The 144179-nt window shown below is 44.8% G+C and overlaps 1 protein-coding gene across 1 annotated transcript; it reads right to left on the reverse strand.

Annotated features, from left to right (window-relative positions):
- Positions 1 to 921: 921 nt before the first annotated feature.
- Positions 922 to 113797, reverse strand: CYYR1 (cysteine and tyrosine rich 1). Its single transcript, XM_040338838.1, has 4 exons — positions 113487 to 113797; positions 46569 to 46671; positions 4284 to 4438; positions 922 to 1462 (listed from the first exon to the last, which is right to left on the reverse strand). The coding sequence occupies exons 1-4, from the start codon at positions 113755 to 113757 to the stop codon at positions 1329 to 1331; spliced, it is 663 nt and encodes a 220-aa protein (XP_040194772.1). The 5' UTR covers positions 113758 to 113797; the 3' UTR covers positions 922 to 1328.
- Between the last annotated feature and the right edge of the window lie 30382 nt (positions 113798 to 144179).

Raw genomic sequence — 144179 nt, forward strand, 5'->3', positions numbered from 1 at the left:
GGAACCGTGGATGAAATTTATGGGAATATCTTTTATCCCATAAAGGCTGTGGTGATATTTATATCCTTAGGACGATGTTGTTCATTGACAGGCAGGCTGCCATCTCTTTTTCCTTTTACTTTCCCCTGATCTTCTTTTTTTTTTTTTTTTCTTTCTTTTCTTCTCTTTTTTTCTCTTCTTTTCATTGATTGTTATTTGATTTGATAATTTTTTTTTTTTTTTTTTACACGAGGATAACATCTTTGTTATTTCTCATTCTCAGAGTGTTATGTTTAGAAAAAAAAAAAAAAAAAGATATATATAAACATTTGTATTAGCCTATGTTTGGGTTATCAAAAGATTCCACCAAATTTTTGGGGATGTTAGGTATGTTAAGGGTTTTGAAAATATATATTTACAGTGACTGGGTGGTATTGGTGATAATTATTGGAGGGAGGGAAGGGGGATTTAAAGGTTTGCTTAACCTCTTGGACACAGACTGTTCCCAGTGGGGGTGTCAGAGAAGTCTTTGTTATACAGAAATCCTGTCCTTTATTAGTTCCATGAAATTAGACCCAGTACACACATGGGGTTTTTTATTGTGTGACAACAATAAGCCTAAGGAATTATATAGTATATAGAAATATCCTTTTATTTATTTAATTATAAATTATTGGTTATACCTAGCTTTTCTTTTTAACTATTACAATCTGTTATACTCTCACCGTATGGTGATAGCATATGATATGGCTGTATATGATAGTCAGTTTCTATGACAAGACCATCTTCTATGTAAAGCAATGCATTGGATTTATTATTTACTGTGTATTACTGAAATGTATACTGCTGTTTTAGTACAAATGTATGTACTTTTATTGAAAATAAACATAAATTTGAATGAAAAAAAAAAAAAAAAAAAAAAACCCACTAGGCATACAAATTAAAAGAGATGCTTCGGTTTTTATTAAAAAAGAAAAAAAAAATTATATATTTGGCAAATGACATTAATTTATCAAAAACCACGTTAAAATAACATTGGAAAATTGTCTGGCAGATGTATTTATCTTATTGCTTTGTGTAGAGCTTCTAAAAAATGGTTCCCTTCTTCTCATTCACACATTACAGAAACAAATAAATAACATTTTGCATAACATGGCACCCGATCATGGGTCTTCCGAGATAGCTGCATTCAAGCACTTCAGGACATAAGGCTGGAATATGGCTTTGCAATTTTTTTTCGTTGCACAGAACTCATAACTGTGCTGACTCTTGTTACGCATGGTTCCATAGGTCCTCAATGTAGAACATCTTCTAAACAATATTGCATGGAAAGGCCCCGTGTTGGAATGTTATTTGCCTGGAGACCCAGGGTAAGGAGGTGGAGCAGGATATTGTACAGGTACTGATGGAGACGGCGTGTAGGGTGGAGGAAGGTCCACAGGATACTCCATCTCATATTCATAACTATACGGTGGTGGAGAAACTAAAATGAAAAGAAAGAGAACAATGTATATGAGAAAGAGGGAAAAATGACATCAGTATTAAATTACTACACACACTGAAGGGGATTTGCTTAAATTGGAGGAAAATTAAGGCACACTTGGAGCTGGTGATTAAACAAGGACTCTGATTGGTCAAAGTGGACAACAAGTTTGCTTTTGTTCCTCATTTGCTTTCTCCGTTCGGAATTAATTCATTTTCAACTGAAATTTATTTTTTTAAATTTCAGACTCAACCCCATAGGCTGGACTTAGTTGTGTTTTGGAGGCCATTTCTCTATGTTGTTCTGGTTCATCAAAGATCAATACATCCAAAAAGTCATATCTTAGTTGTAGGTGGAGCCTGGAGACCCCTGGCTCATCATACAGGCGCATCTCATAAAATTTGAATATCAATAAGTGAATATCAGTAATAAAAAAATTTTTTAACTCCGATTTCATATAGATGCGTTATGCCGTGTACACACGACAGTTATTCATGTCATGAAAAAAAAAAAATTCTCTATGCAATTCCTCTCAAGCCTGCCTTGCTAACACACGTTCGTGGAAAAAAAATGCTTGAGCAAAGTGCGGTGACGTACAACACGTACAATGGCACTATAAAGGGGAAGTTCCATTCGAATGGTGCCACCCTTTGGGGTGCTTTTGGCAATTTTCCCGTCTCATAACTTGCTTCTGAGCTGCGTGTTTTTCCCCCCTCATTAAAGCGTACACACAACCGTTTTTCACGACGTGAAAAAAAACGACAAAATAAATAAATAAATAGATAAAGCAGGTTCTAAAAAAAAAAAAAAAAAAAAAAAAAATTGTGCATTTTTCTCGTCGAGAAAAATGCTCTGGAGCATACACACGACCGTTTTTCACTACCAATAAATGGAATTTTTTGGTGTACGCGGCATTACACACAGAGTTATGCATTTCAAGCTTTTTTTTTTTTTTTGAGTATTAGGACTATGAATTATGATTATGACCATGGCTGCAGATGCTGAGGAAGACCATCCAGAGGTCGATACATGTGCAGAGGAGAGGATCCGAGCCTGTGACGTCACACAGCCACGGTGGTGAGCGAGCGAAGCTCTTAATACATGTAAACACGCAAATGTTTTTATATCTAGCAAGTGTCCTCTTTTAGTGGGGTTTTAAATAAAAAAAAACGTTTTATAGCAGAGAGCACCATGTCGGGTGTGTTTTTGATTACATGATACACGAGTCCCTTGAATTGGAGGAACAGCAGAGTAATCCCGGAGATCAACCCTCTATCTGTGAGGGACACATTGGGTGGAGTGGAGATCGTGAAAGGGAGAGTTCATTTGAGTCTTCCTGACTCGTCCTTGAGGTGAGGAGATAAAATAGCTGGTGGTGGTGGTGTGCACAAGTAATAAGAACTATTGAAAAGCACAGTGATATTATATTAACACTGGAGCACTACCATCAAGATTTATATTGATTTATGGGACATTTATTATGAATTTGAATGCACCACTTATAGTATTGAATTGTCACTGCACTGTGTATCTTTTGGTACATATAAATTAAATTTTTTTATAAAATATTTTGGCGTGTAGTGGTGATTTCACTTAAAGTGGATGTAAACCCAAAACATTATTTTTTTTTTTGATGTCACACTGTAGAGAATAAGATTTCCTTTCATCTGTGCCCAGTCTTGCCACACACGAGTTAATCCAGCTCTGAGCAATCCTCTTTATATTGTTCAGGGAAATAAAACAGACTTCCAGATAAAAACCAAAGTCCTTGCTTGAGTGACAGGTTATTTGCATATCTCGTGCACTGCTTGCAGACATACACAGCTTCTGTAAAAAGTGCTCAATTCACACCCCCCTCCCCTCTTCCCTCCAGCTCTATGTATATTCTGATGGCTGTTGCATTTCCTCATGGCACTGAACTGTGACTCACCCCATATTTTGAAAACATTTAATCAAAACACAGGGGAGGGGATGTGAATTGTGCACTTTTTTTCAGAAGCAAGGACTTTGGTTTTTATCTGGAAGTCTGTTGTATTTCACTGAATAAAATGAGGATTGCTCAGAGCTGGATTAACTCTGGGTTGCAAGACTGGGCACAGATGAAAGGAAATCTTATACTGTACATTGTGACATCAAAAATAAAACACAAAAAACAAAAAAAAAAAAGACATCCACTTTAAAGTGGATAGCGGCTGCGATTTTGCACTTGATTAGTTAGGGTGGCGCTGAATGTTTCACACATTTAGAAATTCCAGTATACTCAACCAAAAATGCGGTTATTTATATTTCCACTTTTAAGTGTATGTCAATGTGCTAAGGGGGGGGGGGGGGGGGCTTAATAGTGAGTGTTTGGCTATTAACTCCCCTGAGCACTGTAACATAAAATGTAAACGTATAAAATAAGACAGAAAGATGACACTAAGAAAATATGCTGCGATTACCACCAGCTTCCCGTTCCTTTGTGTCTACCCTAATTTCTCCACTCTACGTATGGAGGAAGCCATGGCTTGCACATAGGTTGGACTTCGAAACATTTTTGCCTTTGTTCATCTCTATGAACGGTAGATTGATGGGATTAGTAATTTACACGATAAAGAGGATGTTTGTGCTTTCTTTGGAGCCAGGACATTGCATTTCTGGCAAGATCAACAGCTATTTTTTCTGTCCTTGCTGAAAATGTTTATAGCCAAAAAAAAAAAAAAACTAAAAGCAGCCAGCTCATCTAAGGACCAATAAACTACAATAGATATTCTTGGCCTGAAAAAAAGAAGAAAAAAAAAAAAAAAAAAAAGATCTTTTTAGTGGCACACGTCCCCCTTACCCGAGTATGAGCTGATGGTATTGATATGTGTTCTGACAACTCCCACACGGGTTCCTCGGCTGTTCTTCATACACATACAGATACAGATTGCGATTCCGGCGATTACTCCCATAATGAACACAATTCCAAACACAATTCCTGCTATCGCTGTACCACTGAAACACACAAAATGAGAGGTTAAGAACAAGTCCTTCAAACATTAGTAAAGTGTACCTGTTGCAGTTCATAGATCTGGGTATCCAATAAACCTGCCGCTGTTAGTTTAAGATCACACCATGGAATCTGGTAATGGATCACGATCTCCAATCTTGTAGGCATACCTCCCTACTATTTGAAATGGGAAGGAGTCAACACTGACATTGGTGCCACCAATGCAGCACAAAGGAGGTAATTACCCACCCATGGTCACTAATGCATCAGTGCCAATACAGTAACCCCCTTATGCTGCATATTACAATCGCCATTGGTAACTAACCACTTGCCGACCCGCCGCAGTACATATACTGTGACGTACCCGTACGTTGCTGCCCGTTTTGGGCGCATGAGGGGGTTTTGACAGGTACCCTCTTCAACTTCCAAGTAAGATCGCTGCACAGCACACTACATCATTTTTGGCCCTTCCCCCGCCGCTGCCTCTTGGGACACAGAGGTTCTAGAAGACAGCGGGACTATTCAGAAAGTGCAGCGCGACTCGGGCATGAGCAGTAGGAAACAGGCTCTAAAGTCGCAAGGCCTCACTTCCCGTTTCACTTACTACAGATGCTGGCGCCTGCACCTGAAGCCAACTGACGAATTGGCTAGGGGTGCCAGCATTGTGAAATCCCTGGACAGGCAACGCTCCTTATATTAAAAGAGTCAGCAGCTACAGTATTTGTAGCTGCCGACTTTTAATTTAATTGTATTATTTTTTTATTTTTTTTTACAGACTGGAACTCTTATTTTAGTACACATTTACATCATAATTATAATCCTAAAGATGTAAAGAACTGCATAAATTAACTGCGCTATATAAGTACCTGTAATACATTTTTTTTTTAAATAAAATTATGGGAAACAGGCTTATTTAAAAAAAAAGGTAAGACGACTTTTGCAATAAAACTCATACCTTCCCCTAATCCTCTGCTCATCAAACCTTTCCATAGGATTACAAATCACAAATTTTGGAATTTTGGATTTACTACAATTAGGAATAAAAAAAAAAAAGGAAGGATATAGATATATAGATCTGTTGAATTTGTGTGTTCTTTTGGTTTAGCGGTCTATTTAGATTCTTTTGTCTGCAGAGTTCCTTAGCACAAGGCACACCAAGCAGTCACAATGGATATTTTATCAAAAGGATATAACAAACCGTTTTGTGTGTTTTTTATGTGCCACTTTAAAAATGTGTACAAATACAGAATGACAAAAATATAAGAGTAGCACACAAACACACACACACACACACACAATGCTGAAATGTGGTTATGCATCCTAAAAAAAGTCAAATCCCTCAAACACTTCCTCTTTACTTGAATTTATTCCTATTAAGACAGCTAGTGGCGAGCCACCCCTCTGTTGGAGGCACCTTGAGAGGCTTCAGAAAGCAGACACATACATTCCCAGCTGTAGCCGCCTGGAGCGGGTAAGAAAGTGCTCGCTGCCACCGGTGTGAGCTTTATGTCAGTGGTATCAAAAAGGGATTAAAGGATAAGCATAACATCTTGACAAACGTTCACCCGCGCAGAGGTATAGTTCAGCGAGCATAAACAATCAAGTAACTTTTATAGGTACTAGTTGTTTACTGGGAGACCTAATGGGATAACTTAAAAGGTCCATATAAATCAGCAGAGCACAAGGGCCGACTAACTAGGGACCAAGACGCCAATGCACTGGATTACACTGGAGGATAATGCCTATACTGGTCTAATGGATTGCAACGACCGCCATTTTATTCTCTAGGGTGCAAAAAAAAAAAAAAATTATATAATAATAAATAAATAAATAAATAAATAAAAATAAAAATAAAAATAAAAATGTTTGGGGGTTCCAAATAAATTTTCTAGCAAAAAAACAAAAAAAAACTGTTTTTAACTTGTAAATACCAAGGCCCGGATTCACGTAGGAGAGCGCATCTTTGTGCGGGCGTAACGTATCCTATTTACATTACGCCTCCGCAACTTTGACAGGCAAGTGCAGCATTCTTAAAGCAAAGTTGCGGCGGCGTAGCGTAAATAGGCCGGCGTAAGCCCGCCTAATTCAAATGTGGAAGATGTGGGCGTGTGTTATGTAAATGTATTGTAACCCTACGTAAATGACGCATGCACAGTGCGCATGCTCCAAATTAACCCGCAAAAAGCCAATACTTTCGACGTGATGTAAAGGACGCCCAGCCCTATTCGCAAACGACGTAAAATGTGAAAAATGTTACGCTGTTCCGACGTCCATACCCAACATTGGTACGCCTCATTTAGGTCTCATAGAGCAGGGGTAACTTTACACCGGGAAAAGCCTAACGTAAATGGCGTATCTGTACTGCGTCGGCCGGGCGTACGTTCGTGAATAGGCGTATCTAGCTGATTTACATATTTCTAGTCGTAAATCAGCGTACACGCCCCTAGCGGCCAGCGTAAATATGCAGATAAGATACAATGGCGTAGGAGACTTACGCTGGTCGTATCTTAGAGAAATTTTGGCGTATCGGATTCTTTGAATCAGGTGCCAAGATATGACGCCTCAGATACGACGGCGTATCTGGAGATACGCCGTCGTATCTCCTACGAGAATCCAGGCCCAAATCTCAGAAAGAGGCTCGGTCCTTAAGTGGTTAGAGAGTCTAAAAGCCCTGCATTGCACCCACGGTCTGCTGGTGCAATGCTTTCCAGGCCCCCAAGAAAAAAAAAAAAAAAAAAAAGTGATTTTTACACCTGCAAAAAGATGTGCATTTATTATTTTTATTTTTTAAAAAGGTCGAACCTCTCCTTAACCACCTGTGTTAGCTATATAATTGTCCGCCACAACTATGTGCGTTGCTTGCGGCTGCAGAGGAGGTTGCGGTACGGTCCCATTTACTTGAATATGTCACGTTAAGTGGCAGTTCTGCCTGCCAAATCGGGGGGGGGGGGGTGGTATGGTGAGAACCCTTACACTTTGTATAGAAGCAGATCTCCATTCAGCAGGGAGCATGAGCTTCAGTGACTGGAGAACTATAGGTCTGACTCAACGGGGGTGGGGGGGCATGCTGGATCTCTGCAGAGAGACCACAGCTACCACACAGTTCCATTTCAAAGCATCTTGGCAGGGGACTGGCTTTTCTACTCAGGCTGTGGCAATGTTTGTTTTCATGCATCTAGAATTTTGACTAGTATGCCCTTTAAAAATATTTTTTTCCCAGCCTTGCAGCGCATAGGATATACTTTACTAGATATTGCGGTTTTAAATCAGTATGTTCTCAGTACAAAATAATAGTGTGCTAGCGATAATTTACCGTGATTTCTTGTAAACAAAATGAAATGCGAGTCACTAAGTGATGTGCTAACACCAGCATGTCATTGGACTTTAAAAATAATTGCTTACCTGACCTTTTATTGTGTACACTTCATTCCCAGCCACACAGATACACTTTCTGCCAGGAAGGCTGTCATGCGGATTAAAATACTGAAACGCCGAGCGTTCCATTCGCCAAAAATTATTATCGGACTCGGCTAAACAATTACCTGGCTCCTTGTCACAATCCACCCAAAAATGATGTATTGTCCAGCCGCCTCATTATAGGGTTAATAACTGATAAGAAATTGCTTGGAATAAGTAATCAAGCAGAATTGGATGACAGAATTTTTTGGATTACGTGTTTTTGACATTACTTTTTTTATTGGAAAAAATACTAATTGGTCAGTAGATGCTCTGTAATATCACAACTCAAAAACACTACATACTCTTCTTTTAGCAATGATAGAGAACCCCAAACCCCCCCCCCCCCCCACACACACACACACACACCCACCAATGCAAATAAAAATCCAACATTTAATTTTATTCTGTTCAAATGCATTTAACATGTTCTTAAACCCAGGATCAGGGCTGGTCCAAGAATGAAATGCTGCCCCCTACCTCCAAAAAGACAAATCACGCCCACCAAAAGGCCCCCACATCTATTTTATATCATGATGATATATTAAGTGAGATTTGCATGCACCATGATGCTCAATTCTAAGGGGCAGGCTAGTGCAGTATAGGGGCAGGCTAGGGTGTCCAGACATCCCGGTTCCCGGATTGAGGACACTGTCCCCAGACCAAGGCTGTCTCAGTTTTAAACAGGGGCTGAGGCAATTTCAAAGACAGTCAGTGCAGAAATAAAAATCTGAATTATACACCCCTGCTCCGCCACTCCTACTAGCTTATGGGGGGGGGTCTATTTTTTCTATCATCTGTGCCCCTTTCTGATGATCATGTGCTGGTCGGAGTGGAGGGAATGTCTCTTTAGTTTCATGCCCTTGGCTCAAATCCCAGCCAATCGCCTGCCTTCCCTGGCGGAGTGATCTTCCTCTGCTCCCCACCAAGTAGTAGCCGGGGCCCGGAGAGTAAGACTTGAGAAGCTGTATTTGCTTGGTAAATGGAAGAGAAAAAGAGGCCGATGTGGTTCAATTTGCTGCCCCTCTCAAAGTGCTGCCTGGATCCAATGGACCCATGGTAGGGCCGGCCCTGCCCAGGATCCAGAGCCCTGAATTCACAATATCTGTTCTCCCACAGTACACAGAACATGGAAATACAATTATTTTAGTAAATATATACTGCTAAATACCTTTTCTCATCAGCAGTATATATCAGTCTTGTGACTTCTTTCAGTGCCTGGTTAAAGCTTGTATAAAAAAAAAAAAAAAAAAAATGGGGGAGAACCTACCAAGAATGTCACATTAGTGGGACACAGCGGTTAAATAAAAATAGCTTTATTATAGGAAAAAAAAAAAAAAAAGCACCCAGTGAATTGACCTTTACCAAACCACAAAAAAAAGAAAAAAAAGTTTGCCATGCATGGGACTCACAGCTGGGCATTCACCCATACATACAACCTAGCGCACACACAATTCGGAATACTGATTTGCATGCATTATTTATGCAAGTAAAAATGGATTGGCAAGCTACAGTCATAATCCTCAATATGTAAGGTGTGTAAAAAGCAGAAGTGTCAGGTGCAGGCTAGCAGATGGTTGGAGTTCACCAAGCAGCCTTATGGTTAATTCACTTTAATTAAATTTGTGTCTAATCACAGCAGGAGCGGGTCGCCGGTGGCGCACATGCGTTCCCTCCAGACCCAAAAGTGCGGGATCACGTACTAGGAACGCGATACCGTGCAGGAGAGCCGCCTTACTTACAATATACGGTCGGCAATCGGTTAAATTGACTTCAGGTCGAACAGAAATGGACATCGATGGATTGAAATTCAGCCAGTTCAGTAGGGCTGGCCAAATTTCGATTTATCTATGACCAGCTTACAGTGGAACTTCTCTCCCCCAAACATTGAATATTTTTAATACTCATGCTGCTAGAATTAGTAGATGGATAAAAAAAAAAAAAAACACACGAAGATCATATTAATTTCTTCAGTTACTTCCCGAATTCCTGCCTGGGCAAATGGTTTCATGCATCCCAGGAGTCTTCACGAGGGGAGGAGGCGGGGTTTTCTTAGCCAAGCACAGCCTCCTGCATGCATACATGAACTAAGGGCAGGAAGTAAATGCTAAATTTATAATTTTCCCTTACAGACGATGGCCACGGCCAGAAATGCTGGGGGGGGGGGTTTGTTTTTCAAAGTGATTTCTCACCAAAATAAAGCATATAGACATGGATGGATGGATGGATGGATGAGGGAGTTTGCGTTGAATATTAAAAAGGTATGGTTTGGTAGGTTTGGTTTGTGGTGCTCAGAAGTAAACTTCCTCTGCTGACATTTACCTATAGATAAGCCTATAATAAGGCTTACCTATAGGTAGTGAAAACATCTCTTAAACCTAGACAGTTTAGGTGAGATTTACATTGCATGCAGCCAGTTGCATCACTGGAGCATGCGCTCTAAAGGAATGGCCACAGGTGCCGTTTCTTTCCGAGCCCTGTGTCGTGAACCATGCACGCGAGCGACATCATCGCGGCTCTGGTAAAATATAGCACCGGAGCCTGCAAAACCAGAACAAACACCGGGGAAGATGTTGGCCCTGTCAGGGGATTCGTTGTAAAGCAAGTATTTCATAATGAGCTAGTATGCGATGCAAACTAGCTCATTATGCCTTAGTTTTGCAGGTTTTTTTTTTTTTTACCTTGAGGTTTAGTTCTGTTGGGAAGATCGCCACATGCATCTCAGATACACTTAAACTTAGGACGGCGCAGATTCCGAGTTAGGTCGGCGTATCTACTGATACGCCGGCCTAACTCTCTGTGAATCTAGCTATATACATATACACTTATTTGGACACAATTTATTTTGTAGAGCTGCACTATTGAATTCTATACTGTGGAAATACCAGGACTAGCTGAACAGACTTACATATCCTTTATATGGAAATATAGCTAGCTCCCTTATATGTATTTAAACAGTGTATTTCGCCATTAGCCTTCCGTATAGAAATATCATAAAAGTTCAAAAGACCCGATAGCCAATCCCCACTAATGGGGAAACCACAAAGCAGATAGTTCATGTTTACGGCCATCTCATCATTCCAGCACGATTTATCTATCCTTGCTTCAACCTCTTCACAATGCAGCCAATGTGTTAGAATAGTTGCCTAGGAACCAGGAACGGGAGGATGTGCGACTACAGCCTGGCGGGACTTTACCCATCCTACCGTGCCATGGCTTATATAAATAGCATATGGCATGTGCCATTGATGAATTGCAGTCACTGGCATTGTGATTTAAAATAAATGCAAATATCAATACATCTGCTGGAAGAACATTACTTCTGTTCCTGGGTATCTCTTAAGTTTAGATTGTCTGCAGAAGACAGATTACTGAAGCCTGAGAGATAACTTCATTGCAGCAGGGAACATCTCTGTGTTTTTCATTATATTGGAAACTGTAAATTCTGGGTCTGTCTTCACTTCATGGTTTAAAGGGCTGGTTTATCCAAAAATCAACATTTCTGCTATGGTTTGGAAGACACCACAAGAGGAGGAACAACACAGTAATAGAGGGGAACAGATCATTTAGGTGGAGTTTTTTTTTTTTTATTGCTGAAAATGCCTTTTAAAAAGGAAATTGTAATGATTTTACATTGGTAACATATTTTACATATATCATTTATTTTACAAATAATGTTCACCTATGACAAAGGATCCCCAGAGCACGATGGGGTTTCTAAAGAGAGCAAAGAAAAAGCTTTTGACTTTAACCCCTTGCCAAAAAGCATATACACATACACTATATTGTCAAAAGTATGGAGACGCCTGCTTTTACACACACACACACACACCATTAGATTTATTGCAGATTTTTGTCTTTTGAATTACCAAAACCATGTAGTGCAAGGGCCTGCTGGACTGCATACAAATTGAAACTCAAAGCGGTTGTATACCCGCACAAAAAAAAAATAAAACACACACACACACACACACACACACACACACACACACACACACAAACGAGCTGATATTCTCCCCTCAGCGTGTCCTCCGAGTTCGCAGCGTGTCCTCCGAGTTCGCGGCTGCATTCAAAGTGAATATCTCCTAAACCGTACAGGTTTAGGAGATATTCATTTTACCTACAGGTAAGACTATAATGAGTAAAAAATGCAACATAAGGGTATACAACCACTTTAAGGTTTGACCTCATATTATAGGACTTTGGTAAACCTGAAGACAACAATCTGCAGAGAAACCTAAAGCCTGGTAAACACGATTGGATTTTCTGCGGACAAAGCCTAGGACTTTTGTCCAAAGGGCGTTGGCTGTCAACTTGTCTTGCATACAAACAGCAAAGAATTGTCGGCCAACAAACATGAAACCACGTGGCTTTTCAGCTCTTTAGCGCCACCCTTTGGGAAACTTCTGTCAATGTTGTCTTATGGTTAGCATGGCTTCTGAGCATGTGTGTTTGTACTTTGAAATTTTGTCTGATGGATAATCCGATCGCACACATTTGTTGAAAGCATGTTATCCAACATTTGTTGGCGGAAACAATAATTGTCCGATGGAGCATAGAAATGGTCAGATTTTCCGACAACAGCCTGTCACACAATTCCCGTCGGAAAATCCAATCGTGTGCATGAGGCATTAATCCGTAGGGTTCAATATTGAGTTGGCCCACCCTTTGCAGCTACTGTAAGCCTTTCTGGAAGAATGGTAAAAAAAAAAAAACATTCCCATAGACACTTCGTAAACCTTGTGGACGGCCTTCCCAGAAGAGTTGAAGCTGTTATAGCTGCAAATTGTGGGCCAACTCAATATTGAACCCTACGGACTTAGGCTGGGATGCCATTAAAGTTCATGTGCGTGTAAAGGCAGGTGTCCCAATACTTTTGGCAATGTAGTGTTTGTGGCCGCACTTACCTAGATCTTCTTTGGGGCTGCATATCTTCATACCAGTGTGCATGCTGCTCTCCCAGCACAGAGCTGCCACCGTCTGCTACAGGTTTCATACTAACGGTCATGAGCAGGGCACATGATAGCAGAATATAGAGAGCAGAAGAGCATGGAAGCTTCTAGGCTCAGCTTGTTCAGTGACAACCCATCTCCATTAAAAAAAAAAAAAAAAAAAAAAATCGGTTGCCAATTTTGTTCAGGTGAGAGAAGATAGCGTTATTTCACTGGCAAACAGCACCCTGCAAAATCCAGCAGTGGACTGTTCCCGATATCCTCACATCCAAAGATAATCTAGAGCACAGGTGTCAAACAAAAGGCCCGCAAGCCAAATCCGGCCCTTCAGGCCATTTCATGTGGCCCTCGCACCTCTCCTGCAGCTGCAGGAGAGCTCCAGACCTCCTTTAATCCTACTCCAGACCCTTGCTTTGTGCTTTCAAACAATGCACCCAGCTTCTTCCCAGCAGCAGCATAAGGAAAGGGGGGTGCACTGTGATATAAGGGATAGTGGGGGACTCAACTTCTGATGGTGGGGTGTCTCTTGACATCTAATGTAAAGGGCAGGGGATACGCTGGACATCTAATCTTACAGATACAACTGGCCCTTTGGAGGGCAATCATAATGCTGATGTGGCCCACAATGAAATTGAGTTCGACACCCCTGATCTAGAGGCATGACGACATCAGGAACAGTCCACCACACAAGACAAAGGGGCAGAAGCCACAGGGACCAGGCTTGTGCTGGGAAGATCGGAGGATTAGGTAAGTATATCTTGGTTGTCCAATCCCCTAGATAAAAACGAGTTAACCCGTGCAGTGCCGGCACAGTCCCACCATGCAAATGCTTCCGATCATCTATCAAGAATGTATAACTCCATGTAATGCATCAGAAGACAGATTAAATTATGAAATGAAAACCTATTTCTAAACCCCGACACTGTACCCTCCGTAATGAACTTCTCTATTGCCTGACAAGCAGTCATACAAATGGTACTGCAGCTCTGCCCTGCAGTCACTCCAAGAGGTCACATGAAGAAAGTTAGGTTGGGATTATTAAAATTCTGCTTAAATTGATTTGACTTTGACTTGAAAAGAGCCTGTCAGTTTAGAAATATGACATCTACAACAGCTAAATCATCTTTGAAAATGAAAACTTTGGAGCTGTACTCCATCAGTACTTTGTGAGTTACTGACCTGGAACAAACAGAGCGCCAGAGAAGTGTCAGGACTGCAGATGAGCCAATAATGGAAAATCCCATTTGCCTGTGATGGCGACAGAGGAGACCTCATAATTCGCTACAGCAGGTGAATATTTGCTTTTCACACAATAATAATAGCGAACTACTGAACAGGTGTCCAAACTTCAAATGGACCATTGACCAGTTTACTATACTGCAGAGTAGCAGTACCCCCTATGTTGCAACAGTATAAGGGAGTACAAGCTCTCTGTTCCTAGAGGACCTCTGGTTAGCTGGACCCAACAAGGATCACTTGGAAGAAGAAGAAAAAAAACAAACACACACACACACACACACACACACACACACACTAGGATGTCGGCAATCTTTTTGGGTAGTGATGCCACACAGGGGACATGGAGCAAGGTCTTAGTTCTGTGAGGGGAAAGCTGCTGCCACTGTGGCGATGCTCCTCTGGACCACTACCTGGGAGCGAGACGCTCCTCTGGACCACTAGCCGGGAGCGGGACGCTCCTCTGGACCACTAGCCGGGAGCGGGACGCTCCTCTGGACCACTAGCCGGGAGCGGGACGCTCCTCTGGACCACTAGCCGGGAGCGGGACGCTCCTCTGGACCACTAGCCGGGAGCGGGACGCTCCTCTGGACCACTAGCCGGGAGCGGGACGCTCCTCTGGACCACTAGCCGGGAGCGGGACGCTCCTCTGGACCACTAGCCGGGAGCGGGACGCTAGTAAAGAAAAAAAAAAAAAAAGAGGCGATGGCCCAAAAACCTGTACTTTTAAAAACCATGTCAGAAGTTGCACCTTGCATATTTCTTTCTGGGCATTTGCAGTAAAGCTTCCAAACCCTGGTAAGGCCAGTTCACATAACAATTTCTGCATTCCGGATGCACGTTTTGATGCATTCCTGCATTTTTCACCATAATTTCTCTCTTCATCTCAATTGACATGAGCATTTGTGATGTGTTTTTTCTGTATGAAACGCAGAAAAACGCAACATGTTCTACTTTTGTTGAATGCACTGGAACACACTTGTACAGGTGTGAACTAGGGTCATTGGAATCAATGTTAACCACATGCCGATCGCCCCACGCAGATATACGTCGGCAGACTGGCATGGCAGATACAAGGACTCATATATATAACACACACACACACACACACATCCCCTCTAAGAAGCAGCATTGTGAGCGCATGCGCCCCCACCACAAGTTCTGTAACTGCGACCATGGGTCCCGCAGACTTGATGTCTGCGGGCATACTGTACCCGCAATCGTATCACAGTGAGGAAGAAGAGAGGGGGGGGGGGGGAATGCTTATGTAAACAAGCATTTCCCCAGTCTTCCTAGTGACCGGAAAAAAATAAAAATAAAACACAACAAATTTCCCCTCTGGGTGATCTATATACATTACAAGGATTTTACCAAAACATTGTTGCAGATTCCTACCTTTTGTTATTCGAAGGAATAGCTGTTTGTTTGTCTGTGTCAATGTGCTCATTGAATCTAATGGGAGTGGTATTATAAGTCAGCTTAGTGCAGACTTAAGAAATAATTAAGCCAATTCACACAAGCAGCAAATTATATTTCTTCAGTACACCATCTGTGTATAGAATGCCTTTATTTAGCCATATTGCATTTTACTAAAAATTACAGCGCTGCAGACCCCTTTGTTGAATAACATTTTTTAAATTAAAATCCCATTATACACAACTTTTTTCTACAGTCTGTAGGCCTGTCTGGTGGCATCATGGGTTGCTCCTCTAGGGTAAGGTGACCAGATTTTTAAAATGAAATCCGGAGACATATTCTTTGTTTACTAGTAATGGCGGCAATCAGCGACTCTCTGCCCGTCGCCGTTCGCCTCACAGCCTCTCAAATCTCACTCTTCGGCCCCCCGGCTACTACTGGATGGGGAGTGGAGGAAGATCACTCCGCCAGGGAAGGCAAGGAGATAGGCAGGTGGCTGGCCGGGATTTGAGCCAAGGTCGAAGAACATGCAAGCGAAGCTGAATGGGCATGCACCCGAAACTGAAGAAATATTCCCTCCACTCCGACCAATACATGATCATCAGAAAGGGCACAGATAATGGGAAAAATACAACCCCCTATGCTAGTCGGCACGGCAGAGCGGGGGTGTGTAATTAAAATTTTTTTATTTTAATTCGGCACTGACTGTCTTTGAAATTGCCCCTGCCCCCTATTAAATCCAATCTGGGGACAAAACCGGGGACAGACTTGGTCCGGGGACAGTGTCCTCAATCAGGGGACTGTCCCCTGAAACTGGGGATGTCTGGTCACCCTACTCTAGGGGCAGCGGTGGGCGGCTCCTTCTCTTGGACAGTAGGACACTGACATAATGATCTGTGAGCACAGAGGGCTGTCCTGCAGTACTGGGAGCCCAGCATGGTCCCTAGGGGGCATGTCTATGAAGGTGAGGGCTCACATGAAGTGGGTTGGATGCTGCTTTTTTTTTTTTTACAAGCTGGACCACCATTTTTTTTTTTTTTTTTATTAGGTTTATAAAATGTTTTGTATTTGATTGCATTCCTCCCATTTCATGTTATCTGTGTATCTGGAATAATTTATTCCACGTAGTAGAAAAATACGACCCGAATAGTGATTGCTGCAGTCACCTCTCTTGCCTCTTAGGTTAGGATTTAAATTAATTAGCCTTCAATTAAAACCGACAGGTTAAATTGTCCTGACCCCAGCGCTGCCACCATTCAGACGTGATGCGCATCATTACCAATAACACTGCTGTGTTATTATCTGTCACATAAATTACAGGTTATCAGCTGTTAAGAGCAATTTAATTCAGACCCCAGTGCCTGTATTCTAGTAAAATGGTAACTAATAAAATATACCAACTCTACGCAACAAGTGAATTGTTATCCTTAGCCAACAAATAATTGCACCATGTTAAATGGGTTGTAAAGGTTCATGTTTTTTCACCTTAATGCATCTTATGTATTAAAGTGGAGTTCCACCCAAAAATGGAACTTCCGCTTATCCCACTCCTCACATGCCACATTTGGCATGCAATTTTTTTTTTGGGGGGGGGGGGGGGGGGGGGGGGGGGAGTGGGGGCTTCAGGGGGAGTCCCACTTCCTCCTTCCGCCAAGGGGCTGGTAAGGCGATTAAGCTTAATCGCCTTTTGGCAGCCCCTCCCTGTAGGCGATCGCCTAGGACACGTGACAGGTCCTAGGCGATCGCCTGTTCAATCAAACAGCGCAGCGCCGGGCCACGCGTGCATGCGCAGTGCCGCTCGCGCATGCGCAGTGGGTGCCCGGCCGTGAAGCCGAAAGCTGTCACGGCCGGGTGCCCACAGTGGCAATGAAGTCGCCGGCCGGGGGGGAAATGGCGGGGGGGGCGGGTTTGGGGGGGGGGGGGGGGGGGAGAGGAGCGGAGCCCCGACCGGCGCGTCGCTGGAACAGGTAAGTGTCTGTTTATAAAAAGTCAGCAGCTATAAAAAGTGCAGCTGCTGGCTTTTAATAAACATAAATATTGGCTGGAACACCCCTTTAAGGCGCCCCCCCCCCCCCCCAGTTTTACTTACCTGAGCCCATTCACCTGCTGTGCGCGTCCCCCGACGTCCTCTTCTAAACAGAGTCTGGCTGTTGATTGATAGCAGCGCAGCCATTGGCTCGCGTTGCTGTTAATCACATCCAATGACGCGGCACGCCAGGGCCGAGTGATAGTCGGCAGCTGTAGCCGCCGGCTGTATCACGGAAGCGCGCCCGCAAGCTAACCCCCTTGGAAGAGAGCTTCCTATGAAGGGGGTTAGATATTGCAGGGGAGAAGCCGAGACAGCTGCTGAGGGACCCCAGAACAGGAGGATCGGGGCGTCACTGTGGAAAACGAACTACACAGTGGAGGCAAGTATAACATTTTTTTTTTTTAAATAACAAAACACACAAAGCCTTACAACCCCTTTAAATCCCCCAAAAAATGGTCACGTGCACGAGCAGTGCGATGTGAAAGATGACATATGACATCCAGTCAGGGTGGGAAAGACACCGTTCGGCCATCATTTTGCTATAGGCCGAGTGGGAGATGTTAAAGTTGGTCTCTTGGGTTGAACACTGGAGCCCTGTGCACATGGCGTTCAAGAGCACAAAAGAACATCACAAGAGCTGAACAGCGGTATAAGATTTTGGGAAAACCTTCTGTATGGTGGACTGCATTGGTGTCCTGAAGAGGCCAGCTGGGGGGCAAGGGCATTCCTTCCGTTTGTGCTGAACTCCAACCCCTTCCATACAAAGTGCAGTAGAGCCGACACATATACAGTATGTATAGAGCAGTCAAGGGGCTGTCGAGCTGTGTTGTAGTAGAGAACACCTGTCTCAGTTGTATGTGTGTATTCCCCATAGGATCGTAATTAGAAGGAACACTAGATAAGGAAGTCTGCAACAGATTTAACCATTTACCAGTAACATACGTATTTATCTCTTGTGAGTTCCATACTGCGGGGTCCCTCAGGGCTCGGCAATTTCACCGTGGCTGTTTAATTGCTATGTGAGGCCCGTGGTAGATATAATCTCTTCATGGGGATTGGCCACTCAGGTATACGCTGACGACATACAAATTGTGGCCAGTGATGCTCTCAACCCCACGGCAGCCCACCTTCTTTCCTGCTGCCTCTCATCTATCCAGACATGGATGAAGGACAATCGTTTGGCCCTGAACGTATCCAAAACTGAGGTACTTCTTACAGGTCCAACACAAAGTTTAAACCTGCTTGCAGAGTGGCCCGTATCAATGGGCCCGTGCCCCACTCCATCCAGCCAAGTAAGAAACCTGGGCGTCATATTTGACAAACTTTCATGGATTCCACAGGTGAGGAATTGTACCAAGAATGCCCTTTACTATCTTCGGATGCTGCGACGGGTAAAACATCTGCTCTCCCAAACACACAGAAATACACTAGTACAGGCCTTAGTCATCTCACGTCTTGACTTTTGCAATGTGGTATACCTTGGACTCCCTACTAAATGGCTCTCCAAGCTGCAGCTGGTGCAGAACCAGGCAGCTAGGTTGATTACGGGGACCTCAAGATGGGACCATATATCACCCGTTCTCAGACTACTTCATTGGCTCCCATGCGCAAGGAGGATTGAATTCAAGGCTTTGTGTGTTATGTTCAGGGCCTTCAAACAACATGGCCCACTGTTCATTAATAACATGGCCATACATTACCACCCCCCCAGGGCACTGAGATCGGCCGATCAGGACTTTGCTGTCATCCCTCTAGTAAGGTTGATTTCGTTCGGTGGCCGATCTTTCAGAGCCAGAGCCGCCTCGCTTTGGAACCTTCTCCCGTTGTCTTTGAGGAAGTACACTGTTCTTATTACCTTCAGAAAGGCTCTAAAAACCTTCCTCTTTGGGGCAAGTTGATTATGACCACGCCTAATTAAACTGACCTGGCCCCTCCTCCCCTCACCCTATGTCCCCCTCACTCCAAACCCCCTTGCTACCGTTTGTTTTTATTGTTGATATTTTATATGGTTTCTCTTTTCTTTTATGTACACGAGCCATCAGTTCGTCTACGAAGTCTTTTCTTTCTTCTCTTGGATTGCTTTTTGGTCCAGAATAGACCAGCGGACCTCCTTCCAGCGCTTAGACACACCCTTCAGGGTGTATGTGGCGCTGTAAAGAAATATTAAAATCAATCAATCACTGTTCATGTATCTGGTATGAAAACCTGTGTGTGACGAACCCAGGACCATGTCCGCCGTCAATGCTTCCTCTGTCCAGAACCAGCACTATCCAAGACTCTTTAGCCCACCCAGTCACAACACAGTGTAGAGTGGCAAACAAACTGATTATCACACATGGAAGCAACAGATAAAATAACTCAGACCCCCCCCCCCCCCCCTTCAAAACAGGGCGGGTTAAACTGTCCAATGACAATAGACACATAGGTCAGGTGTGTTCAAACTTATCAGTAAACAGTCTTATCAGCAGAGGGGGTGCTGGAGTCCCCCCCCTCTTTCCTCACAGCAAACACCTTCACATCCCATAATAATTTGAGGCAGACAGCCACAACAGAATACAATCACACCCCAAACGATCACAGCAACATTCCACAATAGCATGAGACAACACACATTATATACAACATTGAGTCTGACTAACACAGATCAGTGGGGTTCTCATTCACCCTGTGCCCCTATTAGACACAGGGTAGGGTGATGTACACATAAGAGGGCCTGGGGAAGCTGGACACAGAGTTTACAGAGCTCTCCAAAGTAAGCAGAGTTCCACAAACCCCCCACCCAAAATTACTCCCGTCACACTATGTAATACACATCTACTCTCATCCCTGGTTCTGTGTGCGTTTCCTCGATAACAGCACCAACCAGGCCAATAGGGACAGCGACGAACCCAACTAGCAAGTCATTACACGAATAAGAGCCTTTATTTTCCCATTTAGAAGAAAATTGGGAAACCAAATATAGAATCACGTTTGCACTACACAAAAAACACATCAGTCATGCTGACCATTGAAAAATATCAATTTGAGGAGACATGGAGGAAGAACATGTTTTTTTCATAAAGACAACAACAAACCACCTTTAATAATATAACATCTCAGGAAGAAGAAAAATCAATTCTTAAGAGCAATGTGGTGGAAGTCGATGTGCTGAGTTTGAAATCATTAAATTGTATTTTTTCTTTTGATGGAAACATGTAAAATTGAATCCATCACCCATGAAACATCTGTTTGTCAGCATTTACACAAAAAGCTTTTTGCCATTTCTGACTGCACAGCATTATGGTTCTCATAAGCTACTGGAGCTAAACACTGAACCCAACTATAAGGTGGATGGAAGGTTACCAGATTATGCCAAAATAATCAGTAGTAGCTGTAGACCAGTGGTCTTCAAATGGATGCAGCGCTTTGCTCACTTTTATCCAGTCATTGGGGCACCATTTCATTCACGACATCTCCTCCCAAAGACTCCCAAAGATGGGGAACAATTCCTCTCAACGAGACCAACGATGGGAATCTAGTGACACCCAACAATTTGGGGCACAGTTCCTTCCAATGGTGCACAACAATGGGGCCCAATTCTTCCAAATGACTAGAGCTGTGCGATTTTGGCCACAAAAAAAATAAATAAAAACCTGCGATAAAAAACCCCCCTCGATTCACGATTTGAGTCGAGTTTTGTTTTCCTGATGGACACTAGCCCAAGTTTTTATGCAAGGCCGTGGCATCGGCCTAGTCTGCCGCGATCCTGGGAAAAGGCCGCGGACTAGGCCGAAGCCTTGCCTAAAAATCCTTGCGGCCTTTTCTCAGGATTGCGGCGAGCAGGATTTTTTAGGTGAGGCCGCGGCTTCGGCCTAGTCTGAAGCACTGGTCCTGTGAAAAAAAAAAAATAGATTTGGTCAAAATCTAAATCGATTTGTCCTCGCAACTTGATTCAAATCGATTTTTTCCCCAGCCCTACAAAATGACAGGACAAAATTCCAATCACTTACACCAAAGATGAGGCATTTTTTTACTCCCACTGATGCTAGAACATTTTCTACTCCCGACGGCAGGTCAGTAAACTGGCACTTTGTTTATAAAGTTTGCTGTAGACTGTTTAACCATTTATTTGGATGCTAATCACTGCTATTCAGTACTGCCTTCCCTTATTCCACTTGCAATGGGGTGCTGTTCTTAGGCATTTGATCATGAGATCTTAGTTGGAGGAGAGTATCACATTTTATATTGTCTGGTCTTTCCTTTCTACATGGATCATTTAGCTGGCCAGCTAAGACCTGTCCTTGGTTGCTAATGTGACTTACATGGGAAGAGGGAGATGGAGAACAGACACACACCAGCCAGAGTTCTGTTTTATGGAAGCAAGTGGCCAAAATAGGTATTTAATACAGTTATATATATATGTTCCTATTGTTAATAGTGTGATCAGAACCTAGTTATGTGTTCACTTGTAGTTCCACCAAACATCACAGCAAATGGTCAAACAAGCAAAAGTGCCATCAAACAGCAATATAGAGCGAGTAAAACTATTAAGAGAGATCATAAAGTGTTTAACCACTTGCCGTCGCCGCACCGTCGAAATACGTCCACAAGGTGGCTCTGCTGGGCGAGAGCACGTAATATGACGTCCTCTCTCCCAGCCGCCACTAGGGGCACGTGCGCGCCCCCCGCTCGCCCCCGACTCCCGTGCGTGTGCCTGGCGGGCGCGATCGCCGCCGGGCACACGCGATCGCTCGTTACAGAGCGGGGAACGGGAGCTGTGTGTGTAAACACACAGCTCTCGTTCCTGTCAGCGGGGGAAATGCTGATCTTCGGTTCATACAATGTATGAACCGTGGATCAGTGTTTCCCCTAGTGAGGACACCCCCCCCACCACAGTAAGAACACACCCAGGCATACTTAACCCCTTCCCCGCCCCCTAGTGTTAACCCCTTCACTGCCAGTGGCATTTTTATAGTAATCCAATGCATTTTTATAGCACTGATCGCTATAAAAATGCCAATGGTCCCAAAAATGTGTCAAAAGTGTCCGAAGTGTCCGCCATAATGTCGCAGTACCGAAAAAAAAACCGCTGATCGCCGCCATTACTAGTAAAAAAAATATAATAAAAATGACATAAAACTACCCCCTATTTTGTAAACGCTATAACTTTTGCGCAAACCAATCAATAAACGCTTATTGCGATTTTTTTTTACGAAAAATATGTAGAAGAAAACGTATCGGCCTAAACTGAGGAAAAAAAATGTTTTTTTTATATATTTTTGGGGGATATTTATTACAGCAAAATGTAAAAAATATTCATTTTTTTCAAAATCGTCGCTCTATTTTTGTTTATAGCGCAAAAACTAAAAACCGCAGAGGTGATCAAATACCACCAAAAGAAAGCTCTATTTGTGGGAAAAAAAGGACGCCAATTTTGTTTGGGAGCCACGTCGCACGACCGCGCAATTGTCTGTTAAAGCGACAGAGTCCCGAATCGCAAAAAGTACTCTGGTCTTTGGGCAGCAATATGGTCCGGGGGGTAAGTGGTTAAAGAACTTAAAGTGAGAGTACAGATACTGAAGAAATATATCTATCATTTTATGTAGAACGACAAGATTGAACAGTTGAACTACCATTTGTTATATATTAAGAAAAGCTGAAGTTAATAAAGAAGTTATCTCAAGAGTTTGGTGTGCTCTTTAAACCTACTGCTTCCATAGAACGGCGCTAGAGGAATTATAGAGTAACAGATAGTCTCGTTTGGTCTCCTCTCTCTCTCCAACACAGGTAATCTCTGCACTCACCCGTTCATTCCAATTTCCTTCTTCACTGGGTGATAATCCCTCACCATGGTCCTTCACCTTCACTCCCGGTTGGTCTCCATTCCATTCTGCCACCCCTGCACCAACCACTTTCCCCATCCATTCCATTTCTCTAATTACTTGACCTACATCACATGCACATAGCCTTAACCTCATTTTTTGCCTTTTTCTTCAATTCACTATAGTCGCCACCTCTCACCATCCCCTACACTTACACCAGGGGGGCTCAGAGCCGCCTGGACGGCTTTCTATGATGGTTGCCGTCTTGTACATCATGCCCTCTCAGTTCGACACTGATGCTCTTGGGTGGCCTACCGTCCTTGACGCGATGCCTTCCAATACACACATATCGTAAGTTATCTTGTCTTATATGTTTTTTTTTTTGGGGGGGGGGGGGGTGTTCTACCCATCCTCCCCTACCCTGACATAGTTAACCGACATGGCCAATTTATCACCCCATTGCAGATACCTTACATGTCTGCTCCTGAAGAGTGGTTTTAAGCCGCGAAACGCATCAAGATACTAGATATGGTGTACCAGTTACGCACCCACCTGAATATGTGTCTAATATTTCTAACTTGATAGGGATCCCAAGAATATTGACCGTGAAGATGCCATCATTTTAACCTATTTATCCAACTATGAATATGGTGGCCCTCTTGAATTTACTGTGAATATTAAAATGTTTGTAAACATATTACCAATGATTGCCAGGTTAGAAATTGGCACCTTGTTGTTATAGGTGCATTTCTTTGTACATGGATTTCAATGTATGTAAATATGTTTTATGCATCATTAAATTGTATATTTTCCAACATTCCATTCATTATGTCATCCTGAGCTTCATATAAAGTCCCATTTTCTTGCTTGCATCATACCTGCCCCTTGCCGCAAATGGTGCTTTTATCGTCAAATGACAGGGATGGAGGCACATGACTAACCAGTCATGGCTTCATTTTAAGTCCAAATTTCCCCAATCCCCCTCTTTATAGTCTTTCTGGTGTAGCTGGAAGTCGGAAAAACCCGATAGGACACTGAACCCTACCCTTACCCACTCATATAGAGCATACATTTTGGCCTTGGACTCTGTACAGTCCTGTGGGGATTGCAGATTTTCCAAAAATGATGAGAATATTTTGGCTTGCATGTTTTTACATTCATCTTTCTTATGTCTCCAAAGTACCTCAAGCTGATATTTATTGCACTGCAGCTCCATAAAAGCAGGTGAGGATGTAAACAGATACTGCTTATAGAGTCAATTTGGCAAGAAAACAGCAGCTGTTAAAACAACGGTTTCATCTGCTGTAAACTCTTTACTCTCCAAATTGTTATTAAAAGGATGTGAATCTGGCTCCATCCACACAGGGCCATCTTCTTCATAGCAGCTGCAGCAAACAAACGTCTGATGAAACGGGGAGAGATGCTTTGGACAGACAATCCATTTGACGAATGTTCTACTTTGCTCGGCGTTTGGATGGATAAAGATCTGTAGAAGGGAATAGGCAAAGTCCCAGAAGGCCAGACTGATGATTGTGACTTGCATCCTCTGAGATATCCCTAGACAGGATGCAGAATGGATGTCTGCGTCACTACAGGATGCACAACCGGAAAACCCATTCTATAACCAGAACATCTTTATGGCAGTGATGATAGACACAATGAGGAATGGAATGCTGGTCATAGCTTTGTTATACTGTGAACTGCACCGCTGATTGCTTGCCGCCCATAGCTGTGATTGGGGTGGCAGGTGTCCTAGTCTATCATTTATTATTTTTACTTTTAGGCTGAATTGCATGTCAAAATTTAGCAGCTTTAAAGGGTCACTAAACCCTCATCATAAAAAAAACGGTGTATTACATGCTGTTTATACTCAGTCACTACGAGATTTGCTTTCTGCATCCTAAAAAAACCTGGTTGATCCTGCTGCTCTCTATCTCCCCCTTCTGTCTGGGTCCCCAATTCAGCGAGGGATTTTGCAGAGCAGTGTTGGCAACTCTGCACATGCTCAGTTTTCAGTGAGTTTCTATGAGGAGCATTTCCTCACGATCACATCTGAGCAGCCCACGTGACTATAGAGCCACACATGTGGATGTACACACAGTGGTAAATGACAGCCCACTCCCTCTCTCCTCCTTCATGCCCACTAACCAGCTAAACACAATGGTGGCGGGATATAAATACTAGGGATCGACCGATATCTTTTTGGTGCCGATACCGATATTTCGGCCACTTCTCAGGCCCATATTATGTACATTTAAATAATAATAAAAACAATATATATATATATATTTTTTTTTTCCCAGCGGGAACGCAGTCCCGGCACCTTCTGAACTGACTGTATGTAATAGCAAGGGATGCTGGGGTGTTCTGCAGGGTATTGATGCTCACTGCTGTGGATCTATTTTTGCAGGGGGGGGTCTATTGTTGCTGGTGGGGGACCTATTGTTTCTAGGGGGGTCTTATGTTGTTGATGAAAGAGATCTACTGTTGGGGGAGGGGTCTATTGTTGATGGCAGCCAGAGAGTCTATTAATGCTGGCTGTACGGAGATCTGTTGATTCTGCCGTGAGTCTATTGTTGCTGGCGGGGACTTTTGTTGTGGGTGGTCCATTGTTGTTAGGGGGATCTATTGTTGCTGGCTGCAGGGGATCTATTTTACTGCATTTCTCGATATCATTACCAAAATTCCATATAAATTACTTATCACCACAAAATGATACTTGGTTCTATATTGTCTAAAAGGGGCGGTACTTCGAGGTGGGTAGGGGGCGGAGAAAAGGGGTGATTCGGAAAGGGGGAGTTCCTGCACCTATTGTCTGAGAAAAAAAGCTATATATATATATATATATATATATATATATATATATATATATATATATATATATATATATATATATATATATATATATATCTCAACCACCTTTTATCACTCTTATTGCTGTCACAATGAATGTAAACATCCCTATTGACAGTAACAGGAACTCTTTATGGAGGGAATCAGGCTCTACAAGACCCCAAACCCTTGCTATGCACTTGGAAGTATTCAAAACAACAAGATCAGCATTTTTGAATACTTTATTTTTATTTTTTTAAACTGGTACCTCCAAGATGGCAGTTATCCAGGGAGTGATGTCATGACATTGCTTCTGGGTTACTAGATTCGAAACCCGAACAGCGCATTGTCCCCTCCCATTGCTTACCATAACAGCAGAGCGGCTGCTGCACTGCAGCGGTTATTACAATAAAACCAACTGTCCGCTCTAAAGAACGGTATTGGTGTGTGCATCACCCCGGTAAAAAACTCTTTGAAGCAATATCGGTAATTATATTTGTGACCGATACTGAAAAAAAGTAAAATAATCGCCCGCACCGATAATCAGTCGATCCCTAATATACACACACACACACACACACACACACACACACACACACACACACACACACTAGAACTAGCAAGGTCCATAAAATATATGGATGAGCGAATTTGGAGTAGAGGAACTTGATTGGCCTGACCTCAACCTGATAGAACACCTTTGTGATGAATTAGAGCCGAGACTGCGGGCCAGGCCTTCTTGTCCAACATCAGTGCCTGACCTCACAAATGCGTTTCTGGAAGAATGGCCAAACATTCCCATAGACACACTCCTAAACCTTGTGGACAGCCTTCCCAGAAGAGTTGAAGCTGTTACAGCTCCAAAGAATGGGCCAACTCAATATTGAACCCTACGGACTAAGACTGGGATGCCATTAACGTTCATGTGCGTGTAAAGGCAGGTGTTCCAATACTTTTGACAATATAGTGCATGTCAAATTTTGGCATGCGACTGTCCCTGAGTTCGGAATCCACTTCTATGGGCTGCCTGTGCTCAGCAGATAGCGGGCTCAGCACGGAGGACGGGTCTCAACACCCATCTGAAATTGCCGTTAGATGTCGCCCCATCACACCGTTCCCATATAAGAGTCAATAAAAGCACCCCATATGACCAATCTAAGCACCATCTCTAGTTCTCCCGAGCTTGGCCCAATTTCCCCCATGCAGCTTTTCTGCTCCACAGCTTGCAGCGATTTCAGTTTTTCTCCTATAAAAGCAACACAGACTACGCCGTCATTGTGGCTTTATGGATGTCTTTAATTATTCCACCAAGTAGAAGAGTGTTACTTCTGGCTCTTCGAGAGAGTATTAGAAATAAATGACATTAACGTACCCAGCAGAGGCACTGAATAGAAATGCGCCGGCATGGGGAGAGACGCATTCTTCACCTGCATTTCCAGCCCAGGTTGTTTTAGCTTTTAAAACTTTAATGACGCCGAGTGCACTCCCTGACCTTAAAACATCTCCTAATGGAAGGCAAGGCTGCTGGCTGTAAAGATTTCTTTGGCTTACTAAAGACAGATGTGTAGTGAAGGAAGACAACCTTTGTGGGAAAAATATAAAATATACAACTATATTGTAGTCCGGGTGCTTTTTTTAAATGGATCATCAGAGACGCGTGCAGAACAGTATGCTAGGTATTTATAAAATAATTCACATATCTATGAAGTTTTATGTACATTTGTTGTGTGCGAATGGGGCAAAAAAAGTTATGAGGCTACTGTGTCAAAGGCTATACAGTAAAACCTTGGATTGCGAGCATAATTCGTTCCAGAAACATGCTTGTAATCCAAAGCACTTGTATATCAAAGCAAATTTCCCCATAAGAAATAATGGAAACTCAAATGATTCGTTCCACAACCATTTTTTAATAAGTCTATCAGTTTATAGTCCATATAAAAAGATTATAGCAACGTGGTGGTGTAACCATAAAATGCCCATCCACAAATTGAAGCCTCCACAAGGGGATTAGAAGCAAAATCCAGCAGAAACTACAGAATATAAAAGAGAAGAGAGGCGCCGCTAAGTGTAGCAATATGTTGCACCTTCATTAAATGTAACCATTTTTCTACACTTAGTGGGGCCTTTGTGCTTTTATACTCAGTTGTGACATGACATCGCTTGTATATCAAGTCAAAAACGTATTTAAAAAGGCCTAGTTAGACTTACCGGTGACGGTATTTCTAAGAGCCTTTCAGGACAACCTTGGAGAGAGAGCGCAGCTCCGCCTCTTCTGTAGGAAACACCCACAGGCTTTAAATCCCTCCTCTTCCACCATGGCTTCAGTTATTGTGTGGCCTCCGGCACTGGAAAACAAAGCACAGAGAACCACAACACCATGATAGATATATACTTTACTTTTTTATACACATTTAGGGAGGGAAATAGCGGTTGTCCTGAAAGGCTCTTAGAAATACCGTCACCGGTAAGTCTAACTAGGCCTTTCTCAGATCGCCTTTCAGGACAACCTTGGAGAGGATAACCACGTAACTTACCCTAGGGTGGGACTACTGCCTGCAGTACCTTCCTGCCGAAGGCTTGATCTGCGGCCGACAGCAAGTCCAACCTGTAGTGCCGAATAAAAGTTGAGAAACTGGACCAAGTAGCAGCCTTACAGATCTGATCAGGCGTAGCACCGGCCCTTTCGGCCCAGGAAACTGCGGTTGACCTTGTAGAGTGAGCAGCGATCCCAGAAGGAGGAACTTCTCCTTTTGCTTGATAGGCTTCAGAAATTGCTTGTCTAAGCCATCTACCGAGCGTACTCTTAGAAGCTTTTTCCCCTTTACGGGAACCAGAGAATACCACAAAAAGAGCGTTTGATTTCCTGAACTCCTTGGTGACGGAAAGGAACTGTAACAGACATCTCCTTACATCCAGTGTATGGAAAGCTTCTTCTCCTGCATTAGCCGGAACTGAGGAAAATGTTGGTAGAATTATTTCTTGCGACCGATGGAAAGTTGAGGCCACTTTCGGTAGGAAGGCTGGATCCGTTTGAAGGACCACTCGGTCTGGCAAAACTCTAAGGAAGGGTTCCTTAATTGCTAGAGCTTGGAGCTCACTGATTCTCCTTGCTGATGTAATGGCAACTAAAAAAATTGTTTTGAGAACTAAACTTTTTAACGATGCACTCTGTAAAGGTTCAAACGGAGCTCCCGTGAGACCTTGCAAAACAATAGATAAGTCCCAACAAGGGAAAACTTTGAGGGCTATCGGTCTATTTCGAGCCAGAGCCCTAAAAAATCTAGAAATTAAAGTTTCTTTGGATAAAGATCTTTCAAGATAAACTGAGAGAGCCGCTACCTGCGTTTTCAGGGTGCTGGCGGCTAGACCTTTCTCCATTCCTTCATGGAGAAATTCCAGAACTGAAATAGTACTCTTGATTTCGAAACTTTTGGAAGAACACCAAGAGTTAAATTTCTTCCATACCTTGAGGTAGATGGACCTAGTTACCTCTTTTCTACTTGATAGTAGAGTTTTAACTACTTTATCAGAAAGTCCTTTAGATTTTAGAAGGTCTTCTTCAGAAACCAAGCAGTTAGATGTAGCCTGCTTGCTTCCGGATGGCACACAGAGCCCTGTGTCAATAAATCCTTCCTGTATGGTAATTTCCAGGGAGGTTTTGAGGCCAGGTTCAAGAGTGTTGCAAACCAAGGCCTTTTTGGCCAAAAAGGAGCGATCAGAAGCAAGTTGGTGTTCTCCTCCCTGAATTTCCTTAGGACCAGAGGGATTAGTGGAAAAGGGGGAAAGGCGTAACACAGCCGGTAATTCCATGGGTGTGCCAGGGCATCTATCCCCACTGCCTGATCCATTCTGTGAATTGAAAAGAATTCCTGGACCTTCGCATTTTGTTGACTTGAGAATAGGTCCACTTGGGGATGTCCCCATTCCTCCGATATTATATCGAACACCTCCTGGTTCAGACTCCATTCTGCTTCCACCACTCTTTTTCTGCTTAGCAGATCTGCTAGGAGATTTTGTGATCCCTTCAGGTGGACTGCCGATAGGGAGGCCACATTTATTTCCGCCCATGACAGAAGTTGATTGGCTAAGTCCATGAGCCCTTGGCTCCTGGTTCCCCCTTGCTTTAGCACATAGATCACTGCTGTCGTATTGTCTGACAGAATCTGTACATGATGTCCTTTGACCTCCTGTTGAAAAGCTATCAGACCCAAATGAATGGCTTTCAATTCTCGCCAATTTGACGATTTTCTTGCCTCTATTTTTGACCACTTGCCTTGAGCGGTTTGACCCTCCAGGTGGGCTCCCCAACCCCAGGAGCTTGCGTCGGTTGTTAGACGCTTGTCCAGGGGAAAAAACCATGGGAGACCCTTCGTTAGATTGGAAGGGTCCCTCCACCACCATAGTGCTTGTTTCACTTTCGTAGAAAGTCTGAAACGCTTCTCGAACGGCACCTGGTGTGACCAGACCTGCAAGATGTTTTTCTGAAGTGGTCTGGAATGCAGTCTTGCCCACTGGACTGCCGGAATTGTAGCTGTAAGAAGGCCCAGAACTGACATAACTGTTCTGACTGGTACTGAAAGGTTCGTCTGGATCTGACCCACTGCTGAAAAGATTTTGTCTATCTTTTCCTGAGGCAGGAACACTTTTTGCACTACTGAGTTTAGGGTGTAGCCCAGAAACCTCATCTCCCGAGAAGGATCTAGATGCGATTTTTCTAAGTTCAAAATCCAACCTAGATTTTTGAGATGAGTCTGTGACGTTTGGAGGTTCGTCACAAGCTGATCCCTGGAATCTGCGAAGAATAATAGGTCGTCCAGGTATGGCACGACCGAGATCCCCCTCAGTTTTAGAGGCTCCAGGGCTTCCGCCATAATCTTTGTGAAAACTCTGGGGGAAGATGACAGGCCAAATGGTAGGGCCCTGAATTGGAGATGCCATACTGATGTTCCCAGATTGATGGCCAGGCGAAGGAACTTTTGGGAGGCTGGTGCTATTGGCACATGTAAATAGGCATCCCTTAGGTCCAGGGATGCCATGAAGCAACCTGGAGACAACAGTTTTGTGATGGAGTAAATTGTGTCCATACGGAAGTGTTTGTACCGTATTGATCTGTTCAGGATCTTTAGATTCAGAATCAACCGGTATTTGCCTGAAGGTTTTTTTACAAGAAATATATGGGAATAAAACCCCCGACCCTCCTGCTGTTTCGGGACCTGGACAATGACTTCTTGTTGAATCAGATCCTGTAAAAGGTTCATCATGGCCGAAGCCTTTTCTTGGTCTCTTGGAAGGGCTGTAATGTAAAACCTGCTTGGCGGACATTCCGAGAATTCCAGTTTGTAACCTTGTGAAATGATGTTCTTCACGAAAGGACTTGTGGATATTTGACTCCACTGAGGGAGAAAGGATGACAGTCTTCCCCCTACTGGAGTAGTTACGTCATTTGTCTTTAGGGTTTTGATCTGGAGGAGATCTGAAGAGAACCCCACCTCTTCCCCTACCCTTTTGAGGAATCCAACGTTTTTTGTTGACATCTTCTCTATTTTTGTAGGGTTGTTGAACAGCACGAAAATTCTTTTTAAACGTCTGTTTCTTCTTGGCTGGGAAAGCCTTCTTTTTATCGGCCGTTCTATCTAAGACTGTTTCCAGGTCTGGCCCAGAAAGAAAATCCCCTGAAAAAGGGATGCCACAAAGTTTAATCTTTGAGGCTGTATCCCCTGACCACGTTTTTAGCCAGACTGCACGCCTAGCTGAATTGACAAGTGCTGAGGATCTGGCTGCCATTTTAATTGATTCGGCTGATGCATCAGCCATGTATTTAATTGCATTAAGGATTAGAGGAAAGGAGTCTAAAAGGTCTTTCCTATGGGTGCCTGCTTCAATGTGGCCCTTCAGTTTCTCTACCCAGCATTCCAGGTTTCTTGCTACCACCGTGGAAGCCATGGCTGGTTTAAGGCTGGCGGATGCGGAGTCCCAAGCTTTTTTAAGGAGAGCATCTGCTCTTTTGTCCATCGCATCTTTCAAGACCCCCATGTCTTCAAAGGCCAGATCTGTCCTTCTAGAAACCTGTGAAAAGGCAGCATCCACTCTGGGTTTCTTATTCCAAACCTCAGTTTCTTTGTTTTCAAAGGGAAATCTTCTCTTAAGAGATTTAGGAAGGAAGGGACCTTTTTCAGGGTCTTTCCATTCTTTCTTAACTGTGTCAGATAACACTTTATGGACAGGAAAAACTCTATGTTTGGAGTCATCCATACCCTGGTACATTTTATCATGGACTGATAGTTGTACTCTTTCCTCCTGAATGTCAAGGGTAGTGTAGATTGCACCTAAAAGTTCATCCACATCCTCCAGGGATAATTTATATTTAGAGGTTCTGCCTGCATCCTCTTCTTCCTCTTCCTCAGAATCTACAAGTGAGGGAAGAGTACTTGTCCCCTCATCCCCAGAGTCCACCACTACCGGCCTGGAGGTGGAAGCTCTTGGGCTTGCTGGTGGTTGCTGGGGCTCAGTATGGACCGCACTCTGCACTAGCATGGATTTCACTGAACTAAGTGAGTCCGAGAGTTCCTTGACAGATGAAAATAATTCTTTAATTTGTTGAGAAGATTCCTCTTCAACTATGTCTTTAATACATGATCTACACATGGCTTTCTGCCAAGAGTCTCTCAAAGGGTTTTTACAGGAAGGACATTTCCTTTGGCTTGGTGGATTTGCTGGTTTAGATTTACTAGCAGTTTTCTCCTGAAACGAGAAATTAAACTGACTTAAATCAAAGCTCTCTTAGCTACGCAAGGGAAACCACCACCGTGCTAATACCACCACCAGAGTGAAAAAATGTCCCCTTTAAGAAGAAAGATAGAACATAGCAACCACCAGAGTTTCTGCTAGATGGCCCAGCATAGGCTTCCATCAGAGCAGAGCAGGCTCCCATAAGGAGGAAAACAACCAAACACAATAGAAAGCCCATAAGGATAAGAATAAAGGCACCAATGTACCCCTCTTACCTGGGCCTGACCGGTGCTGACGGCGCCTGCATCCGCCATCGCTGTAACTCTTTCCTCCATTGCAGAGAGACAGCTGTAGAGGAAAACGCTGGGCTTTTGAATTTCCCGGGCTCCGCGTCATCAGTAGGAGCCGGAAACGGAAGCGCCGGTCAGAGAACCCGCCCTCCAGTCCCTGCGTTCCAGGCGCCAGGAGCCACGAGCGCCACGCCTCCACAGGAAACGCCGCGTCGCCGGCGTGACGTCACCCGCCAGACCGGGACCCGGAACCGACATGCAGGACATGTTTCTTGAAAGAAACGGTACCTGCCCGACCACCGGGGTCAAAACCTGCGGACTCCGGGCACCAGACGCAGCGTCCCCTATGGATCCTAAAGCTCCCGTGAGCAGGCGAGACCAGAGGACTCCGGAGCATCCCCCCTTAAAGGTACAGCGGAGGAGCTGGGATGGTTCGGTCACCACCTTACAAAAAAGGTAAAACAATGAGGGAAAAGCCTGTCTCCAGCCTTGGAGAGAACGCAGCTCCCTGGCTCCAACCTGATGCTTCCACCATGGCGGAGGAAACACAATAACTGAAGCCATGGTGGAAGAGGAGGGATTTAAAGCCTGTGGGTGTTTCCTACAGAAGAGGCGGAGCTGCGCTCTCTCTCCAAGGTTGTCCTGAAAGGCGATCTGAGAAAATGTGGCTTGTCTTGCAAAACGCTCTCAAACCAAGGTTTTACTGTATACTGTATTCTCGGCTTGATTTTTAACTGAAAATACCATACTTGGCCACTAGATGGTGCCAAGCAACATAGGAAATTTCTATGAAACTTGGCAAATGTGGTATTTTCCATTCTAAAAATCAATGAAAAAACATTTAAACCAGAATAGGAAGTAGCCAAATAGTTCACACAAAGCTAACTCACCATACCTCCCAACTTTTTGAGATGGGAATGAGGGACACCTATCGGCAAAGTATGCAGGCATAGGAGACATCCCTTGACACACCCCCTTAAAAGGAGAATTATACAAAAAACAAGATTGGTTAAAGCCACAAGTGCTTTTTTTATCACTACTATTCCTTTATATTGGCTTTTGAAATTTACAAATGCAGCAATTTTGAAATCAGGTAAAAGGTTTAGCACTGGGAAACACTTTTTGATATATAAAAAGTGCATTTTATATACAACTATATAGATCAGATCAAAATGAGGGACAAATGAGGAGGAATGAGGGACATTGCTCCAAATCAGGGACAGTCCCTCAAAATCAGGGACAGTTGGGAGCTATGACTCACTGTGAATTTTTAATACATTGACCCCCCCCCCCCGTGTGTTACATATTGTGCCAATATATGTTAAAGCGGAGGGGCAAACAAAGATGCTGTGCAGGCACCAAACGTCCTCCTTGTCAGATGCCGGAAGGTTGCAATGGTGAAAAACCTGTGGATTTGTGTAACTAAAAAGGAAGACTTGATCCACCCACTGGCTTGTTTACAGTTTTTTGGGCAAAACTAGTTGCCATAAACCTGGTATGATTTTTTTTTTTTTTTTGTGGGCAATTCTGCATCTGCTAAAAGTGATCCGGGTGGCGGACTCGCCACAGGATCACTTTTAGAGGGAGAGGTGCCCCCTCCCTCCTGCCACTTTTCAGAGGTTTCTGGGTTTACCGACGGCTCCGGTCCGATCCGACTGACGGCTAGGCATGAAGTCAAGTGAGGGCACGATCCCTCTGTGCTTGCACGCAGAAGCAAATGCAAGTTGCGACACGATTGTTAGAGTGAGGGCAATAATTCTAGCACTAGACCTACTCTGTAACTCTAAACTGGTAACTTTTACAGATTTTTACACTGTCGCCTATGGAGATTTTTTAACTACTGTAGTTTGTCGCCATTCCATGGGCATGCACAATTTTAAAGCATGACATGTTAGATATCTATTAACTCAGCGTAACATCTTTCACGTTATAAAGAGAATTGGGCTAACTTTAGTGGTTTTTTTTTCTTTTTCATTAAAGTGTATTTTCCTCCCCAAAAATTGTTTGTGAATACAGCGCGACACAAAATATTGCAACGATCGCCATTTGATTCTCTAGGGTCTCTGAAAAAAAAAAAAAAAAAAAAAAATTATATATAACTTGTTCGTGGATTATATCCAGATCACCCATCTGGGAATTGCAGATGTGACCGGTCGTATTTGGAAGGATTCCTTAATGTTCCAGTGAGGACCATTACTGAGCCTGTTCTGACCCCCCCCCCCCCCCCCCGAGAAGAGCGGTCACTGGCTAGGTCGGTAAGCCTTCATTTCTCCTCCTGGTGGCGGGTCTCTCCATTTGTTTGTTTTCCCATCACTGGAGGTCTACACAAATTGGATTGAACTTTATCTTCTCCATTCAGGGGATATTTATTTAGATTCATATGATATAAACTTTTTTGATTCACTATTTATAACCTTTTGTTTTTATACTTTTTTCACTATATATGCACATATTGAACTATATGGTTCATCATCCAGAGCTACACTTTTAGGGCCAGATTCACGTAGCCCGGGCGCAACTTAACTTTTCCGATTTAAGTTACACCGCCGCAATTTTTCAAAGTTAGTGCCCGATCCACAAAGCACTTACCTGGAAATTTGCGGCGGTGTATCCTAAATCCGGCCGGCGCAAGGCGGGCCAATCCAAATGGGGCGAGTCCCATTTAAATTAGGCGCGCTCCCGCGCCGGACGTACTGCGCATGCTCCCGACGCAAATTTCCCGACGTGCTTTGCGCGAAGTTACGATGCGCCAAGGTTTTGTGAATCGCGACGGGTAAAAAAAAGTTGCGTCGGGAAAAAAAAAAAAAAAAAACATTGACAGCGACGCGGGAAAGACGGGTATACTTTTACATGGTGTACTAACTTTACACTTTGTAAAAGGTACCCTGGGCCAAATCCTCAAAAGGGATACGCAGGCGGAACTGCTGTTCAGCCTGCGTATCCCTGTGGCTATCTTTGGAACTGATCCTCAAAAGGATTTTTCCAAAGATAGGCAGAAGATCTGACATCTGTAAGACACTTACACTGTCAGATCTTAGGATGCAGTACCGCATCCGCCGCTGGGGGCATTTCGCATTGAAATGCCGCTTTGCGTATGCAAATGAGGACTTACGGAGATCCACAAAGCTTTTCAGCTTTGTTTTTTCTGCGTAAGTTTATGTTTGCATGCGTAAAATTAGGGCTGCTTTTACAAGGTGTAAACTGTTTACACCTTGTAAAAGCAGACCTTTTTTTCGATCGCCGCAATTTTTTTTTAATTAGATTTTTTTTTTCGCCGTATCTTTTTTTTAACCCGGCGCGATCCTCAAAACTCGGCGTATCGTAAAAACACGCGATGCACGTCGGGAAAAATTACGTCACGGGCATGCGGGAGCGCGCCTAATTTAAATGGGAATCGCCCATTTGTATAAGGGACGCCTTTCGCCGGACGGAGTTAAGTTGCACTGCCGAAAATTTCCAGGTAAGTGCTTTGAGGATCGGCACCTAACTATAATGTGTGTGTGCGCAATATAGATTTTTTTTTTTTGGGGGGGGGGGGTGTTAGGGAATTTTTTTGCAAAAAATAAATAAAAAATGTATACTTGTAATCGAAAAATTTCCAGAAAAGGTCTGGTCAGCAAGTGGTTAGGGCAATCTGCAAGCAAATACTAAACTAATGGTCATCATCTTGTCAAGCACTGTTGCCCAAGGAAGATTTTATTACGCGAGCAGTGAGTTTATACTCCATTTGTAAAAATAGCTTCTCTGAACTGCCTGCAATCACTGTCATGTGCTCCCACATACATAAATATATACAGTATATAAATAAGTATTGCGCTGCTCTAAATATTATACAAACTATAAATATTCAAATTAAACAAATCACCATTTTTGGCGATTTGTTTAATTTGAATATTTATAGTTTGTATAATATTGAGAGCAGCGCAACACTTATTTATATACTATAGATATAGCAAGGTGCAAAGCCAACAGCAGCATTACATAAAGAAATAGTCAGTCCTTGCACCAGAGGCATTTATGGCCACAGAGGAATAAGGTTGTGTGGCGAGACATACCGAGACAAAAATTTGTGCAGCTTTGTAAAATGTTTGTAGCGCCTGTGCACTTTTCAGTACAGGTGCTATGATAAATTTAGTGGGGGATGAGAGAGTTACCTTGCTCTGATCCGTGCAGTTTTGCTAAAATAGGCTGTTGCCAGTTCTGGATTGTCCTGTGGGTCATTCTGTGCTCCAGAGATGTAGTTCCATCTCAGGATGGCAGGTGGCGCCAGAGGGGTCAAGGCGGAGGCGCCTTTCTCCAGCAGCCAATCGAAGTGTTTCCCTCGCGGGGCATGCTGGGGGGGAGGGTATTTCTGTGGCAGACACCATTTTGTGGGGATCTTCGCGGGTTCCTGGTTCCAGGTGCGGCACCCACCTTTAGGGTGTGCGCTAGGGTTGCCAACTCATCCCTTTAAAACAGAACACATATTAATTACACAGGTTCTGTGGCTGATTAAGGAGGTAATTAACCACTTGCCGACCGTGCACCGCCGAAATACGTCCACAAGGTGGCTCTCCTAGGCGAGAGCACGTAATATGACGTCCTGTCTATTAGCCGCCACTAGGGGCGCGCGCGCGCCGCCGGAGGCGCGCGCCCCCCGCTCGCCCCCGACACCCGTGCGTGTGCCCCAGGCGGGCGCGATCGCCGCCGGGCACACGCGATCGCTCGGTACAGAGCGGGGAACGGGAGCTGTGTGTGTAAACACACAGCTCTCGTTCCTGTCAGCAGGGGAAATGCTGATCTTCGGTTCATACAATGTATGAACCTAGGATCAGTGTTTCCCCTAGTGAGGACACCCCCCCCACAGTAAGAACACACCCAGGGACATACTTAACCCCTTCCCCGCCCCCTAGTGTTAACCCCTTCACTGCCAGTGGCATTTTTATAGTAATCCAATGCATTTTTATAGCACTGATCGCTATAAAAATGCCAATGGTCCCAAAAATGTGTCAAAAATGTCCGAAGTGTCTGCCATAATGTCGCAATACCGGAAAAAAAAAAAAAAAAAAAAAAAAAAAAAAAAAAAAAAAAAAAAAAAAAAAAAAATCGCTGATCGCCGCCATTACTAGTAAAAAAAAATATTAATAAAAATGCCATAAAAATACCCCCTATTTTGTAAACGCTATAACTTTTGCGCAAACCAATCAATAAACGCTTATTGCGATTTTTTTTTACGAAAAATATGTAGAAGAATACGTATCGGCCTAAACTGAGGAAAAAAAAATGTTTTTTTATATATTTTTGGGGGATATTTATTACAGAAAAAAATATTCATTTTTTTTCAAAATTGTCGTTCTATTTTTGTTTATAGCGCAAAAACCGCAGAGGTGATCAAATACCACCAAAAGAAAGCTCTATTTGTGGGAAAAAAAGGACGCCAATTTTGTTTGGGAGCCACGTCGCACGACCGCGCAATTGTCTGTTAAAGCGACGCAGTCCCGAATCGCAAAAAGTACTCTTTGGTCTTTGGGCAGCAATATGGTCCGGGGGGTAAGTGGTTAAACTCACTTGGTGCCTTATTTGCATTAAATTAGCCTCAGAACCTGTGTAATTCATATGTGTTCTGTTTTAAAGGGATGAGGTGGCAACTCTAGAGTGCGCACATCATGGACCCCGGCTATATGGCCTACCAGGCCGGGGCGCACGTGCTACGCGGATTTCCTGACTCTGGGCCGCCAAGGGGCCACAGTGACTTACCGGGTCCCCCAACTTTATTAAGAAGATCCCAAGCAAGTTGTGCTGTTCAGTGGGGAGTCGGTCTGAGGTGAGCCTGGAGGCAGGTGATCCAATAGGGATTAGACAAACCATCGGGGATCTGGGTGACCAGACACTGACAGGTTGAATGCTGCAAACTGTCAGTCGGTGACCCCAAAATATCAAGTCTACCTGGGGAAGATTCAGGCAAGATTGTGTTACTGGGAGGATTCGCTCTACTATCCATGCTTTCAAGTACTAGGCCTGTGGCAGAGGTCTCATTACTAATCCTAATCCTATTAGAGCCAAGTCTGTGGCAGAGACTTGTTCCTTCCCAGAAGTTCTAGTGACGCTCCGGCTGCCAGGCCTGTGACCTGTCCGGGGCACTATACGCACTTCGGCTGGAGTGGCGACAAAGTGAAAGCTTCTACTAGAAGCAGGACTGCTTCAATCTATCCATAGGCCTGAATCTGAAAAGTTCTCTCTTTTTACCAACCTGTCCTCACTACCTCAAGTTGATTGTTGGTCGTGTTGGGCCGCAAATAAAGCATTGAAAACGTCACCCTACTATCTGGATATTCCGTTATTGCTTCACACCACCATCATCATCCCTAGACATATCGTAGAGGTAACTTAATTACGGCGATCCCAAATCTAACCAGCAGCTCCTCCGAGGGTAGCGCTACATGTTCATGAATTTTATTGTCATACCCAAGGTAATGGAAGCTATTAAGATAAAAAAAAAAAAAAATACAAAAGTTTCCTTTACAAACCCTTTAATATTCAGTTACAATATGACTGGTGTTGGCATTTTACACACTATACCCCCCCCCCCATTAAAATGGAGTTATCCTTTAAAATTCTCAGTAGCAGGTTGATGAGGGACCAGTGAAGTAGTGGAGATAAGGACCATGAGAGCACCCTGGACCTATGTCTCATCCCAGAGCTGCCATCATTAGTCTGTGCCAGGGGTAGGCAACCCTCCAGCTGTTTTGAAACTACAAGTCCCATGAGACATTGCAAGACCCCGACAATCACGGGCATGACTTCTAGAGGCATGATGGGATTTATAGTTTCACCACAGCTGGAGAGCCAAGGTTGCCTACCCCTGGTCTATACAGATTACCTATGGCTAGCCACCCATTGAACATCCCTGAATTTAGGAGTCTGTATAAAAGAAACAAATGAAATGATGCCTGAAATGGTACAAATAGACAGAAAAGACGTGAGATTGTAGTATGGAGGATTCAGTCGTTGCGATGAGCACACAATAATGAAGTCTATAGGGATTTCCCCTGAACGTCTCCAGCTCAGGATGTCTGCTTTCTGACGATAACCCCGACGCCGCTCAGCCTGCGCTCCGCTAATAGCAGATTTTATTTGAAGTAAAGTTCACTGAACATCAAGGAGAGCGGCAGCAAAATGTCATCCATCTACTCCTCCAGTCTTCGATCGTCAATGCTGGGAGTGGAACGGTGACATTTTCACACCTCGGCAGAGTCTTCCAATGCTACAGATCATCTTAGAGCTAATCACAGGTGCTAATATTTACAGGACTTTAATGTCCCAATACTAAATAAATATAAATAATAATAGACAGCAAAAAATAAAAAGTCCTAAAGCCGAACTCCAGAATAGCGCAAACGAATCTTGCCGTGCTTTGTGTATTACTTCTAGACAGTGGCAGCTGGTGCGCAAAAATTTGGGGGGCGCAAACAAACTGAAAAATTCTAAAAACACATTAATTGCAGCCTCACTCTGCCCATCAAATGCTGCAACTGTGCCCATCAAATGCCGAAATTTTGACATCCCACCCTCTGTTGTGACGGCAACGAGCGGGGTCCTCCATGTGTCTCCTGCTGTCCTCATCTCCTGATAAGCATCCAATAGCAGCGCCTGTCATTTCAGCCAATCAGGTGACGGGTAAAAGACGAGCACCTGACTGATGAAGTGTTATGAAAGCGAAGATTCATTCGCTTTTCTAACACACCTGGGTGGAGAGCGAGTGCCAAGCACTGCACTCGCAGTTCACTTTTTTGAAGCCTATGGCTCTAATCAGGCACTTCAAAAACACACCCTGCCGCTGTAATTCAGGTGCTCGGCAAGGGGCCGGGTGCCTGAATAGGGGGTGGCAGCGGCGGCCATGGTAATAGACTGGGTGGCTGGAGAGAGAGAGGGTGGCGCCATTGGTCAGAGTGGGTGGCTGGAGAAAGAGGGTGGCGCCCATGTGCCCTTATGGACGCACCACCACTGCTTCCAGGATCTGTGCAGTCATCCAGTGCGAGACATTCCCTCTGTCCCCTCATGGTCTTACATCTACCCCATCAAATAAAGGGTTAACAACACACGAAGCAGGATACTGATTGGTCCAAATTATTAGGACAATCAGTTGAGGAGCATCGTCTCACCTAAGGCCTGGTTCACACTTGTGCAGGTTGCAGTTTGCATATTGCAGGTGCATTTTCTCAATACACATCTTTAAAGTGGTTGTATACCCCACTTATTGACTTTTGCCTACAGGTAAGCCTATAATAAGGCTTACCTGTAGGTATAAAGAATATCTCCTAAACCTGTACGGTTTAGGAGATATTCCCCCCGCAATGCGCCGCTGAATGCAGCGGTGCATGCGCAGCGGGGATCCTCGGCTAAAGGACCGGCAGCCGAATTGAAGTCTCTCGCACGCGCGGGAGTGACGTCATCGCCGCTCCAGCCAATCACAGCGCTGGAGCGGCGATACCCGGAAGAAACGCTGGAGCAAGATGACATCTCGCTCGGCATGGACCAGGTAAGTTCTCTTCGCCTCGTTTTAAGGTAAGTATTTCATAATGAGCTAGTATGCGGTGGCTTTTCCTTTACAGGTGTAAAAAAAAAAAAAAAAAAATACATAAAATGCACAGATGTGAACTACATCCATAGGAAACCATGTACAATGGACTGTAGTGTGCAAAACTGAAAATGCACAGGTGTGAACCAGGCCTACATCTAAAGGTGGGGCCCCCACTATTGAACCTAGCAATGCAACAAAAGTAGGGGAAAAGAGCCCAAAAGTGGTTCCACAAGAAAAGGGGGGGGGGCTGCCTCCACCACTGGCAGAACACAATGACTGTGTTGATGGGGGGAAAAAAAAAAAATAAATTCAAGCAATTTTCTTTCCTTGAACCCATGGTTAAAAGGAAGGAAAAAAAAAAAATCAAATAATCTATGGCCTGCCTAACAATGCCCTCTCCCCAGACTGACAGTATTGTCATCCAAGAGTGGCTCCATTGCTTTTCCACCCAGAATGGAGACACACTGACATGCGGTTTTAAAATTGTGAAATTTCAGATGAAGTCGCATGATTTCAAAGCTGCATTCAATGTGAACGACCATCCATCAGTTCTGGGTGCAGGTGCCGGCATCCCTACTAAGGGAAACAGGAAGTGAAGCCTTGCGACTTTACAGCCTGTTTCCTACAGCGCATGCGCGAGTCGCACTGCACATTCTGAATGGTCTCTGCGGTCATTGTAGTTCACCACACAGAATGGGAAGTGGGAGCAGATACCTGGATTTGACAGCTATCGGCTCCCCCCTGAAAGGTGTCAAATATGGCACCGGAGAGCAGGAGGAATCCGATCTGTGGAAGTTCCAATCTCTGGGTGGAACTCCACTTCAAAATGGTTGTAAAGGCAGGTTTTTTAATGCATTAAGAAAAAAAAAAAAAAAACTATGTGCAGCAGCCTCCCTAATACTTACCTGAGCCTCCTCTCAATCCAGCAATGTCCACGAGTGCCTCGGCCGTTCAGGACTCTCCCTCCTCATTGGCTGAGACACAGCAGCGGCGCCATTGGCTCCTGCTGCTGTCAAAGTCCGTTAGCGAATCAGGAGAGAGAGAGAGGGGGGCAGAGCCGAACCGTGGCTCCGTGTCTGAATGGACTTGGCTCAGATGCCCCCATAGCAAGCCGATTGCTGTGGGGGGCACTCAACAGGAGGGAGGGGCCAGGAGAGCGGAAGAGAGACCAGAGAAGAGGAGGATCTGGACTGGACTGTTCTGTCCATTACACAGAGCAGGGAAATTATATATATATTATATACACACACACACACACACACATAGAAAAAAAAAATCAATATATATATAACCAATCTTGATGGTTGTATATTTCTTGTGTACTATTGCTATGCTCTTTATTGTTGACACAATCGTTTATCTTCCGGATTAAAGTTTTGTCTTCCCCCCACACATGCACTGTACCAACAGTTCCTTTTTTAATAGGCAAGAAACACATTAAACTTTTCAATTTATCGTTCGGCAGAAGTTTTCCAAAAATTATGCCCATTAACTGAACGAAAAACGAAGGAACAATCTGAATGACAGATTTTCAAACAATTGTTCATCTAGTGTAGGCTTGTTACTGGCCAGATTACCAGGTGAAAAAAAAAGAAAAAAAGAAATAAATAAATAAATAAATAAATAAATCTACTTCTGTAGCAACAGGAGGTGAAATTGAAGGCTTGGTTGGTCAATTGTGGCATCATTGGATCACAAAAAACGCACAACATTTTTGATTTTCAAAAAAAAATTCTTTCGAAATTCAACCCACATATAGCCTGCCTAAGGCTCTGTTCACATCGAGCCATTTAGCCAGCGATTCCAAACCGCACTGCAATGCTGGTAAAACGCAGCATGCGTGTTTAGGGGCCATTCACTTTCAATAGCACCTAAATGCGGTGCAGTTTTTTCGATATTAAAAAAAAAAAAAACGCACGGCAATTGCAGCAAAACGTGTAAAGCTTGTCACCCAAAAAGGAACAGGGGCTTCTTTTGGGGCGACGAGCTGTGCACGATGCAGTTTGTTTCAATGGCAGCTCAATTTATTGCAAAGCAAAACCGCATCACGTTTAGGTGCCATTGAAAGCGAATGACACACAAACACGCTTGCTGCATTTTGCCAGCATTGCCGGCAGAATCGCGGAACATTTGAATCGCTATAAGCGAACGGAGCCTATAAAAGAAAACTAATGCAGCCACCACATCCGAGGACTGGTAAGCTGCAATATATGACATTTTTTGTATATAGGAGTTTAATAAACCTTGACACTTTTTCCTGTTCCTCCTCTCCATGTTATTTATCTTTATCCACCCATCCCCCCCCCATCTCACCTCTTTTGCCATTCAGTGGCCTGTTGGTCTGTCTGTGCTGTCTGCCAGACCATTGGATACCATGGAGCCATTCCAGGTGTGGAGCACAGGCTCTGCTCACATGCTGTGCTCAGGTATTGACTGCTACTCTTCCCAAGTTCACACAATATACTCATTTATTATGACCAATCACACATACTGAATCTGCAGCCAATCAGGAAAGGGATGACCTTGTCACATGACAGAATCAGAATTCCCAATTGGCTACATCTGCAAAGCCCTTAGCTTTCGTCCAGACTTGCCCTTTGATTGGAATCCCAGACATAATAAACAGCTTTCATTACAATATCATTATTATTATTAACCACCTGACCTCCGGAAGATTTACCCCCCTTAATGGCCAGGCCATTTTTTGCGATACGGCACTACTTTAAGTAACAATTGCGCGGTCGTGCGACGCTGTACATAAATAAAATTGATGTCCCTTTTCCCCCCACAAATATAGCTTTCTTTTGGTGGAATTTGAACACCTCTGCGGTTTGATTTTTTTGCGTTATAAATAAAAAAAGTGAAAATTGAGCTAAGCATTTAATATATATTTTTTACTTTCTGCTATAAAACATATCCAATAAAAAAGTTTTAAAAATCTAATTTATTCATTAATTTAGGCCGATATTAGAGGTGATCCGAATGGAAGTTTTGGTACCGAAACCAAAAATGCTGAATGCACTTGGCCGAAAAACAAAGCAAAAATAGAAGCATTCTGATTGGCCACCAAAGAGGAGGGAGGAGACGGAAACCGCTGTGATGCCCACAGGGGAAGAGGATGCCCCCCGTAATGCCCACTGCCTGTGATGCCCACCGCCCGTAATGCCCACCACCTGTGATGCCTGACGCCCATGATGCCCGCCACCTGGGTGAAGCGATGCCCGCCATTAGGGTGACAACGTGTCCCGGATTGCCCGGAGACAGTCCCGCATTTTACATTCATTCCAGGACAATACAGTGTCCCGGAATGAAACTGACATTCTTGCCCCTAAAAAAGGCCGCCACAACACCGCTTTACTCATCGACAGCACTTGTCCTGGCCGGGAATGCCTGGAGGAGCACAATCCCGCCCCCTGCTTGTGATTGGAGAAATCATAAATCCCGCCTCTTGTGTCCAATCACTGTGCTGTGATTCGTTACAGCACAAGCTGATTTTTGGGAAGGGAGGGTGTCCCTGAATTTTAGTTGGGAAATGTGGTCACCCTACTTGCAATAGATGGGTTAAGTGCTCCAACTGGGGTTGCCACCTGTCCGGATTGACCCGGACAGTCCGGGTTTTGAATCATGTGTCCGGATTTCAGTCCACCTGAAACCTGGACACATTATTCAGACAGAAATGTGTCTCAGAACAGAGCTTGACAGGAGGGTGAGGGGGCACTATGTGCACCGCATTACTATTCTCCTTGGAGAAGGTAATGTGGTGGCCTTTTTTGGAGGCATCAGATTGGCCCGAGGGTGGTTGTGTCAGTTTCATTCCGGGACACTATATTGTGCTGGAATGAATGTGCCTGGGACATACCTGCAAAATGCGGGACTGTCCCGGGCAATCTGGGACACGTAGTCACCCTAGTGGTGGGGTGTTTTTCTGAATAATCCGGCTGCAAATCTTCAGTGGCTTCCGGATGTAACAGATTCCTCACAGTGGGGCACGGCAGGGACAGGTCTCTGAAATCTGAGAGCTAGAACGATCTCCCGGCAAGGCAGCGCCGCCTACACAGGGAGGTACAACAGAGCCAAATACGCATGTAGAAGAGAGAGCTGCCTACACAGAGCGCTACTAGAGACACCTACAAAGGGAGAGGTAAGAGAGAGTAGAGATGCGAGGAAGCTTTGGGGATAGGGGGCAGTGGGTTATTGGTGCACACTGTGCATAGCGCACCCCTAAACTCTGCACTCTGTACACAGCATGCCCCTGAACTCTGCACTCTGTACATAGCGCACCCCTGAACTCTGCACTCTGTACTCAGCGTGCCCCTGAGCGCTGCATTCTGTACTCAGCGCACCCCTAAACCCTACACTCTGTACACAGCTTATCCCTGAACTCTGCACTCTGTACGCAGCGCACCCTAAACCCTGCATTCTGTACACAGCACACCCCTGAACTTGCACCTCTAAACCCTACACTCTGTACGCATCTCACCCCTGAACTCTGCACCCTGCACATAGCGCACCCCTAAACACTACACTCCATACAAAGCGCACCCCTGAACTCTGCACTCTGTACATGATGTACCCCTAAATTCTGCACTCTGTACACAGCACACCTTTTAACTCTGCACAGAGTGCACTTCTAAACCCTGCACTCTGTACACAGCACACCCTGGAACTCTGCACCCTGTAAATAGCGAACTCCTTAACTCTGCACTCTGTATGTAACACACTTCTGAATAATAAAAGAGTAGATACATAGTCTTACAGATACTATATAACCAGACATGAGCAGTAATATTTATTAAAAATAAAAGCACACAATGGTAAATAGATTTATACTTACGAGAGGACATTTCCAATGTAGGCATAGTAGGAACAGCAGTATGGCGGGTTTCCATCACAGCAATAGGACTTGCAATCAGTTCCACAGTGTGCACAGCAGGGGTCTAAGTACACAATAAATCAATGCGAGTTGGTGAATCAAAATGCATATAAAGACACCTAAGCAAATAAAACATTTTATAATACAGGAAATAGCAAACAAATAACTCTCTACCTAAATGGAGGAAACAAGTCAAAGAAACCCCTTAACAACCATCACGTGTAATGGTCAGGAACTCTTCTTTTTCTTAAAGTCTCAGTTATTTATCAGCAAGGTTAGAACATCATAAATCCTAGGAATGGAAGGTTGTCTCTGTTATCAAGGATAATTTAGCTGAAAAGAAATTGCTTGATGGGAACAGAAGCTAATGGAAAAGTTTGAAATTTGGAACAGACAACATATTATTAGAGTCCAGTTAAATGGGTTTGACATTTTCCATGTTATACTATTGCAATTCTTGATTACTGCCAGGTTATGCAAAAAAAACGGTAATAATAATAATAATAATAATTGTATATGTAGGAAAGTGCTTAACTGGCAGAGATAGCAACTACAGACACTGGGCCATATTCTTAGAGATCTCCGGCGGCGTAACGCATGTCCTTTACGTTACTCCGCCGCAAGTTTAACTGGCAAGTGCCTGATTCCCAAACCACTTACCTGTAAACTTGCGGCGGCGCAAGCACTCCTAATTCAAATGATCCTGGTAGGGGGCGTGGATCATTTAAATTAGGCGCGCTCCCGCGCCGATCGTAATGCGCATGCTCCATCGGGTAAATTACCCGACGTGCATTGCGCTAAATGAAGTCTCACGGACGTCATTTGTTTTGACGGTTAAATTTCAACGCGGGAACGACGGCCATACTTAACATTGAGTATGCCACCTAGGGGGCATGTTTATCTTTACGCCGCGTATCGCTTACGGAAACGACGTAAAATCACTACGACGGGCAAGCGTACGTTAGAGAATCGGCGTGACTAGTCATTTGCATATTCTACGCTGACCGCAAAGGAAACGCCACCTAGCGGTCAGCGTAGATATTGCAGCCTAAGATACAACGGCGCAGGCCGTCGTATCTTAGGCATGTTTAAGTGTATCTCAGTTTGAGAATACACTTAAACATAGGACGGCCTTAGAATCGGACTTACGTCGGCGTATCTGCTGATACGCCGGCGTAAATTCTTTGAGAATATGGCCCACTGTGCTGCATTCGGCTTATGTGCCTAAACAGGATTTTTATGTTGGCTTAATTTCAGCCTCCACTCAACAGGGGGAGCTAGTGGGACTTCAGAAATGGAAATGACTCAATGCAGGCCACACTGAACTTGTATCAGATTGTATGGCCAGCTTGTAACATGTATGGCGAGCCTTTTTCTTGCATTGGAAAGTTCTGTTACAATCAACGCACCTTGAAAAAGAATTGTCTACGCTGCAGCAATCAAGTCTAATTATTTTACTCATTTTCAGCGCATTTCTTCATTTGATTGGTTGCCATGGAGCAATATGCGATTCCTATTTATACGACACTAATGAGGTCACTTGTAATGGAACCACAATAATTCTATTTTTCTAACACTCCAAAACAGCCAACTGTTTACTTCAACAACAATTGTATCAATACAAATGGATTTAGAACCAAAACCTGGTGTATTCACAATATGTGGCGGCTTGTCTAGATTCCTATAAAAATAGGATTTATTACCGAAAACACTGTAACATAGAAATGATCTGACTACATATGTTCTTCCATATTGTTGTCTTCCCTATTAACATTCCTGTTAGTTTGTTTCATTCCCCATGTGTGGTGCTATTTTTAGCCCCCATTCACACCTAGGCATTTTGTCGCCTGTAGTGTGACGCCGCAGCAGCCCCGAGACGCTGGAGGGATGAAAACACATTGCCCTCTATGGAGATGGTTCACATCTCCACGCCGAACGCCGTACGCCTGCCGCCTGAAAAAAAGTCCCGGACCTTTTTTTCAGGCGGCTTTCGGCGTTCGGCATAGGAGATGTGAACAATCTCCATACATCCTCTCCGTACACACGAGAGGATCCATCCGCTGAAAAATCTCAGCGGATCGGTTTCAGCGAATAGATCCCCTGGTGTGTACGTTCCAGCGGATATTTATCCGCGGAGATTTCCGATTTCCAGCAGATAAAAATTTGTTAGCATGCTAACAAATCTATCCGCTGGAATCGGCTCCAGCGGATCGATACAGTGGTCTGTACAGACTCACCGGATTGATCCGTCCGAACCCGTCCCTCGCATGCGTCGTAATGATTCGACGCATGCGTGGAATTGCTTATATGACAGCGTCGCGCACGTCACCGCGTCATCATCGCGGCGACGGCGCGACACGTCACCGCGGTGTAAATTCGGCGCGGATTTCGATCCGATGGTGAGTACACTCCATCGGATCAAAATCCTCAGAGGATTTATCCGCGGATACGGTCCGGCGGACCGTATCCGCGGATCAATCCTCTCGTGTGTACCCGGCATGAGGGTTATCCTCACTGAAAAAACAATTCCTACACACAGACCAAGCTAAACAGAACATCTCACTTTTCAATTGTCGCCAATGTTTTGTGTCGGTTGTTAGGAGCCAGCAAAGAAGGCAGTTATTAAAAATAGTTAAAAAAAAAGAAAATGCCATAGGGATCCCCCCAAAATCCATACCAAGCCCTTGGGGTCTGGAATGGATTTTAACTACTGTATTTGCTGGCGTATAAGACTACCTTTTACACTTAAAAAAACTGGCAAAAAAGCAGGGGTCGTCTTATACTCCGGGTCAGCTGCTCGGATGCCTGTTGGATGTGCGGTAATACTGTATGTAGCTTCCTCTACATACAGTAAATACCGCTTAGCCAATCCCGGTGAGCGATGTATTCAAATGAATACAGAGCCTGCTCGGATTGGAGTAACAACCTCTGCCAATCCCAGCAGGCTACATACAGTAGCCTGCTCTGATTGGCTTTGAGAGTCAGAGAGGCGTGGGCTGATGATGTTACAGCCTCTGCCAATCCAAGCAGGCTTTGTATTCATTAATAGAATACATCACTCGCCGTGATTGGCTCCAGCAAGAAGGAAGAAGAATATGGCTCCAGAAGGAAGAAATATGAAGCCTCGGAAGGGGGGTCGTCTTATACGGTGAGTACAGGCAAAACGTCTTAAAAAACTGTAAAATTAGGGGGTCGTCTTATACGCCCGGTCGCCTTATACACCGGCAAATACGGTACTTGTTTACTGGGCACTTAAATCCCCCTCCTGCCCAGACCAATTTTTAGCTTTCAGCGCTGTCACACTCTGAATGACAATTGCGCGGTCATACAACACTGTACCCTAATGAGATTTTTTATCATTTTATTCCCCACAAATGGAGCTTTCTTTTGTTGGTATTTGATCACCTCTGTGGGGTTTTTTTTGTTAAAAAAATAAAAAAACATTTTATATTTTGTTATAAAATTTTGCAAACAGGTCATGTTTCTCCTTCATTGATGTACGCTGATGAGGCTGCACTGATGGGCATCGATAGGCTGCACTGATAGGCTTCACTGATTGGCACCGATAGGCTGCATTGATGAGCACCGATAAGGCGGCACTGGTGGACACGGATAGGAAGCACTGGTGGGCACTGATAGGTGGCACTGAGAGGTGGCACTGATGGGTGGCACTGAAGGGCATTAATAGGTGGCTATGTGGTCTTGCCAAAAAATGCGACACTATTGGGAGGAAGTAAGAAGAATCTCTCAAAAATTTTCGGAAGAATGGATTGCGGACGATCCTGCTCTCTTCCTGTTACATAGCTCACAGATACCAGTGCAGAAATATAAGAAGTCGGTGGTGTGTCACATGATAAACGCGGCAAAAGTAGGAATCACGTTGAGGTGGAGGGATGTGCGCCCGCCATCTATTGCAGGGTGGCTGAAAAGGATTGATGAAGTAGGAGCAATGGAAGATTTGGTATATACAGCACAGAATAAGAAAACACAGTATGAAGAAACATGGTCGGGGTGGAAGGTATTCATTAGATCAGAAGAAGGAAGGAGGTTGTTAGAGGGAAATTAGAATCGTAGTGAGAAGGAAGTAGGCCAGAAGCTGATGAGAAAGTTCTGAGAGGTTCAAGTCCTAGTTACCGAGAGAGGAGAGAGGGAGGGAAAGGGAGGGGAGGGTGGACGGGGAGGATAGGGGGGTTTTTTTTTTTTTTTTTTTTTTTTTTTTTGGGTTTGGGAAGGGAGGGAGGTTAAGAAGGGATATAAATAAAGAAGGGTTAGGAGGCAGGAACTGTTAAATGGTAATGTGTAGAAGATGTATTTACAGTTGTAACATTTTGTGTTGTTTATTGGAGAAAAACAAAATAAAAGATATGTAAAAAAAAATAGGTGGCTATGACTAAGGCCTTATAGGCTGAAACGCGTCAACCTTTCCTATTGCGTTTGTCTACGGTGGCTTGTCAATAAATACGTCAATTGTTTAGGAGCAACGACCGGAGTGCGGATCATCTTTTCTTCATTAATAGGTGGCACTGGTGGGCACTGAGAAGTGGCACTAATAGGTGGCACTGATGGGTGGTAGTGATGGGCACTGATGGGTGGCAAGGATGGTCACTGATCGGCACTGGTAGGTGACACTGATAGGCAGCACTGCTAGGTGGCACTGATGAGGCACTGATTGGCACCACTGGTGGGCATTGATAGGTGGCACTTATGGGCTTTGATAGGTGGCACTGTTTTGCACTGGTGGGCACTGATTTGTGGCACTTTGGGCACTGGCAGGCGGTACTGGTTGGCACAGATGAGGCGGATGTGCCTCTTCGTGGACCGATGTCCCTTGCACAGAAACAGGCGATCGGCCATTTTGTTCTCCTCACGCTGTCAGCAGTGAGGAGAACAAATGATTACCGAGCTTCTGTTTACATCACGTGATCAGCTGTCATTGGCTGAGAGCTGATCATGTGGTAAGGGGTCGGAATTGGCCCCTTACTCCGATCTGTCGGCTTGAGCAGAGAACTCTGCATAGAATCGGGAAAATGCTTTGTTAAGATCGCTAATGGTAATCGTGCATCTCTAGTTTCAGGTGTTTTTTTTTATTGGATCAGCGTGACAGCCAGATAAAAAGTAGAAGCCTCAATATTTTGTAGATATGTGCATTCCCGTTCGTACAAATGTTATTTTCGTATGAAAATGTTCATTTTCGTACCCGCAGAATAATGTGTACATACGAAAAAATGAAAGCACCAAAATACGAAAACGACGGGATTACGAATGAGCCGCATAACGAACAACCGCAAATACGAACGAACGATCTGACGAAAATACGACAAAACGAAAACGGCAAAAGAACGAAAATTACATCTATAACAAAAGATTTGCATTCTGTATCCTGTTTGAATCCCCTCTCTGCTCGTATCCTCAGCCGTATGTTCCCATGACATCCACAACAAAAGATTTGCACTCTGTATCTTGTTTGAATCCCTTCTCTGTTCGCACCCTCAGCCGTATGCTCATATGACATCCACAACAAAAGACCCGCACCCTGTATTTTGAATTCCTTTTTTCTGTTCGTATTTTGGATTCAACAGAATGCAAATCTTTTGCCACAGATGTCACACGAACACACAACCGAAAACACCAAAAGAAAAAAGGACCCAAAACACAGAATGCAAATCCCTTGCCACAGATGTAATTTTCGTTTTTTTGAATGGGCATTGAGTGTAGTTAGTAAAGCAGCTTCTCTTTTGTGCTGAGTAGTACAGTAAAGCCAAATAAACTTTTCTGTGGATTTTCATCTGAAGGGAGATCAGTTGGCCAGACTTTTGAACCCAAAAATGGTTTTCTGATGGAGTTTAAAAACGAACAAATTTTCTGAGAACGAACGGAAAACGATCATTTTTATGTTTGTTGTTAAAAAAGTCTGACCAAGTGTATGGGGCTTAACAATCGTTAATATGGATGAGCCGCGTGTTGAAAGTGCCGCGAATCCCGCGATATATTTACGAAAGTACAAAATGACGAAAATCCTTTTTCTGCTCGTATCTTCAGTCGCATGCCCACATGACATCCACAACAAATTGTCATAGATGTCACACGAACACATGACCGAAAACACGAACAGAAAAAAGAAATCCAAAACACAGAATGCAAATCATTTACGAAAATTCATGAAAATTATTGTCTAACAAGTAACGAACATGAATTAAACAGAATAACGAACCATCCCGCATGTACGAAAATAAAACGGTAACGAAAATACGAAACGATCGGAATACGAAAAAATCTCGTCGTACGAAAAACTAACGGGAACGAACAGGAAAACGGGCGTCTTACGAAAAACGAACGGAAACGAACCTACGGAACGATACGAAACAGAACAAAAAAATATGAATTTTTTTTCTGTGCACATGTCGAATATTTTGTTCCTTTAAAACCCAGTTGTAGAATAGAATATGACAATGGGCCAATTATAAATATAAAAGAAAGGTCGAGTTGCACTTTTAGGCATATAGAATCTTCACGCCAAGGATCATCCTTCATTGCCAGTTCCTAAGTTCAATCAACACTTCTAATAATGAAGTCTAATTTCCTGTATCTAATGGTGTTCACCAGCGGATATGAAATAGCTGGCGTTGTTTTTCTTCCCCCCTCTGTTAAATACTACGTGTTAACCAATTACAAGGTAAAAACAGATTCATTAAATTAACTTGATAATGAAATTGTCCATAAACTGGGTTAATGTCCCAGAACTGCCAAGTAAAAGGTGAGAGCGGAAGCTGCCCTGGAACGGCTGAGTGACATAATACAGCCGAGGATTCCTGCCGCAGCCGGTGAAAAGGCAGCCATGTACGGCGACCGCCATCTCCGCTGCATTACAGGGCGAAGAAACGGCTTCATTATTTTACAATTTAGTCGCATAAGGCGAACAAGGTTAATTGAAAATGGCTGTATTCATGGATGGATGGCGGCATTTCAAGAGGTTTCTAGGATAGTTTTTTCTCTTCTTTAACTTTTAATTAACTTGATTATTTCTAAACTGTGTTTTCTTCCACACAGACGGATCTCATCAAAGTTTAAAGATTCTCTCTAATAAGAAAAGAAAACCCTCATTTCAAGAATTAGTAGGCTCTGCAGTACAGAGGTTTTAGATCGGGTAGACTGTAGATACGATCTGGGTTTAGACATTCCTCCTCCGATCCATATCAGACCCTCCTGCTGCCAGTCTGATTTGAAATTTCAGCTGGTGTTCAGAAAATGGTGGTAATTTAAAATGAGGCTGCCAGTATAGAAATGTGGGAGCTGCCGTTGTTGATGTGTTTTTGAAGGTAAAGTGGATGTAAACCCGAATATTTTTTTTTTTAATGTCACAATGTAGAGTATAAGATTTCCTATCATCTGTGCCTAGTCTTGCCACACAGATTTAATGCAGCTCTGAGCAATCCTCTTTTATTGTTCAGTGAAAAAAACAGACTTGTAGAGAAAAACCTTAGGGCCAGATTCTCGTCCAGCGGCGTATCTTTGCGGCGGCGTAACGTATCCGATTTACGTTACGCCTCCGCAACTTACACGGGCAAGTGCTTTATTCTCAAAGCACTTGCTCTGTAAGTTTCGGCGGCGTAGCGTAAATCGGCCGGCGTAAGCACGCCTAATTCAAATTTGGAACAGGGGGGCGTGTTTTATGTAAATGTTCTGTGACCCGACGTGATTGACGTTTTTCACGAACGTCGCATGCGCCGTCCGTGGAAATCTCCCAGTGTGCATTGCTCCTAATACGCCGCAAGGACGTATTGGTTTTGACGTGAACGTAAATGACGTCCAGCCCCATTCATGGACGATTCACGCAAACAACGTAAAACTTTCAAATTTCGTCGCGGGAACGACGGCCATACTTAACATTGGTACGCCGTACTTACGCCTCATATAGCAGGGGTAACTATACGCCGGGAAAGGCCTAACGTAAACGGCGTAACTTTACTGCGTCGGCCGGGCGTACGTTCATGAATTTGCGTATCTAGCTGATTTACATATTTCGACGCGTAAATCAGTGTACACGCCCCTAGCGGCCAGCGTAAAAATGCAGTTACGATCCGACGGCGTAACAGACTTACGCCTGTCGGATCTAATAGATATCTATGCGTAACTGATTCTATGAATCAGGCGCATAGATACGACGACGTATCTGGAGATACGCCGTCATGTCTCCACTGAGAATCTGGGCCTTAGTCCGTTCCGCCCCCTTGCTGTGAGTGACAGGTTATTTACATATTTCATGCACTAGCCTGAGACAGGCATTATTTTTTAATTCCCACCCCCACTCCTTTTCTGAAGTCATGTGGTTACTTTTCTGGATTTTGACTGGATGTTAGTGATCATAGCAGAATTTAGTGTAAGGAATACACAGGAAAAAATGCACGTTGACAAGAGTGTAGAGGAGGGCGGGAAGTCTACTGACATCACGACTCCACCCACAGAGCTCCAGGCAACAGACCCACCCACAGAATCTGCAGTTTTTCGGTTCTTATAACAGACAGAGGGGAGACATTTGACAGGTAAGAATACATGCAGGAGGCATCTATATTCTTATAGATCAGCACTATGGCAGTAGTTTAGAAAGGGTGAGAGCGGGTTTACATCCACTTTAAAGTGTTACTAAACCCACAACAGTAAAATCAGTCAGTATATGCAGTACAGCATGCTTGTTATACTCACTGTGGAACCTAAGGGGGTTAACCCTCTGCATTGTGTAAAAAGACTGTTAGATCATGTCTTCTCTGATCCTCCCCTCCTTCCACTGTCCCCTAATAATTCCCTGATAACACAGGGTCTATGGGGTCAGGCTGCACATGCTCAGTTTGGTGTGTATTGCTAGAGCGTGCATGTGATCAGCACAGGGCCAATCATCCCTCCAGACAGAGGGTCAGGGGTTCTGCAGCCACACAGAACAGTCAGTGGAGAATACATTTTTCCTACACTGATATAAATCACAAGACTGCTATATACTGCTGCTGAGAAAAGGTATTTAGCAGTTTATATTTACTACTAAAACTATCGCATTTCCATGTTCTGTGTACTGTGGGAGACCAGATATATTGAATGCAGGGTCCTGGGTTTAGTAACACTTTAAGTTTAAGCCTAGCTTAACAAGCCTTAGATCGCCGTAACAAGCTAATTTGCATACTCAACGCGGAATTCGATGGAAACGCCACCTAGCGGCCGCCGAACAATTGCACCTAAGATCCGACGGCGTACTAAGACGTACGCCTGTCGGATCGATCCGAGATGCAGTCGTATCTTGTTTTGTAGATACAAAACAAAGATACGATGCGCAAAATTTGAAATTACGCGGCGTATCAAGAGATACACCGGCGTAATTCTTTTGTGGATCTGCCCCATTATATCTACAGTACATATAGATTTACTAATCTCTGTTCCATCCTGTGTATTTTTCCTTTGGACCTGTAGCACTACCTGTTCAAGCTCCTGAAAAAGCTCAATTCGAGCGAAACATGTAGAGCAACTTTTGCAACAGGTTCCTTTAAGCTCATGTTTGGAGCTATAACTCATATTTAGCGGATGGTTTTTGTATTGACTGTTTTCCAATAAATCCATTTTTCTATATTTTTATATTATTTGTGTTATCTTATTTACTAGCACCGTTTGAAAGTCCCCAGGGTTTGTTACCCTTTCCCCAATGTGCATTTTGTATTCTCTATAGGGGATGAGGTGCTTTAATTTGAGGGTCTGCTCTCCACAAATTGTTTCTATTGAGACATCATTTGTTGTTAATTCCGCCAACAGTTTTCTGATGGAGCATACAGACGGTCGGATTATCCGACACAACACATCCATCAGACAATTATTGTCATAAAATCCGATCGTGTGTGCGGGCCTTTATACTGACATGCTTTGTGCAATAGTTTTGCACAGAGCAGCCCCGATCCACCTCTTCTCGGTTCCCCAGCTGGAACTCCAGATCCCTCCCTGCTTCCTAGTGCACCCAAAGCAAGCAACTTGCTATGGGGGGCAACCAGTGCCGATCCTGACCTCTCGGGGGCCCTAAGCACAATTCTGCTAAGGGGCCCTCTATCTGACCAGTGATACCGTGAGCTATGTAAACCATTTGCCATTGCCACATAACATTCAGGGGTTTTTTTTTACCACATGACATTCAGGGTTTTTTTTTTTTTTACCACATAACATTCAGGGTTTTTTTTACCACATAACATTCAGGTTTTTTTTTACCACATAACATTCAGGGTTTTTTTTTACCACATAACATTCAGGGTTTTTTTTACCACATAACATTCAGGCCCCGTACTCACGACCAAACATGTCTGCTGAAACTGGTCCGCAGACCAGTTTCAGCAGACATGTTTGGCCGTGTGTTGGCCCGAGCGGACCATTTTGGGACGGATCGGACAGGTTTCCAGCGGACAACTGTTTCCCGGACTTGTTTTAAAACAGTCCGCTGGAAACCTGTCCGCCCGGACATGTACGGTCGTCTGTACAGACCTACCGTACATGTCCTGCCGCCCGCATCCCTCGCATGCGTCGAATGACTTCGACGCATGCGTGGAAGCATTTTTAAGGCGGCCCGCCCACGTCGCCGCGTCATTGTCGCGGCGACACCGCGTCATCGACGCGGCGACACCGCGGACACGCCCCGCGTAATGTTTACGCGCGGGCTTCTGTTCGATGGTGTGTATAGCCATCGAACAGAAGTCCCCGGGCAGTCCCCGGCCAGACATGTCCGATGGAAACGGTCTGCAGACCGTTTTCATCGGACATGTCCTGCCGTGAGTACAAGGCCTCAGGGTTTTTTTTTTACCACATAACATTCAGGGTTTTTTTTTTTTACCACATAACATTCAGGTTTTTTTTTTACCACATAACATTCAGGGTTTTTTTTTTACCACATAACATTCAGGGTTTTTTTTTTTACCACATAACATTCAGGCCCCGTACAGACGACCGGACAGTCCGCTGAAAACGGTCCGCCGGACCGTTTTCAGCAGACATGTCCGGTCGGAGATTTCTGTCTGATGGTTGCACACACCATCAGACAGAAATCCGCGCGTAAACAATACGCGGGGACGTGGCCGAGCCGTCACTGCGACGATGACGCAGCGACGTGGGCGGCCCTGGAAGTTCAAAGCTTCCACGCATGCGTCGAATCAGTACGATGCATGCGAGGGATGGCGGCCGGTCGGACATGTCCGCTGAGTCTGTACAGACGACCGAACATGTCCGACCGACATGGTACCAGCGGACAGGTTACTTAGCATGCTAAGAAACATTTGTCCGCTGGAAACTGTCCGATCCGCCGGACAATTGTCTAGTCGGGCCTACACACGACCGAACATGTCTGCTGAAACTGGTCCGTCGGACCAGTTTCAGCGGACAGATCCGGTCGTGTGTACGAGGCCTTAGGCCTCGTACACACGACAGAGATTCTCGGCAGAATTCGCCGAGAAACTCGGTCAAAACCCGGATTCTGCCGAGAATCTCTGTCGTCTGTACAGTTTTGGCTCGATGGAGCCGCCGAGGAGCTCGACGAGAAAATAGAGAACATGTTCTCTATTTTCTCGTTGGCCGCGTTGTTCTATAGGAGAAGGCGGCCCGCCGAGCTCCTCGGCGGCTTCATCCCAAAACGAGACGAGGAACTCGACGTGCCAAGCACGTCGAGTTCCTCTGTCGTGTGTACGGGGCCTTAGGGTTTTTTTTTTTACCACATAACATTCAGGGGTTTTTTTTTTACCACATAATATTCAGGTTTTTTTTTTTTACCACATAATATTCAGGGTTTTTTTTTACAACATAACATTCAGGTTTTTTTTTACCACATAACATTCAGGGTTTTTTTTTACCACATAACATTCCGTTTTTTTTTTCCCCCCACATAACATTCAGGTTTTTTTTTTTACCACATAACATTCAGGTTTTTTTTTTACCACATAGCATTCAGGGTTTTTTTTTACCACATAACATTCAGGGGTTTTTTTTACCACATAACATTCAGGGTTTTTTTTTTTCACCACATAACATTCAGGGTTTTTTTTACCACATAACATTCAGGGTTTTTTTTTTTTTACCACATAACATTCAGGGTTTTTTTTTTTTTACACACATAACATTCAGGTTTTTTTTCCCCCCACATAACATTCAGGTTTTTTTTTACCACATAACATTCAGGTTTTTTTTTTTTTACACACATAACATTCAGGTTTTTTTTCCCCCCACATAACATTCAGGTTTTTTTTTACCACATAACATTCAGGGTTTTTTTTTTTTTACACACATAACATTCAGGTTTTTTTTCCCCCCACATAACATTCAGGTTTTTTTTTACCACATAACATTCAGGTTTTTTTTTTACCACATAGCATTCAGGGTTTTTTTTTTTTTTTACCACATAACATTCAGTTTTTTTTTTCACACACATAACATTCACCTCCTAGTCCTACCGTTTCCAAAAGGCATTGTCAGGGAAAATAAAATCTGACAGTCACCACAGCTGTGCCGCTCTCCTCTCCTCAGAGTGACTGACTCCACCTCCCCAGGAGCAGGGAGCTTCAGCACTTAGCCGCTCGTGGACTACAGCTCCCATAAGCATTAGCGGTGGCCGTCTCACTGACGTCACCTGACGTCTGACTCACTACTGCTACCTTGTCAATGTTCAGCGCCGCGGGCGGATACTCAAAATGCTGCCGCGGCGGCGGCGACCATTGTTCCGTTTAGGAATCGCCGATGCAAATAGAAACTCCATGCTTCCCAGCAGGGCCCCGAGTAAATCCGGGGGCCCTACGCAGCTTGCGTAGTCTGCGTATAGGGCGGATCGGCCCTGGGGGCAACCGCAGGCTTGCTCCCGAGCCGCTGCTCCGTGTGTCCATTCACTCAGCCCTGCCCCCACTCTCTCCAATGGCTACTGCTATTGTCTCAGCCAATGAGGAGGGAGAGACCCGGGATAGCCAAGGGTTTTGTGCACATTGCTGGATCGAGATGGGGCTCAGGTAAGTATCGGGAGGGCTGCTGCACACAGAAGGTTTTCAACCTTTATGTACAGAATGTATGAATGTAAAAAACCTTGAGCCTTTACAAGCACTTTAACATATGATGATCTTCACCGATGCATGGGCGCCTCTTCCTTCTAATATAGGACAAAGAAGACACAGTAATTTTGTGTCCTAAAATAAATGAGTATATAAAATTGATGACAAAATGTTGCTGGCGTGAAATCACATGCTCAGGATGTAGAGTCTGAATCTCCGTCACCTTTGCCAAAAACAGCTTGCAGTAGCTGGAAATAGCGAAGTCACATTATGCTGAAAGGGCACATTAGCTGTGAGACGCCTTGAGGGAAGAAACCAAGAAAGTGAACTTCTACCATGAAGGATAACCCGAGGCTGCAGGTGAGGGTGAGCAGCGTTTGCCCCGATCGATTTAACAAAAAATCAGCCGACAGTTCAATCATCTGTTGGCCTCTTATATCTTTATAATAAAAAATATATATTTTTTTATAAAAAAAAAATATCAAACATGTTTTACTTACCTGCACTTTGCAATGGTTTTGAACAAGAGCAGCCCGAATCCTCCTCTTCTGGGGTCCCCTTGCCGGTTCTCTGGGATCCTCTTCTCCTCTGTGTGTCACCATATGAAGCCGCTTCTTATGGTGACACACGTGTGGGCTAGATTCTGAGTCATGTAGTGTGTGTCTATTGACACGCACAGTGCAGCTCAGCCCCACCCTGCTTCCTTGTTTCTAAATTTGATTGACAGCAGCAAGAACCAATTGCTGCTGCTGCTTAGACTGAGTCCAGTGAGAAGGGAGAGAGAGAACAGCGCCGCTACTCTCAGGCACAGAGCTGGATTAAGATTAGGATCAGGTGAGTGTTTAACCACGTAACCCCCGGACCATATTGCTGCCCAAAGAGCAGAGCACTTTTTGCGATTCGGGACTGCGGTGCTTTAACTGACAATTACGCGGTCGTGCGACGTGGCTCCCAAACAAAATTAGCGTCCTTTTTTCCCCCACAAATAGAGCTTTCTTTTGGTGGTATTTGATCACCTCTGCGGTTTTTATTTTTTGCGCTATAAACAAAAATAGAGCGACAAATTTGAAAAAAATTAATATTTTTTACTTTTTGCTATAATAAATATCCCCCAAAAACATATATAACATTTTTTTTTTCCTCAGTTTAGGCCGATACGTATTCTTCTACCTATTTTTGGTAAAAAAAAAATCGCAATAAGCGTTAATCGGTTGGTTTGTGCAAAATTTATAGCGCTTACAAAATAGGGGATAGTTTTATTGCATTTTTATTATTATTTTTTTTTTTACTACTAATGGCGCCGATCAGCGATTTTTTTCGTGACTGCGACATTATGGCGGACACTTCGGACAATTTTGACACATTTTTGGGACCATTGTCATTTTCACAGCAAAAAATGCATTTAAATTGCATTGTTTATTGTGGAAATGACAGTTGCAGTTTGGGAGTTAACCACAGGGGGCGCTGTAGGAGTTAGAGTTCACTTAGTGTGTGTTTACAACTGTAGGGGGGTGTGGCTGTAGGACTGACGTCATCGATCGAGTCTCCCTATAAAAGGGATCACTCGATCGATGCGCCGCCATAGTGAAGCACGGGGAAGCCGTGTTTACATACGGCTCTCCCCGTTCTTCAGCTCGGGGAGCGATCGCGATGGAGCGGCTAGAAACGAATAGCCGCGCCGTGCTCCCCGAGGGAACCCGCCCGCCGCGGAGGGGGTCCCGAACGTATATATACGTCCTTCTGCCTGTCCGTGCCATTCTGCGGACGTAAATAGTCGTGCGGCGGGCGTTAAGGGGTTAAAGGTGGAAAAAGTTGTGAAATTATTTATCTTTGTCTCATTTTTTTTTTACATCACAGAAACCTGACATTTTAACAGGGTGGTGTGTAGACTTTTATATCCACTGTAGTGTTATGCCAGGACAAAACTATTATAAGATAATAAAATAGATTTTGTAAATAATTAGACCCATGATGATTGTCATATTTTCACTTACGTGATTATTTTTATATAATCACAAAATTACAAAATTTACATAGTTTACATGATATGTAAACTAGCTAATGCAGGGCCTGATGTATAAAATATTTAGGAAATTCATTACGAAAAATGATTCTTATTAGAGCATTGATTGCATGATTACAGTTGGTGATTAATGCTTATGCCATAGGGATGAAATGATAGTGGCTCATTAGTAGGTAATAAATATTTATATCATGGGGCTGTAAATCACAGAATGTGCTGGAGCTTCCTTCCCTGTCACCTATTTCTCTCTTGGTGTCTGGAAAACTTGTTAGAAGTGAGTCATGGTAATAGCAGAGGAACAGGGCAGCTGACAGAATAGACACTCTGGATTGAGGCAAGTACACACTATGGAGGGATGTGCTTTTTTCATATTTTAAGTCTGAGGTTTATAACCACTTTAGCAGACCAAGCTGTCCAGACAAAGTAGCAGTTTGGGGTTAGAGATAAAGGGCTAGATTCAGAGAGAAGATACGCCGGCGTATCTCCAGATACGCCGTCGTATATCTGAGTCCGGCCGATCGTATCTATGCGCCTGATTCATAGAATCAGTTACGCATAGATTTCCCTAAGATACGACAGGCGTAGTCTTACACCGTCGTATCTTAGGCTGCATATTTACGCTGGCCGCTAGGTGGGGCTTCCGTATAGTTACGCGAGGAATATGCAAATGAGCTAGATACGCCAATTTAGAAACGTACGTCCGGCCGGCGCATTTTTTTACGTCGTTTACGTTAGGCTTTTTTCAGCGTATAGTTTCCCCTGCTATATGAGGCGTATCCTATGTTAAGTATGGCCGTCGTTCCCGCGTCGAGTTTTGAAAATTTTACGTCCGTTTGCGTCGAAAGCAATGACGGTTTGCGGCGGAATTTCGAGCATGCGCACTGGGTTTTTTTCACGAACGGTACATGCGCCGTTCGTAAAAACCGTCAAGTACGCGGGGTCACAGTTAATATGCATAAAACACGCCCACATCATCCACATTTGAATTATGCGGGCTTACGCCGACACAGATACGTTACGCCGCCGTAACTAAGGGCGCAAGTTCTTTCTGAATACAGAACTTGCGCCCTAAATTACGGCGGCGTAACGTATCAGAGCTACGTTACGCCGGGCATAAAGATAGACGATTCTATCTGAATCTAGCCCAAACTATTTAAAGTGAAACTAAACTCTCATTTAACATGACTATTTTTAATCCTTATGCCGCATACACACGACCGTTTCATGACGAGAAAAATGCAACTTTTTTAATTGGTCGTTAAAAACGGTCGTGTGTATGCTCCAGAGCATTTTTCTCGCCGTAAAAAATTCAGAACCTGCTCTAATTTTTCTCGTCGTTTTTCACATCGTGAAAAACGGTCGTGTGTACGCTTTAACGCGGGGGGAAAAAACGCACATGCTCAGAAGCAAGTTATGAGATGGGAGTGCTCGTTCCGGTAAAACTAGCGTTTGTTATGGAGATAGCACATTCATCACGCTGTAACAGACAGAAAAGCACAAAGACTGAAAAGCGCGAATCGTCTCTCATCAAACTTTTACTAACACGCGGTAACAGGAAATTAGCAAACGATCGTGTATAGACAAGGCAGGCTTGAATAACGGTGGTGTGTACGCGGCATTATGCTGCTAGCACTGAGACATAGATAAGAAGGTGTATTATATTTACTTGGTGGAAAACTTTTTTTGTACATTTCTTAAAACGGAGCGCCAGCTGCGATAATTTTTTCCCATTCGATTAATGACCCCCATATCAATAATTACTCACTTGTTCTGATTTCTCAAACCTCTGCAGTCCGGTATACTTGTAATTAGGGTTGTCCCGATACCGATACCAGTATCGGTATCGGGACCGATACCGAGTATTTGCGCTAGTACTCGTACTCGTGCAAATACTCCCGATACCAAAATAGAATACTTTTATTTTTTATTTTTTGTGACATCGAGCGGTGCATAGAGGCAGGGCCGGATTAACCGTGGGGCTGATGGAGCTGCAGCTCCAGGCCCCCATCATAATATAGGCCCAAACTTAATTCTCTCACCAGGGCCCGGCGGCCGGCCGACGACCGCTATATAATAAATCCACACGTCCAGGCAGCTGCAGTGCCATTGGATGGCACTGATAGGTGGCACTGGCATTGATTGACTGGCACTCATAAATGGATGGCACTGGCATTGATTGGGTGGCACTGATGAGATGCACTAATAAGCTGCCTCCCTGCACTGATGCACTAATGGGCACTGATCTGCACTGATAGGTGGCACTGGCTAGCTGCACTTTTGGGCACTGGCACCGATGAGCTGCACTGATAGGTGGCACTGGCAGTGATCACTCCTTCAGTGATATGTAGTTTTCCAGTATGCTAAAAAACAGCCCCACACCATGATGTACCAGTTCTTCATAATTCTAAAGAAAATATCCTTAGTCTGTATTGTGGTTTGAAAACGGTCACATGACATTTAAAAAAAGTATCGGTATTCGGTATCGGCGACTACTTGAAAAAAAGTATCGGTACTTGTACTCGGTCCTAAAAAAGTGGTATCGGGACAACCCTACTTGTAATGGATTATTTATTAAAAAAAGCTGCCGGACGTTTCCATTTTGCTTGTGGGCACTAGAAGCCCACAAGCACCTATTTCCTGTATGCGATGAATGCTTCTTACCCAGAATTCATCGATCGATCCCGCGCATGCGCAGTGTTGACGGCGTGCAGCGCCATCAACACTAAGGGTTGCCATCACAAGGGGCGGCGGTGTTGAAAGTTCCCGCCCCCGTTGTGACTTGGGGAAAGGGAGTTACCGCTCCAGGTGGGTATGCTTATACAATCAGTGTCTTCTCAGGAAATCAAGGGTGCCGGCAATGCGCAAAGCAAGTAATAGAGAAGATAAATGGACAGCCGCACTCCAAAAAAAACTTGATAGTTGTCTTTATTTGTAAAATAACTACAAATCACAGCAAAAATGGGGATTAATAGCCTACGCATTTCACACTATTGGTTAGTGCTTAATCATGGCTTGCCATGGTTAGCCATGATTAAGCACTAACCAATAGTGTGAAACGCGTAGGCTGTTAATCCCCATTTTTGCTGTGATTTGTAGTGCCAATTTTTATCTTTTTTACAAATAAAGACAACCATCAAAGTTTTTCTGAAGTGCGGCTGTCCATTTATCTTCTCTATTACTTCCTGTTGTGACTTCTTACTAGAAAATCTTGCAGGATTTCAAAGGACGGCGTTCCGCATTTTATCTTGGTAAGCACGACACTGTGCTCCCTGTAGACATTGCGGAGAGCTTCCAGACAACACTGCGGCGCCAGGGAGACACCTACTCCAGCGGGAGGGAAAACCCAGAAGTCTGCGATATTACGGTATTTTAAAGAGGAAAAAAAAATTCTTAGGGCAATTGTATATCTATGTTGTGCAATGATGCGGATAGGATAGTGTTGTGATTTGGGTGAACCTCCACTTTAAGTTGCTTCCCAGTTTCGGGCCTAGGCCAAAATAATGTCATACATCCCTGAAGTCTTAATGGGAGGAGGGGCTTTCTCAGATAAGCACAACCTCCTGCCTGCATGCCTAAGCTAAGGTCAGAGCGATTTTAGGAAGTAAAATGCTACATGAATCATCTGCCCTTACTCAAGATGGCCACAGCTAGAAATGATAGGGGGGTGTTTTTTCAAAGTGTTTTATCGACAAAACAAGTCAAGTATGGATGGGTGATTTTGCTTTGAATATAAAAAAATGAATGAAACAGCATTTTCAGTTTGTGGTGCTCAGATACAGTTAACCACTGAATCACTGCCTCATAGCCGAATTACGGCTACAAGGCGGTTCCTTAACTCTGGGAGGATGTCCATGGACATCCTCCCAGAATGGCGCTCTCACGCGCCCCCTGGGGCACGCACATGGGAGTGTCCGGACCCGGCGCATCACAGATCGTGGTAAATTGCCGCTAATAGTGGCTGTTTACCACGTGATCGCTCCGTCCAATGACGGAGCTATCACATGTAAACAAACCGGCGTCATATGATGACGCTGGTTCCTCCCTCCTCTCTCTGTACCGATCGGTACAGTGTGAGAGGAGAGAGAGCGGGTGTCGGCAGCGCTGTGGGCTGGATCTGTGACTATTGCAGTCACAGATCCAGCCATCCCTGCTCAGCCATCCCTGCAATACTCTGCAATACCCCTGCGCAATACTCTGCAATACCCCTGCGCAGTACTCTGCAATACCCCCTGCGCAGTATTCTGCAATACCCCCTGCGCAGTACTCTGTAATACCCCCTGCGCTGTACTCTGCAATACCCCCTGTGCTGTACTCTGCAATACCCCCTGTGCAGTACTCTGCAATACACCCTGCGCAATACTCTGCATTGCAATACCCCCTGCGCAATACTCTTCTACCCCCTGCACAGTACTCTGCAATACCCCCTGCGCAGTACTCTGCAATACCCCCTGCGCAGTACTATGCAATACCCGCGCACAATACTCTGCAATACCCCCTGTGCAGTACTTTCCAATACCCCCTGCGCAATACTCTGCAATACCCCCTGTGCAGTACTCTGCAATACCCCCACACAATACTCTGCAATACCCCCTGCGCAGTACTCTGCAATACCCCCTGCGCAGTACTCTGCAATACCCCCTGCGCAGTACTCTGCAATACCCCCGCAGAATACTCTGCAATACCCCTGCACAATACTCTTCAATACCCCTGCACAATTTTCAGATATTGGCACCATATCTTGTGGACGCTATAACTTTCACAAAGACCAAATAATATTCACCAATTTGTACTTATTTTTACCAAAGATATGTAGCAGTATATATTTTGGCCAAAATTTATGAAGAAAAATTACAAATTTGCTAAATTTTATAACAGAAACAAAGAAAAATTCATTTTTTTACAGAATGTTCAGTCTTTTTTCTTTTATAGCGCAAAAAATAAAAAACCCAACAGTGATTAAATACCACCAAAAGAAAGCTCTATTTGTGGGGAAAAAAAGGACAAAAATTTGGGTAAAGTGTTGTATGACTGAGTAATTGTCATTCAAAATGTGAGAGCACCGAAAGCTGAAAATTGGTCTGGTTTAAGCGGAGTTCCGGCCACAATTTCACTTTTTAAATATAAATACCCCTGTAATACACAAGCTTAATGTATTCTAGTAAAGTTAGTCTGTAAACTAAGGTCTGTTTTGTTAGGTTGTTACAGCATTTAGACACTTTATAAAATAGAAATTGACTGGGGCCATCTTAAGTGTGGGCATCATGAAGCCAGACTGTATGACTTCCTGGATTTCAGCCTTGCAGATCTCGCACATGCTCAGTGCTGCACAAGCAGTGTCAGATCAGGTTTCAGCACTTGTACTGTCCAAGTCACATGATTCTTTGAGACTGGGGAGTGCACAGACTCCTGGTAAGTTACACCCACTACATTCCCAGGAGTCTGTGCGGTGCATTAAGCACCTAGGTGCAGGAAGTGGGAAGATTAACTATTCTGCCTAGCAACAACACTTTGAAGGCATCTAAAAAATTTTTTTTCGTAAAGGACTAATGACATTTTTTTAAAACTACTGATGTAATGTTATATTTATGGGTGGAACTCCACTTTAAGTTCCATTTGAACCTCCTTGTGTGTATTGCTCTATCCCTCTTCTGTATGCGCACCAGCTGGAACGCAAAGTGCAGGAAGCCCAACATCTAGTGAAATGCATTTCATGTTAATTAAATCTTCAGCCACCCCCCTCCTAACCCTTAGACATTTATTTGTTAGCAACATAAATATATACAGTAAATTATGTATATTAATAAAAAATAAAAAAAACATCCATTTACTAACATACCAGCTCTTATCCTCTCATCTCTTCTATATACATGTTAATTATCCACTAATGAGCCACTATCATTTCATCCCTATGGTGTAAACATTAATCACCAGTTTTAATCATGCAATTGCTGCACTCATTTTCATTTTCAATCATGAATTCCATATGTTACTCCCTCCATTAACTAATTTGTATATCATACAAACTAATCTTGGTCATTTGATGATACAAAATAATAATAATCAAGTGAAGAAATAATAATCATCATAGCTTGAATTTTTTATAAAATCTAAAAAACATTTTGTAAAAAATTTGAACTATGATGATTATTATATCTTCACTTGATTATAATTTTTTATCATCAAATGACCAAGATGCGTTTGTATGATATGAAAATTAGTTAAAATATAATATAATAATATATAAAATAATTTGTTGTATTAAAACCTCCATTCTGCTGTGCAAACATATAGGGGGATTATTACGAGATAATAAAAAATGATCTCGTATTAATCCCCCTATATTTTCGCACATCAGAATGGAGTTTTTATTACAACAAGTGTGTGTATATATATATAATATTTTTTTTATCTAGTTATTTAAAACTCAACAGTGACTATAAGTATCTATTACTACTTTAATGGTATACATTGTTTATATTATGCTTTTATTTTATATTATTTCAATTTTATCTTCTATTTAGTGTTCTATACACCTATCCAACAGAAGTGGCAATTAGAGTGCCACAAAACGTGTTGGTGTTGTTTTTAATTGCTGTATGATGAATAAAATGTTTTTGGAGAAATACTTGCTCAAGCATCTCCTTTCAACTTGGCCACCTTTGCTGACCTCACTTGTATTTTTTGGGGGGCAAAAAACTTCTACCCTATTCTGTACTTGGATCCAATTACTTCCCAGGGCTGGATTATCCCGAAGAACCTGAACATTAAGTACGACCACCAGGGGGCGGACTGACCACTCATGGGGCCCCCGGGCAATAGGAGATTATGGGGCCCTCAGGCGATAGATTATGGGGCCACACAGTACTGTATACACACACATACAGACACACAGTATACATACACACAGAATACACATACAGACACAGGCCCAGATTGACAGAGAGCGGGTGCACATTACGACACCATAGCGCAAACCAATGTACGCCACGCCGACGCAGTGCAGAGAGGCAAGCATGGAATTCAGGAAGCCAGTGCTCCCCACGCTGCGTCGGCGTGGCGTAGGTTTCGAAGGCGCAGGCCGGCATAGGTGGAAGTGGGCTTGACGCATGCAAACCCATGCAAATGAGGCGTGACCCCATGCAAATGATGGTCCGAGCGCCAGACAAGTACGTTTAACGAACTGCGCATGCATCGTGCCGTGGACGCATCCCCCTTCACATGCTCATAACCACGTCGGAACAACTGCCTAAGATACGCCGGATCACTGCCTACACCATGAATGTATCCTACGCCCAGCCAGACTCACGTCCAACGTAAACTGCGTAAAATACGCCGGCTTGTATTCCTTGGTGCAGACCTTTGCATGTCTGCTGCTGGGTTACACCTCCTTTATGAGGCTTAACTTTACGCCGGACGTACAACTTACGCGCACCAGTCATCGCCTGCGTCGGGCTCACTTACGTTTGTGAATCGCCGTATTTTCCTCATTTGCATATTTGAATGCCTGATCAATGGGAGCGCCACCATGCATCCAGCCTAAATATGCGCCCACGCTACACCGGCGTAGGCAAGTTACGTCGGCGGGATGAACCCTTTTTTTAGGCGTATCTTAGTTTGTGGGTCCGGCGCACATTTCCACTTACGTCTGCGTTTCTTGAGATACGTCGGCGCAAGTGCTTTGTGAATCCGGGCCACACAGTACACACACACACACACACACACACACACACAGTATACATACACACACTCAGAAGGTACTGGAGAGGCATGGTAACTATAATCTTGGGATTTTTAGCCCAAAAGGATGTCGGTAAGGGACATTTTAGGGACAGATGTAAAAAAACACAGCTTTTTACATACTGTCCCTGGTTTTACTGAGGCTGGCAACCCTGATGGGGCCCCCTAGTGGCATGGGGGCCTCGGGCTGTGCACGAATTGTCAGTCCGCCCCTGACGACCACCCATCCAACCTGCACCATCACAGATATTTTTATAAGCTCCAAAATCAGGTTGCACGCCCCCTATTTGGGCTTCTTGCAAACTTACAGATGTGAGAATACAAACTGAAATGATATTGATCTTTTCCAAATCTCCCACTTTTTTTGTAAGAACAAGGACCTCTCCTACTGTGTTTTACACCCCTTGTTCTCCTCTCTTCTGCTCTCTCACTCTCTGGAGAACCTCCACAAACTAATTTTACAGTGTTGTGTGCTGTTTAGAGATCGGCTAAAAAACTGCTTAATGCTTAACTCCAGGCAACTAAAAAATGATCCCTTACGATGTTTTGGAACTACATTTCCCATGATGCTCATTCAATCTGCAGTGTAGTTGAGCATCATGGGAAATGTAGTTCCAAAACATCTGGAGTGCCAAGGTTCGCCATCACTGGTCTAGGGGAAAAAAGAAGACTTACTTACCTGCTGCTCCCCACAGCTAGACAAATCCCTGCAGGGTCTTCTCTCACAGAATCATACCCTCACAAGTCATCAAGACCAAACCAGAGTCCATAGCCCTACAATGGACCTGAGGAAGCTGCTTCTTCTCTATAAAGTGCCACCTTCAGTGCCACCTCTCCACTGCTACTAAGGACCGGATACCCAGCCTCGCCAGAGTGCCCTCATCTCTCCCTCCTCAAAGCTGTTATAGCTGAAAAAAGCGGGTCAACTCCATATTGATACCTACAGAGTAAAGCCTCATACACACGATCCGATTGTTGGCAGGATATTTTCTGTTGACAGACTGTTGTCTGACCGTTAGTACGCTCCTTCTGACAATTGTTGTCCAACTTTTTGCCAACAAATGTTGGATGGCAGGCTAGTAAATTTTCGGCGGACAACGGCCTGTTGTCTGATTTTCGGATCATCGGTACACAATTCTGTCACACAAAAGTCAAAAGTACAAACACGCATGCTCGGAATCAATGCTCACCAAACACGAAATTAACAGAAAGGGGCCCAAAGGGTGGTGCTTAAGAGCTGAAATTCCTCGTAGTACGTCAATACGTTCGTTGTGTTTGTTGGCCAAAAATTGTGTGCTGTAGTATGCAAGACAAGATCCAGGCACACGCCCTTTGGAAAAAGTCAGAGGTTTGGTTTGCCAACAGTCGGATCGTGTGTACGAGGCGTTAGACTGGGATGCCAATAAATTTCAAAGTGTAAAGGCAGGTGTCCCAATACTTTTGGAAATATAGTGTATATTGTGTGTATATATATATATATATATATATATATATATATATATATATATATATACACAGAGCTTTTTTTCTCAGAAAATAGGTGCAGGAACTCAACCACGACCCCGTTCAGATTTCACAAACAGTAGAAGGGTCTTAAAGGGGCATTACATACCAGGATTGCATTACATACAGAGTTCAGAGTTCTGGGGGGTTACACACAGTGAAGAGCTGTCACATGTAAACACAGAAACCAGACTTCTGTATTAACAAGTGATTGTGGTGAGCAGGCACCAAAGGGTCTGAGCCAAAGGTGGTGGAACTGAGTTCCCCCAAGTTCCCCCTGAAAAAAGCCCTGTATATATATATATATATATATATATATATATATATATATATATATATATATACATACATACAGTTGCAATAAAAAGTATGTGAACCCTTTTGGAATGATATGGATTTCTGCACAAATTGGTCATAAAATGTGATCTGATCTTCATCTAAGTCACAACAATAGACAATCACAGTCTGCTTAAACTAATAACACACAAAGAATTAAATGTTACCATGTTTTTATTGAAGAAACCATGTAAACATTCACAGTGCAGGTGGAAAAAGTATGTGAACCCTTGGATTTAATAACTGGTTGAACCTCCTTTGGCAGCAATAACTTCAACCAAACGTTTCCTGTAGTTGCAGATCAGATGTGCACAACGATCAGGAGTAATTCTTGACCATTCCTCTTTACAGAACTGTTTCAGTTCAGCAATATTCTTGGGATGTCTGGTGTGAATGGCTTTCTCAGGCCCCATACTCACGACCAAACATGTCTGCTGAAACTGGCCCGCAGGCCAGTTTCAGCAGACATGTTTGGTCGTGTGTGGGCGCGAGCGGGCCGAATTCCAGCAAACATTTGCCCGCCGGGCCTTTTCCCAGCAGACAAATATTCCTGGACTTGTTTTAAAACAGCCCGCTGGAATTCTGCCCGCTCGGACATGTACGGTCGTCAGTACAGACCTACCGTACATGTCCAGGCGCCCGCCGTCCCTCGCATGCGTCGAATGACTTCGATGCATGCGTGGAAGCATTTTAAAGGCGGGCCGCCCACGTCGCCGCGTCATTGTCGCGGCGACACCGCGTCATCGACGCGGCGACACCGCGGACACGCCCCGCGTATTGTTTACGCGCGGACTTCTGTACGATGGTGTGTACAACCATCGTACAGAAGCCCTCTGGCAGACATGTATGGTGAAAACGGTCCGACGGACCACTTTCACCATACATGTTTGTCCGTGTGTACCCGGCCTTAAGGTCATGCCACAGTATCTCAAACGGGTTGAGGTCAGGACTCTGATTGGGCCACTCCAGAAGGCATATTTTCTTCGGTTTAAGCCATTCTGTTGTCCTGTTGCAACACCCATCTTCTTTTGCGCTTCAGCTGGTGGACAGATGGCCTTAAGTTCTCCTGCAAAATGTCTTGATAAACTTGGGAATTCATTTTTCCTTTGATGATAGAAATCCGTCCAGGCCCTGACGCAGCAAAGCAGCCCCAAACCATGATGCCCCACCACCATATTTCACAGTTGGGATGAGGTTTTGATGTTGGTGTGCTGTGCCTCTTTTTCTCCACACATAGAGTTGTATGTTTCTTCCAAACAACTCAACTTTGGTTTCATCTGTCCACAGAATATTTTGCCAGTACTGCTGTGGAACATCCAGGTGCTCTTGTGCAAACTGTAAACGTGCAGCAATGTTTTTTTGGACAGCAGTGGCTTCCTCTGTGGTATCCTCCCATGAAATCCATTCTTGTTTAGGGTTTTACGTGTCGTAGATTCGCTAACAGGGATGTTAGCATACAGTATGCCAAAGACTTTTGTAAGTCTTTAACTGAGACTCTAGGATTCTTCTCCACCTCACTGAGCAGTCTGTGCTGTGCTCTTGCAGTCATCTTTACAGGACGGCCACTCCTAGTGAGAGTAGCAGCAGTGCTGAACTTTCTCCATTTATAGACAATTTGTCTTACCGTGGACTGATGAACAGCAAGGCTTTTGGAGATACTTTTATAACCCTTTCCAGCTTTATGCAAGTCAACAATTCTTAATCGTAGGTCTTCTGAGAGCTCTTTTGTGCAAGGCATCATTCACATCAGGCAATGCTTCTTGTGAAAAGCAAACCCAGAACTGGTGTGTGTGTTTTTTATAGGGCAGGGCAGCTGTAACCAACACCTCCAATCTTATCTCATTGATTGGACTCCAGTTGGCTGACACCTCACTCTGGGAAATGTCATTAGTCTAGGGGTTCACATACTTTTCCCACCTGCACTGTGAATGTTTACATGGAGTGTTCAATACAAACATGGTAACATTTAATTATTTGTGTGTTATTAGTTTAAGCATACTGGGCCATATTCTCAGAGAAGTTACGATGGAGTAAGTCAGATACTCCATCGTAACTTCCTTTTTAGGACAGTGTATCTATGCTCCTGATTCTCAGAATCATTTTTGCATAGATACACTTAAGATCCGCCATCTTACACTGGCGGATCTTAAATGCAATGACGCCGGCCGCCGCTAGATGGCATTTACGTGAAGGAGTCATTTGCATATGCAAATGATCCTTCTACGCCGATTCCCGAACGAGTTCGCGTCGCGTAACCGTCGCTAACGTCGTTTGCGTAAGCGGAAACTTACCCCTGCTATATGAGGGGTAAGTTTCCGCAAGTCTCGCGTAGGCCATGTTACGGATGGCGTCGGGTCCCCGTCGTGTTTTTTTCGTCGGATACGTCGTTTACGTAAGTCGTTCTTGAATACGACTTTACGTCAATGACGCACACGTCGGCGTCATTGACGTTTTCCGCCGAGAACTGGAGCATGCGCACTGGGCTTTTTGCAGCCCGGCGCATGCCCAGTTCTTTTGCATCGGGGGCGCGCTTCATTTGAATAGAAGCCGCCCCCTTGGAGATCCGCCAGGCTACGCCGGGACACTTACACTCCGCTGTCCCAACTTATGGAGCAAGTGGTTGGGGAATACAACACCTGCTCCAGTAAGTTGGGACAGCGGAGTGTAAGTGCCCTAAGCGAAGCAGGCGGAGATTCTTGGAGAATATGGCCCACTGTGATTGTCTATTGTTGTGACTTATGATCAATTTGTGCAGAAATCCATATCATTCCAAAAGGGTTCACATACTTTTTCTTGAAACTGTATGTATGTATGTATATACATTTTTCCCCCTTGTTATATAAATGTACAAACAATAAAAGTCTTAAAAAACTAGCAATCTTTCAGTTACATAGGATATACATATGGGATTGTTTTTACAGAAAGCCTTCTATTCCAGAAGGCCTTTAAGGCAGACAGAAAATAAATGAAATGCCTCGTACAAAGTCAAGATTGCAAAGCATTTCCTTGTGTAGTGTCTTGTAACGGCACAGCTTCTACCTCCCCTCGCCCTGCAGAGATGGTTGCTGGACGCCTCCTTGCAGATAGGAATGTTCATTTAGGGAAGTGATGTCCGCGGGGGTTTTCATCTTCCATCTGGACCCGATGAAGCTTAAAGACTTTCCTAATTGGTTATTTGCAGAGGATAACGGCTCAAGTAAAATTGCAGCCAATGCTGTTTTTCGTTTAGAATAGAGTATACAAATGTTGAGTTCTGCTATCTTTTCACTCATTGGAGAGGACTTTCTACACATCTTTTCCAATAAGACTGGGGGGGGGGTCTTAAAAGCATGTGGCAAAGCTGCGTTTCTAGTGCCCCTCAACCCCCCCCCCCCCCCTTAATGCCTCAGCCGCAACAAAAATTAACATATTGCTTAATTTAACATTGCTACAGTTCAGTGCCCCCAGTTGTTTGGCCTTATTTCTGTTCATTACTATAGAGTGGTAGCTTACCAACACATAAAACAGTAGTAAAGTCCCTACGGGCGACCCCCCTATCCATGCGTCCGACCCCCTGATCTACATGCAGGGCGCCGGACGCATAGATTCCAATGGAGGGGGTGTTTTTTTCAAAGTACGTGATAAGAGCCAATAGGCTTCAAAAAAGTGTGGGCTCGGGGGGTGGAGCACTCCGCTCCAAGCCCACCCAATTGTGTGACAATAGAGAATGAATATTCGCTATTGTAACACTGATTCTGCCGCCCTGCCAATCAGGAAGTGGGTCCTGAGGCCCATTTCCCGATTGGTTGAAAGGAGAAGCTACCCTATTGGCCAAGGGAAGGAGACGCACAGCAAGGACACCACTGTAATGCCGAGGAGACGCACAGCGAGGACACTGCCTTGATACCGAGAAGGGAACACAGGGGAAGCCGGCCGCCCGGAAGGAAGCACTGTGGGTGACCGACCCCAACCCTGACCTTTGGGGGTTGGCTGTGAACTATTTGCCGCCCCCCCCAATAAATATACCACCGGCCGCTACTGCCTACAGGTAAGCTTACAATCAGGCTTACCTGTAAGTACAATAAATATAGCCAACACGTGCACCGTTTTGGAGAGATTCACATTGGTAATAGCCGATGATGTCACCTGCGCATGCGCAGTGATGCTCTGCATTTATGGCACACAGTATGTCTTTAAATGCAGAGCAAGTGACGTCATTGCGGCCATGGCCATTCAGATGTCCGGAGCACGTGAACCCAGGAGGAAGATGGAGGCTGCGCTAGAGGGCTCCATGTGCAGATAAGTGTGTCATAATGTGCTAATATGTGGTGCATACTAGCACATTATGGCTTAGATCTGTTTATTTATATTTTCTGCAGTTTACGGTGTGACCTGTAATCAGGTGTGTCAGTGGGAACCAAGCAGAGAGCATGGCAGAACACAGAACCCATCATCACCAGCGGCTTCTCCAGGGGTGAAGCCCTGTACACACGATCTGTTCATCTGATGAAAACGGACCGATGGACCGATTTCATCGGACCAACCAATCGTGTGTGGGTCCCATCGGTTTTTTATCCATCGGTGAAAAAAAATAGAACCTTTTTAAATTTTTCTTATGGTTAAAAAAACGATAGAAAAAACGATCGTCTGTGGGGAAATCCATTGGTCAAAAATCCACGCATGCTCAGAATCAAGTCGGGTGTCCTGACTCTCCTGTAGTGCAAGGGAGGGGTCAAGCACAACACCACACCAGGGAGAAAGCCTCGCATTACTGTGTGTAGTTACAGACAGAAGAACAGGAAGTGAGGATTTCTCAGAAGAAATAAGGACATTTAAAAGCAAAATGGAAGGATGAGGTAAGTGAAGGAGGACTGCACTAAGGTAAAGGAAGCTATTTAGGGAAAAAATAAATTGTACCTTTACAACCCATTTAAGCGCTACATTGGTCCAAGCTGGGCCAGCGTATCTATGAATAAAATACTCATACCTGGAATTCTATAACTTTTACAAGAAATGCCAAGATTTGTAAAAACAATCTGGCCCGGATTTACATACATTGGCGCAAATTTATGCGGGCGTAGCGTATCTAATATACGCTACGCCGACGCAGCGCACAGATGCAAGCACTGGATTCACAAAGCACTCGCCCCGAAATCTACGCTGGGTTTCCTCGGTGTAAGCCAGCGTAGGTGGAAGTGGACGTGAGCCATGCTAATGAGGTGTGACCTAGGGTTGCCACCTCATCCCTTTAAACCCGAACACATATTAATTACACGGGTTGAGGCAAATTTAATGCAGATAAGGCACCGAGTGAGTTTAATTACCACCTTAATCAGCCACAGAACCCGTGTAATTAATATGTGTTCGGGTTTAAAGGGATGAGGTGGCAACCCTAGTGTGACCCCATGTAAATGATGGACTGAGCGTCATAAAGATACGAATAACGTACGGTGCTTGCACCTTCCCGTGGACGCAACTCAGTGCGCATGCGCAGAATCACATTGGAACTACTCCCTAACATACGACGGATCACTGCCTACGACGTGAATGTAGCCTACGCCCATAAACGACGTAAAATACGGCGGCTGTTCCCTGGTCCATGCCTTTGCTTGAGTTGCGCCTCATAGATGGGGAATAACTATACGCCGGACGTAAGCCTTACGCAAACCGCGTATATCATGCGCCGGGCGCAACTACATTCGTTTATCGACGTATCTAACTCATTTGCATATTTGCAATGAGGCGGCCAGCGTAAATATGCGCCCACGATACACCGGCGTAGGAAAGTTACGTCGGTCGGATGAAGCCTATTTTCAGGCGTATCTAGTTCTGTGGTCACGGCGCATAGTTACACTTACGCGGCGTATATCGAGATACGTCGGCGTATGTGCTTTGTGAATCAGGGCCTCTGTCTTTATCTCTGGATCTCATTAAGTGCAGTTTTCCCCAAAAAAGCTAACTTTTCAATATAATGCCCAGCAGGATTGCAACTTTAAAGATATTTATGCTCATAATTCCATCCTATCAGACTCCAGAATGTCAATTCAACCATGTTCATTTTATTCATCTGCTGAAACTATTCTGTCTCTCGTCGATTCCACTGACCTCAATTTGCACTTGATTGATAAAGAAACGAAAGCTTGTCAGCCATTTGCATTTCCATTATGTGCTGTGCATTTACACATTAAGAAGGCTAATTAGTTTGCTAAATGCAAAATGAAATGTTCTGTCAAGTGCAAATGACTGACCACAAAACCTCCATTACCATTTGTGGGATATATCTGAACCCAGACCCCCACCCCATGTAGCTGCTACTTTTTCTTTACTCGTTTACTGCTAACGAGATATTGACATGCAAAAGGCGACACGCAGGAATATAATCTACTGATAGCCCAAAAACAGCCTTATGTGTGTAGAAGTACTGCTATGGTGCTGCTCAGAAACATTCCCAGACTCGTAGAGTCTGAGAGAAAGGGATACAACTATTTTCAAATGTTTATATTTATAAAAACATATACAATATATATATATAGATATATCTATATATAGATATATCTGTATACTATATTGTCAAAAGTATTGGGACACCTGACTTTACACATCATCCCTGACTTTACACAAACTTTAATGTCATCCCGGTCTTTGGGCCAGATTCACGTACCTGCGGCGCAGCGTAACATAACCCGTTTACGTTACACCGCCGCAAGTTTTCAGTCTAAGTGCCCGATCCACAAAGCACTTACCTGGAAACTTGCGGCGGTGTATCGTAAACACGTCCGGCGCAAGGCGGCCCAATTCAAAGGGGGCAGGAACCATTTAAATTAGGCGCGCTCCTGCGCCGGACGTACTGCGCATGCTCCGGTCGCAAGTTTACGACGCGCCGACGTGTTGAGAATCGCGACGTGCGGAACGTACTTACGCCGGGAAAACAAAAAAATTCAAAAGCGACGCGGGAAAGACGGGCATACTTTAACATGGTGGAGTAATTTTACACCATGTTAATAGCAGCCCTATCTTTGCGACGGGAATCTAAAACTTGCGACGACGTAACGACGGGAAAAACCTTTGTGGATCGCCGTAACTGCTAATTTGCATACCCGACACTGGTTTACGACGCAAACTCCACCCAGCGGCAGCCGCGGTACTGCATCCTAAGATCCGACAGTGTAAAACAATTACACCTGTCGGATCTTAGGGATATCTATGCGTAACTGATTCTATGAATCAGTCGCATAGATACTCTGAGAGATACGACGGAGTATCTGAGATACTCCGTTGTATCTCCTTTGTGAACCTGGCCCTTTGTCCATAGGTTTCAATATTGAGTTGGCCCACCCTTTGCAGCTATAACAGCTTCAACTCTTCTGGGAAGACTGTCCACAAGGTTTAGGAGTGTCTCTATGGGAATGTTTGACCATTCTTCCAGAAGGTCAGTCACTGTGGATGAGAAGGCCTAGCTCGCATTCTCCGCTCTAAAGCCCCATACACACGGTCACACTTTTTGCCAACCAACTTCAAAATTTGCAAGTTTTCTAATTTGTTCGACTGTGTGTACGCTCCATCGGACCAACTTTTTCGGGTTTCATCCAACAAAAAGTTGGGTCTGCAAACGGACCAACTTTTCGGCAACAAAAGTCTGAGGCCGGAATCACACTTGTGCGGTGCGAATTTCAGCTCTCTTATCTCTGCAGAGAGATAAGAGAAGTGTTCAGCAGATTAGCAACGTTTTAGATGCGAATTTGGAGACCTGGGAGAAGTTACGGGTGAGAAGAGAGTGGGGGAGAAGTGTATTGAGCTGAATGAGAGAAATTCCTGAAGAGAACTGAACACATCTGCGAATCAGCTGCGTACCCATAGAAGATAATGGGCTTGAATTTGCACCTGAGCCGCACCGCAATGCCTAAAAGACGCACACGGTTTCACTGCAATGCGCAGTGCGAATGCATCGCACATATGTGAACCAGCCTCATTGAAAACAATGTATTTAGAAATGTTCTGCGTATTGGATGCGGTTTAAGCCGCACTCAATTCGCATAGGTGTGAACCTGGCCTGATGGTGCCTTGTCTGACTGTGTGTACAGCAAGCCAACCAACTTTTGTACAAAGTACAAATACGCATGTTCAGAACCAATGTTAAAATCAACCATCAATAGCAGAAGTTAACCAAAGGGTGGCAGTAAAGAGCAGAAAAACCATGTGATGTTGGGTAATTTTTAGAAAAGTCTGAGCGTGTGTATGCTATGGGTGTGACCGGACAAATCAATTAGAAAAAAAATCCAAGGGAAAGTTTGTTGGATGTCTGACCGTGTGTACGAGCCTTTATTCTTCCCCATTTTATTGTTCTATCGGATTGAGGTTAGGACAAATGTCTTGGTATGCTGATGCCTTAAAGGAACACTAAAGGCAAAAAAATTTTTTTTTAAATAACAAACATGTTATACTTACCTTCACTGTGCAGCTCGTTTTGCACGGAGTGGCCCCGAATTCTGTCTTCTGGGGTCCCTCCGCGGCTGTCTTGGCTCCCCCTCGCAAAAGCTTTCCACCTTCATGCGAGCGAGCATGGTGGAAAGCTTTTGCGGGCGCGCTCCCGTGTCGTGCCTACCAGTGTAGCCCATCAGTGTCCTTCACTGCCACTTCATCAGTGCCCACCAGTGCAGCCCATCAGTGCATGAATGAATGAATGACTTGTATAGCGCAACGCATGCGAACTGAATCGCCTCTGGGTGCTTTTTCCAGCCAGTATCTGCTTAGCTGGTGCGGTCATTTTTACCCTGTAGGATCATGACACGCTAGGGACACACAGTCATTAACTGCCTACCAGTGCAGTACATCGGTGTCCTTCAGTGCCACCTCATCAGTGTCCACCAGAGCAGCCTCAGTGTCCACCAGTGGAGTGCTCCTGGCTCTGTCCCGCCACCTCCCCTGGCCACAGACAGAAGACAGAGCGGCCACCTCGGCCGTACTTTATTCGGCCGCTCAGGCTGCTGTGTCTTCGACTGAGTGACAGGCCCAGCCAGGAGATCGCCTGACACTCGCGGGGGTCCGGGAGCCCGCAGTCAAATGCGCGACTCGCGGGAGACTTGGGATGTCTGCTACAGCAGCCCCCTCTGGGGTAGCGCTAAACGATGATGGTTGCAGACAGTGCATTGCAGGCTTCAATGCAAAAATGTAAAACATGCACATTTTTTATTTTATTATTGATGGCGCATTTGTTCTTTTTACAAAACGTGGACTATGCCTTTTTAACTTATTATTCTTTGCAAGCCGGAAATGAGAACAAAACTGTCGAATTGTAAAGACTTCAGTGGCCTTTAGCAGAGAGTTATTATGATAAAAGTATTAAATAGGAAATGGAATGTATAAATCAAAAATGTATTTGGTGATTTGTTCCAGCATTATGCTGATTTGCGTTGGTGATAAGCCAAATACACAATGACCGTCAGTGAGCAATGTAGAGAAGATTCTTTGACCTTGTTGTTTTGTTGTCTGGTTTCTCTGACAGACTCCACAGAAGAGTCAAGATTCCGCTCTACATAAACTGTTTTCTCCCCCTGGCAAATAATGGGCAGACAGTGGTACACATCATTATAAGGGGCAATCGTCACAAACATTTACAAGACCTAATAAAAAACAAAACAAAAAACTCTATAATAAAAGCAATGTAAAAAGATTTTAACCACTTCCATACCAGGTACTTACGCAGCTTCCCGCCCAAGCCAATTTTCAGCTTTCAGCACTGTCGCACTTTGAATGGCAATTGCGCGGTCATGCTACACTGTACCCAAACAAAATTGGCGTCCTTTTTTCCCCACAAATAGAGCTTTCTTTTGGTGGTATTTGATCACCTCTGCGATTTTTTTTTTTTGCGCAACAACTAAAAAAAGGCTGAAAATTTGGAAAAAAAATTACGTTTTTATTTTTTTCTGTTAATTTTTTTGTAAATAAGTTTTCTCTTTCAATTACGGGCACTGATATGGCGGCACTAATGGGCACCGATGAGATGGCACTGATGGACATCGATGAGGTAGTACTGACGGGCACAGATGAGGTGGCACTGATTGGCGGCGCTGGTATGCGACACTGATGGGCACACATAGGCGGCACTGATGGGCACACATAGGCGGCACTGATGGGCACACATAGGCGGCACTGATGGGCACACATAGGCGGCACTGATGGGCACACATAGGCGGCACTGATGGGCACTCATGGGCGGCACTGGGCACTCATAGGCGGCACAGATGGGCACTCATGGGCGGCACAGATGGGCACTCATGGGTGGCACAGATGGGCACTGCTAGGTGGGCACTGGGCATGGATGGGCACTGTGGGGTGGCACTGATGGACACTGGGGTGGCGCTGATGGACACTGGGGTGGCGCTGATGGACACTGGGGTGGCGCTGATGGACACTGGGGTGGCAGCACTGATTGTTGCCAGTCAGTGCCCATTTGTGGGCACTGACTGGCATCTTTTTTCTTTATGTTTTATTTTTTATTTAGACTTTTTTTTTTTTTTTAGCTTTTTTTTTTTTTTTCCCACCCTGGTGCTCCAGGGTGGGCACCCTGGTGGTCCAGTGTGGCGATCCGAGGGGGGGCTGCGCTGATAAACAATCAGCGCTAACCCCCCCCTGTCAGGAGAGCCGCCGATCGGCTATCCTCTACTCGCGTCTGTCAGACGCGAGTGAGGAAGAGCCATCGGCGGCTCTTCCTGTTTACATCGTGATCAGCCGTGGTTGGACACGGCTGATCACGTGGTAAAGAGTCTCCGCCGGAGGCTCTTTACCGAGATCGGAGATGCAGGGTGTCAGACTGACACCCCGCATCACCGATCGCCGCGATGCGCGCCCCCACGGGCGCGCGCGGCATGAAATCCTGCAGGACGTTCTAGAACGTCCTGTCAGGATTTCATAACCACTTCCCGGACGTAAATCGACCATAGGCCGGGCGGGAAGTGGTTAAACTATATTTAACCAATTGCTTGCTGTGCACATATACCCCCTTCCTGCCCAGGCGAAATTTCAGCTTTCGGCACTGCGTCGCTTTAACTGATAATTGCGCGGTCGTGCGACGTGGCTCCCAAACAAAATTGACGCCTTTTTTTCCCACAAATATAGATTTCTTTTGGTGGTATTTGATCACCTCTGCGTTTTTTATTTTTTTGCGCTATAAACAAAAGAAGAGCGACAATTTTGAAAATAACACAATATTTTTTACTTTTTGTTATAATAAATATCCCAATTTTTCTCAGTTTAGGCCGATATGCATTCTTCTACATATTTATCTTACCTAAGGTTGCACCAAAACTGGTGCCGATACTAAGCATTTGCACGAGTAACGGTACTCGTGTAAATTCTCCGAGACCTAAAACTGATACTTACAGGCTTGGTTCTTTCAGCTGTCAGCTGGATTATTGGTTGTTAAGCATCTGGACCGCCGTGTCCTTAAAGTGGATGTAAACCCACTCTCATCCTTTCTAAACTACTGCTATGCTGATCTATAAGGATATAGATGCCTCCTGCATGTATCCTTACCTGTCAAGTGTCTCCCCTCTGTCTGTTATAAGAACTGAAAAACTGCAGATTCTGTGGGTGGATCTGTTGTTTGGAGCTCGGTGGGTGGAGTCGTGATGTCAGTAGACTCCCAGCCCACCTCTACACCCCCCTTGTCAACATGCATTTTGTCCTGTGTGTTCCTTACACTAAATTCTGCTATGATCAGTAAAATCCAGTCAAAATCCAGAAAAGTAACCACATAACTTCAGAAAAGGAGTGGGGGTGGGAATTTAAAAATAATGCCTGTCTCCAGGCTAGTGCATGAGATATGTAAATAATCTGTCATTTAGAGCAAGGGGGTGGAACGGACCAAGGTTTTTCTCTGTAATCTCGTTTTATTTCACTGAACAATAAAAGAGGATTGCTCAGAGCTGGATTAACTCTGTGTGGCAAGACTGGGCACAGATGATAGGAAATCTTATACTGTACATTGTGACATAAAAAAAATGTCACATCCACTTTAACAACCGATGACTCATTCAACTGTCAGTGGGTTTCCCCTGTTGACAGCTGAAATCTAAACCAATTGGAGCTGTCTAAAAAAAAAAGAAAAAAAGCAGCCTGGCCATGTTTATCAACAACATTGCTCAGCTGCTGAAACAGAAAGGTCAAACGAAATATTGGGCCATATTCTTAAACAAGTTACGCCGGTGTATCTACTGATACACTGGCGTAAATCGAATTTCCCCGCCGGCGTATCATTATTTTGTATTCACAAAACAAGATACCCTGGATTTAGGCTAGGATTCAACTAGTGTAAGTAACTTACACTGTCGGATCCTAAATGTAATTCGCCGCCGGCCGCTAGGTGGCGTTTACGTTCAGGTCTCATTTGTTTATGCAAATGAGCCTGATACGCCGATTCCCGAACAAAATCACGTCGCGTAACCGTCGCTAACGTCGTTTGCGTAAGGTTACCCCTGCTATATGAGGGGTAACCTTACGCCAGTCCCACATATGCCATGTTAAGTATGGCGTCGGGTCCGCGTCGTCTTTTCCCGTCGGGTACGTCGTTTTACTAAGTCGTTCTTGAATACGACTTTACGTCATTGACGTTTTCCGCCGAGAACTGGAGCATGCGCACTGGGCTATTTTTAGCCCGGCGCATGCGCAGTTCGCTCGAAACGGGGGCACGCTTAATTTAAATACAAGCCGCCCCCTTGGAGTTACGCCGGGCCAATTACACTACGCCGCCCCAAACTACGGAGCAAGTGTTTGGGGAATACAGCACTTGCTCCTGTAGGTTGGGGCGGCGGAGTGTAAATGGCTTACGCGACGCCCGCCCGAAATCTATGAGAATATGGCCCATTGTTTCTATTTGTATCCTGTTTCTTCATCTACAGATCAAAGGGATGAACTTGAATCTGCAGATGAAGTCAGTTTAAAATAACCTGTTAAATTAAATGTTCCTTTGTTTAAACCCCTTATCAACCCTTAATTTACTCTAATCAGCCTTAATTAACACCTTATTCTCCTTCTACATTTAATTATTTTCCTGATGATTTTTTTTTACTTCTATTTTATAAACTTTTCATAATTAAAACCTTTTTTTTGTTTGCTTTGTTCATTAATATTTTACACCTTTTAACATATATTTACATGTTTCAGATAAAAAAAAAGCACAAAATAAAAAAATATATTTAATTTGTAAATAACTTTTTAGTGTTTTTGTACCATTGTTGACGGCTGAAGTGTAAACAAAACTGTTGTGGTAGGTATCGGTAATTGGTATCGGCAAGTACCAGGGGTCAAGTCCTGGGGAAAAAAGTGTGGGAACTCCCACCCAAGATCCACTCCCCCACCAAAAAAAAATAAAAAATTATACCCTCATATGCATAATTACTAAACCGCATGTTTTATTTTTAAGCAAGTTCTTTCTAAATCCTGCGATAACTCGCGGCAGACCTCCGCAAAGTCTCCTGGGAACAATGACAAAAGCTCCCAGGAGACATTGCGGCATCGAGGAAGTGACGGAATTCCCGCACAATACCTGATGAATCCATATACAGGAAGCGGCCAGTAACATAAAGGATTACTAAGGTTCGCCTGCCCCTGACGGTGACTCGAGCTGGGCATCGCAGCTTAATGAAGGATTGGTTCGGGCGGCTCGGCTGCTCTCGGCTGCTCTAGTCCTGCAAAGGGAACTGCGTTCCTGCTGTGAAAAAAGTGCAGGAACTCCGTTCCCACGCGTTCCCGCAGAACTTGAGCCCTGGCAAGTACTAAAAGAAAAGTATCGGTACTCGTAAACAAAACAGTATTCGTGCGTCCCTAATTTTACCTCCGCCAAGAAGGAGTTAATAGAGTATAATACTCTATTTTGTATCAATCTGTATGTTTTCTTTACATAACAGGTGTATTAAATGGTTTGGAGGCAGAGAGAACGATAAATTAAAACTGATGATGTATTAGCCAACATTATGAAATCAGTGTTATGTTCTCATCCACCTCCACTTTCCAAGCAGTTCTCCTCTGGGACAATCTGAAAAAAGCCCCAACTCTGGGAAAATAATTGTCATTTATCAATATAAAGCAAACGGGAGCTTTGGAAACATTGTTTATCTTGCCCATACAGTGTTTCCATGGCGGTTCTATCACAGCGTTTTTATAAGTCCCTGTGGATCCTGGACAAATGTTCTCGGGCAGAAGTTATTCCACGCACATGGCGGTTATAGATGGGTCTGTATACAACATTCCTGGTTATGAACTTGCTACGCCGGAGAATTTACGGTCGAACCCAACACCCTGTTTAAAACCTCATTACCTACACAGCTTTTTATGGTCTTTTTGGAAGATATACACTCTGATGCTGCGTACACACGATAGGTTAGTCTGATGGACCGCTTTCATCAGACCAAAGCGATCGTCTGTGGGCCCCATCAGTTATTTATCCATAGGTTAAAAAAACAGGAACTTGTTTTAAAATTATCTGATGGATAAAAAACCTATAGAAAAAAAACGATCGTCTGTGGGTACGTCCATCGGTTAAAAATCCATGCATGCTCAGAATCAAGTTGACGCATGCTTGGAAGCATTGAACTTCGTTTTTTTCAGCACGTCGTTGTGTTTTACGTCACCGCGTTCTGACACAATCGTTTTTTTAACTGATGGTGTGTAGGTGCTAGGGCTGCACGATTATAATCGTCAAGAATCGTTATCACGATCTTTTTCCCGTTGCGATTCTTGACACAGGGTTTCACGATCTTTGACATGAAAATAATTTTCTCTCTGCACTTTGGTATGCAAAGAATTTCCTCTCTGCTCTCAGCCAAAAGTCAAAGGGCCAGATCCACAAAGAGCTGCCTATCTTTATGCAGGTGTAGCGCATCTAAGATACACTACGCCGCCCTAACTTACTTTTTTTTTTGTATTTCTCAAAGAATTCGCGCCGTAAGTTACGGCGGCGTAGTGTATGTTTGGCGGCGTAAGGGCGCGGAATTCAAATGGATGTGATGGGGGCGTGTTTTATGTAAATACGTCGTGACCCGACGTAAACAAAGGTTTTTTTGAACGGCGCATGCACCGTCCGTGGGGGTATCCCAGTGCGCATGCTCGAAATTAATCCGGAACAAGCCAATGTTTACGACGGTGACGTCATTCTACGTAAATCCCTATCCGCGAATGACTTACGCAAACAACGTAAAAATTCAAAAGGCGACGTGGGAACGACGGCCATACTTAACATTGAGTACACCTCATAATAGCAGAGGTAACTATACGCCGGAAAAAGCCGAACGCAAACGACGTAAAAAAATGCACCGGCCGGACGTACGTTCGTGGATCGTCGTAACTAGCTAATTTGCATACTCAACGTGGAATTGGGCGGAAACGCCACCTAGCGGCCGCCAAAAAAATGCAGCTAAGATCTGACGGCGTACTAAGACGTACGCCTGTCGGATCGATCCCTCATTCCGTCGTATCTTGTTTTGTGGATACAAAACAAAGATACGACGCAGGAACTTTGAAATTACGTGGCGTATCAATAGATACGCCGGCGTAATTTCTTTGTGGATCTGCCCCAAAGTCTGGGCAGCCTGCCAAGTTTTGAAAACATTCTTTATCAGTGGAAAGTTAAGTCTAAACATTGTATCACATCAAAGGAATAAACTTCTGTATGTAAATTAGGGAACGTTTAACCACTTAAACACCAAACCTTTTTCTGACAGCTCTTTTCAAGTTAAAATCATTATTTTTTTGCGAGAAAATTACTTAGAACCCCTAAACATTATATATTTTTTTAGTAGAGACCCTAGAGAATAAAATGGCGGTTGTTGCAATATTTTATGTTGCACTGTATTTGCGCAGCAGTCTTTTTAAATGCATTTTTTTTGGAAAAAATTACTTTAATGAAAAAAAATAGCCAGTAAAGTTAGCCCATTTTTTTTTTTTTTTGTATAAATGTAAAAGATTTTACGCCGTGAGAATCGTGATCTTCATTCTAAGCAAAAAAATCGTGATTCTCATTTTGGCCAGAATCGTGCAGCTCTAATAGGCACGACTGATCATCAGTCATCTTCATCGGATAACTGATGGAAAAATCCATCAGACCGTTTTCATCAGACTAACCTATCGTGTGTACAGGGCATTACCCTAACTATGGATGTTGGGAAAATCATCCTGAATTGAAAATGAACTCATTGAAACATTGATTTTTGGACAAAAAATGAAGGATTCAGGGAACCCCCGTAAACCCTGAAAACCAACAGTAAAGATGGGCGGGGAGGAGGTAAAATATATGACTTGGGAAGCAGTTCTGCTCCTGAGAGAGATAACAGATGTAAAACACAGGTGCTGGGGAGCCGAAAAACTCATTTAACAAAGTGACCGGTCTAAGAACTGTCTGTAACGGCACTTATTAACATGATCCAGACCTGCCCTGAAAAATGACAGATAAATAATAGATGGATGACTCTGATTGGCTCCCGTGAGACAAAGGAAATTGTCTTCATATTAGAGGCGCCAGTAGCTGCTTCTTCTGTTATAGTGGGGAAAATAATTATCTGCTCCCCTGCAGATTTTGTAAGTCCACTTACAAAGAAATGAAGGGTCTATCATTTTTTATCATAGGTGTATTTTAAATGATAGAGACAGAATATCAACCAAAAATCCAGAAAAAAAACACATGACACTAATGTTATACATGGAGTTGCAGTTCAGTGAGTAAAATAAGTATTTGATCCCCAAGCAAAACATGACTTAGTACTCGGTGGAGGTAAGACGTTTCTTGTAGTGGGTTACCTGGGGCCAGATTCAGATACAATGGCTTAAGTTTAGGCGGGTGTAGCGTATCTCATATACGCTACGCCGCCGTAACTTAGAGAGGCAAGTACCGTATTCGCAAAGAACTTGCGCCCTAAGTTACGGTGGTGTAGCGTAAATGGGCCGGCGTAAGCCTGCCTAATTCAAAGTAGGCTGGTAGGGGGCGTGTTGTATGGAAATGAATTGTGACCCCACGTAAATGACACGCCTAACGAACGGCGCATGCGTGCGCATGCTCAGTATCACGTCGAATTTTCTCCCTAAGTTACACCGGCTCTATGTTTAGTCGACGTGAACGTAACCTACGCCCATCCCCATTCACGGACGACTTACGCAAACGATGTAAAATACGACGCTGTTCCGATGTTTCCGACGTCCATACCTTAACATGACTTACCCCTGCTTTATGAGGGGTAAAGTTACGCCGGTCGTACGCCTTACGAAAACAGCATATTTTAATACGCCGGGCGCAAGTACGTTTGTGAATCGGCGTATCTAGCTCATTTGCATATTTGACGCGGAAATATACGGAAGCGCCCCTAGCGGCCAGCGTAAATATGCACCTAAGATACGACGGCGTAAGAGACAAATTCTCGCGTATCTGATTCTTTGAATCAGGCGCCGAGATACGACGCCTCACATTCGGACTTACGACGGCGTATCTGGAGATACGCCGTCGTAAGTCCTTTGTGAATCTGGGCCCAGGTTTGCACACATCTCAGAAGGGATTTTGGTCCACTCTTCTTTACAGATCTTCTCTAAATCCTTAAAGGGGTTGTAAAGGTACAATTTCTTTCCCTAAATAGCTTCCTTTACCTCAGTACAGTCCTCCTTCACTTACCTCATCCTTCCATTTTGCTTTTAAATGTCTTTATTTCTTCTGAGAAATCCTCACTTCCTGTTCTCCTGTCTGTAACTCCACACAGTAATGCAAGGCTTTCTCCCTGGTGTGAAGTGTCGTGCTCGACTCCTCCCTTGGACTACAGGAGAGTCTACGTGGGAGATAGAGAAAGGAGCTGTGTGTTAGTGGGAGTCCTGACTCTCCTGTAGTCCAAGGGAGGGGGCGAGCACGACACTCCACTTCAGGGAGAAAGCCTCACATTACTGTGTGGAGTTACAGACAGAAGAACAGGAAGTGAGGATTTCTCAGAAGAAATAAGGACATATAAAAGCAAAATGGAAGGATGAGGTAAGTGAAGGAGGACTCTTTGTATCTTTACAACCCCTTTAACCACTTAAGGACCGGACCAATATGCTGCTACATGACCCAAGGGGTTTTTACAATTCGGCACTGCGTCGCTTTAACAAACAATTGCGCGGTCCTGCGAAGTGGCTCCCAAACAAAATTGGTGTCCTTTTTTCCCCACAAATAGAGGTTTCTTTTGGTGGTATTTGATCACCTCTGCGGTTTTTATTTTTTGCGCTATAAACAAAAATAGAGCGACAATTTTGAAAAAAATTCAATATTTTTTACTTTTTGCTATAATAAATATCCCCCAAAAATATATAAAAAATGTTTTTTTCCTCAGTTTAGGCCGATACGTATTCTTCTACCTATTTTTGGTAAAAAAAAAAACGCAATAAGCGTTTATCTATTGGTTTGCGCAAAATTTATAGCGTTTACAAAATAGGTGATAGTTTTATTGCATTTTTATTATTTTTTTTTTTTTTTACTACTAATGGCGGCGATCAGCGATTTTTTTCGTGACTGCGACATTATGGCGGACACTTCGGACAATTTTGACACATTTTTGGGACCATTGTCCTTTTCACAGCAAAAAATGCATTTAAATTGCATTGTTTATTGTGAAAATGACAGTTGCAGTTTGGGAGTTAACCACAGGGGGCGCTGTAGGATTTAGTGTTCACCTAGTGTGTGTTTACAACTGTAGGGGGGTGTGGCTGTAGGAATAATGTCATCGATCGAGTCTCCCTATAAAAGGGATCACTCGATCGATGCGCCGCCATAGTGAAGCACGGGGAAGCCGTGTTTACACACGGCTCTCCCCTTTCTTCAGCTCCGGGGAGCGATCGCGACGGAGCGGTTATAAACGAATAGCCGCTCCATCGTCCCGGATCGCTCCCCGAGGGAATCAGACCGCCGCATGTAGCGCGGGGGGGGTCCCGATCGGACCCCCCACCCGCTAGAAGGCAGGGACGTACAGGTACGCCAATGTGCCTGTACGTGCCATTCTGCCAACGTATATATACATGTGGCGGTCGGGAAGGGATTAAGGTTTTTTGGCTGTCGCTTGGCAACTCGAAGTTTCAGCTCCCTTAAATACATTTTCTATAGGATTAAGGTCTGGAGACTGGCTAGGCCACTCCATGATAGAATAAAAATGCTGACTATGACCCTAAGAACACCATCCCTAAAGTCAAGCACAGAAGTGGAAACATGATGCTTTGGGGCTGTTTGGGGCGTACAGGCTGACTTTGCCGCATTGAGAGGCCAATGGACGGGGCCATGTATGGCAAAATCTTGGATGAGATCTTTCTTCCCTCAGCCAGATTGCTGAAGATAAGTCATTGATGAGTCTTCCAGCACAGGCACAATTTTCATACTTTTGGCTCTGAATGCCACCAGAATAAAATTAGACAATTCAAATGAAGTGCAGACTTTCAGCTTTAATTCAAGGGGTGTCCAGTACAAATTTTAGGAACTGCAACCATTTGTATACCCCCCCCCCCCACCCATTTCAGGGGCTCAAATGTAATTGGACCAATTAATATTATCAGAAATAAAATGTTAATTTTTAATATTTTGTTGAGAATCCTTTCCTGGCAAAGACTGCCTGAAGTCTGGAACCCATGGACATTACCAGAGTTTGGGTTTCCTCCTTTCTGATGCTTTACCAGGCTCTAGCTGCAGCTGTCTTTGTTTGTTTTTTGTTTCTGGGTCTTTTTTCCTTTAGTTTTGCCTTCAGCAAGTGAAATTCATGCTGAGACCATTGGGCTGAGATCATTGCAGAATATTCCACTTCTTTTCCTTCAAAAGCTCTTGGGTTGCAGTGTGTTTTGGATCATTGTCCATCTGTATTGAGAAGCGCCGGCCAATCAACTTTGCTGCATTTGGCTGAATCTGGGCTGACAGTATACTTCTAAACTTTTATGTCAGTGATCAGGAACACTGGGACTGATGTAGCGGTGATTAAGGACACTGGGACTGGTGTAGTGATGATCAGGAACACTAGGACTGGTGTGGAGATTATTAGGGACACTGGGACTGGTGTGGGGATGATCGGGGACACTGGGACTGTTGTGGCAGTGATCAGGGACACTGAGACGGGTGTACCAGTGATCGGGGACACTGGGACTGGTGTGGCAGTGATCAGGGACACGGGCTGGCGTGGCGGTGATCAGGGACACTGGAACTGGTGTGGAGGTGATCTGGGACTGGGACTAGTGTGGCGGTGATCAGGGACACTAGGGCTGATTTGAAGGTGATCAGGAACATTGGGACTGGTGTGGCAGTGATCAGGGACACTGGGGCTGGTGTGGTGGTGCTGATCAGGGACACTGGCACTGGTATGGCGATGGTCAGGGACACTGGCACTGGTATGGAGGTGCTCAGAGACACTTTGACTGGTGTGGAGGTGATCAGGCACACTGGGACTGGTGTGGAGGTGATCAGGCACACTGGGACTGGTACGGCGGTGATCAGGGACACTGGGACTGGAGTGGAGGTGATCAGGCACACTGGGACTGGTATGGCGGTGATCAGGGACACTGGGACTGGTGTGGAGGTGATCAGGCACACTGGGACTGGTGTGGAGGTGATCAGGCACACTGGGACTGGTATGGCGGTGATCAGGGACACTGGGACTGGTGTGGTGGTGATCAGGGACACTGGGACTGGTATGGTGGTGATCAGGCACACTGGGACTAGTGTGGAGGTGATCAGGCACACTGGGACTGGTATGGCGGTGATCAGAGACACTGTGACTGGTGTGGAGGTGATCAGGCACACTGGGACTGGTATGGCGGTGATCAGGCACACTGGGACTGGTATGGCGGTGATCAGGCACACTGGGACTGGTATGGCGGTGATCAGGGACACTGGGACTGGTGTGGAGGTGATCAGGGACACTGGGACTGGTGTGGCGGTGGTGATCAGGGACACTGGCACTGGTATGGCGGTGGTCAGGTACACTGGTACTGGTGTGGAGGTGATCAGGCACACTGGGACTGGTGTGGAGGTGATCAGGCACACTGGGACTGGTATGGCGGTGATCAGGCACACTGGGACTGGTATGGCGGTGATCAGAGACACTGTGACTGGTGTGGAGGTGATCAGGCACACTGGGACTGGTATGGCGGTGATCAGGCACACTGGGACTGGTGTGGGGGTGATCAGGGACACTGGGACTGGTGTGGGGGTGATCAGGGACACTGGGACTGGTATGGTGGTGATCAGGAACATTGTGAGGAGTGGATGGCCGTGAGTGGACGGGTACGTCCACCTGTTTCGGCATGCTCCTGTCTGGATGGGAGGTGGTTAAAGTACAACATGGCTTGTATAGCATTTGTAAATGCTATATTATTATAATTTATTTGCTATATTTTTATTCTCCAAAAGTAGAGTTATCCTTTAAGCCTAAGTGTGTCTTATTTCCCATAACATTCCCTATAACACAATCATATGATATCACTCAATACAACAAACTTAAAAAGAAAAAACTTGTAATGGGGAAATAGTTCCCAGGGAAAAGCCATTTCTTATTCTTGACACTAACCTATTACTCCAGCCCTAGAATCTTTATCAGCAATATGTTCCTAGACATCAGCAAATCTAAATAACAAGAACCGCAATATAAAAACACTTCCCATCTAAAGTTAATGATTTTCTCATTGCTGTGTTACTTAGCCATTGTGTCCCTATTTACTAAAGGAAGTCGGCTAATAGAAAACCGTTAAATTACCGACTAGAATAAGTAAATGGAATTGCAAATTGGAGTTAATTTACTCTAATGACACATTACTTACCAGTTACACCATCTAATGCGACATTTAAAGGGAGTGTATAATCCTAACAATGTTATTTCTAGAAAGTACAAGCAGACAGGTTATAGTGAGGCGGGTTATAGGAATAATCTATGTATTTTATATAGAGAAAAATCATCTTAAATTTAATTTATGTGTCTAAAACCTTTCAGACATACTGAAAGGAACATTGCAAAATATTGCCGTGGTCTTCGAAGGAATGTAAAGACTTTTCAAACTTTTTAATACATCTTTCTGGGAGATCAACTTAAAGCGGATCTTCACTGCATCTGAGCACCACAAACCAAAAACACTATTTCATTCATTGTTAATATTCAAAGAAAACTATCCATCCATCCATGTCTCCATGCTTTATTTTGTTGAGAAATCACTTTAAGAAAATAAATCCCCCTAGCATTTCTAGTCGCGGCCATCTTGAGTAAGGGCATATGATTCATGTACGATTTACTTCCTGGAATCCATCTGCCCTTAGCTGCAGGTGTTTCATCGTATAGGGGACCTGTCAGAAAGTGACGTTTCATTGCCGCCATCTTGCTGCACCCCGAACTCGTCCATAGTAAGGATACACTGAGAAGTGGAAAAGCGGACATCTTGTTACACCCACCGGAGTTTTGCATTTTACACTTTTTTAACAGTAAACTGAGTTTATATAGTGAAATACAGAATTTTAAAAGCAGTGAACTTCTGTCAGATTGACAAACCTGTCAGGCCCCGTACACACGACCGAGTTTCTCTGCAGAATTCAGCCAGAAACTCGATCGGAGCCGTATTCTGCCGTGAAACACGGTCGGCAGAATACGGTTTTGGCCGAGGAAGCCGACGAGGATCTCGTCGGGCCAAATAGAGAACATGTTCTCTATTTCCTTGTTGTTCAATGGGAAATTTCGGCTCGCCGAGATCCTCGGCGGCTTCACAAGAAACTCGACTAGCAAAACGATGTGTTTTGCCCGTCGAGTTTCTCGGACGTGTGTACGGGGCCTAAGATCAGCACGCTTGCCGCAGCTTTTAAAATTCAACATCTAAACAATAAGACAGAGCTGTAAGTACTGTATTTCACTATATAAACTCAGTGGGCCAAATCCTCAGCCAGGCGGCGTAACTTAACTTTCAGCAGTTAAGTTACACTGACTTAAAGTTTTTACCTAAGTGCCTGATCCTCAAAGCACTTACGTAAAAATTTCAAGCAGTGTAAGTTAAGTGCCGCCGTCGTAAGGCGTTCCTCCTCTCCGGGGGGCGTTTACAATTTAAATGAGGCGCGCTCCCGCGCCGGCCGTACTGCGCATGCGCGTGACGTCATTTTCCCGACGTGCATCGCGCGAACGTAATTGACGCCGGGCGGCTTTGTGGATTGCGACGGGACACTAAAGTTACGACGGGTGAAAAAAAGACGCGCCGGGAAAACAAATAATTAAAATAAAAAATGACAGCGTCGCTCGGCATGCATTCCTGAGGGAGAACTCCATGCCAATTTTCAATGAAAAAAACGGCATGGGTTCCCCCTCAGGAGCATACCAGGCCCTTAGGTCTGGTATGGGTTGTAAGGAGACCCCCCTCCACCGCAAAATTGACGTAGGGGGTCCCCCTACAATCCATACCAGACCCGTATCCAAAGCACGCTACCCGGCCAGCCAGGAAGGGAGTGGGGACGAGCGAGCGCCCCCCCCCCTCCTGAGCCGTGCCAGGCCGCATGCCCTCAACATGGGGGGGGTTGGGTGCTCTGGGGCAGGGGGGCGCACTGCGGGCCCCCCCACCCCAGAGCACCCTGTCCCCATGTTGATGAGGACAGGACCTCTTCCCGACAACCCTTGCCATTGGTTGTCGGGGTCTGCGGGCGGAGGCTTATCGGAATCTGGGAGTCCCCTTTAATAAGGGGGCCCCCAGATACCGGCCCCCCACCCTAAGTGAATGGATATGGGGTACATCGTACCCCTATCCATTCACCTGTAGGCAAAAAGTAAAAGTTAATAAACACACAACACAAGGCTTTTTAAAATATTTTATTATTCTGCTCCGGACGCCCCCCCTGTCTTCGTTATTAGCTCAATTACCAGGGGGGGCTTCTTCTTCCACTCTCCGGGGGTCTTCTCCGCTCTCCGGGGGGGCTTCTCCACTCTCCGGGGGTCTTCTCCGGACTCCGGGGGGCTTCTTCCATCTTCTCCCCTCTTCCGCTCTTGACTCGGCGAACCCCGGTTCTTCTGCAGCTGTCCGGTGCCTTCTTCTTCAGCGCTGGCTGCCTGCTATGTTTGTGTGTTAGCTCGATTTCAAACAGGCAGCCGGCGCGGTCTTCTGTGATGTCAGGGTCTTCTGGTCTTCTGTTCTTCCGATGTTGCCTCGTCGCCTCTTGTCGCTGTAATGATGGAAGCGCGCCTTGCATCACATTTATATAGGCATCACCGTCCCATCATGCTCCGGTAGGTACCCACGTGGTGGGTGCACGTGGGTAGGCACCCACCACGTGGGTACCTACCGGAGCATGATGGGACGGCGATGCCTATATAAATGTGATGCAAGGCGCGCTTCCATCATTACAGCGACAAGAGGCGACGAGGCAACATAGGAAGAACAGAAGACCAGAAGACCCTGACATCACAGAAGACCGCGCCGGCTGCCTGTTTGAAATCGAGCTAACACACAAACATAGCAGGCAGCCAGCGCTGAAGAAGAAGGCACCGGAGAGCTGCAGAAGAACCGGGGTTCGCCGAGTCAAGAGCGGAAGAGGGGAGAAGATGGAAGAAGCCCCCCGGAGTCCGGAGAAGACCCCCGGAGAGCGGAGAAGCCCCCCCGGAGAGCGGAGAAGACCCCCGGAGAGTGGAAGAAGAAGCCCCCCCTGGTAATTGAGCTAATAACGAAGACAGGGGGGGCGTCCGGAGCAGAATAATAAAATATTTTAAAAAGCCTTGTGTTGTGTGTTTATTAACTTTTACTTTTTGCCTACAGGTGAATGGATAGGGGTACGATGTACCCCATATCCATTCACTTAGGGTGGGGGGCCGGTATCTGGGGGCCCCCTTATTAAAGGGGACTCCCAGATTCCGATAAGCCTCCGCCCGCAGACCCCGACAACCAATGGCAAGGGTTGTCGGGAAGAGGTCCTGTCCTCATCAACATGGGGACAGGGTGCTCTGGGGTGGGGGGGCCCGCAGTGCGCCCCCCTGCCCCAGAGCACCCAACCCCCCCATGTTGAGGGCACGCGGCCTGGCACGGCTCAGGAGGGGGGGGGGGCGCTCGCTCGTCCCCACTCCCTTCCTGGCTGGCCGGGTAGCGTGCTTTGGATACGGGTCTGGTATGGATTGTAGGGGGACCCCCTACGTCAATTTTGCGGCGGAGGGGGGTCTCCTTACAACCCATAACAGACCTACGGGCCTGGTATGCTCCTGAGGGGGAACCCATGCCGTTTTTTTCATTGAAAATTGGCATGGAGTTCTCCCTCGGGAATGCATACCAAATGCCGTCGCTTGAATGGGCCTTTACAAGGTGTGACTAACTTTACACTTTGTAAAAGCAGCCCTAGTTTTACACCAGGCAAACTAACACTTACGGCGTAAAAACTAGGTACAAAAGCTTTGAGGATCGCCCTAAGTGCTAATTTGCATACTAACAGAGGCATTTCGACTCGAAATGCCCCCAGTGGCGGATGCGGTACTGCATCCTAAGATCCGGCAGTGTAAGTCCCTTACAGATGTCGGATCTTCTGCCTAACTTAGGAAAACTGCTTCTGAGGATCAGTTCCAAAGTTAGAACCAGAGATACGACGGCTTACGCCGGAGTATCTCTTTTGTGGATATGGCCCCGTTTACTTACTATGGAGAAGTGCGGGGTGTAGCAAGATGGTGGCGACGGAACGTCACTTCCCGTCTGCCATATAGCAATATGACGTGCGCAAAATGGTTAGTTATCCTGACTGGACATCATATGACGTGAAGCAGGATAACCCGCGATTGCACGGCGATTGTTGGTGTGGTGTCAGTCTGACACACCGCATCTCTGACTTTGGTAAAGAGCCACTGACGGAAGCTCTTTACCACGCGATCAGCTGTGTCCAATCACAGCTGATCACATGAGTAGAGAAGAGCCGATCGGCTGCTCTCCTGGCAGGGGGGGGGGGGTCTGCGCTGATTATCAGCGCAGCCCCCAAGGATGTCTACCCAGGATCACCAGGGATGTGATGTGTTTTCTACAGGCCAGCATCAACATTACATTACCATTAAACTTTCCTAAGAATAGACAGCATTGGTCCCACCACTGAGGTCTTAGCTCTGGGCCCAAAAAACTCTGGAGTGGCACAGCACACATTGTCATGTTACGCTCCAGGCTGCTTGATTTTGGCACTAAAATCTAGTAATCAGTATTTGTTTTACAACTGCCTAGAGTTCCGCTTTAATTCCTTCAGTCAGCTTTCAACAATTTTACTATGAGGCCCTTTATTTAGAAGTAATTGGAGGAATGAAGGATGTAAGCACACATCTGAGTGCAGGAAATGACACTACACAGGAAATGACCTCTGACCTTACCATCCGTTACCCAACAGCTGCGACTGTAAATAATGACCTCCCCAGCTATGCCCTGTGCTGGAGGTCTGCAAGTAATCAAATAGCAGGAGATCAAATCCACCTTCCATCCACTGTAGGCTTCAGTAATAAAGACTATTACAGTTAGTAACTTCAAAGTAATAATAATAAAAAAAAAAAGAACCCATATTTTAACTGGAACCATGAAAGTTAGCCATTGCTTCCCTCTTTATGAAAATGTTTGTTTACTGGCACCTATGTTAACTTTCTGACTTCAACACTGAATTAGTAAGTACAGTAAGTAGTAGGTAGATCAGGAAAGTCAGAGTCAGCAGGTAGTAGGTACATCAGGGAAGTCAGGGTCAGTAGTAGTAGACAATTCAGGAAAGTCAGGGTCAGCAGGTAGTAGACACCTCAGGAAAGTCAGAGTCAGCAGGTAGTAGACACATCAGGAAAGTCAGGGTCAGTATGTAGTAGACAATTCAGGAAAGTCAGGGTCAGCAGGTAGTAGACACCTCAGGAAAGTCAGAGTCAGCAGGTAGTAGACACATCAGGAAAGTCAGGGTCAGTATGTAGTAGACAATTCAGGAAAGTCAGGGTCAGCAGGTAGTAGACACCTCAGGAAAGTTAGGGTCAGCAGGTAGTAGACACATCAGGAAAGTTAGGGTCAGCAGGTAGTAGACACATCAGGAAAGTCAGAGACAGTAGTAGTGGACACATTGGGAAAGTCAGAGACAGTAGGTAGTAGACACATCAGGAAATTCAGGGTCAATAGGTAGTAGCTAAATCAGGAAAGTCGGGGTCAGTAGTAGTAGACACATCAGGAATGTTAGGGTCAGTAGGTAGTAGATCATCAGGAAAGTCGGGGTCAGTAGTAGTAGACACATCAGGAAAGTCAGGGTCAGTAGGTAGTAGACACATCAGGAAATTCAGGGTCAATAGGTAGTAGCTAAATCAGGAAAGTCGGGGTCAGTAGTAGTAGACACATCAGGAATGTTAGGGTCAGTAGGTAGTAGATCATCAGGAAAGTCGGGGTCAGTAGTAGTAGACACATCAGGAAGGTTAGGGTCAGTAGGTAGTAGACACATCAGGAAAGTCAGAATCAGTAGTAGTAGACACATCAGGAAAGTTAAGCCTCGTACACACGATCAGTTCTTCCGATGAGAACAGTCTGAAGGTTAACCGATTGTCCGAAGTGTCCGCCATAATGTCGCAGTCACAAAAAAAATCGCTGATCGTCGCCATTAGTAGTAAAAAAAAAAATAAAAATGCAATAAAATTATCCCTATTTTGTAAACGCTATAAATTGCGATTTTTTTTTTACCAAAAATAGGTAGGAGAATACGTATCGGCCTAAACAGAGGAAAAAAAAAAAAAATTTATATATTTTTTGGGGGATATTTATTATAGCAAAAAGTAAAAAACATGGCATTTTTTTCAAAATTGTCGCTTTATTTTTGTTTATAGCCCAAAAAAATAAAAACCTTAGAGGTGATCAAATACCACCAAAAGAAAGCTCTATTTGTGGGAAAAAAAGGACGCCAATTTTGTTTGGGAGCCACGTCGCACGACCGCGCAATTGTCAGTTAAAGCGACGCAGTGCCGATTTGCAAAAAGGGGCCTGGTCCTTTAGCTGCATTTTAGTCCGGGGCTTAAGTGGTTAAAAGTCAGCAGCTGCAGTATTTGTAGCTGCTGGCTTTTAATATTTTTTTTTTTTTAGGCGGACCTCCGCTTTAAAGTTAAGTAGTGCCGTATCGCAAAAAATGGCCTGGTCATAGGGGGGTAAATCCTTCCCGGGGCGGAAGTGGTTAAGAGCTTGGCAGCTTTCTGGCCCTCGGAGATACAAGTGAATGGCTGTATGCGGCGGTGCTTAGGTAAGCGCTGATGGCTCCTGTAAAGATGTTTACCCACGCATGTGCCTGCAGCACTTCTTGAACGTGCCACCTTCACATGATGTCTTAAAGCTGGAAGGAATGCATCTCCCCATACAAAGGAGAAATCAGAAAAACGTGTTGACTCTTCCCTCTAAACACTTCCACAGAACAGAATACATTCCATATGAAAGGCACTGGAACGTGACAAATTGTATTTAAATGCTTCTAGTGTTACCAGATGAATGGAGGATCTCCTAGCAGAGAAGTCTGCCCCTAGGCTTGTATACATTTCATGATGGGGTCATCACAAATCAAAGAACTCCCCCATAGCTAGATAGTGATGCATTTTCTAAAACATTCAGTGCTATTAATAAAAAAAATACATTTATTTTCAATCCTGTTTAGAAAAAAACTGTTTTTATTCCAAACATCTTTTCAGCACATTAGTCTCATCAATCATCACCCAAAATAAGGACTGCAGCCAATCAGACAGATCAAATAAACAAGAACTCCCATAAGTCAATATGGGCAACAGCTACCGGTTTTTATTTTTAAAGCGTAAGTAAACCGCTAAAAAACGAATTTAGAAAAAATGGTCCTCTGCAGAATAATCGCATAATGTGCTATTAATAATAATGTGCATAATGTGCATAATTGCATACTAGCACATTATGAAACATTTACCTTAGAACGAAGCCCCCAGAGGTGCGCTGTCACGGTCTTCCTTACGTGTTTGTGAGTTTCGGCTGTTTGATTGGCCGAGCTGCAATAATGTCATTCATGCGCATGCACACAGCTCTCTCAATGGACGACATGACGTCACCGGCTGCTACTTTGGTGAATATCTCCTAAACTGTGCATGGTTAGGAGATATTTATTGTACCTACAGGTAAGCCTTATTTTAGGCTTACCTCTAGGCAGGCCTGCAGGTAATATGTATTAAAGCTTTTTGCAAAAATTTACAAAGCAGACATTTTGCTTGGGGCCCCCAAATTCCTTCAAACGGCCCTGCCTGTAGGTATAAGTAAACAATGAGGGGCTCTACTACCACGTTAAAGAGGATGTCCGCTGAAAAACAAAATATTAAAAGCCAGCAGCTACAAATACTGCAGCTGCTGACTTTTAATATTAGGACACTTACCTGTCCTGGAGTCCAGCGCCGTTCGCAGCAGAGGATGAGCGATCGCTGGTCACTCTGCTGCCCCCCCACCATCCTCGGTGAGGGAACCAGGAAGTGAAGTGCCCCGGCTTCACTGCCCGGTTCCCTACGGCGCATGCGCGAGTTGCGCTCGCCTGCTGATTGGCTCCCGCTGTGTACTGGGAGCCAAGTGTTCCCAAAGCACAACAGGGGGGAGGACGGGAGGTGACGTCCTGCCCGCAGTCTGCCCGCAGACTGTGGCCAGAAGTGGGTCAAATACCTGTCTTTAGACAGGTATCTGCACCCCCCTCCCCCCTGAAAGGGGTCAAATGTGACACCGGAGGGGAGGAGGGTTCCGATCAGTGGGAGTTCCACTTTAGGGTGGAGCTCCGCTTTAAGCACTTCAGTCCAGGAGGATTTAGCTGCCCAATGACCGGGGGAATTTTTTGTGATCCGTCACTGCGTCAATTCAACTGACAATTGCGCGGTCGTGGGACGTTGCACTCAAACAAAATTGACGTTCTTTTTTCCCACAAATAGAGATTTCTTTTGGTAGTATTTGATGACCTCTGTGTTTTTTTTTTTTTTTGCACTATAAACAAGAAAAGGGCGACAATTTTGAAAAAAAAAAAGCAATATTTTTTACTTTTTGCTATAATAAATATATATAAAAAAATAATTATTATCCTCAGCTTTGGCCGATACGTATTCTTCTACAGATTTTTGGTAACAAAAAAAATGCAATAAACGTTTATTGGTTGGTTTGCGCAAAAGTTATAGCGTCTCCAAAATAGGGGATAGAATTATAGCATTTCTATCAGCTATCTTTTGGAGACTTAAAGGAGCTGTAACGGATTTTTTTTTTTTTTCTGAAATTACTGTTTACAGGGTATAGAGACATAATAGTTAACTGATTCCTTTTCAAAAATTATTAACAATAGATAAAAATCAATCATATAATGTACCTACAGTTTCAGTTTCATTTTGCATGCTGTTTCCTGCTTGTGTGATGTACAGAGACTCAGAGCCAATACAGGGCAGTGATGGTTTGTAAAACAAAACTGATTAGTGCTGTGGGGTTTTAGACACACAGTAATCACACCTCCTTGATTAGTGACCACAGAGAGAAAGCTCCCATGACTTTTTTCATCAGGAAACAGACAACCAGGAAGTGTTCAGAACAGAGAAGGATTACAGCAACATCAGAGCAAAAACGAACAATGAGGACATGAAACCAGGACTGCAGTAAGGTAAAGGAAGCTATTTAGCTAAAAAAATGTTTTCCTTTAGTGACCCTTTAAGTATTGTGCTCCACATGTTACTTAAAATATATGTAAACCCAATTAATCTCATATAAGCTTTAAAAATGTTAGCGTCCTTCCCAGGAGTCCCTCATTGGCACCTTTTCCATTAGTGGAGATTGGTGATACAGCTCTACAGTCTGGACTTGGTTATCATCACACCATGGCTCGTGAATTAAAGTATAGCCTCTAAGGAAACACATGTACTATTTATAATTAATAGTCCCATCATCCAGAAATTTAAGTTGAATAGAGATCAGATTTCCCCAAACCAAAAAAACAAAAAGAACGGGGGGCAGTTGGACTATTGTGGTACAGATAAGTAGATCAAATGTAAAATATATATATACATATATAGAAAGAATATAAGGGCCAGATTCACAGAAGAGATACGACGGCGTATCTCCTGATACGCCGTCGTATCTCTGTGATCCGCCCGTCCTAACTATGCGGCTGATTCATAGAATCAGTTACGCATAGATAGCCAGAAGATCCGACAGGTGTAATTGACTTACACCGTCGGATCTTAGGATGCAATTCTAGGCCGGCCGCTAGGTGGCGATTCCATTGCGGTCGGCGTAGAATATGCAAATGACTAGTTACGGCGATCCACAAAGATCCGCGCGTTTGTCGCAATCTCGTACGTCGTCGCTTGCCGTTTTTTCCCGTCGCAAAGTTACACCTGCTTTAACATGGCTTATCTTTAGATCAGCCATGTTAAAGTATGGCCGTCGTTCCCGCGTCGAATTTCTTTTTTTTTTTTTTTGCGTAAGACGTCCGAGAATACAAAACGCCGTAACGCACGTCGCCGTTCAAAAAAACAACGTTGGGGCGCCGTAATTTCACGCAAAGCACGTCGGGAAATTTTAACACGGAGCATTCGCAGAACGTTCGGCGCGGGAACGCGCCTAATTTTAATGGTGCCCGCCCCATTTGAATTAGGCGGGCTTGCGCCGAGCGGATTTACGTTACACCGCCGCAAGTTTACAGGTAAGAGCTTTGTGAATCAGGCACTTACGCTGTAAACCTGCGGCGGTGCAACGTAAATCAGATACGTTACGCCGCGGGGGAGCAACGTATTTGTCTGTGAATCTGGCCCTAAGTTTTTATTAATACAAAAGCAATAAAACACACAAAATAATGTACAGTTTAAAAACATAGTAACAGACCATACATATCACCAGAATAATAGTCCCCAATGGGGGAAGATCACAGCGGAATTGAGAGTCACGGAAAACATCTCAACTATGCACTCGGTAAAGTAACAGAAGGGCCGGGACCCGGCATCCATTAAAGCGGGAGTTCACCCATTTATAAAAATGTTCCCCTTTTCCCCTTAGATTCATGCTCGTTCGGTCTAGGGGAATCGGCTATTTGTATTAAAATATGATCCGTACTTACCCGTTTTCGACATGCATCTTCTTCCGTCGCTTCCGGGTATGGGTCTTCGGGAGCGGGCGTTCCTTCTTGATTGACAGTCTTCCGAGAGGCTTCCGACAGTCGCATCCATCGCGTCATTTGTAGCCGAACGAAGCCGAACGTCGGTGCGGCTCTATACTGCGCCTGCGCACCGACGTTCGGCTTCTTTCGGAAAATCGTGACGCGATGGATGCGACTGTCGGAAGCCTCTCGGAAGACTGTCAATCAAGAAGGAACGCCCATTCCCGCAGCCCATACCCGGAAGCGACGGAGAGGATGCATCTCGTAAACGGGTAAGTAATGCTCATATTTTAAAACAAATAGCCGATTCCCCTAGAGAAAACGAGCAGGAATCTAAGGGGAAAAAGTGCCCTCTAAGGGTGAACCACCGCTTTAAGTAACCAGAGTCCTGGGTCCCGGGACTTCTGTTACTTCACCAAGTGCATACTTACTATTTGGCCATCATTACCTTGGATGTTCAAGTGGGACAGACTCTGCCCTTCCTCCCCACTTTCATTCACTAGCAGTGTTCCTGCTCATTACACATACGTGTGTTCTAGCACCAGCCTCAGCTGGGTTCCCTTTCCCGGGACCCCCTATCTTGCTATTTACCATTGAAGATAGTAGGTCCATTGATATACACGTCCCCCTTGGTCACCCCGGGAGACCTTGACTGGTGATATCTGGTCTTCTTGATTGGCAGGGTTTTAGATATTCTCCTGACGAAGCGGCAACTGGCCACAAAACTAGTTGAGATGTTTTCCGTGACTCTCAATCCCACTGTAATCTTCCCCCATTGGGGACTATTATTCTGGTGATATGTATAGTCTGTTACTATGTTTTTAAACTGTATATTATTTTGTGTGTTTTATTGATTTTTTATTAATAAAAACTTATATTCTTTCTATATATGTACTTTTAAATTTGATTCTATCTACTTATCTGTACCGCAATAGTCAAACTGCCCCCTGTCCTTTTTTGTTTTGGTGACCAAAAATCAGATCTCTATTCAACACCATGGCTCGTGTCTTAAGGACCTATGAGAACCCTGTTGATGGACAGCCAATGGGAAGAGCTCAAACCATAGAAATGCAGAAAACAGAACCAGACAAAAAACGGATAAAAAAGTTCAAGATAGTTTTAAATATTGGTATAAAAAGTCATATAAAAACAGCCAATAGATCCTGTATGCCTTCTCAGCATCTACTGTCAAGTTGTTCCTCGATGTGGGGAGTTCAATACTGGTTCTACCATACATTGTGAAGTCACTGATTTCTTTGAGTCCACCTCCTGCATTGAGCCCTGATGAAGGGGGAGTGGAGTTGCCCCAAAAACATGTTGATGTTTTTATTTTTTTGTACCATCAGAGAGAGTGACCTTTTGGCTACGGGTGCACATCAAGGACATGCATACATACATTGCACTGGGCATGTACATAAGTTTAGGAAGGTATTCATACTCCCTTATGGTCACTGATGCAGTGACTCCTTGCCAGCTACCTTCATTTACAATACTGCCAATTCCTTTCTTGCTTATTACTGAACCAGATTGCCTGACTTTGCCTGTGCCTCCTGCCCATCTGGTGTTCCTGTTACTTTTGCCTGCTGCCTGCCTTGACCTCTCCCTTGACAATGGCTGCTCTCACCTGCCGCCTGCCTTGGCTTCTGCTTGGATACTGACTACTTTCGCCTAACAATTACCTTGACCCCTACATGAACACTTACTACTCTGTCTTACCTGCCTTGACCTCTGCCTGAACAGTGACTACTCTAACCTGCTGCCTGCCTCAACCTTTGCCTGGACACTGATGACTTCTGCTTGCTTCGACTTCTGCCTGTACACTAATTATTCCCATCTGCAGTGACCAATGCCTGAACACTGAACACTCTCATCTGCCACCTGTTTTGACCTCTGACTACTCTTATCTGCTGCCAGCCTTATGCCGCGTACACACGATCGAAAATTCCGACAAGAAAACAGTGGATTTTTTTTCCGACTGAATTTTGGCTCAAACTTGTCACACCAAATTCTGACCGTCAAGAACGTGGTGATGTACAACACTATGACGAGCTGAGAAAAATGAAGTTCAATGTTTCCAAGCATGTGTCGACTTGTTCCGAGCATGCGTAGGATTTCTCTCCGTCTGAATTGCATACAGAGGTCGGAAAATTTGAGAACCAGCTCTCAAATTTTTCTTGGCGGAATTTCCGACAGAAAAATTCCGTAGGAGCATACACACGTTCACATCTGACTTTTTTTTCTGATTGTGTGTACGCGGCATTAATCTCTGCTTGTAGTGCCTTTATCAAATCTTCACATTGTAGCTATCCTGTTCCTGCAAACCCCTTGGTGGGGTGATCCTGAAGGTAACAAAGTAACCTTGGGGTCCCTGCTGGGTGCTCTGGTGAAGAGACCAAGGTGCCACTTAGACTCTGCGCCTCAGACGAAGCCCCTTCACCTGCCAGGGAGAAACTTGTAACACCCATGTAGTCATCACTAAAGTGCATGTAGACAAGAAGTGACTTTAAGGCCCCTTTCACACGGGGCGGATCAGTAATGATCCGCCCCGTGAACCTCCGCTTGCTCAGCGGGGATCGCTTTGTTGATCCCCGCTGAGCCGGCGAATGACAGGGCGGTCCCCGCACACTGTGCAGGGACCGCCCTGTCTTTTCTCCGCTCTCCCCTATGGGGGGATCGAATGAACACGGACCGTCTGTCCGTGTTAACCCGATTCGCCAGACGGATGGAAAAGTAGGTTTTTCCTCCATCACACTTTGGCCGGTCGGAGCAGGTCGGATGTCAGCGAGCATGTCACCGCTGACATCCGCGCCCGTTCAGGTCCACCTAAAAAACTGGTAGGCGGACCTGAACGGGCCGCCCGTGTGAAAGAGCCCTTAGGAGTCTACAGGAGATCAGCAGCACTGAGAGGCAGCAAAGATCGAAAAAAGGGTAAAAAAAATATTGTTTTTAAAAATACTATTGTTTTTGATACACAATGCTTAAGAGCCGGTTCACACAGGGGCAGCACGACTTTGGGAGCGACTCGACAAGGCGATCTGCACACAACTTCAGAGGCGACTTGCAAAATGACTTCTGTTTTGAAGTCAATGCAAGTCGCCCTGAAGTCGTCCCAAAATGGTACAGGAACCTTTTTCTAAGTCGGAGTGACTTGAGTTCCATAGTACAGAACGGAGCGCGACTTGTCAGGCGGCTAAGTCGCCTGACGAGTCGCCCCTGTGTGAACCGGCTCTTGGCAAACAAAATATTCAGTCAGTATTTACTACTTTAATGCTTTTCATGGATGGGGAGGCATCAACATTTTGGTAAGAGGCCCTGTGGTATAGAGTTATGTTCGTGATTAGACTTTTTCGTCCTGTTTTTGTAACAGCAGAGTGTCATAAAGTCATTGAACACATGGAAAGAAATTCAGTAAACAAGGTGTGTGGTGTGAAAGGTTTGGGATGACAGTTGGCCAGTATTGCTGCTTTCCAGTGTTTATCAGAGCGCTCACACGGGAACCTGGCCGGGCCTGCACACAATCTCTGACTACACCTTGTCCTGCTTGTTGTTACAGCTGTCCACTAATAAACACGGCATTTGTGCCATACGGCTGACTTCTAATATGAAGATATCCAAAGGAACTCCAAATCACAGTGGGACTATGTACTGGAGTGACCACACACAGAACTATGAGGAGACATCTGCCGGCCTTCTTCTTGTCCAGACCAGAAGGTCAATGTGGTAGACACAGATTACAATTCTTTTATTTTACTCTTTGTTCAATGAAGAGGCAACAATTGCTGTGTTTGAAGAGATTTTGCCACATGTTAGACCAGGGTTGTAATTTTTCTAGGTAGGCCTCAAATGCGGCCCTTGAAATTACCAAAGGGCTGCATTTGTTCAGTATATGGAGTGCTAGAGAAGACTGTCAGGCTTATTGGAGGAAATGATTGTGAAGGGGTTGCCTTTAAACCCGAACACATATGAATTACACAGGTTCTGAGGCTAATTAATTGCAGATAAGACAAGTGAGTTTAATTACCACCTTAATCAGCCACAGAACCTGTGTAAATTTAATTGTGTTTGGGTGTGAAGGGATGAGGTGGCAACCCTAGACATCATGTAGAAGACAGTGAGAGACTGGGGAGTTTAACCACTTAAAGGGGAGTTCCAGCCATTTGTATGTTTATTAAAAGTCAGCAGCAACAAAAAGTGTAGCTGCTGGCTTTTAATAAACAGACACTTGCCTGCTCCAGCGCTCCAGCGACGCGCCGGCCGGGGCTCCGCTCCTCTCCCCCCCTCCCCGGCCGGCGTCTTCATTCTCAGTGTGGGTACCCGGCCGTGACAGCTTTCGGCTTCACGGCCGGGCACCCACTGCGCATGCGCGAGCGGCACTGCGCATGCGCGAGCGGCGCGGCCCGGCGCCGTGTAATTGGCCAGGAGATCGCCTAGGACCTGTGACGTGTCCTAGGCGATCGCCTACAGCAGCCCCTTCCTGAAGGCGATTAAGCTTAGTCGCCTACAGGAAGGAGGAAGTGGGACAGGAAGTCCCACTCTTGCTGAAGCCCCCACTCCCCCCCCAAAAAAATTACATGCCAAATGTGGCATGTAAGGGGGAGAGGAGTGGGTTAAGAGGAAGTTCCAAATTTGGGTGGAACTCCTCTTTAAGCCCCGGACATAGGTGTGCGCAGCCTAATGCATTAGGGTGTGCACCCTTTAGCTCAAACACACATGCATGTCTATGTATCTACATATATATATATGACCCCGGCACATTGATCTCCGTGCTGGCACAGTAAAAAAAAAGAAGGGCATAAACGCTTCTCTTATGGCAGAGCCAATAAGAGGGAGATCTTTACAATGTTCCTGTTGCTACATAGAGCGATAACACTAATGCGCACAGGGTAATTAGGGTGTGCCTGAGCACACCTGGCACACCCTGTGCGCATGCCTATGGCCCCGGACCAAAATGCAGCTAAAGGACCAGGCCCCTTTTTGCAAATCGGGACTGCGTTGCTTTAACTGACAATTGCGCGGTCGTGCGACATGGCTCCCAAACAAAATTGGCGTCCTTTTTTTCCCACAAATAGAGCTTTCTTTTGGTGGTATTTGATCACCTCTGCGTTTTTTATTTTTTGCGCTATAAACAAAAATAGAGCGACAATTTTGAAAAAAAAACAATATTTTTTACTTTTTGCTATAATAAATATCCCCCAAAAATATATAAAAAAACATTTTTTTTTCCTCAGTTTAGGCCGATATGTATTCTTCTACCTATTTTTGGTAAAAAAATCGCAATAAGCGTTTATCAATTGGTTTGCGCAAAATTTATAGCGTTTACAAAATAGGGGATAGTTTTATTGCATTTTTATAAATTTTTTACTACTAATGGCGGCGATCAGCGATTTTTTTCGTGACTGCCACATTATGGCGGACACTTCGGACAATTTTGACACATTTTTGGGACCATTGTCATTTTCACAGCAAAAAATGCATTGTTTACTGTGGAAATGACAGTTGCCCGTTTGGGAGTTAACCACAAGGGGGCGCTGATGGGGTTATGTGTGACCTGAAGTGTGTTTACAACTGTAGGCTGGTGTGGCTGTAGGTGTGACGTCATCGATTGTGTCCCCCTATAAAAGGGAACACACGATCGATGAAGCCGCCACAGTTAAGAACGTATCGTCGTGCAGCGGTCCTTAAGTGGTTAACTGGTTGCCGACCAGCCACCACAGTTTTACTGCGGCAGAATGGCACGGCTGGGCGAAGTGACGTTACCTTACATTGCTTCGCCCTTTCGCCACTAGGGGCGCAGCTCGCGGCTTGTCCGCACAGTCCACGTGCAGAGCCCGCCAGGAAGTCGGCACCGCGCTGCGCTAATCACAGGCAGGGAGACATTTCCTGATCTCTGCAGTCGAGCATCGGGACAATGTCTCCCTGCCTGTGATTAGCGCAGTGCCGACTTCCTGGCGGGCTCTGCACGTGGACTGTGCAAACACGCCGGAGCTCATCCTTAATGAACACTGATCTCTCTCTTCCCTTCGTTAGTCCCATCTCTCCTACAGTTAGAACACAGAGAGGGAACACAGTTAACCCCTTGACCGCCCCCTAGTGTTAACCCCTTCCCTGCCAGTGACATTTATACAGTAATCAGTGCATTTTTATAGCACGTATTCGCTGTATAATTGTCAGCGGTCCCAAAAATGTGTCAAAAGTGTCCGATGTGTCTGCCACAATATCGCAGTCCCGATAAAAACCTCAGATCACCGCCATTACTAGTAAAAAAAAAAAATAATAATAAAAAAGCCATAAAACTATCCCCTATATTGAAGACGCTATAACTTTTGCACAAACCAATCAATATATGCTTTTTTGTGTTTTTCTTTTTCACCAAAAATATGTAGAATACATATCGGCCTAAACTGAGGAAAAAAATTGTTTCTTTGAAAAAAAAATTGGGTTATTTAAATATAGCAAAAATTAAAAGATACTGTGTTTTAAATTGTCGCACTTCTTTTGTTTATAGTGCAAAAAAAAAAACACAGAGGTGATTAAATACCACCAAAAGAAAGCTCTATTTGTGGGGAAAAAAATGAGTCAAATTTTGTTTGGGTACAACGTCGCATGACCGCGCAAATGTCAGTTAAAGAGATGCAGTGCCGTATCACAAAAAATGGCCTGGTCATTGAGCAGCCAAATCTTCTGAGGCTGAAGTGGTTAAATGAGGCTAGTGGAGATCACTGTGACTACGCCTTTCCTAACTAATGTGCCTACTCCAGTCATTGACTGCTGGGGTCCAAGGGCGACAACAAGTGCCAAAGGGCAGCATGTGACCCTTGGGCCAAAACTTGGGCGCCAGGTTGTCAGACAATCTCTTTGCACAATTTCTGCACCTCTAAATAGTGTGACTGTTGCAAGTGATGCCCAAAATGCTGACCTTATTAATTGCAGGTACTTATATAGAGCCATCAATTTACACAGTGCTTTACATATACACTATATTGTTAAAAGTATTGGGACACCTGCCCTTACACGCACATGAACTTAAATGGCATCCCAGTCTTAGTCCATAGGGTTCAATATTGAGATGGCCCACCCTTTGCAGCTATAACAGCTTCAACTCTTCTGGGAAGGCCGTCCACAAGGTTTAGGATTGTGTCTATGGGATTATTTGACCCTTCTTCCAGAAGCGCATTTGTGAGGTCAGGCACTGATGTTGGACGAGAAGGCCAGGCTCGCAGTCTCTGCTTTAATTTTTTCCAAAGGCGTTCTGTCGGGTTGAGGTCAGGACTCTGTGCAAGCCAGTCAAGTTCCTCCACCCACACTCGCTCATCCATGTCTTTATGGATCTTACTTTGTGCACTGGTCCAAATCATTTGGTGGAGGGGGGATTATGGTGTTGGGTTATTTTTCAGAGGTTGGGCTTGGCCCCTTAGTTCCAGCAAAGGGAACTCTAAAGCCTCGTACACACGATCGGATATCTGATGGAATCTAATCCGATGGATTTTTTGCTGACTTTCATCAGTCTTGCCTACACACCATCAGTCAAAAATCCGACCTTGCCACACTACGACGTGCTGAGAAAAATTAAGTCCAGTGCTTCCGAGCATGCGTCGACTTGATTCTGAGCATGTGTATATAGGCAGAGGGGCAGAGGAAGGAATGTGCAGAGCTGTGCTGTGAATAGACCAGTTATCTGCTAATCTACACACCCCACACAAATTTCAGGCTGGTTTTATTTCCGTTGGAAAATTTGTCAGAAGTTATCATGCTGACAACAGAGGAACGGAGCACCAGAAAGACACAGGACACCTAGGGCTTTAGAAAGATAAGTTAACACTGCCAGTAAATACCTTATACAGCCCACTTCCTGTTTCGTGTCTGGTCATTAGCCTAGGCTTATGACATCATGCACAGCTTTCGCTCTCACTTCTGTGAGAGTTTGTCGTGAGGGGGGGGGGGTGTTGGGGGTGAGTCATAAGAGGGCTATCTGTGGACAGATGAAGCTGCTGCCTGTTCACTTCCTGGATTTACACAGACACACCTCCAGCTCTGCAGCTCTCATTGGCCCTCTTATACCTCTTCCGGGTATCGCCGCTCCGGCGCTGTTACCGGCACTATCCCCGCGCATACGCACATTTCTGGCGCTTTCCGGCAGCTCCCATTCAAGAGCCGCCACGCTCTGTGCGCCTGCGCCCGCTTTTCTGCAAATATCTCTAGAACCATGTAGGTTACGGAGACATTGCAAGCACCTACAGGTAAGCCTTAATGTAGGGTATACATACCACGTATACCATGAGGGTATACAATCTCTTTAAGGGAGGCATTCTTCCTACTAGGCACCAATGTAACGGGCATTTTTTCTGTGACTCCCAATGAATTATCTTTTGAAGGGGTTTCTTGAGCTGTGGTTGATTGCCCCCCTTTTGATGGTGCCTGCATCGTTCTGGGACCTACACAACTTGGCAGTGCCAGTGGCATGACCCAATGGTCATTTTGTCTGTCTGTAAGGAAGGAATTCTTCCCACTGGTCACGATGCAAGGGACATTTTTTTCCTGACCCCCAATGAGTTGGTTTTAGCAGGGTGTCCTTAACCACTTGCCGCCCGGCAATGACAAATTGACGTCGGCAAAGTGGTTGTAGAATCCTGACTGGACGACATATGACGTCCTCAGGATTCTGACCCGCTGCGCGCCCCCGGGGGCGCTCATCGCGGCGATCGTTGTTGCAGGGTGTCAGTCTGACACCCCGCAACATCGATCTCGGTAAAGAGTCTCTCGCGGAGACTCTTTACCACGTGATCAGCCGTGTCCAATCACGGCTGATCACGATGTAAACAGGAAGAGCCGTTGATGGCTCTTCCTCACTCGTGTCTGACAGACGCGAGTAGAGGAAAGCCGATCGGCGGCTCTCCTGACAGGGGGGGTTCGCGCTGATTGTTTATCAGCGCAGCCCCCCCTCGGATCGCCACATGGACCACCAGGGAAGCCCACCCTGGACCACCAGGGAAGGGCAAAAAAAAAAAAAAAGTATTGAAAAAAAAAAAAGTATTGAAAAAAATAAAAAATAAAAAAGATGCCAATCAGTGGGCACTGACTGGCAACATGTGTAAATCAGTCCCGCCCCACAGTGTCCATCAGTGCCACACTACAGTGTCCATCAGTGCCACCCCACAGTGTCCATCAGTGCCACCCCACAGTGCCCATCCATGCCCAGTGCCCACCTATCAGTGCCCATCTGTGCCACCCATAATTATCCATCAGTGCCGCCCATGAGTGCCCATCTGTGCCGCCTATGAGTGCCCATCAGTGCCGCCCATGAGTGCCCATCAGTGCCGCCTATGTGTGCCCATCAGTGCCGCCTATGTGTGCCCATCAGTGCCGCATACCAGCGCCGCCAATCAGTGCCACCTCATCTGTGCCCGTCAGTACTACCTCATCGATGTCCATCAGTGCCATCTCATCGGTGCCCATCAGTGCCGCCATATCAGTGCCCATAATTGAAAGTGAAATCTTACTTATTTACAAAAAAATTAACAGAAAAAAATAAAAACGTAATTAATTTTCAAAATTTTCAGTCTTTTTTTAGTTGTTGCGCAAAAAAAAAGAAATCTGAGAGGTGATCAAATATCACTAAAAGAAAGCTCTATTTGTGGGGAAAAAAGGACGCCAATTTTGTTTGGGTACAGTGTAGCACGACCGCGCAATTGCCATTCAAAGTGCGACAGTGCTGAAAGCTGAAAATTGGCTTGGGCAGGAAGGTGCGTATGTTCCCTGTATGGAAGTGGTTAAACTGTAACTTACTGACCCCCATGTGATGGTACCTGGATAGTTCTGGGACCTACAGAACTTGGTAGAGCCCGTGGCATGACCCCATGATCTAGTAGGCTGTCTGTAAGGGTGGCATTCTTCCCACTGGCCACTAATGTAAGGGACATCTTCCTTGAGCCGTGGTGACTGCCCCCATGTGATGGTACCTGGATAGTTCTGGGACCCACACAGAACAAAGATCTTTTCGGCTGTCAGTAAGGGGGACATTCTGACCACCACTGGCCACCAATTCAAAGGGCATCTTTCCCCCTGACCCATCTCAATGAATTGGTTTTAGTAGGGATTCCAAAGACCTGAAGATTATTATACCAGTTCCTCTGGGACAACAAGGGCTGAGAAAGGCTGAAGTATAGACAGAAGTATTGCTGGGTACTGACCTGTGCTGAGCGCTGAGAGCACCAGAGCAATCCACAGACTTGAGCTGCTGCTTGTGTCCATCCAAACTTTGGAGGCAATCGGAGCTGTGAGTGTCCCGGAGAGACGAGAACGGGATGAAGGTCCAACTTTGTGACTGTATCCAGCCTCATGGAAGTGTGATGTGTGCAGCTCCTCTCCGCACAATGCTGTGACTCCTCTGTGCCCCCCCACAGATCCTCTTTGTGTGAGAATTCCCTTCTCCTTCCCTATAGGTCTTCCTGATGCCTCCATTCTCACATTTCACATCTCTGCATGGTGGGTGGCACTCACAGCTCTGTGTGTGATATCAGCCGGATTTATCTCTTGTGTAAAGTTCCTTATCCCACACAGGGCTACTTTACATGTGTTACTTAACCGCTTCAGTGCCACAACTTGTTACTGCTATGACACCACAACTTTGTACTGCTATGACACCACAACTTTGTACTGCTATGACACCACAACTTTGTACTGCTATGACACCACAACTTTGTACTGCTATGACACCACAACTTTGTACTGCTATGACACCACAACTTTGTACTGCTATGACACCACAACTTTGTACTGCTATGACACCACAACTTTGTACTGCTATGACGTCACAACTTTGTACTGCTATGACACCACAACTTTGTACTGCTATGACACCACAACTTTGTACTGCTATGACACCACAACATTTTACTGCTATGACATCACAACTTTGTACTGCTATGACGCCACAACTTTGTACTGCTATGACACCACAACTGTGTACTGCTATGACACCACAACTTTGTACTGCTATGACATCACAACTTTGTACTGCTATGACACCACAACTTTGTACTGCTATGACACCACAACTTTGTACTGCTATGACACCACAACTTTGTACTGCTATGACATCACAACTTTGTACTGCTATGACACCACAACTTTGTACTGCTATGACACCACAACTTTGTACTGCTATGACACCACAACTTTTTACTGCTATGACGTCACAACTTTGTACTGCTATGACACCACAACTTTGTACTGCTATGACACCACAACTTTTTACTGCTATGACATCACAACATCATTTACGGGTCAATCCTTGGGTTGCCACCTTTTCTTCAAGTCAAACCCAAGCACTTTAGCTGCGCACGGCAATTTTTTCATTTATAGTATAAACTATACATATATTTTGCTATTAAATAACATCTCTAACCATATGAAGTTAATAACAAGAGTCCCCCTTTACATCAGAGTCCCCCCTTTACATCAGAGGCCACAGAGTTCCCCCTTTACATCAGAGTTCCCCCTTTACATCAGAGTTCTCCCTTTACATCAGAGGCCACAGAGTTCCCCCTTTACATCAGAGGCCACAGAGTTCCCCCTTTACATCAGAGTCCCCCTTTACATCAGAGTCCCCCTTTACATCAGAGGCCACAGAGTTCCCCCTTTACATCAAAGTTCCCCCTTTACATCAAAGTTCCCCCTTTACATCAGAGTTCCCCCTTTACATCAGAGGCCACAGAGTTCCCCCTTTACATCAGAGTCCCCCTTTACATCAGAGGCCACAGAGTTCCCCCTTTACATCAGAGTTCCCCCTTTACATCAGAGTTCCCCCTTTACATCAGAGTTCCCCCTTTACATCAGAGGCCACAGAGTTCCCCCTTTACATCAGAGTTCCCCCTTTACATCAGAGTCCCCCTTTACATCAGAGGCCACAGAGTTCCCCCTTTACATCAGAGTTCCCCCTTTACATCAGAGTCCCCCTTTACATCAGAGGCCACAGAGTTCCCCTTTTACATCAGAGTCCCCCTTTATATCTGAACTCGAAAAGTTCCCTTTCACTGTAAGGGGGGAACTCTGCACACTCTAATGTAAGAGGGAACTCTGCACACTCTAATGTAAGGGAGGACTCTGCACACTCTAATGTAAGGGAGGACTCTGCACACTCTAATGTAAGGGGGAACTCTGCACACTCTAATGTAAGGGAGGACTCTGCACACTCTAATGTAAGGGGGAACTCTGCACACTCTAATGTAAGGGGGAACTCTGCACACTCTAATGTAAGGGGAACTCTGCACACTCTAATGTAAGGGGGAACTCTGCACACTCTAATGTAAGGGAGGGACTCTGCACACTCTAATTTAAGGGGGGACTCTGCACACTCTAATGTAAGGGGGGACGCTGCACACTCTAATGTAAGGGGGGACTCTGCACACTCTAATGTAAGGGGGGACTCTGCACACTCTAATGTAAGGGGGGACTCTGCACACTCTAATGTAAGGGGGGACTCTGCACACTCTAATGCAAGGGGGACTCTGCACACTCTAATGCAAGGGGGGGACTCTGCACACTCTAATGTAAGGGGGACTCTGCACACTCTAATGTAAGGGGGGACTCTGCACACTCTAATGTAAGGGGGGACTCTGCACACTCTAATGTAAGGGGGAACTCTGCACACTCTAATGTAAGGGGGAACTCTGCACACTCTAATGTAAGGGGGAACTCTGCACACTCTAATATAAGGGAGAACTCTGGGGACTCTGACATAAGGGATGCTCTGGGAACCCTGATTTAGACCCTTTTCACACTGAAGCGGTTTTTACAGTGTTTTAGCGTTAAAAATAGCACTCATAAAACGCTCTTCATGCATCTCAATGGACCCTTTCACACCGAGTCCTGCAAACAGCATCTTTGGAGGAGCTTTTGGGGGCTGAAAAAAAAACGCTCCAAAAACGCCCCTCTGCATTGAAATGAATTGAAAGCGCTGTAAAAACGCCTTTCCCTTTGACACTGAGGCACTGTATAAACGCCCTAAAACATTAGGCCCCTTTCACACGGGGCAGTGGAGGTGCGGTGACGGTATAGAGGCGTGATTTTTAGCGCCGCTATACCGTTGTATTTACCGCGATATTCGGCCGCTAGCGGTGCGGTTTTAACCCCCGCTAGCGGCCAAAAAAGGGTTAATACCACCTGCAATGCGCCTCTGTATTACCGCGGTTTTCCCATTGATTTCAAGATGCCGCTAGCAGGACTTTTGAAGGGGTCCTGTTAGCGCACCGCTTCAGTGTGAAAGCCTTCAGGCTTTCACACTGAAAACTGCAGGGCACGATTTTTTAAGTCGGTGATGTCAGTGTGAAAGGGCTCTGAAAGCACTCGGTCTTTCACATTGGGATTGCAGATGAGGCTTCTTTCAGGCGCCTGAAAACGCTTGAATAACGCACGAAAAACGCCACAGTGTGAAAGGGGCCTTAAGGGGGGAACATTGAGAACTCTGATGTACGGAGAGGACTCTGATGTAAGGGGGAACACTGTGGCCTCTGGTGTTAAGGGGAACTCTGATGTAAGGGGTGCACTGAGAACCCTGATTCACCTTAATGTACCGTATTTATTGGGGTATAGCGCACTCCCGCGTATAGCGCGCACCCCTAAAGTTGCCCAGAAATTCCTGTGAAAAAAAAGATTTTTGTACTTGTACAGTTTTGGTGTCTTGCACGCCGTCCATCGGCAGCCTCGTCGGGTCCGGCGTCCGTCTGCGGCTTCGGGTGTCCTCTTCGTCGGGTCCGGCGTCCTTCTGCGGCGTCCTCCTCGCTCGTTTCCCGCTTTCCCGCGCCGAGTTTGAATACTGCGCCGGCATATACCGAGCGCAGTACACTCGCGTATAGTCGGCAATGCTCGCGCTGACGTCCTGGACGTACAGGACGTGAGCGCGAGTGTAGCTGAGACTGCCCGACTATACACGAGTGTACTGCGCTCGGTATATGTCAGCGCAGTATTCAAACTCGGCGCGGTAAAGTGGGTATCGGCGTATATCGCGCACCCACGATTTTGCCCTGATTTTCAGGGCAAAATAGTGCACGGTATACGCCGATAAATACGGTACTCACTCAGAGACAGGAGAGAGAAGGGGGGAAACTTCCGTCACAGACAGGGATGGATGGTGAGCTCACTCACCCCTTTGCAGTCAGCACCTCTCATCCAGATGTATCTGAGGCGGCTGGAATTTCTCCGATGGGGCTACACACGATCGGATGGATCAGTCTGACTTTTTCCATCGGAAATTCCGATCGTGTGTAGGTGGCATAACAGACACTCTCAGCTTAGACAACTGCAGCCAGCAACCCTGCTCGGAAGTCATAGTCCGGTCTGAAGAATGTGTCTGTGTCTGAAACCCGGACGCATGATTCCAAACCCAAACTGTCCGGGTGAATCCCAGAGAGGTGGCAACCCTAATCAGTCCCTTGCCTGGTAACCTTTGCTGCCAGTCCTAATGTACACTTACCAGCCACTTTATTATTAGGTACACCTTGCTAGTACCGGGTGGCCTTAATTCTTCATGGAATAGATTTAACAAGGTGTTGGAAAAATTCCTCAGAGATTTTGGTCCATATTGACATGATAACATCATGCAGTTGCTGCAGATTTGTCGGCTGCACATCCATGATGCCAATCTCCCGTTCCACCATATCCCAAAGATACTCTATTGGATGAGATCTGGTGAGTGCGGAGGCCATTGGAGTACAGCGACCTCCTTGTCCAGTGGTGAGATGATTGGAGCTTTGTGAAATGGTGCATTACCCTGCTGGAAGGAGCCATCAGAAGATGGGGACACTGTAGTCATAAAGGGATGGGCATGGTCAGTAACAATACTCAGGTAGGCCGTGGTGTTTAACCGCTTGCCGCCCGGCGGCCATCAAATGACGACTGGGCGGTGCGGCTCTTGTTCTGACCGGGTGTCATATGGCGTCGTCGGCTTCTCAGCCCTCTAGGGGGCGCGCGCATGCCGCCGGGGGCACCCCTGATTGTCCGATAACAGAGCAGGACCGTACAAACACAGATCCACATCCTGTCAGAGGAGAGGAGACCGATGGTGTGTTCCGATCGGTCGCCTCCCCTTGTGAGCCCCCTACAGTTAGAATCACTCCCTAGGATACACATTTAACCCCTTGATCGCCCCCTAGTGTTAACCCCTTCCCTGACAGTCACATTTATACAGTAATCAGTGCATTTTTATAGCACTGATCGTTGTATAAATGACAATGGTCCCAAAATAGTGTCAAAAGTGACCGATGTGTCCGCCGCAATATCGCAGTCATGATAAAAATCGCAGATTGCTGCCATTACTAGTAAAAAAAAAAAATCTATCCCCTATTTTGTAGACACTATGGCCCAGATTCTCGTAGAATCGTGCAAACCTGCGGGCGTAACGTATCTCATTTACGTTACGCCGCCGCAAGTTTTACAGGCAAGTGCTTTATTCACAAAGCACTTGCGTGTAAAGTTGTGGCGGCGTATCGTAAATCACCCGGCGCAAGCCCGCCTAATTCAAATTAGGCGGGTAGGGGGCGTGTAGTATTTAAATTAAGCGCGTTCCCGCGCCGAACGTACGGCGCATGCGCCGTCCGTAAAATATCCCAGGGTGCATTGCTCCAAATGACGTCGCAAGGACGTCATTGGTTTTGACGTGAACGTAAATGGCGTCCAGCCCCATTCACGGACGACTTACGCAAACAACGTAGATTTTTACATTTCGATGCGGGAACGACGGCCATACTTAACATTGGTTGCCCCTCATATAGCAGGGGCAACTTTACGCTGGGCAAACCTAACGTAAACGTTGTAACTTCGTCGACCGCGCGTACGTTCGGGAATTCGCGTATCTAGCTAATTTGCATACTCGACAGGGAAAACGACGGAGGCGACATCTAGCGGACAACAAAAAAAATTGCATTTAAGATCCGACGGTGTAAGAGACTTACGCCTGTTGGATCTAATGGATATCTATGCGTAACTGATTCTAAGAATCAGTCGCATAGATACGACGGCCCAGATTAGGACTTACGACGGCATACATGGCATTGCGCCGTCGTAAGCCCTTTGAGAATCTGGGCCTATAACTTTTGTGCAAATCAATCAATAGCCACTTATTGCGATTTTTTTTTTTACCAAAAATATGTAGAATACATATCGGCCTAAACTGAGGAAAAACATTTTTTTTTTTTTTTTTTAGTGTGATATTTATTATAGCAAATAGTAAAAAATATTGTGTTTTTTTTTTTCAAACTTGTCACTCTTCTTTTTATTATAGATATATAAATAAATAAATAAATAAATATAAACCGCAGAGGTGATCAAATACCACCAAAAGAAAGCTCTATTTGTCTTTCACAATATAAAACTGTACTTTACTTTACTGTTGTATTTTTTCCCATAAAAGTGCGCTTGTAAAACCCTGCCCAAATACGGTGTGACAGAAAGTATTGCAACAACTGCCATTTTATTCTCTAGGGTGTTAGAAAAAAAATGATATATGATGTTTGGGGGTTCTAAATAATTTTCTAGCAAAAAAAAACAGTTTTTAACTTGTAAACACAAAATCTCAGAAATAGGCTCGGTAATGTAGGGGTTAAAGCGGAGGTTCCATTCCAAAAAAATAAAAAAATTAAAAGTCAGCAGCTACTAACACTGTAGCTGCTGACTTTTGATAAGGACACTTACCTGTCCTAGCCGCCAGCGATGTCGGCCCCCGCCGAGGCCGATCCTCGATCCTGGCAGCTCCAAGCGCCGCCATCCACAGTAAGGGAAACAGGTAGTGAAGCCGTACAGCTTCACTGCCCGTTTCCTACTGCGCATGCGCGAGCAGCGCGGCGCTTTGTTGAATGGGCCGGCTGCTTTCTGGCACACACACAGTTCCCAGAATGCAGCGCGCCCCATTCACAAGAAGACACCGGGCCAGATTCAGGTAGATCCGCGCATTGTTACGGCGGCGCAGCGTATAGTATTTACGCTATGCCGCCGTAAGTCAGAGAGGCGAGTGCTGTATTCACAAAGCACTTTCCTCCTAAGTTACGGCGGTGTAGCGTAAATGGGGCCGGCGTAAGCGCGCCTAATTCAAATGAGGATGAGGGGGCGTGTTTTATGTTAATTATTGGTGACTTGACGTTTTTCCCGAACTGCGCATGTGCCGTCCGTCGAATTTCCCAGTGTGCATTGCTCCAAAGTACGCCGCAAGGACATCATTGGTTTCGACGTGATCGCAAATTACGTCCAGCTCCATTGACGGACGAGTTACGCAAACGACGTGAAATTTTCAAATTTCAATGCGGGAACGACGTCCATACTTAACATTGGCTACGCCACCTAGGGGGCAGGTTTATCTTTAAGCAGAGTATCTCTTACGGAAACGGCGTATCTTTACTGCGATGGGCAAGCGTACGTTCGTGAATCGGCGTATCTAGTCATTTACATATTCTACGCCGAAAACAACGGAAGCACCACCTAGCGGCCAGCGGAAAAATTGCACCCTAAGATACGACGGCGCAGGCTGTCGTATCTTAGCTAGGTTTAAGTGTATCTCAGTTTGAGAATACACTTAAACATACAACGGGCTTAGATTCCGAGTTACGTCGGTGTATCTACTGATACGCCGGCGTAACTCTTTATGAATCCGGCCCACCGAGTGTAGGAGAAGGAAGAGAATCCACCGCGGAGGATGAAGAGGCAGATTCGGCACTTAAGTAAGTAAAACATTATTTATTTCATGTATTTTTTTTTTGATTTTTGGTGGAAATTTTTTTTTCAGGTGGAAACTCCACTTTAAAGACCAGGCCACTTTTTGCGATTCAGCACTTTGTCGCTTTAACTGACAATTGCACGTACAACGTCACTCCCAAACACAATTGGTGTTCTTTTTTTCCCACAAATAGAGCTTTCTTTTGGTGGTATTTGATCACCTCTGCGATTTTTATTTTTTGTGCTATAACAAAAAAAGAGCGACAATTTATATATAAAAAAAAAATATTTTTCACTTTTTGCTATAATAAATATCCCCCAAAAATATATTAAAAAATATTTTTTTCCCACAGTTTAGGCCGATACGTATTCTTCTACATATGTTTGGTAAAAAAAAAATCACAATAAGCGTTTATTGATTGGTTTGCGCAAAAGTTATAGCTTCTACAAAATAGTGCACTGTTTTATGGCATTTTTATTAATACATTTTTTTTTACTAGTTATGGCGGCGATCAGTGATTTTTTTCATGACTGCGACATAATGGCGGGCACATCGGACACTTTTGACATGATTTTGGGACCATTGTCATTTTTACAGCGATTGGTGCTATAAAAATGCACTGATTACTGTAAAAATTACACTGGCAGTGAAGGGGTTGACCACTAGGTGGCACTGCAGGGGTTAAGTGTTCCCTAGGAAGTGATTCTTACTGTTAGGGGGCGTGGCTACACGTGACACGTCACTGATGGCTGCTTCCGATCACGGGGAACGGTCATCAGTGACATTATCACTAGGCAGAATAGGGGAATGCCTTGTTTACAAAGGCATTCCCCATGTTTTGCTCTTGCCGACCGCAATCGCGGGACTCCCGGGAACATCGAGTTCCCGAGACCCGCGGCCACACTTGCGGGACACGTGGCGGGCGCCGTGCGGCAAGTGGTTAAGACGTTAAAACAACATTTTTTTTTATTGTTTTTTTACCTCTTGGGATAAAGGTTTTACATGAAGGAATAAAAGCTGATCATTGTAAGAATCCCTATCAGTGGTAAATGGTTTGTCTCAACCTTCTAACTGCCACTTTTGCTGGACAGTTTGGTCTGTTAAAAAAACTTGAAAAGTACTGATCCAGGTGACAATAAAAGAAAAAAAAAAAGTCTAAAAACAAATGCAACCACCACATCTAAAAATGAGTAAGCTGCAATATACTGTATTACATTTTTGTTTTGGGGTTTAATGAGCTCATGCACACAGGCCCAATATCTCTAAAGTGTAAACACATTTTTGAGTGTTGGGGTTCCTGGTTCTGCCTTAAGCCACCTATAGACAACGAATGGATGCAGGCGGTTATATGCAGCTATGTGCCGCTACTTGCATAAATTGGAACGTGCGCACAGACATAAGTTCCCGAACCCAGACTAACTGCATTCAGTAACTTACGCCTTTGCGTGTGCACCACTTTATGGAGATCAGGGCCGCCATCAGGGGGGTACAGGTAGTACACCTGTAAGGGGTCCGGATGGCAACCTCTATTTTTATTTTTTTTGTAAGGGGCCCAGAGGTCCCCAGGGCCCCGCATGGCAACCCACCTTTTTTTTATTTATTCTATTTTCTTTATATATATATATATATATATATATATATATATATATATATATATATATATATATATTTATATATATATTTTTGTTTCTATTAAAGGGCTCAGAGGTCCCCAGGGCCCCAGATGGCAACCCCCCTTTTTTTATATAAAAAAAAATCTTTTACATTTTTTTTTATATATTTTTTCTTATTTCTTTTTATTTTCTTTTTATTAAAGGGCCCAGAGCTTCCCAGGGGCCCGGATGGGTACCAGCCCCCCCCCTTTTTATTTTTTTTACAGGGCCCAGAGGTCCCCAGGGCAACCCCCCAATTCGCTGCACCCCCCACTTCTCTCAATTTGAGGCGGCAGCACCCCCCCCTCCCAGTTCTCTGCTCCAGGGGGCCCATGCCTGAAGCTGTGTAAGGTAAGGTAACCAGATTTTTAAAATGAAATCCGGGGACATATTTTTTCTTTACTAGTAATGGCAACAATCAGCGACTCTCTGCCCGTCGCCGCCCGCCTCACAGCTTCTCAAATCTTACTCTTCGGGCCCCGGCTACTACTGGATGGGCAGTGGAGGAAGATCACTCCACCAGGGAAGGCAAGGAGACAAGCAGGTGGCTGGCCAGGATTTGAGCCAAGGCAGAAGAACATGCGAGCGGAGCTGAATGGGCATGCGCCCGAAACTGAAGAAATATTCCCTCCACTCCGACCAGCACATGATCATCAGAAGGGGGCACAGATAATGGGAAAAATACAACCCCTCTATGCTAGTAGGCATGTCGAAGCGGGGGGGGTTTAATTCTAATTTTTTTATTTTAATTCTGCACTGATTGTCTTTGAAATTGCCCCTGCCCCCTATTAAATCCAATCTGGGGACAAAACCAGGGACAGACTTGTTCCGGGGACAGTGTCCTCAGTCAGGGGACTGTTCCCTGAAACCGGGGATGTCTGGTCACCCTAGTGTAAGGGGCCCCATAATTCCTGATGGAGATAGCAATACTTACACTATACTTACACCAGGATTGAAAGGGAATACCGCAGCAAAATCTTGTTGTTTTATGTAATCTTTTAATGGGATTTTCCTTGTTATCTTGCTATTTTTGGCTGGGGTTCTGTTTTAAAAGAAATAATCTCTACAACCAAAAAAAAAAAAACACATCAACCAAAAAACTGAATTTAGAGCATTGAATTTGTAGCGATTCTTGACTTAGGAATCAGAATGAAAATTATTTTATATCCCAAAGAGGTTTATACATTAAAATTAATAGGATACTTAAGCCGAGCTGTGTCTAAAAGTGTTTCTGTGATCATTTTTCAATAGTCGCTCGCAGAGTTTCTGCACTGGTTATGTGAGAAAAAAACGTGTTAAAATTCAAAACACAGAAAGTATTGCAGGCAGGAGGAATGACTAGTGTTTGTGCCGATGATTGTCTATTAACATTGCATGCTCAAGTATTTCCAAATTGAACATTTTTCCTACGTGCTGCTCATATATTCATGAGACAAACTCCTCGCAAGTACATTACAGTCAAAATTGAAAATTAAGCCATGAAATACACAGAGGAGCCACCGTCTACCTGCCTAGAATCAGACTTAAAGGGACACTAAAGGCAGATTTTTTGTGTTTAAAAATAACAAACATGTTATACTTACCTCCGCTGTGCAGTTCGTTTTGCACAGAGTGGCCCCTAACCCTGTCTTCTGGGGTCCCTCGGCGGCTGTCTCTGCTCCTCCTCGCAAAAGCTTTCCACCTTCATGCGAGCTCCCTCACATGGTGGAAAACTTTTGCGAGCGCGCTCCCATGATACAGCGGTGGCCATAGCCACCGACTGTATCACTCGGCCCCGCCCCCCAGCGCGCCGCGTCATCCGCTGTGATTGACAGCAGCGCCAGCCAATGGCTGCGCTGCTATCAATCCACCCAGCCTAGCCAATCAACGGCCAGGCTGGGAACCGAATAGGAAGACGAGAACACGCACGGGACTTTCGAGTGGAGAGGTAAGTAAAACGTGGCCTCGGGGGGGGGGGGGGGGGCACCGCTATCAGATGTTTTTTTACCTTAACTACTTGCCGAGCAGCCGCCGTCATTCTACGGCGGCAGGTCGGCTCTCCTGCTCTCTCCTCTCTAGCTATACGGCGGCTCTTTGAGAGGCCACTAGGGGCGCGTGCACTCCGCCGGAGGCGCGCGCCCCCCGCTCGCCCCCGACTCCCGTGCGTGTGCCCGGCGGGCTCGATCGCCGCCGGGCACCCGCGATTGCTCGTTACAGAGCGGGGACCGGGAGCTGTGTGTGTAAACACACAGCTCTCGGTTCTGTCAGCGGGGAAAATGCTGATCCTCTGTTCATACAATGTATGAACAGAGGATCAGTGTTTCCCCTAGTGAGGCCACCCCCCCCCCCACAGTAAGAACACACCCAGGGAACATACTTAACCCCTTCCCCGCCCCCTAGTGTTAACCCCTTCACTTGTTAACTTCATTTTTATAGTAATCCAATGCATTTTTATAGCACTGATCGATATAAAAATGCCAATGGTCCCAAAAATGTGTCAAAAGTGTCCGAAGTGTCCGCCATAATGTCGCAGTACCGAAAAAAAATCGCTGATCGCCGCCATTACTAGTAAAAAAAATATATTAATAAAAATGCCATAAAAATACCCCCTATTTTGCGCTTATTGCGATTTTTTTTTTTTACGAAAAATATGTAGAAGAATACGTATCGTCCTAAACTGAGGAAAAAAAAATGTTTTTTTATATATTTTTGGAGGATATTTATTACAGCAAAAATTTCCAAAATTGTCGCTCTATTTTTGTTTATAGCGCAAAAAATAAAAACTGCAGAGGTGATCAAATACCACCAAAATAAAGCTCTATTTGTGGGAAAAAAAGGACGCTAATTTTGTTTGGGAGCCACGTCGCACGATCGCGCAATTGTCAGTTAAAGCGACGCAGTGCCAAATCGCAAAAAGTGCTCTGGTCTTTGGGCAGCAATATGGTCCGGGGGTTAAGTGGTTAAAGCGGAGTTCCAACCACAATTAGCATTTTTTAAATGTATGTCCTTTCATCCTGCATTTTTATAATATAAATCCGGTCACTTACTATTTTACAATCCGCCGCCGATCCGCATAGATATTCAAAAAAGATAGTTTATAAAACGATGTCTACACCGTTGTCATTTTGCTTGTGGGCATTGTGAAGCCTACAAGCACTTACTTCCTGGAAGTCTTGGATGGGGAGTGATAATTGCACAGCGCACTGCATCCTGGGAAATGATGACACACATTTCCCAGGAGCATTAGAGGGAGATGATGTCAGAATCCTAGGTGATTTCAAAGGCAGATTTCGTGGGACCGCATAGCAACAGGCATTTCCAGATGAGTAAAAAAATTTTTTTTTAGGTCTAATGAGCATAATAATGAAAAAAACATTTTTGGGATGGAAACTCCACTTTAATGCATAGGATGCATTAAGGTAAAAAAAACTTTTACCTTTACAAACCCTTTAAAGTAGAATTCCAGCCTCAAGCTAACTAGTCTTAAAAATAAAGCAACTATGCTAATTAACCTGTGCAAAAAAAACAGTGCCTTGAAAAGTATTTATACCCCTTGAAATGTTCCACATTTTGTCATGTTACAACCGAAAACTTAAATGCATTTTATTGGGATTTTATGTGATAGACCAACACATGGTGACACATAATTGTGAAGCGGAAAGAAAATGATAAATGGTTTTCAAAATCTTTTACAAATAAATATGTGAAAAATGTGGCGTACATTTGTATAGCGCCCCCCGGAGTCAATACTTTGTAGAACCACCTTTCTCTGCAATTACAGCTGCAAGTCTTTTGGGGGATGTCTCTACCAGCTTTGCACACCTAGAGAGTGATATTTTTACCCATTTTTCTTTGCAAAATAGCTCAAGTTCTGTCAGATTGGATGGAGAGCGTCTGTGAACAGCAATTTTTAAGTCTAGCCACAGATTCTCAATTGGATTTAGGTCTGGACTTTGACTGGGCCATTCTAACACATGAATATGCTTTGATCTAAACCAGTGGTCTCCAAACTGCGGCCCTTTACTTGCCTTTATCCGGCCCTTGGAGGACTATCCCTCCCACTGATACACCATTTCTCCCACTAACACCACTAAAGGGGCACTATTCCTCCCTATGATACCAATGATGGGGCACTATTCCTCCCCCTAATACCAGATGTTTAGTCCCACTGATGCCAGGAAAATTTCCAACCCCACTGGCCAAAGTCTAGCCCTCCAAGAGTCTGAAGGACAATAAACTGGCCCTTTGTTTAGAATGTTAGGAGACCCCTGATCTAAACCATGGGTGCTCAACCTGTGGCCGTCCAGCTGTTGTGGCACTACAATTCCCATCATGCCACAGCCTTTGGGAGTCATGCTTGTAATGGTTAGCCTCGCAATGCCTCATGGGACTTGTAGTTTCCGCAACAGCTGGAGGGCCACAGGTTGAGCACCCATGATCACTGTCACTATGCACTATCCCTGCCAGACAGGGAACCTGTCCCTACATAAGCCACTCACATAAAGCGTGCCAAACCCAGGATCTGGAGTCTTAAATAGACTCTGTCCTGACCCAATATAGCGGTCGAGGTCACGTGGGGCGCCATCATCTAATGGGGGCAGCTGTCTCCCTAGTAATCGCAGGAAGTCATAGAGGAAGCAAGTTCCTCACGACTTCCTTCCTCTTCTGCATTGCTGCTTTGGTCGAGTGCCACCTACAGTGGGTAATACAGACTGCACCTGCCTACATGCTTGTACATCTGAAGCCTAGCACACAAAATGAGAATATCAAACTAATGATCGTCTGTTTTTTTGTTTTTTTTTGCATGCTAGACTCATATCGAAAACGAATAGATTATTAAAGTTTTGAAAGTTCTTGTAAGACAGAATACAACTTTGAAAGTGGTATACAGCAATGTATTGTATCGTCTTGTATTATAATGTGTTCTTTAGTTTCCTAGCATGTGTGATCTTGGTCATACATTTTATTTCATAGAAATGCTACACTAAAAAAAAGAAAAAAAAAGAAAAGAGAAATGCTACGCTGATTACATGAAAAACATTCATTCTGTTATCATACAAGAAAATGTTTTGTGCTTGTCCCTTTTGGATATTTTCACATGAAGTGTCGTGATCGGCTCTCGAAAGCTGTGTACTAACGTATAGATTATCGAACGAATGCTCCGAATACTTATTTTTTGTCTGATATTCTCTTTCTGTTTACTAGGCATAACACTACCCTCTCCCTAGAGACTAACAATGCGACAGTCCAAGAGTGGCTCAATTGCAGCTTTACAGAGCAGAGAAACCCTTAGGCCTCGTACACACGACCGGATCTATCCGCTGGGATTGATCCGCGGATCAGTTCCAGCGGACAAATCTGGTCGTCTGTACGGCCTAGCGGATATTTATCCGCAGAGATTCCTCCGGCCGATCGATTTCAAGCGGATATAAATTTCTTAGCATGCTAAGAAATCTATCCGCTTGAATCGTGTCCAGCGGATTGATCTGGTCGTCTGGTCCTCTGCCCCAGAGGAAGCGATTTGTCGCGAAACCAGGTCGGGCGGAACGTGCTTTCACATCGGTATCACCCTCCGTCGTCTGCATATTTCCCACACCATTTGATGGGCTGTTTGGTCTGCTTCCGGCCGGAGCTTCACTTGATAAGCCTGTCAAACACTGCTACATTGTAAGTGTGTTTTTGTTACTAACTTTTAATAAAGTATTTCTTTACGGATTTACACTATTGTGGCCTCCTATGTTTTCTATGTGGTATGGTCACCGTATCCCCTAACACTGGAGTGCAACCGAGATCGTTTGTCTGATTGTCCTTCAAGCTTTGACTCTGCAGAGTTTACAATCTTCATGCTACCTGGGGTCTTCTTTTAATTAAGAGACCACCGGGAATCTGGTAAGCAGATTCAATACTCGTTTGGTGGAGGTCTTTTCTTTTTGGATTGTCACTTACCAATATGGACTTTGCTTTTCATAATCACTGGTGAAAGGACTTTTTTGTTTCCACTAAGGATTTTTCTCCGAATATTTGCTGTTCATGTATATTTCACAATTATTCACGGATGATTTATTTCATTAGTTTTTGGACACTTATTTACATTGTATTATGTGTAGCGCATCTTGTTTTTTTCCATATGTTTTCACTGTCTGTACAGACTTACCGGATCAATCCGTCCGCTCCCCTCCCTCGTATGCGTCGTAATGATTCGACGTATGCGTGGAAGTACTTACCTTCCAGCGTCGCGCACGTCCCCGCGCCATCGTCGCGACACGTCACCACGGACGTATTCCGCGCGGATTTCGATCTGATGGTTAGTACAGCCATCAGATCCAAATCGGCCAGAGGATTTATCTGCTGGAAGCGGTCCGGCGGACCGTTTCCAGCGGATATCCTCTCGTGTGTACGGGGCCTAAGACAGGAAGTGTGTTTTTGGATGGATCACCAGGTGAAAATAAGGGAAATAAAGACTAAAAAAAAATGTATGAATGCAACCACTACCAAATCTCCATTGAAGCTGTGGAGCGGCATGCACAGGAACGGTGTGTATCTTTGGCTCAGTTTCAGTGCCGAATTCAGGCAAAAATGTGTCCCTGATTAGTCCCTGAAACGGAGAACGGGGATACACCGGACCCCTACTGTGAGCAACATCCGTCTAAGGTGTGAATCCAGCCTTAAGGATTTGTAAGTCAAGACAAGTAAGTAATACATTTCTGTTTTTGGGTTTAGATGCTTTTACCACTTCCCGCCCAGCCTATAGTCAACTGACAACCAGGCGGGTGCTTTCCAATCCTGACTGGATGTGTTATGATGTCCTGTCAGGAAGCGCGATAATGGTGCCGGATAGCGGCACGATCTGTCACCGCCTGTGTCCACAGCCGATGACTAATCAGTCTACCGGCTCGCTGCCGGTGTCCTGTCAAATACTGTCTCCCGTCGAAAAATACCTCCGATGGGTCTGCGCTTGCCTCTGATGGGTCTGCGCATTTGCAGACCCAAGCGTCACTCCAGCTGACATGTTGATGACGTAAACACAGCGTATGTGCTATGTACCAAGGCATTATGTGATGATATGCAAACAGCGGAGGGAGAACGTACTTGTCAGATTTTGCTTCGCTGTTGCAGGGCTGGTCTTCCGTGTACTGAAGGGCATGTTTTGTGTGTGTTGCAAGGTGGGTTTATTGTGTTGAACATAGGGTTTTGCCCAGGGGTCAAGTCCTGGGGAAAAAAGTGTGGGAACTCCCACCCAAGATCCACTCCCCCACCAAAAAAAAAATGATCCCCTCATATGCATAATTACTAAACCGCATATTTTTTTTTTTAAACAAGTTCTTTCTAAATCCGGCGATAACTCGCGGCAGACCTCCGCAATGTCTCCTTGGAACAATGACAAAAGCTCCCAGGAGACATTGCGGCATCGAGGAAGTGACCCGCACACTACCCCATGAATCCATATACAGGAAGCGGTCAGTAACATAAAGGATTACTAAGGTTCGCCTGCCCCTGACAGTGACTCGAGCTGGGCATCGCCTCTTAGTGAAGGATTGGCTCGGGCGGCTCGGCTGCTTGAGGCTGCTCTAGTCCTGCAAAGGGAACTGCGTTCCCGCTGTGAAAAAAGTGCAGGAACTCCGTTCCCACGCGTTCCAGCAGGACTTGAGCCCTGGTTTTGCCTGTGTCTAAGGCCCGGTTTAGTGTATTGAATGGCGGGTTTTGCCTGTGTCTAAGGCCCGGTTTAGTGTATTGAACGCCGGGTTTTTCCTGTGTCTAAGGCTGGGTTTAGTGTATTGAACGGCAGGTTTTGCCTGTGCCTAATGCCGGGTTTAGTGTATTGAACGGCGGGTTTTGCCTGTGTCTAAGGCTGGGTTTAGTGTATTAAACTGCGGGTTTTGCAAGTGTCTAAGGTAGGGTTGCAACACACATAAAACTCGCCGTTCAACACACTGAATCCGCCCTGCAACACACAGAAAACACGCCCCGCAACAATGAGGAGTAATCTGATAAATACGTCCTCCCTCGGCTTTTTGCAGATCGTTGGATAATGCCTCCGACCATCTGCGCATGCACTGTGTTGACGATACAACAGCTGATTAACTTGTCAGCTGGAGTGACGTTGTGTACTGCGCATGTGCAAACCCGTCGGAGGCATTATCTGATGGGAGGAATTCTCGATAGAACACCAATACCATGTGACCGCCATGACCAATCACAGCAGGTAACAGGACAGTTGTACACAATGGATGGCTTCCTTTCACACCCTTGTCCTCTGTAGCTCACGCTCAGAAGCACACACGTAAGTCCTGCTCACGAATGTAAACACCGTTCAAACCACACATGTGAGGTATCGTCACGTGCGTTAGAGCGCGAGCAACAATTCTAGCACTAGACTTCCTCTGTAACTCTAAACTGGTAACCTGTAAAAAAAAAATTGAGATTTTTAAGTACCGAAATTTGGGGGCATTCCACTTTACGTTTTGTTATATTTTCATTTATGAAACTTATTATTTTTTTTAAATAATGGCGTTTGAAACCCGTGCGAGATAAAAAGTTGAAATGACAGCCGTTTTATTCCCTAGGGTGTCTGCTAAAAAAAATCATATGTAATGTTTGGGGGTTTTGAGTAATTTTCTAGCAAAAAAATTATGATTTTTACATGTAGGAGAGAAGTGCCAGAATTGGCCTGGTATGGAAGTGGTTAACTACACACAAGACACCTGTACTAACAGTTCCTGACATTGGGGTTTGATAAATATGGGCTGTGACAATATACAGCCCATGACAAATATGGTGAACTGATCTGTAAATCGTTAAGAGCCCGCATGGCAGATGAGAATAATACACTGGAGGGTGAAAATGAAAGTCATTGTAAATATGATTACACACTATTCATTTAGGGGTTATCGAGTGGCATAATAGCTGCACAATAGCACTGGCAGCAATAAGCGGCTCGGTGTCAGTGGAAGAGAATTCTGCTGAGAAATGGCAGCACATCCTTCATGCTGCTTTAATTAAATAGAGATCAATCCATTTCTGACCTAATATAACCACAGTTCCCAGGGTCAACAATGGGATTACCAGGGGCTATTTTCAGTGGCTGCGATGAAATATACTGGACACAATCCTCACAGCGCACATCCCTTACCGTTATATAAAAATGATTTCTGACACATAAAAGTAACTGTTATAGTGGAGATGTTTGATGTTAATGGAGTGGGTATGGGCAACGTCCTTTATCTGTCTGTAGACCTAATTTCTTAAAAAAAATTAAATGGATCACTTGATTATAGTACATACAATTTCTGACACTTACTTAAATTGGAAGAAAATCCTAATTATAACTATTCTTAAAGACTGAGGCCGCGTACACACGGTCAGACAAAACCGATGAGAATGGACCGAGGTTCAGTTTCATCGGTCCAAACCGACCGTGCGTATAGCCCATCGGTCTGTTGTCCTTTGGTCCAAAATTTTAAAACATGCTTTAAAATGTAACCGATGGCCCGCTGCCCGATCGGTCCAAACCGATGGTTAGTACAGAAAAGCATTGGTTCAAACCCGCGCATGCTCAGAATCAAGTCGACGCATGCTTGGAAGCATTGAACTTAGTTTTATTCAGCACGTCGTGTGTTTGACGTCACCGCGTTCTGACCCGATCAGTTTTTGGAACGATGGTGTGTACGCACATCAGACCATCAGGCCACTTCAGGTGAACCGATGGAAATGGCCCGTCGGACCATTCTCATCGGTTTGGAACGACCGTGTGTACGCGGCCTTAGTTCACCTTTTTTTTGTAAATTGCAGCTCCCCTATGTACCAATATAGCATACATGTACTTCTCTTGCAAAAAATATCAAAGCTTTCCGTTAATTCTACACCAGATTACTTTACGGTCCTCATGGATATTTCCAAACACGTATCCATTAGTTCTGCCTTACTTCCTGGTCAGACCATAGGTCATGACACAGGAAGGAGTTGACCAGCTGATCTCAGTAGCACACACCCTGCATCAGGGTGTTGGCTCAGACGAACACCCTGCAAACCACTGAGCGATGCACAGTGCATCAGGGTGCAGTGTAAGCTGGTTGATAAGGAACAGAGCTGAGAAGCTGGTCACTGCGTCCTTAGCAGAGACCCGGGTCTCTGTGAACGGGTCTCTGAGGAAAGATACATTGTATCACTCTCTCTCTCCTTACAGAAAGAAAAACAACAAATGTGTGTAAAAAAATAAAAATAAAATAATAATAATATAATAAACATTGTTTACATATGTGGGTGCGACTTGCGTATGCGTTCACTTCTGTGCTTGAGCTTTGGGGCACTTTAGATTTTATTTTTTTTTCTTATTTATTTTACTCTATATTTTTTATTTTTACACATTTTTACAAAATGTTTTGATCACTTTTATCCCTATTACAAGGAATGTAAACACTGCATAGGATGTAATTGAAAAAAAGCAGGACAGAGCCGTTTAATGTGAGATCTGGGGTCAAAAAGACCTCAGATCTCACATTTACAAAAAAATAATTAAAAAAAAAATATATATAATTATTCTTTTGTAAATGTGAGATCTGAGGTCTTTTTGACCCCAGACCTCACATTAAATGGCTCTGTCCTGCTTTTTTTCAATTACATCCTATGCAGTGTTTACATTATTTGTAATAGGGATAAAAGTGATCAAAAATGATTATATTTTTATAAGGGAAAGTGTAAAAATAAAAAATATAAAGTAAAATTAATATATATATATATATATATATATATATATATTAATTTTACTTTATATTTTTTATTTTATATATATGTAGCACTACCCCCTCAGGAGCCGCTGGTTGTTTTGGGATCAGTGTATTAAGTTACCTCTAAGGCCCCGTACACACGACCGAACATGTCCGCTGAAACTGGTCCGACGGACCAGTTTCAGCAGACATGTTCGGTCGTGTGTACGGCCGACCGGACAATTGTCTGGCGGATCGGACAGTTTCCAGCAGACAAATGTTTCTTAGCATGCTAAGAAACATGTCTGCTGGAAGCCTGTCCGTCGGACATGTTCGGTCATCTGTACAGACTCACCGGACATGTCCGATCGGCCGAAAACGCCCTTGCATGCGTCAAAGTGATTCGACGCATGCGTGGAAGCATTGACCTTCCAGGGCCGCGCACGTCGCGGCGACGGCGCGGCCACGTCATCGTGTCCGCGCGGATTTCTGTCTGATGGTGTGTACAACAATTAGACAGAAATCCGACCCAACACGACCAACATCAACATGAGGTAGAGAGAAAAGGTTGATGAAGCAAGAGAACTTTGCGGTATCAGGCTTGGATAAGAGAAAAGCAATCCTGCTCTCAGTAGTAGTAGATACAGTTCGTCGCCACTCCAGCCAGAGTGGGTGAAGTGCCCCCGGACAGACTCCTGCCACAAGCCTGGCAGCCGGAGTGCCACTTTAAGGTTGCTGGGAAGAACAAGTCACTGCTACTGACTTGGCTCTGATTTTGGATAAGATGCCAGATGAGGCCTCTGCCACAGGCTCAATGCTGACAATGGTGAACAGCAGAGCAAATCCTCCCAGTAAGTCACAATGGGGTCACCTACTGACAGTGCCAAGGTTATCTGTTAGTCTTTGGTCACCCAGATCCCCAATGGTTCGTTCAAGCCTCTCAGACAACCTGCCTCCGGGTTCTCCTTGAGCCGATCCCCCACCGCACAGCACGTAGCTTAGGATCTCTTCAATAGAGCTGGGAACCCAGTAAGTCACTGGGGCCCCTGACAGCATCAGTTGCTCCAGGCCATGAGGACCCAGAGTCAGGAACTCCGCGTTGCGCGCAACCCCAGGCCAGGTAGGCCATAGTGGTGGGGCCCGCGATGTGCGCACACCCTAAAGGTGGGTGCCGCACCCGGAACCCGCGAAGAACCAAGAACAATGGCTTCCGCCACAGAAATACTCCTCCCCAGCATGCCCTGCAAGGGAAAACTCCTCTAATTGGCTGCTAGAAAGAAGCGGCTCCGCCTGGACCTCTCGGGTGCCACCTGTCGCCCAGGGATGGTACCGCATCCCTGGAACGCAGTCTAGCACACAGGACAATCCAGATTTGGCGACGGCCAAATTTGACATAATTTGGAATGAGAGCAAATTATCTCTCTCATTCCTCCGCTAACTTTAGCGTAGTGCCTTTACTGAAAGCAAGGGGGCGCTACATATATATAAAAATTGTCCCTTTAAGGCCAGAGGGCGGAAGTGACGTTTGACGTCGCTCTGGTCCTCCAAGGGCATAGAGTCAATTGGGGACCATCTTGCCCTCACTCGACTTTCTGCCCATCTATCCCGGGGATCGGATCGTTTCCGCTTCTACCGACAGCTCCAGTAAACGGCGGAGACCACTGGGACATGCTGGGAGGGGGAGGGCACCTCTCCCATCGCCCATAAAAGTGATCTTGCAGCGAATCTGCCGCTGAGACAACTTTAATGTTAACGCGGACTGCCTGCCATTTAAAATATACTGGGGTTATGGCAGCTATCTAAAGGCAAAGTAGTGACATATATCTATGGTGGGCGGTCCGGAAGTGGTCTGGAAGCTGATTGGTTTCTATGCAGAACTGCACCAGATTTTTCAATCTCCAGTTTTAGTAAATCAACCCTGTATTGTCTGTATAAAGACATTTTGATAAGTATATAAAAAACAGCCCATGGATTTTATCCATTTTTCTTATTACTGTTACATTTTTAGATCAATTTTTTATATTTCACTTCATTATAAGTGACAATAGCATAGTTTTACTATTTTTGTCCTTATAGAGATGGCAGTGTTAGATAGTAGACTTTTTCATATCTTTCATAACTGATGTGGTTCATGGCATATTTATTATATTTATTATCTGCTTCTTCAGAAAATCATCTATGGATGTGCACAATAGAATCAATCTGTATCTCATGTTTCTGGTGATTTTGTCTAATCCTTTCCCTTCAGCTTTAGATACAACTGGCCGCAGTGATTGCAGGGGCTTCAAAGTGATTCCAGGTCTAACCATGGCCAATTCCCTTCCCACCGTCAAATGTTCCGACCATGGATGAAGCCAGGAGGCTTCCAACTGCAGTCATTTTCTAAAAAAGCCAATGCAACAGGGCAGCCTGGAGGCGTTCTGTACATAGTGGGCTAGATTCACATAGATTAGCGGATCTTTAGATCCGCGTAATCTATGTGATTTACGATCCGCCGGTGCAATTTAGCGAGGCCAGTGCAGTATTCACAAAGCACTTACCTCAAAAATTGCACCGTCGGATCGTAACTCCCCCAGCGGAATTAAAATTCCGCGGCTAGGGGGAGTGTACAATTTAAATCAGGCGCGTTCCCGCGCCGATTTAACTGCGCATGCGCCGCCGGCGAAATTACCCAGTGCGCATGCTCCAAATGACGTCGCTAGGACGTCATTGTTTTCGGCGGCAACGTCAATTGCGGCCATCCGTATTCCAGACCGACTTACGCAAATGACGTAAAAAATTTAAACTCGGCGCGGGAACGACGCCCATACTTAACATTAGCTACCCCTCATATAGCAGGGGTAACTATCCGCCGGAAAAAGCCGAACGCAAACGACGTAAAAAAAAAGCGACGGGCGGGCGTTCGTTTCTGAATCGGCGGTTCTCCTCATTTGCATATCCGACGTGTAAAAGAGCGAGGCGACACCTAGCGACCGGCGGGAGATTGCAGCCTAAGATCCGACGGTGTAAGTCACTTACACCAGTCGGATCTTAGGGAGATCTATGCGGAACTGATTCTTATGAATCAGTCGCATAGATCCGACCGTCGGATCTCAGAGATACGACGGCGGATCAAGAGATCCGCCGTCGGATCTCTTTGTGAATCTGGCCCAGTATGTGTACAGAACACTCCCCCAGAAATGTAATTTCCTGCTTGTGTGTTTGACTTACTAATTTTTCCAGAAGTCTGCACTCAAATTTTGGGCATCTTCAGCAACAAAAATTTCATTTCAGGGACATACTCAAAAAAGGAAATCACATCTAAAGGGAGGCAGACCCTGCCACTTTCTTCCTTAGAATCTTTATCGGTACCAGTAAAGGACATTTACAACATAATTATAAACAAAATTATATATATAAATATGCTACGCCGGCATAAATATGCGCCGATGTATGTGAATCCGGCCTATATATATATATATATATATATATATATATATATATATATATATATATATATATATATAGGCCGGATTCACATACATCGGCGCATATAAGCAATATATATAAAATTCGTAACTCTATCCCATAGTTTGTAGATGCTATAACTTCTGTGCAAACCAATCAATATATGCTTATTGGGATTTTTTTTTACCAAAAATACTGTATGTAGCAGAATACACATTGGCCTAAATTGGTGAAGAAATTAGATTTTTTTAAAAAAATTTATTGGATATGTTTTATTATTATATTTATTTTAAATATTGTTTTTTTTTTCAAAATTTGACGGTCTTTTGATGTGATTAAATACCACCAAAAGACAGCTCTATTTGTGGGGAGAAAGGGACATAAGCTTTATTTGGATACAGTGTCGCACAACGGCGCAATTATCAGTTAGAATAACGCAGTACTGTATCGCAAAAAAATGGCCTGGTCATAAAGGGGGGTAAACCTTCCAGAGCTGAAGTGGTTAAAGCAGAAAGAGGATGTTCCGCTTTAAGCACTCCTCCCCTGCCATTTTTGGCATGTATTTTTTTTTTGTGGGGGGGGGGGGGGCGGATACCTATGCGATCCATGGGATAAAAAATCCCTGGGATTGTTACTCTTATCTAAAAATATGGCTGTTACAACAGAACATTTTCAGGTACTACGATGTTGGTTATGCGCCTTGTTAGACCTGTTCTTATATGCTGACTTGGTTACACTATTATGCCGCGTATAGACGATCGGAAATTCTGACAACAAAACCGTGGATTTTTTTTTCCGATGGAATGTTGGCTCAAACATGTCTTGCATACACACGGTCGCACAAATGTTGTCGGAAGTTCCGAACGCTAAGAAGGCGTTCGGAAGACGTACGCGGCATTACACTTTTAGTGCCCATTCACACCTAGGCGTATATACGCCTGAATCGCGACACCGCAGCAGCCCCTGATACGCTGGAGGGGTGAGTTTACATTGTCGGCTATGGAGATGGTTCACATATCCACGCCGAACGCCGAAACGCCTGAAGCCCAAAACAAGTCCCGGACCTTTTTTCAGGCGGCGTTCGGCGTTCGGCCATAGCTGACAATGTTGATCACCCCTCCTGTGTATGTTACCGCGGCGTATTTTACCGCGTTTTGTTGTGGCAAATCGCGGGACAAAACGCCGCAATTTGTCGCGCCAATTTGCGGTAAAATACGCCGCGTTGTAGTGTGAATGCAGCCTTAAGCTGCATCTCTTCATTTGAAATGGATGGCTGAAATATTTATTTGGGAAACCCAGTAAAGAATTATTGAAAAGAAAATATACATAATAGAAAATATACATAATGGAAAATATACATTATGTAGATGCAACAAGAAAATATACATAATGTAGAAGCAAGAATGTTTTATGTTTTAAAATGAATTTAATTTGAAAGGGGAAAGTATACTGCTTGTTCAGTGTCTGCATATTTTGAATTAATAATGTAGTATTTACCTTTAAAAAAAATTGATGTGACTGCTGGGACACTGATTTACTCGTTTGCTCTCTCATACTTTTTATTTTTTAAATACATAGCTTTGCAGATTAGTAACTAGAGGAAGCTAAATCACATTTTCATTCACTCTGCCCCCTTTCTTTACATCTGTTGAGATAAAATGTTCCCCACACGTGGTGGTTAATTTAGTAAAGACACATAAGCTGTTCAATTTGCAGGGGAATATTCCCTTAGGTTAGTAAACAAGGTGAATTGTTCACCTTCTAGTTAGACCCCAAAAGTTATAAGAGGTCTAATTGCACTTTTTTATTATAATGGATGAACTCACATTATTATTATTAATATTATTATCAGTGGCGGTGCGTCCATAGAGGGCGCCGGAGCGCCGCCCCCTCTCGCTCTCGCACCGCCACTGTATACAATACATTGATTCATGCATTGCATGAGTCTATGTATTGCCGCTGCCACCGACTATTCAGATGGCCGGCCCCCTGGCGAGCGCCGGCCATCTGAATAACGGCAGCTGGTTGGCTGTGGAAGTGCCTATCAGAGCCAGCGCCTCTGATAGGCTTTCTGATTACAGCCCTCAGGCTGTAAACGGCTTCCAGATGCTTACCCAAGGGACGCACGGGGGGTAACCTGATTGGCTGAAGCATCATCAAGGGCGGAAGAAGACATTGAGGGATGGTAGAAGCAGGATTGCTGACCCCAGAAAGGTAAGTGCCAGGCGGGGGTGGGGGGGAGGGTGCATTTTACAGGGCACAGTGGCAGCATTTTACAGGGAACAGTGGCGAAAATTGATGGGCACAGTGGCGAAAATTGATGGGCAAAGTGGTGACAATTGATAGGCACAGTGGCTACAATTTCTGGGCACAGTGGCTACAATTGCTGGGCACAGTGGTGAAAATTGATGGGCACAGTGGTGAAAATTGATGGGCGCAGTGACTACAATTGCTGGGCACAGTGGCGACAATTGATGGGTGCAGTGGCGACAATTGCTGGGCACAGTGGCAACAATTGCTAGCACAGTGGCGACAATTGCTGGGCACAGTAGCGACAATTTATGGGCGCACTGGCGACAATTGATGGGCCCAGTGGCGACAATTGATGGGCCCAGTGGCGACAATTGCTGGGCACAGTGGCGACAATTGCTGGCACAGTGGCGACAATTTATGGGCACAGTGGCGACAATTTATGGGCACAGTGGTGACAATTGCTGGGCACAGTGGTGACAATTGATGGCACAGTGGTGACAATTGATGGCACAGTGGCTGCATTTGATGGCATGGCATAGTGGTGACAATTGCTGGGCACAGTGGTGACAATTGTTGGCACAGTGGTAACAATTGATGGCACAGTGGTAACAACTGATGGCACAGTGGTAACAATTGATGGCACAGTGGCTGCGTTTGATGGCACAGTGGCTGTGTTTGATAGCATGGCACAGTGGCTGCGTTTGATAGCACAGTGGCTGCGTGGTGACAAATGATGGGCACAGTGGTGACAATTGATGGGCACAGTGGTGAAAATTGATGGCACAGTGGCGACAATTGATGGCACAGTGGTGACACTGAGCACAGTGGCGACAATTGATGGCACAGTGGCTACGTTTGATGGCATGGCACAGTGGTGACAATTGATGGGCCCAGTGGCGATAAATGATGGCACAGTGGCTGCGTTTGATGGCATGGCACAGTGGCTGCATTTGATGGCATGGCACAGTGGCGACAATTGATGGCACAGTGGCTGCATATGATGGGCACAGTGGCTACATTTGATGGGCACAGTGGCTGCATTTGATGGACACAGTGGCTGCGTTTGATGGGCACAGTGAGGCTGCAATTGTTTTTTTTTCCGTTTGCGCCCCCCCCAAAAAAAATTGAGCACCAGCCGCCACTGATTATTATACATTTACATGCACAGGTACATTTATATAGCGCCAACAGTTTGCGCAGCACTTTACAATGTTAGGACAAACAGTATAATTACAATACAATTTAATACAGGAGCAATCAGGGCCCTGCTCGTTAGATCTTACAATCTAGGAGGGCGGGTCAGGTGATACAAAAGGGAAAAAAACGGTGGGAGATGATCCAATGAACTCACATCCAGCTTCATAAAGGATAGGCACAATGATAGGAAAGGGTTGCCTCTTTTTTACTCCATGCAGCATGACATCCATGTAAGAAAACAGAAAAGCCAGAGAAAATAGTGCTCACTGTATATTTAATGGGACGCCAATGCCGCTAAATAAAGCACTTACAAAATGAGCCGACTGCAACAAACAGTACAGCATAAAGGCAGACCAGAGATAGAGCTGTGAAGGAAAACCAGACAGACCAAAATCTTAAAGCTGCCACTTCTCTCTATAGCAGTGGTTCTCAACCTGGGGTCAAATTACGATTTACCAGGAGTCACCAAATCCTGGGCTGTTCCTGAAGCCCGCACCGCTCTCCCAGCCTTTTTGCGACCGCCCAGCAGGACTGTTTCTGGAGCCCGTAGCCGCCCACTCAGCCTCTTCACAGCTTCCCATTCAGTTCATGGCATTGCTAGGGGGCAGAGACTAGAGGTTAGCTGACTGGTGAGGAATGTGAAGTGGGAGGGGCTGGAGGAGACCCCATCTCCTGATTTTGGCATAGGTGTCACTGCTACGAGACACAGTGAATCTGGAGACATAGGTCCGGATTCACAAAGCACTTACGACGACGTATCTCAAGATACGCGGTCGTAAGTGCAAATGTGCGCCGTCGTATCTGTACGCCGAACCCACAAACTAAGATACGCCTAAAGAAAGGCTTCAGCCTTCCGACGTAACTTGCTTACGCCGGCGTAGGGTGGTCGTACATTTACGCTGGGCGCATATTTACACTCCCATTGATCAGCCATTCAAATATGCAAATGAGGAAAATACGCCGATTCACGAACGTACGTGCGTCTGACGCAGTGCGCGTAAGTTATATGTCCGGCATAAAGTTATGCCCCATAAAGGAGGTGTAACTCAGCAGCATCCATGCAAAGGGCTGCACCAGGGAACCCAAGTCTATAGGCAGTGATCCGACGTATCTTAGGCAGTTGTTCCGACGTGATACTGAGCATGTGCACAGAGATGCGTCCATGGGACGGCTCATGCGCCGTTCGTTATAAGTATCTGTCTGGAGCTCGGCCCATCATTTGCATGGGGTCACGCCTCATTTGCATGGCTCACGCCCACTTGCACCTACGCCGGCTTATGCCTTAGAAACCCAGCGCAGTTTTGGGAGCAATGGCTTTGTGAATTCCATGCTTGTCTCTCTGCGCTGCATCGGCGTAGCGTATCTTATTTGCGCTACGGCGTAATAATGTGTGCCCACTCTCTGTGAATCCGGGCCATAGCGAGTAACACTACCTGTGATTATAGTTGTCATTAAAAGTCCCCACTACAGTTCTCAGATCAACAGAGGACCTTGATCAGAGCACCTAAGTTGGCTGATCAGAACTCCTCTCAGCACTGCCACTCATCCCCCAACAAGGAGTAATGCCGCGTACACACGATCGTTTTTCGGCATGAAAAAAAAACGTTGTTTTTCAGCATGTCCAAAAAACTACGTCTTTCCAACTTCATCATTAAAAACGATGTTGCCCACACACCATTGTTTTTGAAAAATGATGAACAAAGCGCGGTGACGTACAACACGTATGACGGCACTCTAAAGGGGAAGTTCTATTCAACTTTGGGCTGCTTTTAGCTGATTCCTTGTTAGTAAAAGACGATTTACGCTTTTTTGTCTGTTACAGCGTGATGAATGCGCTTACTCCATTAAGAATAGTAGTTTTACCTGAACGAGCTCTCCAGTCTCATAACTTGCTTCTGAGCATGCGCGGGTTTAAAACGTCGTTTTTGCCCACACACGATCATTTTTTACAACCCGAAAAACGACATTTTAAAAAACGACGTTAAAAAATGCAGTATGTTCGAATTTTTTTTTTGTCGTTTTTCAGAAGCCGAAAAATGATGTGAAGCCCACACACGATTATTTTAAATGACGTTTTTAAAAACGTAGTTTTTTTTCATGCCGAAAAATGAACGTGTGTACGAGGCATAAGAGAAGGACTAAACATAGAGAATACATGAAAGGTAGAGGAAAATAAGAGGATGAATGAAGAAAAATGGAGAGAAAGAATTATGCTGCGTACACATGACCGTTTTTCGGGGTGTAAAAAATGATGTTTTTTTTTAATGTCATTAAAAACGATCGTGTGTGGGCTCCAGAGCATTTTTCATGATGTAAAAAATGTCCATTAAAAATTTCGAACATGCTCTAATTTTTCACTACGTTTTTAACGTCGTAGAAAATGGTCGTGTGTGCGCCTTTAACGACGTGAAAAAAACGCGCATGCTCAGAAGCAAGTTATGAGACGGGAGCGCTCGTTCTGGTAAAACTACCGTTCATAATGGAGTAAGCACATTCATCACGCTGTAACAGACTGAAAAGCGCTAATCGTCTTTTACTAACACAAAATCAGCAAAAGCAGCCCAAAGGGTGGCGCCATCCGAATGGAACTTCCCCTTTATAGTGCCGTCGTATGTGTTTTACATCACCGCGCTTTGCTAGAGCATTTTTTTTTCATGATCGTGTATAGGCAAGGCATCGTTTTTTCTAGACCATTAAAAATTTCTTTTTTTTACAACCCGAAAAACTGTGGTGTGTACGCGGCATTAGAGAAAGAACAAGAAAGATGGCTAGAGAGAAAGATGGGGGGGGGGGCAAGAAATTAGGATACAGAGAGAAAAAAGGGAAAGAAGGGAGAACAAAGAGAAAGAGCGGTACATCCTAAAATGCTTTCAATAATGTACGAGTGGAAGGGACTCAGGGAGCGCAAATGTCAGTGGGTTAGGGGTGAAAGTTACTTGTCTTGCCTTGGGTGCTGACAACCCCACGCTACAAAAATAGGGGTCCCCACAACTTGGGAAATGTTATAAAGGGGTCACAGCACTTGCAAGCTTGAGAACCCCTGCTCTATGGGGATTGCTCAGAGATCTCAATCCAATTGGGACTTCCTCAGGAGGTAATTTTTTTAAAGCAGGGTAAAAATTCCTCTTCAAAGTGTACACAGTTGTACATGGTTTACAAAGACAATGGAAGCAGCAAGAAAAAGCACAACCATTGTGTAGCACTGCAACTGCACTGGAAGTAGGAGTATGTAATGAGCAAATATGGCTCCCCCATATACAGTGGGGAAACTAATTATTTGATCCCCTGCAGATTTTGTAAGTTTGCCTACATAGAAATCTTAGTTGTATTTTAAATGATAGAGACAATATCAACCAAATATCCAGAAAAAACACATCAATATAACTCATATAAATTGAGATGCAGTTTAGTGAGTAAAATAAGTATTTGATCCCCAAGTAAAACTTGGCTTAGTATTTGGTGGAGAAACCCTTGCTGGGAAGCACAGAGGTAAGACGTTTCTTGTAGTTGGTGACCAGGTTTCCACACATCTCAGGAGGGATTTTGGTCCACTCTTCTTTACAGATCTTCTATAAATCCTTAAGGTTTCTTGACTGTCTCTTGGCAAATCAAAGTTTCAGATCCCTCCATAAATTGTCTATAGATTAAGGTCTGGAGACTGGCTAGGCCACTCCATTAACCTAATGTGCTTCTTCTTGAGCCACTCGGTTGTTGCCTTGGTGGTATGTTTTGGGTCATTGTCATGCTGGAAGACCCATCCACAACCCATCATCAGTTTTCTGGGGAATAAGGTTCTCATCCAAGATTTTACAATACATGGCCCCGTCCATTGGCCCCTCAATTTGGCAAAGTTGGCCTGTACCTTTAGTATAGAAACAGCCCCAAAGCATCATGTTTCCAGGCTTGACTGTAGGGATTGTGGGCCAGAGTCACGTAGAGCGGCGCAAA

Source organism: Rana temporaria, chromosome 2 (assembly GCF_905171775.1).
Source record: "Rana temporaria chromosome 2, aRanTem1.1, whole genome shotgun sequence".
Classification (NCBI taxonomy): domain Eukaryota; kingdom Metazoa; phylum Chordata; class Amphibia; order Anura; family Ranidae; genus Rana; species Rana temporaria.

Bases quoted from the DNA above. Each gene is read 5' to 3' on its own strand.
- CYYR1 (XM_040338838.1), bottom strand. From the start codon at position 113,757: ATGGAGGCATCAGGAAGACCTATAGGGAAGGAGAAGGGAATTCTCACA. The intron at 4,439-46,568 runs GTAAGTATAAAT...TGTGTGTTTCAG, and splicing joins TACATTGGAAATGTCCTCTC to TGGTACAGCGATAGCAGGAA. The intron at 1,463-4,283 runs GTAAGGGGGACG...TTTTCATTTTAG, and splicing joins TACCATCAGCTCATACTCGG to TTTCTCCACCACCGTATAGT.